Here is a 143,693-nt window from a genome sequence, read left to right on the forward strand (position 1 = left end):
ATAACCCTAACCCTTAACCCCTAATCCGTAACAGTAAACCTAACCCTAACCCTAACCATAGCCCTAAACCTAGCCCTAGACCTAGCCCCAACACTACCACTAACCTTATCCCTAACCCCAACCCTAACATTAATCCTAAACCTAACCCCTAAACCAAATTCTAATTCTAACCCTAAACCTAACCTCTAACCTTAATCCTAACACTAACCCATACACCCTAACCCTAACCCTAACCCCTAAACTGTAACACTAACCATAACCCTAACACTAACACTATCTCTTAACCCTAAACTTAACCCTAAAGCTCAGACTAACCCTAACATTATCTTTAACCCCTAATCCGTAATCCTAACCCTAACCCTAACCCTAGATCTAGACCTAGCCCTAGCCCTTACCCTAACTTTAATTCTAGCCCTAGCCCTAGCACTAACCCTAACCCTAGCCCTAATCCTAGCCCTAGCCCTAACCCTAACTCTAACCCTACCTCTAACCCTAACCCTAACATTGAAACCTAATCCTAACCCTAACCATTAACCCTAATCTTAACCCTTTACCCTAACCCCAACTTCTAACCGTAACACTAACCCCTAACCGTAAACCTAACCCTAACCCTAACTGCTAAATCTAACACTTAACCCCTTAACCCTAAAACTAACCCAAAACTCTAACCTCTCACCCCTACCATTAACAGTATCCCCTATCACCAAACCCCTAACCCTAACCCTAACAATTAACCCTAAGCCTAACCATTAAACCTCACCTTAACACTTAAACCTAACACTTAACCCTAAACTTATCCCTAACCCTTAACCCTAACTGTAACCTTAACCCTAACCCTTAACCCTAAACCCTGCCCTAACCGTTAAACCTAACCTTAACCCTTAACCCTAACCCTAACCCTTAACCCTAATACTCACCCTTAACCCTAACCACAAACCCTAACCCTAATGCTTAACCATAAACCTATCCTTAACCGTTAAGCCTAACCCTAACAAAAACACTTAACCGTAATACTAACCCTCAACCATAACCCTAACCTTACCCTTAACCCTAATTCTAAATCTTCACACCTAACCCTAACCGTAAACTTTACCCCTAACTCTAACCAACACTCACTGTAGCCCTTAACACTCACCCTAACCATAACACTTAAACCTAACCCGAATAATTAACCATAACTGTAACTCTAACCCTTAACCCTAATCCTAACCCTTACCCCTAACCCTAACCTAACCCCTAGTCCTAACCCTAACATTAACCCCTAGCCCTAAACCTAACCACAAACCCCTAACCCTAACCCTAACACTTAACCCTAAGGCTAATCATTAAAACTTATCCTAACACTTAACCCTAATCCTAACCCTAACCTTAAACATTAAAGCTAACCTTGCCCCTTAACCCTAACGCTAACCCAAACCCCTAACCCTAACCATAAGCCCTAATCATAATCCTAACCATGAACCCTAAACCTAACTCTAACACCTAAACCTACAAATGACCCTTAACCCTAACCCTAATGCTAACCCAAAAAATTATCCCTTACACTAATCTCTAACCCTAACACTTAACCCCAACCCTAACCGTTAATCCTAACCCTAGTCCTAACCCTAACACTTTACCCTACCCCTAAACCAAACTCCTAACCTTAACCGTAAACCTTGCCCTTAACCCTAAATTTAACTGTAAATTTTAACCCTAACACTAAACTTTCAGCCTAACGTTAATCCTAACCCTTAAATCTAATCTTAACCCTTAACCCTAACCCTAAACCCTAACACTAACACTAAACACTAAACCTAATCCTAACCCTAACCCTATGCCCTACACTAACACTTAAACCCTAACCCTGACATAAACCCCAAACCTTAACCACTAACCCCTTACCCTAACAATAACCCTAACCCCTAATCCCAAACCCCTAATCCTAACCCTAAATGTTAACACTCACCCTTACCCTTAACGCTAACCCTAACACTTAAACCTAAGACTAACTGTTAACCCTAACCCTGAAGCCTAACTCTAACACTTAACCCTAATCTTAACCCTAACCGTTAACCCTAACACTAATCCTTAACCCTAAACCTAACCCTAACCATTAACCTTAACCCTAAACCTTAACCCTAACACTAACCCTAACACTAAACCCTAATACTATCCTTTAAACCTAACCCTTTATCCTAATCGTAACCCTTAACCCTAACCACTAACACTAACTCTAACCCTTAACACTTACCCTAACCGTTAACACTCACCCTAAACCTTAATTCTAACCCTAACCCTATCACTTAACCCTAAGCCTTAACCCTAACCCTAACACCTACTGCCTTAACCTAACACTAACCCTAACCCTTAACCTCTAAACCCTAATGCTAACACTAACCCTAACCCCCTAACAGCAAACCCCTAACCGTAACCATAAACCATAATTCTCACACTTCTTCTATTCTCAGAGTTAAGCAAACCTACAATCATTCCATGCCATGCGTGAAAGGAGGCTCTGTCACTGTGTCCTGCATGAAACCCACGGGGCCATATCCAGCGTAGAATAGAGGGGGTTCCTGGCGACAATCCCAGTCCCGTAACCCAACACCCTAGTGCAGCCAGGACCTGTGCCTTAAGCATAAACACTACGCCAAACCCATAACCCTACCCCCAAACCTAACACGTAACCCTAAATCTATTGCTCACTGTAACTCCAATAACGTAGCTTTTTCTAAACTGTAGTTTGGAAGAAGTTTGAGAGTCATATATAGGAACGATTTCATTCATTCAGAGAAAGCAATTACAGGGAGTTTATTTGTAGGCTTGCTAAGCTCTACTTTGGAGGAAGTCGAGACTCATATATAGGAATGCTTACATTCACAGAAAGCATCTATGGGGGGGGTGATTTCTAAGCTTCCTAAACTCTAGGTTGGAAAAAGGGGAAAGTCATGTATAGGAACGCTTACATTCACATAGAGGTAGAAAGTATCTGCGGGGATTTGCAGTATTGCTAAAACTCTTAGATTGGAAAAATTGCGGGAGTCATATATAGGAATGTTAACATTCACTTAATGAAAGTAACTATCAGGGGGTGGTTTCCAGGTTTGCTATACTCTAGTTTGGAAGAAGTGCGACAGTCTTATATAGGAAGGCTTACATTCACTAAGAGAAAGCAAATATGGGAGGGTGCATTGTAGACATGCTGAACTCTAGTTTCGAAAAATTTTGAGACCCATGTATAGGAAAGCTTACAGTCACGTAGAGAAAGCAACTACCGGGGGTGGAGTGTAGGCTTGTTAAACTCTAGTTTGGAAGAAAGGTCATAGTCATCATATACAGAGAGGCTTAAATTTATTCAGAGAAAGAAGCTGTCGGGGATTGGTTTGTAGCCTTCCCGAACTCTAGTTTGGAAGAAGTGTGAGAGTCATATATAGGAAGGTTTACATTGACTCAGAGAAAGCTACTATGGCGGTGCTTTGTAAACATGCAAAACACTAGCTTGTAAAGCGTGTGACAGTCATACATAGAAATGCTTAAATTCACTCAGAAAAAGCAAGTACGGGAAGGGTGTTTGTAGGCATGCTAATCTCTACTTTCGAAGAAGTTCGAGAGTCACATGCACGAAGGCTTATATTCACTCAGAGAAAGCAACTATGGGGGGTGTTATTTTGGCATGCGAAAGTCTAGTTTGGAAGGAGAATGAGAGTCATATATAGGAACGCTTACATTCACGCAGAGAAAGAAACTACAGGGTGGTGTTAGGTAGGCATGTTAAATTCTAGTTTGGGAGAAGTTCCAGAGTCCTATGTAGGAAAGTTAACAGCCACTTAGAAAAAGCAAGTGTGGGTGGGTGGTTTGCAAGCCTGCTAAACTCTATTCTCAATGAAGTGTATGTGTCATACATGGGACCGCTTGGTTTCACTCACAGAAATCAATGTTGGGGTCGTCGCTTGTAGGCAGACTAAATTGTAGTTGGAGAGTCATATGTGGGAACGCTTACATTCACTCAGAGAAAGCAATGATGCCGTGGTGGTTTGTAGGCATACTAAACTCTCGTTTCGAAGACGTACAGGTCACATATAGGAACGTTTACATTCAGGCAGGGAAAACAACTGGGGGGTGGAGTTTTCTAGGCATTCTAAACTCTAGTTTGGATGAAGGGTGAGAGTGATATATAAGAAAGCTTAGAGTTACTTAGAGAAAGCAACTCTCGGGGTGTGGAATGCAGGCCTGCTAAACTCTATTTTGGTTTGTGTGAGACTCATATATGGGAACGACTACATTACCTTCGAGAAAGAAATGATGGGGTGGTGGCATTTAGGAAAGGTTACAGCCACTTAGAAAAAAAGGAAGAGTCAGCGGGTGGTTTGCAGGCCTCTAAAACTCTATTTTGGTTGAAGTGGAAGTCACATAGTGGAACGCTTACATTCACTCAGAGAAAGGAACGATGGGGTCGTGGTTTGTAGGAATACTAAATTCTAGTTTGGAACACGTAAAAGTCATATACAGGAAGGCTTAAATTCATGCACAGAAAGTAACTATGGAGTGGTGTTTTGTAAGCATGCTAGTCTCTAGTTTGGAAGAAGTTCAAGAGTAATATATAGTAAAGCTTACAGTCACTTAGAGAAAGAAACTCTGTGGGGGTGGTTTGTGGGCCTGCTAAACTCTTCTTTGGAAGAAGTGCGAGAGTAATATATGGGAACGCTTACATTCACTCAGAGAAAGCAACGATGGGGTGGTGATTTGTAGACATATAAAACTTTCATTGCAAAGACGTATGAGTCACATATAGGAAGTCTTACATTCAAGCAGAGAAAACAAGTATGCAGTGGTGCTTTGTAAGCATGTTAATCTCTAGTTTGGAAGAAGTTCAAAGTAATATATAGGAAAGCTTACAATCACTAAGAAAAAGTAACTCTCGGGGGGTGGTTTGTATGACTGCTAAACTCTACTTTGCCAGAAGTACGAGAGTCATATATGGGAACGTGTTCATTCACTCAGAGAGAGCAATGGTGGGGCAATTGTTTGTAGGCACAATAAACCGTAGTTCGGAAGAATTACGAGAGTCATATACAGGAACGCTTACATTGATACAGAGAAAACAACCGTGGGGTGGTGGTTTCTAGGTAATCTATACTCCAGTTTGGATGAAGTGTGAGAGTCATATATAAGAAAGCTTAGAGTTACTTAGAGAAAGCAACTCTCAGGGTGTGGAATGCAGGCATGATAAACACTATTTTGTTTAAGTGTGAAACTCATATATGGCAAGGCTTACACTCAGAGAAAGGAAAGATAGGGTGGTCGTTTGTAGACATACTGAACTGTAGTTTGAAAGAAGTACGAGAGTCATATATGGGAACGCTTACATTCACGCAAAGCAGCTATGGGGTACTGTTTCTACGCATGCTAAACTATAGTTTTGAGATTTTTCTGGAGTCATATCTAGGGATGCTTACGGTGACTTAGAGAAAGAAACTCTCGGAGCGTGTTTTCTAGGCCTGCTAAACTCTATTTTCAATGAAATGTAAGAGTCATTCATACCTGGGAACGCTTACATTCACTCAGATAAAGTAACGTCAGAGTGCTGGTTTTTAGGCATACTGAACGGTAGTTTAGAGAAAGTGGGAGAATCATATATAGGAACGCTTACATTCACGCAGGGAATCAACTATGGGGTGGTGCTTTGTAGGCATGTTAAAGTGTAGTTCATATATGGGAAAGCTTATATTCACTCAGGTAAAGCAACATTGGAGTGGTGGTTTTTAGGCATACTGAACTACAGTTCAGTTTGGAAAAAGTAGGAGAATCATATATAGGAACCCTCACAGTCATCCAGAGAATTCAACTATGGGGTGGTGTTTTGTAGGCATGCTAAAGTGTAGTTTGGAAGAATTCGAGAGTCTCATATAGGAAAGATTACAGTCATGTAGAGAAAGCAACTCTCTGGAGGTGGTTGGTAGGCCTGCTAAACTCAAATTTGGGTGAAGTGAGAGTCATATATGGGAACGCTTACATTCACTCAGAGAAAGCATCGATGGGGTATTGGTTTCTAGGCATAATAAACTCTAGTTTGGAAGACGTACGAGTCATATATAAGAACGATTACATTCACGTAGAGAAAGCAACCATGCGGTGGTGTTTTGGAAGCATGTCAATCTCTAGTTTGGAATAACTTCCACAGCAATATACAGGAAAGCCCACCATCACTTAGAGAAAGCAACTCTTGGCGAGTGGTTTGTAGGCCTCCTAAATTCTACTTTGGAAGTAGTGTGAGCGTCATATATGGGAACGTTTACATTTATTCAGAGAAAGCAATGATGGGGTGGTGGTTTGTAGGCACACTAACTGTAGTTCGGAAGTAGGATAGTCATATATAGGAACTCATACATTCAAGCACAGAAAGCAAATTTGGGGTGGTGTTTCGTAGACATTCCAATGTCTAGTTTGGATGAAGTGTGAGAGGCATATATAAGAAAGCTCAGAGTTACTTAGAGAAAACAACCTTCGGGGTGTGGAATGCAGGCCTGCTAAACTTTATTTTGGTTTAAGTGTGAGACTCATATATGGGAAGGCTTACATTCACTTAGAGAAAGCAATTATAGGGTGGTGTTTTGTGGGCATATTGATCTGTAGTTTGGAAGAAGTACTAGTGTCATATAAAGGAAGTCTTACATTCATGCAAATAAAGCAAGTATGCGGTGATGCTTTGTAAGCATGTTAATCTCTAGTTTGGAAGAAGTTCAAAGTAATATATAGGAAAGCTTATAGTCACTTAGAAAAAGCAACTCTCAAGGGGTGGTTTGTAGGCCTTCTACACTCTACTTTGCCAGAAGTGCGAGAGTAATATACGGGACCCTTTACATTCACTCAGAGAGTGCATTGAGGTGGGGTTGTGTGTAGCCATACTAAATTGTAGTTCGGAAGAATTACGAGAGTCATATATAGGAATGCTTACATTGATACAGAGAAAACAACTGTGGGTTGGTGTTTTCTAGGTAATCTATACTCCAGTTTGGATGAAGTGTGAGAGTCATATATAAGAAAGCTTAGAGTTACTTACAGAAAGCAACTCTCAGGGTGTGGAATGCAGGCCTGCTAAACTTTATTTTAGTTTAAGTGTGAGACTCATATACGGGAACGCTTACATTCACTTAGAGAAAGCAATGATGAGGTGGTGGTTTGTAGTCATACTGAACTGTAGTTTGGAAGAAGTAGGAGAGTCATATATAGGAATGCTTATGTCACGTAAAGCAGCTATGCGGTAGTGTTTGTACGCATGCTAAACTATAGTTTTGAGAAATTTCGAGTAATATCTAGGGATGTTTACAGTGACTTGGAGAAACTCTCGGAGAGTGGTTTCTAGGCCTGCTAAACTCTATTTTCAATGAAATGTAGGAGTCATATATGGGAACGCTTACATTGACTCAGGTAAAGCAACGTCGGAGTGCTGGTTTTTAGGCATACTGAACTATAGTTTAGAAAAAGTAGGAGAATCATATATAGGAACGCTTACAGTCACGCAGAGAATTCAACTATGGGGTGCTGTATTGTAGGCATGCTAAAGTGTAGTTTGGAAAATTCGAGAGTCTCCTGTGGGAAAGGTTACAGTCATGTAGAGAAAGCAACTCTATGGAGGTGGTTTGCAGGCCTGCTAAACTCAAATTTGGGTGAAGTGTGAGAGTCATATGGGAACGCTTACAGTCACTCAGAGAAAGTAACGTCAGAGTGCTGGTTTTTAGGCATACTGAACGGTAGTTTAGAAAAAGTGGGAGAATCATATATAGGAACGCTTACATTCACGCAGAGAATCAACTATGGGGTGGTGTTTGTAGGCATGCTAAAGTGTAGTTCCTATATGGGAACGCTTACATTCACTCAGATAAAGCAAAGTTGGAGTGGTGGTTTTTTAGGCATACTGAACTGTAGTTTTGGAAACGTAGGAGAATCATATATAGGAATGTTTACAGTCACGCAGATAATTCAACTTTGGGGGTGGTGTTTTGTAGGCATGCTAAAGTGCAGTTTGGACGAATTCGAGAGTCTCTTTTAGGAAAGATTACAGTCATGTAGAGAAAGCAACTCTCTGGAGGTGGTTGGTAGGCTTGCTAAACTCTAATTTGGGTGAAGTGTAAGAGTCATATATGCGAACGCTTACATTCACTTAGACAAAGCAACGATGGGTTGTTGGTTTGTAAGCATACTAAACTAGCTTGGAAGGCGTAGGTGTCATATATAAGAATGATTACATTCACATAGAGAAAGCAACTATGGGTCTTTTGCAAGCATGCTAATCTCTAGTTTGGAAGAGGATCAACAGTAATATATAGGAAAGCTCACAGTCACTTAGAGAAAGCAAATTCTGCTTTGGAAGAAGTGCGAGAGTCATATATGGGAACGTTTACATTCATTCAGAGACAGCAATGATGGGGTGGTGGTTTGTAGGAACACTAAACTGTAGTTGGGAAGAAGTAGGAGAGTCATATATGGGAACTCATATTCCTGCTTAGAAAGCAAATTTGGGGTGCTGTTTCCTAGACATTCTGAAGTCTAGTTTGGATGGTGTGAGAGGCATATATAAGAAAGCTCAGAGTTACTTAGAGAAAACAGCTCTCGGCGTGTGGAATGCAGGCCTGCTAAACTCTATTATCTTTTAAATGTGAGACTCATATATGGGAAGGCTTACATTCACTTAGAGAAAGCAATGATAGGGTCGTGTTTTGTAGGCATACTGAACTGTAGTTTGGAAGACGTACGAGTCATATATAGGAACGCTTACATTCACGCAGAGAAAGCATCTACGGGGTGGTGTTTTGCAAGCATGCTAATCCCCATTTTGGAAGAAGTTCCATAGTAATATATAGAAACGCTCACCTTCATTTAGAGAAAACAACTCCCGGAGGGGTGGTTTATAGGCCTACGACACTCTATTTTCAATGAAGTGTAAGTGTCATACGGGAACGCTTATATTTATTCAGAGAAAGCAACATTGGGGTGGTGGTTTGTAGACATAATGAACAGTAATTTGGAAGAAGTACGAGATTCATACATAGGAACGCTTAAATTTATGTAGGGAAAGCAACTATGGCATGGCGTTAAGTAAGCATGGTAAATTCTGGTTTGGAAAAAGTTCCAGAGTCCTGTGTAGGAAAGGTAACAGCCACTTAGAAAAAGAAAGTGTCAGCGGATTGTTTGCAGGCCTGCTAAACTCTACTTTTAATGAAGTGTGTCATACATGGGAACGCTTATGTTCAGAGAAAGCAAGCTAGGGGTCGCGGTTTGTAGGCAGACTAAATAATAGCTGTTAAGAAGTACGAAAGTGATACATAGACATGCTTACACTCACGCAGAGAAAGCATCTGTGGGATGGTGTTTTCTAGGCATTCTAAACTCTAGTTTGGATGAAGTGTGAGAGTCATATATAAGAAAGCTTACAGTTCGAGAAAGCAACTCTCAGGTTTGGAATGCAGGCCTGCTAAACTCTATTTTGGTTTAAGTTTGAGACATTTATGGGAACGCTTACTTTCACTTACAGAAAGCAATGATGAGGTTGCTTTTTGTAAGCATACTAAACTGTGGTTTGGAAGTACGAGAATGATATATAGGAACGCTGACATTCAGGCAGAGAAAGCAACTATTTGGTAGTGTTTGTACGCATGCTAAACTATTGTTTTGGAAATTTAGAGAGTCATATCTAAGGATGCTTACAGTGACTTAGAGAAAGAACCCCTCGGAGAGTGTTTTCTAGGCCTGCTAAACACTATTTTCAATGAAATGTAAGAGTTATAGATGGGAACGCTTACATTCACTCAGATAAAGTAAGTTGGAGTGGTGGTTTATACGCCTACTGCACCGTAGTTTGGAAAACGTAGGAGAATCATATATAGGAATGCTTACAGTCACAGATAGAATTCAACTAAGGGGTGGTGTTTTGAAGGCATGCTAAAAGAGTAGTTTGGAAGAATTCGAGAGTCTCATATAGGAAGGATTACAATCACAAGGAGAAAGCTCTCTGGAGGTGGTTTGTAGGAGAGCTCAACTACTTTGAATGAAGTGTGAGAGTTGTATATGAGAACGCTTACATTCACTGAGAGAAAGAAATTATGGGCTGGTGGTTTTTTAGGAAAGGTAACAGCCACGTAGAAAATGTAAGTGTTGGCAGGTGGTTTGTAGGCCTGCAAAACTCTATTTTGCTTGAAGTAGGAGTCATATAGGGGAACGCTTACATTCAGAGAAAACGATGGGGTGGTGCTATGTAAACATAAAATCTCTAGTTTGGAAGACGTATGAGTAATATACGGGAATGCTTATATTCAAGCAGAGAATTCAACTAAGGTGTGGTGTTTTTGAAGCATGCTAAAGTGTAGTTTGCAATAATTTCCAGAGTCTTATATAGGAATGATTTGAGTCACTTAGAGAAAGCAACTCTAGGGGGGTGGTTTTTAAGCCTGCTAAACTCTACTTTGCAAGAAGGGCAAGAATCATATATGGGAACGCTTATATTAACTTAGAGAAAGCAATGATGGGGTGGTGGTTGGTAGGCCCACTAAACTATAGTTGGGAAGAATTAAGAGTATATAGGAACGCTTATATTCACGCAGAGAAAGCAACTGTGGGGTGGTGTTTCTAGGCATCTAAACTCCAGTATGGATGAGAGTCATGTTTAAGAAAGCTTAGAGTTACTTAGAGAAAGCAACTCTCCGGGTGTGGAATGCAGGCCTCCTAAACTCTATTTTGGTTTGTGTGAGATCCATGTATGGGAACGCTTACATTCACTTAGAGAAAGCAATAGAGTGTGGTGTTGTTTAGAAATGGTAACAGCCACTTAGAAAAAGGAAGTGTTGGCCGGTGGTTTGTAGGACTGCAAAACTCTACTTTGGTTGAACTGGGAGCCATATATGGGAACGCTTACATTCACTCAGAATGCAACGATGGAATGGTGGTTTGTAGGCATACTAAACTCTGGTTTGGAAGATGTACTAGTTATATACAGGAACACATTCACGCAGAGAATTCAACTATGCGATGGTGTGTTGTAGGCATGCTAAAGTGTAGTATGGAAGAAGTTCGAGAGTCTTATAGAGGAAAGATTACAGTCGCTTAGAGAAAGCAACTCTCGGAGTGTGGTTTGTAGGCCTACTAAACTCTACTTGCAAGAAGTGGGAGAGTCATACATCGGAACGCTTACAGTCACTTAGAGAAAACAATTATGGGGTGGTGGTTGGTAGGCACACTAAACTGTAGTTCGGAAGAAGTACGAGAGTCATATATAGGAACACTTACATTCTGGCAGAGTAAGCAGCTGTAGGGTGGTGTTTTCTAGAGATTCTAAACTCCAGTTTGGATGAAGTGTGAGAGTCATATGTAAGAAAGCTTAGAGTTACTTAGAGAAAGCAACTCTCGGATTTGGAATGCAGGCCTGCAAAACTCTATTTGGGTTTAAGTGTGAAACTCATATATGGGAGCGCTTACATTCACTTTGAGAAAGCAATGTTGAGGTGGTGATTTGTAGGCATACTGAACTGTAGTTTGGAAGAAAAACGAGCGTCACATTTGGAATGCTTACATTCACGCAGAGAAAGCAACTTTGTGGCAGTGTTTGTTCGCAGTGTTTGTAGTTTTGAGAAATTTCGAGAGTCATAGCTAGGGATGGTTACAGTGACTTAGAGAAAGATATCCTCGGAGAGTGGTTTCTAGGCCTGCTAAACACTATTTTCAATGAAATGTAAGAGTCATATATAGGAACGCTTACATTCTCTCAGATAAAGTAACGTTGGAGTGGTGGTTTTTAGGCATACTGACCTGTAGTTTGGAAAAAGTAGGAGAATCATATATAGGAACGCTTACAGTCACATAAAGAAGTCGACTAAAGGTGGTGTTTTGTAGGCATGCTAAAGTGTAGTTTGGAAGAATTCGAGAATCTCATATAGGAAAGATTACAGTCACGTGAAGAAAGCAACTCTCTGGAGGTGGTTTGTAGGCCAGCTAAACTCTAATTAAGATGAAGTGTGAGCTCATATAAGGGAATGCTTACATTCTTTCAGAGGAAGCAACGATGGGGTGCTGGTTTGTAAGCATACTAAACTCTAGTTTGGAAGACGTACAAGTCAAATATAGGAAGGCTCACATTCATGCAGAGAAAGGAACTATGGGGTGATTTTTTTGGAAGCATGCTAATCTCCAGTTGGGAAGAAGTTTCCTAGTAATATATAGGAAAGTTCATGGTCACTTACAGAAAGCAAAACTCGGGGCATGGTTTGCAGGCTAAATCCAACTTTGGGAGAAATTCCAGTGGCCTATGTAAGAAAGGTAAAGGCCACTCAGAAAAAACAGGTGTCGGCAGGTGGTTTGTACGCCTGATAAACACTATTTTCAATGAAGTGTATGTGTCATAGATGGGAACTCATATTCACTCAGAGGAAACTACGTTGGAGTCGTGGTTTGTAGGCAGACTAAATTGTAGTTGGGTAAAATTACGAGAGTGATAAATAGAAACGCTTACATTCACGCAGAGAAAGCATCTATGGGGTGGCTTTTTTGTAAGAATGCTAATCTCTAGTTTAGAAGTTCAAGAGTAATATACAGGGAAACTTACAGTCACTTAGAGAAAGCAACTCTCGGGGGGTGGTTTGCAGGCCTGCTAAACTCTGCTTTGGAAGAAGTGCCAGATTCACATAACGGGAACGCTTGCTTTCACTCAGGGAAAGCAATGATGTGGTGGTCGTTTGTAAGCACACTAAACTGTAGTTCGGAAGAAGTACTAGAGTCATATATAGGAACGCTTACATTCACGCACAGAAAGCAAATTTGACTGGTGTTTTCTAGGCATTCTAAACTCTAGTTTGGATGAAGTGTGAGAGTCATATATAAGAAACCTTAGCGTTGCTTAGAGATAGCAACTCTCGGGTTTGGAATGCAGGCCTGCTAAACTCTGTTTTGGTTTAAGTGTGAGACTCATATTTGGGAACGCTTACATTCTCTTAGAGAAAGCAATGATGGGGTGGTGATATGTAGTCACACTAAACTGTACTTTGGAAGAAGTGCTAGTCTTATAGGGCTTTCGCACAGAGAAAGCAACTATGGGGTAAGGTTTGTACGCATCCGAAACTATAGTTTGTAGAATTTAGGGATTCATATATAGGGAAGCCTACAGTGACAGAGAGAGTGACTCTCCGGGGGTGATATGTAGGTCTACGACACTCTATTTTCAATGAAGTGTAAGTGACATATATGGACACTTTCATGTTGAATAAGAGAAAGCAATATTAGGTTGGTGATTTGTAGGCATAATGAATTGTAGTTTGGGAGAAGTACGAGAGTCATATATACGAACGTTTACATTCACGCAGAGAAAGCAACTACAGGGTGGTGTTAGGTAAGCATGCTAAACTCTAGTTTGGGAGAAGTTCCAGAGTCCTACCTAGGAAGGGTAACAGCCACTTAGAAAAACCAAATGTCGTCAGCTGATTTGCAGGCCCGCTAAACTCTATTTTCAATGAATTGCATATGTCGTATATGGGAATGCTTACATTCACTCAGAGAAAGCAACGTTGGAGTCGTGGTTTGTAGGCAGATTAAATTGTAGTTGGGAAGAAGTACGAGTGAAACATAGAAATGCTTACATTCACGGAGAGAAAGCATCTATGGGGTGGCGTTTTTGTAAGAATGCTAATCTCTAGTTTGGAAGAAGTTCAAGAGTAATATATAGGAAAGCTTACCGTCACTTAGAGAAAGCAACTCTCGGGGGGGTGGTTTGTAGGCCTGCTAAACTCTACTTTGCAGGAAGTGCGGTAATCATATATGGGAACGCTTACATTAACTAAGAGAAGACAATGATAAGGTGGTGGTTTGCAGGCACCCTAAACTGTAGTTCGGAAGTACGAGAGTCATATCTAGGAACTCTTACATTCATGCAGAGAAAGCAACTGTGGGGTGGTGTTTTCTAGGCATGTAAACTCCAGTATGGATGAGAGTCACATATAAGAAAGCTTAAGAGTTACTTAGAGAAAGCAACTCTCGTGGTGTGGAATGCAGGCTTGCTAAACTCTATTTTGGTTTAAGTGTGAAAGTCATATATGGGAACGCTTACATTCACTTAGAGAAAGCAATGATGGGCTGGTGGTAATCAGGAAAGATAACAGTGACTTAGAAAAAGGAAGTTTCGGCGGGAGGTTTGTAGGCATGCACAACTCTATTTTGGTAGAAGTGGGAGTCGTATATTGGAAAGCTTTCATTCACTTAGAGAAAGCAATGATGGGGTGGTAGTTTTTAGGCATACTGAACTGTAGTTTGAAAGAAGTACGAGAATCATAGGTAGGAATGCTTACATTGACGCAGAGAAAGCAACTATGTGGTGTTGTTTCTACGCATGCTAAACTATAGTTTGGAGAATTTTGAGATTTATATATAGGGAATCTTACAAAGACTTAGAGAAAGGAACTGTCTTGGAGTGGTTTCCAGGTCTGCTAAACTCTATTTTCAATGAACTGTAAGAGTCATATATGGGAACGCTTACATTCACTCAGAGAAAGCGATGGGAGTTGTGGTTTGTAGACATCCTAAATTCTAGTTTGGAAGAAGTACGAGTCATATATAGGAACGCTTACATTCCTGCAGAAAAAGCAACTTTCTGTGAGTGAATATAAGCCTAGTCATATAGGACTCCTAGACTTCATTGAATATAGAGCTTAGCGGGCCTAAAAACAACCACCTGAGAGTTGCTTTTTCTAAGTGACTGTAATCTTTCCTCTATATTACTCTTGAAATTCTTCCAAACTAGGAATTAGCATGCCTACCATACACCACCCCATAATTGCATTGTCTGCATCAATGTAAGTGTTCCTATACATGACTCTCGTACTTCCTCCAAACAACAGTTCAGTATGCCTTCAAACCACCACACCAACGTTGCTTTCTCTGAGTGACTGTAAGCGTTCCCGTATATGACTCTCGCACTTCCTCCTAAGTAGAGTTTAGCAGGCCTACAAATCACTCCCCAAGAGTTGCTTTTTCTAAGTGCCTGTAAGCTTCCCCATGTATGACTCTCACACTTCATCCAAAGTAGAATTTAGAATACCTAGAATACACCACCCCACAGTTGCTTTCTGTGCGTGAATGTAAGCATTCCCATATGTGACTTTCACACTTCTTCCAAAGATAGAATTGAGAAGACCTACCAAGCACCCCCCGAGAGTTGCTTTCTCTAAGTGACTCAAGCTTTCCTATATATTACTCTTGAATTTATTTCAAAATAGAGATTTGCATGCCTATGAAACACCACCCCACATTTGCTTTCCCTGACAGAATATAAGCCTTCTCATGTGTGGCAGCCACAATTCATCCAAACTAGACTTTTGTATGCCTGCAAACCACCACTACGTCGCTGCTTTCTCTGATTGAATATAAGCGGTCCCATATATGACTCTCACACTTCATCCAAATTAGAGTTTAGCAGGCCTACCAACCACCTCCAGAGAATTGCTTTCTCTAGGTGACCGTAATCTTTCCTGTAATATAAGACTCTTGAACTTCCAAACTACACTTTAGCATGCCTACAAAACACCACCCCATAGTTGAATTCTCTGCGTGAAAGTAAGCGTTCCTATAGATGATTCTCCTTGTTGTTCCAAGCTACAGTTTAGTATGCCTACACACCCTCACCCCATCATTGCTTTGTCTGAATGAATGTAAGCCTTCCCATATATAACTCTTACACTTCATTGAAGATAGAGTTTAGCAGTCCTACAAACCACCACGAGAGTTGGTTTCTCTGTCACTGTAAGCTTCCCTAGATACGACTCCCGAAATTCCACCAAACTATTGTTTAACATGTGTGAAAACACCACCCCATAGTTGCTTTCTCTGCGTGAATGTAGGCGTTTCTATATACGACTTGTACTTTTTCCAAACTAGAGTTTAGTATGCCTTCAAACCACTACCCCAACATTGTGTTCTCTGAGTGAATGTAAACTTTCCCGTATCTGACACATACACTTCATTGAAGATAGAGTTTCGAAGGCCTACAAACCACCCGCCGACAATTGCTTTTTCTAAGTGGCTGTTACCTCCCAAACTAGACTTTAGCATGCCTACCTAACACCACCCCGTAGTTCCTTTCTCTGCGAGAATGTAAGCCTTCCTATATATGATTCTCGTACTCCTTCCAAACTGGACTTTAGAGTGCAAAAATTACACCCCCCTATAGTTACTTTCTATGAGTGAATATGAGCTTTCCTATATGTGTCTCGAAATTCTACCAAAGTAGAGATTAGTATGCCTACAAACATCTCTCCCATAGTTACTTTTTCTGAGTGATGCATTCCTATGTATGACTGACTCACGCTTTACAAGATAGAGTTTTGTATGCTTACACTTCACCCCCATTGTTGCTTTCTCTGAGTGAATTGAAACCTTCCTATGTATGACTCTCGCACTTCTTCCAGACTAGGGTTGAGTAAGCCTACAAACCAATCCCCGACAGCTGCTTTCTCTGAATGAATTTAAGCGTTTCTATGTATGACTATGGCCCTTAGGCTCTCGAAATTTTTTCAAACTAGAGTTTAGCATGCCTACAATGCACCCACCTATAATTGCTTTCTCTCAGAGAATGTAAGCCTTCCTATATATGACTGTAGCACTTCTTCCAAACTAGAGTATAGCATACCTGGAAACCACCCCCTGATAGTTGCTTTCATTAAGTGAATGGTAACATTCCTATATATGACTCCCGCGATTTTTCCAATCTAAGATTTCAGCAATACTGCATTTCCCCGCAGATAGTTCCTTCCTGTAAGTGAATGTAAGCGTTCCTATACATGACTTTCCCCTTTTTCCAAACTAGAGTTTAGGAAGCCTAGAAACCACCCCCACATAGTTACTTTCTGTGAATGTAAGCATTCCTTTATATGGCTCTCAACTTCCTCCAAAGTAGAGCTTAGCAAGCCTACAAATAAACTCCCTATAATTGCTCTCTCTGAATGAATGAAATCCTTCCTATGTATGACTCTCGAACTTCTTCCAAACTAGTGTTTAGCAAGCCTAAATAACACCCCCCATAGATGCTCTTTCTAACTCAATGCTAACGCTCCTATATAGGACTCACCCACTTCATCCAAACTAGAGTAAGGCAAGCCTACAAAGCACACCCCAATAGTTGCTTCCTATAAGTAAATGTAAGCAACCCTATATATGACTATTGCAATTTCTCCAAACTGGAGTTTAGCAAGCCTACTTACCCACGGACCCCACTCCATTGTACCATGGGTATGTGCCCCTGCCTGTCACGCAGGACTCAGGCGGAGCCTCATCTCACACATGGCATGGCTGCAGTGTAGGCTTGCTTATCTCTGAGAATGGAAGAGTGAGAATTAGGGTTAGGGTTAGGGGTCGGAGTTTGGTGTTAGGAGTTTTGGTTAGTGTGAGCGTTAGGTGTTAGGTGTTAGGGTTGGGTTTATGGTTAGGGGTTAATGTTAGTGTTAGGGTTAAGGGTTAGGATTAGGGTTAAAAGTTGGTGTTAGGATTATGGGTAAGCGTTAGTGTTAGAGTTAGGGTCAGGGTTAAGTGTTAGGGTGAGGATTATAGTTAGGGTTAAGGTTAAGGGTTAGGATTAGGTTTAAGGGTTAGTGGTAGGGTTAGGGTTAACGGTTAGGGTTCGGTTTAGGGTTAAGGGATAGGGTTAGGTTTTGTGGTTTAGTTTTAGGGTTAGGGCTAAGAGTTAAGTTTAGGTTAGTGTTAGAGCTAAGGGTTATGGTTAGTGTTAGGGTTTAGGGTTAGGATGAGGGTTCCAGGTTAGTGTTAGGGTAAGGAGTTAGGGTTAGGGTTATGAGTTAGGCTTAAGTTTAGGTTTAGGTCTAGGCTTTAGGGTAAGGGTTAGTGTTTAGGTGTTACGTTTATGGGTAGGAGTTTGGGTTACAATTATGGGTTAGGGGCTGTTGTCAGGGTAAGTCATGCATTAAGGTAAATTTACAGGATGAAAGTTAGGGTTGGGTTTATGTGTTACGGTGAGCAATAGATTTAGGGTTAGTTGTTATGTTTACGGGTAAGGTTATGGGTTAGGGGTAGTGTTTATGCTTACGACAAGGGTCCTGCCTGCAGTAAGGTGATGGGTTACAGGGCTGGGATTGTCTCCGGGAACCCCGTCTATTGTACACTGCGTATGGGCCAGTGGGTTTCATGCAGGACACAGCGGTAGAGCCTCCCTTCATGCATGGCATGGGATGATTGCAGGTGTGCTTAACCCTGAGAATGGAAGAAGTGTGATAATTATGGTTATGGTTGGGTTAGGGGTTTGCGGTTAGGTTTAGTGTTAGGGTTAAGGGTTAGAGGTTAAGGGTTAGGGTTAGTGTTACTTTTAGGCGGTAGGTGTTAGGGTTAGGGTTAAGGATTAGGGTTAAGTGATAGGTTTAGTATTAGGGTTAAGGTTTAGGGTGAGTGTTAACGGTTAGGTTTAGGGTTAAGTGTTGGGGTTAGAGTTAGTTGTTAGTGTTAAGGGTTGGATTAGAGTGAAAGAGTAGGGTTAGAGTTAAGGGATAGTATTAGGGTTAAGTTTTAGGGTTAGTGTTAGGTTAAGGTTTAGGGTTAGGATTAATGGTTAGGGTTAGGTTTAGCATTAAGTGTTAGGGTTAGGATTAGGGTTAACGGTTAAGGTTTGTTTAGGGTTAAGGGTCAGGGTTAGGCTTAAGGGTTAGGGTTAGGGTTAAAGGTTAGACTGAGGCTTAAGTGTTAGGGTTAGGGTTAGGCTTAAGTGTAAGGGTGAGTGTTAACAGGGTTAGGGTTAGGGGTTGGGGAAGAGGGGTTGGGTTATTGTTAGGGTTAGGGGTTAGCAGTTAAGGTTTTGGGGTTAGTGTTAGGGTTAGGGGTTAACTGTTAGGTTTAGGTCATAGGGTTAGGATTACGTTTAGGGTTTAGTGTTAGTGTTAGTGGTTGGGGTAGGATTAAGGGTTAAGATTAGATTTAAGAGTTAGGGTTAGCATCAGGTTTAAATGTTAGTGTTAGTGTTACCATTTACCGTTAGGTTTAGGGTTAAGGGTGAGGTTCAGGATTGATGTTAAGGGTTTGGTTTAGGGGTAGGGTAAAGAGTTAGAGTTAGGACTAGGTTTAGGGTTAAGGGTTATTGTGAGAGTTAATGGTTAGTCTTAGGGTTACGTGTTGGGTTTAAGGTTAGGAGTTTGCGGTTAGGGGTTAAGGTTAATGTGAGGGTTAGGGCTTACCTGTTAGGGTTAGGGTTAGCATTTAGGGTTAGGTTTAGAGCTAGGGGTTAGTGTTAGGGTTAGGCCTAGGGGTTAGTGTTATTGTTAGGGGTAAGTGTTAGGATTAGTGTTAAGGGTAAGGTTAGGGTTATGGTTAAGTGTTGGAGTAGGGTTACGTGTTAGGGTTGGGGTGAGTGTTAATGGCTAGGGTGAATGTTGACGGTTAAGGTTAGGCGTAAGGTTTACGGTTAGGGTTATGGGTTCAGTTAAAGTTTAGGATTAGGGTTAAAGGTAAGGTTAGAGTTAGGGTTAAACGTTTGTATTACCGTTAAGTATTTGTGTTAGGGGTAAGCTTAATGGTTAGGGATAGATTTATGGTTAAGTGTTAGGGTTACAGTTTGTGGTTAGGGTTAAGGGTGAGGATTAGTGTTAAGGGTTAGGGTTAGGGTTAGGGTTAAGGGTTAGTATTAGGGTTAACGTTTAGGGTTAATTTTACAGTTAGGATTAATGGTTAGGGTTAAGTTTACGGTTAGTGTTAGGTTTAAGGGTTACGGTGAGGTTTAACAGTTAGTCTTAGTGTTAATTGCTAAGATTAGGGTAGGGGTTTGGTGATAGGGGACAGGGTTAGTGTTAGGGCTTAGGGGTTAGAGTTTTGGGTTAGTTTTAGGGTTAGGGGTTAAGTGTTAGGTTTAGGGGTTAGAGTTAGTGTTAGGTTTAGGGTTAGGGGTTAGTGTTAGGGTTAGGGGTTAGGGTTAGGTTTATGGTTAAGATTATGGTTAAGGGTTAGCGATAGGTTTAAAAGGTAGGGTTAGAGGTACGGTTAGAGTTAGAGTTAGGGCTAGAGGTAGGGCTAGGGTTAGGGCTAGGGTTATTGTCAGGCTGGGGCTAGGACTAGGGTTTGGGCTAGGGCTAGGTTTAGGGTTAGGGTTAGTGTTAGTGCTAGTGTTAGGTTTAGGGTTAGGTTTAGGGCTAGGGTTAGGTTTAGGGTTAGTGTTAGGGCTAGGAATAGTGCTAGGGCTACGGGTAGCATAGGGGTGAGCGTTAGGGCTAGGATTGGGTTAGGGTTAGGGCTAGGGCCTGGTGTAGGATTAGGGTTAGGTTTAGTGTTAGAAGTTGGGTTTAGGGTTAGGGTTAGGTTTATGGTTTAGGGTTAGGGTTAGGGTTAGGGTTAGTGTTAGGGGTTATGATTAGGTTTAGTGTTAGGGTTAGTGCTAGGGCAAGCAATAGGGCCAGGGCTAAGGTTAGATTTAGGGTTAAGGTTAGTGTCAGGGCTAGTGCTAGGGCTATGGTTAGGTCTAGGACTAGGGTTAGGGCTAGGGTTATGTCTAGGTTTAGGGCTACAGCAAGGGTAGGGTTATTGCTAGGGTTAGAGTTAGGGGTAGGGTTATGGTCATGGTTAGGTGTTAGGGTTAGGTTTATGGTTAGGGTTAGGTTTTAGGGTTAGAGTGTTAGGGTTTGGGGATAGGGTTAGGGTTAGAGTTAGGGGTTAGGTTTAGTGTTAGGGGTTAGGTTAAGGGTTTAGGGTTAGGGTGAGCATTAGGGTAAGAGTTAGGATTAGGGGTGAGGGTTAGGTTTAGGGATAGGGTGGGGTTTAGGTTTAGGCTTAGGGTTAGAATTAAGGTTGGGGTTAGGGGTTATGGCTAGGGTTAGTGTTAGGGTAAGGCTTAACAGTTAGTTTTAGGGTTAACAGTTAGGATTAGGATGTGAGGTTTGGGGTGAGGGGTTAGGGTTAGTGCTATGGTTAGGGGTTAGGATTTGGTGTTACTGTTAGGATTAGGGGGTTAATGTTAGGTTCAGGGGTAAGGGATAGGGTTAAGTTAGGGTTAGGGGTTAGTGTTAGGTTTAGATGTTATGGTTAGGTTTTTGGTTAAGATTAGGGTTAAGGGTTAGGGTTAGGTTTTGGGTTAGGGTTAGGTCCTAAAGGTCGTGTTAGGGTGAAGGATAAGGGTTTGCTTTAGGGTTAGGGTTAGGGTTAGTGTAAGAGTTTTGTTAGGTTTAGGGTTAGCATTAGGGTTAGGGATTAGGGGTATGTTTATTGTTAGGGGGTTAGTGTTAGGGTTAGAGTTAGGGGATAAGGTTAGGTTTAGTGTTATGGTTAGGGATTGGGTTAGGTTTAGGGTTAGGGTTAGGTGTTAGGGTTAGGTTTAGGGTTAGGGTTAGAGTTAAGTGTTAGGTTTAGCATTAATGGTTAGGGTAGCTTTTAGGGTTAAGGGTTAGCTTAAGGTTTAACATTTAGTCTTAGGGTTAACTGTTAGGGTTAGGGTTAGCGGTTTGGGGTTCAGGGTTAGGGATACTGTAAGGTTATGGGTTAGGGGTTAGAGTTTGGGGTTAGTGTTAGGGTTAGGGGTTTAGTTTTAGGTTTAGGGGTAAGGGATAGGGCTAGGCTTAGTGTTAGGGGTAAATGTTAGTCTTTGGGTTTGGGTTAGGGTTATGGATTAGAGTTAAGTTTAAGGGCAAGGGTTAGGTTTATGTTTAGGGATAGAGTTAGAAGTAGATTTAGGAGTAGGTGTTAGGTTTAGGGTTAGGGTTAGTGTTTGGGATTAGGTTTACGGTTAGTGTTAGGGTTAGGGGGTAGGTTTCGGGTAATGGTTTGGGTTAGGCATTAGGGTTATGGTTAGGGTTAGGGTTAGGGTTAGGGGTTAGGGTTACGGTTAGGGTTAGGGTTAGGGGTTAGGCTTAGGGTAAGGGTTAGGATTTTGGATTAGGGTTAGGGTTAGGGGTTAGCTTTAGGGTTAGGGGTTAGGTTTAGGGTTAGGGTTAGGGGTTAGGGTTATGGTTATGGTTTATTGTTTGGGTGAGAGTTAGGGTTAGGGTTAGGGGTTAAGGTCAAGTTTAGGGAATACAGTTAGGTTTAAGTTTAGGCAGAAGGTTAGAATTAAGGTTATAGGTGTTAGGGCTAGACTTACGGTTAGAGTAAGGTTTAAAGGTTAGTCAGGGTTAACTGTTAGGGTTAGGATGTGAGTTTTGCTTTTAGGGGTTCAGGTTAGACTTAAGGTTAGGGGTTAGGGTTTGGTGTTACTGTTAGGGCTAGGGGTTTATTGTTAGTTTTAGGAGTAAGGGATAGGGTTAAATTTAGGGTTATGGGTTAGTGTTAGGCTTATGGGTTATGGTTATTTTTATGGTCACGATTATACTTAAGGGCTAGGGTTAGGGTTCTGGTTAGGGTTAGGGGCTAGTGTTAGTGTTAGGGTTAGGAATAGTGGTTAGGGTTAGGCTTAAGGGTTAGGGCTTTTTTAGGTTTAGGCTTAGGGTTAGAATTAGGGTTAGGGATAGTGGTTAGCATTAGGGTTATGCTTAGGGGTTAGGGGTTAGAGTTAGTGTTTTGATTATTCTTAGCGTGAGGGTGAGGGTTTGCTTTAGGATTTAGTGTTAGTTTTAGGCTTAGGGTTCCGGGTTAGGGGTCAGGGTTAGGGTTAGAGCTATGGGTTAGGGTTAGGGTTAAGGTTAGGGATTAGGGTTAAGGTTAAGTTTTACGGTTAGGTTTAGCGTTAGGGTTTGGATTATTATTTGGGGTTAGGGTTTGTATTAGGGGTTAGGGTTAGGTTTACTTTTAGGGTTGGGGTTAGAATTAGGGTTAGGGTTAGGGGTTAGTGTTAGGGTTACAGTTAGGGTTTAGGGTTATGTTAGGGTTAGGGTTAAGGTTAGTGTTTCGGGTTAGGTTTACGGTTAGGGTTAGGGGTTAGAGCTGTTAGGGTTAGGGTTATTTTTAGGGTTATGGTTAGGTTTAGTGCTAGCGGTTATGGTTGATAGGGTATGGTTGGGGTTAGGTATAGTGTTAGGGTTAGGGTTAGGGCTAGGGCTAGGGCTAGGGTTAGGTATACAGTTAGGGTGAGTGTTAAGGGTAGGCCTAGGGCTAGGTTTATGATTAGGGCTGGGGCTAGGGCTATGGCTAGGGCTAGGGTTAGTTATTGGTCTAGGGTTAGGTTTAGGCCTGGGGTTAGGTTTAGGGTTAAGCATTAGGGTTAGGGCTAGGGTTAGGGGTTAGTGTTAGGGTTAGAGGTTAGGGTTAGGTTAATGTTTAGGGTTAGGCGTTATGGATAGGGTTAGTTTAGTGTTAGGGTGTAGGGTTAGGTTTAGATTTTTAGGGGTAGGGTTAGTGTTAGGTGTAGGATGAGGGGTTAGCTTTTGTATTTCGGGTTAGATTTATGTTTAGGGTTAAGGTTATAATTAAGATTAGGGTTAGGGGTTAGGTTTAGTGTTTGCATTAGCGTTATGGTTTAGGGTTATGGTGCATTATGTTAGAAGTAGGGTTAGTGTAAGTGTTTTGTTAGGTTTGGGGTTAGGTTTAAGGTTAGGGATAGGGTTAGGGTTAGCAGTTTGGAGTCCAGGGTTGGGGATAGTGTTAAGGTTAGGGGTAAAGGGTTAGGGATTGTGGTTAGTGTTAGGGTTAGGGCTTTTGTTTTAGGTTTAAGACTAAGAGATAGGGTTATATTTAGTGTTAGGGGTTAATGTTAGTGTTAGGGTTTAGGTTAGGGTTATGGGTTAGGGTTAAGGTTAAGGGGAAGTGTTAGGTTTATGTTTAGGGTTAGGGTTAGAAGTAGGGTTAAGGATAGGTGTTATGTTTAGAGTTAGGGTTAGGGGTTAGTGTTGGTGTTATGGTTAGGATTAGGGGTTAGGCGTTAAAATTATTACAGTTTGGATTAGGTTTAGGGTTAGGGTTTGGGGTTAGGTTTAGGGTTAGGGTTAGTGGTTAGAGTTAGGGTTATGGTTTGGGTTAGGTGTTAGGGTTACAGTAAGGGGTTCCGGTTAGGGTTAGGGTTTTGGGTTATGGTTAGTGTTAGCATTAGGCTTTAGTGTTAGGGTTAGTGATAGGGTTAGGTTTTAGGTTTAGGGTTCGCATTAGGGTTAGGGTTAGGATTAGGGGTTATGGTTAGGGGTTAGGGTTAGGTTTATGTTTAGGGTTAGTGTTAGAATTAGTGTTAGGGTTAGAGGTTAGAGTTAGGGTTATGATTACGGTTAGGGGTTAGGGTTAGGGTTTGGGTTAGCATTAGTGTTAGGGTTTGTGGTTAGGGTTAGTTTTATTGATAGAGTTAGGGTTTGGGGTTATGTTTAGAGGGTAGGGCTTTAGGGTTAGTGTCCGGGTTAGGTTAGTGTTAGGGTTAGGGCTAGGGCTCGGGCTAGTGCTAGAATTAATTTGAGGGTCAGGGTTAGTATGCAGGCTAAGGCTAGGGCTAGGGTTAGGTCTAGGTCTAGGGCTAGGGCAGTGATAGAGCTAGGGTTAGACTTAGGGCTAGGTTTAGGGTTAGGGTTAAGAGTTAGGGTTAATATTAACGTTAGTGTTAGATGTTAGGTTTGGGGTAAGTGTTAGACTTTGGGGTTAGGTTTAGGTTTACGGTTAGGGGATAGGTTTAGGGTTAGGGGTTAGGGGTAGGGTTAGGGTTAGTGTTAGGGTTTTTGGTTAAGTGAGCGTCAGCGTTAAGGTTAGCATTAGGGGTTAAGGTTAGAGTTAGAGAATAGGGTTAGGTTTAAGTTTAGGCTGAAGGTTAGAATTAAGGTTAGGGTTAGGTGTTAGGGCTAGAGTTATGGTTAGGGTAAGGTTTAATGGTTAGTCTTATGGTTAACTGTTACGGTTAAGAAATGAGGGTTGGTTTTAGGGTATAGGGTTAGTGTTAAGGTTAGAGGTAAAGGTTCGGTGTTACTGTTAGAATTAGGTGTTTAGTATTAGGTTTTGGGGTAAGGGATAGGGTTAGGTTTAGAGTTAGGGGTTAGTGTTAGGATTATGGTTTAGGGTTACATTTATGGTTAAGATTAGGGTTAAGGGTTAGGGTTAGGGTTCGGGGTAGGGTTAGGGGCTAGAGTTAGTGTTAGGGTTAGTGTTTCAGGTTAGGGTTTGGTTTAGGTTTAGGTTTAGGGTTAGGATTACCGTTAGGGATAGTGGTTAGGGTTAGGGTTATGGTTAGGGGTTAGAGTTAGGTTTAGAGTTTGCGTTAAGGTTACAGTGAGGGGTTAGGATTAGGGTTAAGGTTTATGGTTAGGGTGGCGTTAAGGTTAGGGTTAGGATTAGGTGTTAGAGTTAGGGTTAGGGTAAAGTGTTAGGTTTAGGTTTAGGCTGAAGGTTAGAATTAAGGTTACCGTTAGGTGTTAGGGCTAGGGTTACAGTTAGGTTAAAGTTTAACAGTTAGTCTTAGGGTTAAATGTTAGGGTTAGGATGTGAGGTTTGGGTTTGGAACCTAGGGTTAGTGTTAATGTTAGGGGTTAAGGTTTGGTGTTACTGTTAGGGTTAGGGGTTTAGTGTTAGCTTTAGGTTAAGGTATATGGTTAGGTTTAGGTTTAGGGGTTAGTGTTAGGGTTAGTGGTTAGGGTTAGGTTTAAGGTTAAGATTAGGATTAAGGATTATGTTTAGGGTTTGGGTTAGGGTTGGGGCTAAAGTTAGTGTTAGGGTTAGGTTTAAGGTTAAGATTAGGATTAAGGATTATGTTTAGGGTTAGGGTTAGGGTTGGGGCTAAAGTTAGTGTTAGGGTTAGGTTTAAGGTTAAGATTAGGATTAAGGATTATGTTTAGGGTTAGGGTTAGGGTTGGGGCTAAAGTTAGTGTTAGGTTTAGGATTAGTGGTTAGGGTTAGGGTTTGGGTTAGGGTTAGGAATAGATTTTAGGGTTAGAGTTAAGGGTTAGGGTTTGGTTTAGGTTTAGGCTTAGAGGTAGTATTAGGGTTAGGGACAGGGTTTAGTGTTAGGGTTATGGTTAGGGGTTAGGGTTAGAGTTAGAGTTAGCATTAGGGTTACGGATAGGGGTTAGGTGTTAGAGTTAGGGTCAGGGTTATTCTTAGCTTTAGAGTTAGGGTTAGGATTAGGGTTTAGTGTTAGTGTCAGGGTTACGGTTAGGGTTAGTGGTTAGGGGTTAGAGTTAGTGTTAAGTTTAGGGATTAGGGTTAGGGTTATGGTTTAGGGTTAGGTTTAGTGTTAGTGTTAGGTTTAGGATTCGGGATTAGGGTTTGGTTTAGAGGTTAAGGTTAGCTTTATGTTTAGGGTTAGGGTTAGAATTAGGGTTAGGGTTAGGTGTTAGTGTTAGGGTTAGTGTTAGAAATTAGGGTTAAGGTTAGGGTTAGGGTTAGCATTAGGGTTAGCGTTAAGGTTATGGTTAGCACTTAGAGTTAGGGTTAGGGTTTAGGGCTGTTAGGGTTAGGGTTATGGTTATGGTTAGGTTTAGGTTTAGTGTTAGGGTTTAGAGTATTTAGGGTTATGGTTAGGTTTATGGATACTGTTAGGGTTAGTGTTAGGGCTAGTGTTATGGCTAGGTCTAGGTCTAGGGCTAGGGCAAGGTTAGGTTTACAGTTAGGGGTAGGGTTAGGGTTAGGGCTAGGGCTAGGGCTATGATTAGGGCTAGGGCTAGGGCTATGGCTAGGACTACGGTTAGGTCCAGGACTAGAGTTAGAGCTGGGTTAGGGTTAGGGCTGGGGTTAGCTTTACGGTTAGGCGTTATGGTTAGGAATAAGGTTAGGATTCAGGGTTAGGTTTAGGGTTAGGGTTAGGGGTTAGGGTTGGGTTAAGCGTTATGGTTAGGGCTTATGGATAGGGTTATGTTAGTGTTAGGGATTAGGGGTTAGGGTTAGAAATTAGGGTTAGTTTTACGGTTAGGGTTATCGGTTAATGTTAGGGTTAGGGTTAGGGTTTAGTGTTAGGGCTAAGGTTAGTGTTGGGGTTAGGCTTAGGGTTTAGCGTTAGGGTTTAGGGTTAGGTTTATATTTAGGGTTAGGTTTAGATTTAGGATTAGGGTTAGGGGTTAGGGTTAGGGTTAGGGTTCGGGTATTGTGTTATGGTGCATTTAGGTTAGTGTTAGCCTTAGGGTTAGTGTAAGGGTTGTGTTAGGATTAGGGTTAGGGATTAATGGTATGGTTAGTTTTAGGGGGTTATTGTTAGGGTTAGGTTTAGGGATTAGGGATAGGGTTAGTGTTCTGGTTAGCATTATGGTAAGGGATAGGGTTAGGTTTAGGGTTAGGTTTAGGTGTTAGGGTTTCGTTTAGAGTTATGGTTAGCCTTAGGATTAGTGGTAAGTGTTAGGTTTAGGGTTAATGATTAGGCTACCGTTTAGGGTTAAGGATTAGGGTAAGGTTTTGCAGTTAGTCTTATCATTTTCTGTTAGTTTTAGGATTAATGGTTTGGGGTTTGGAGTTGTGTATAGTGTTAACGTGACCTGTTAAGGGTTAGGGTTTGTGGTTAGTGTTACGGTTGGGGGTTTAGTTTTACATTGAGGGGTAAGGCATAAGGTTAAATTTAGGGTTAGGGGTTAATGTTAGGTTTAGGTTTTGGGTTAGGGTTATGGGTTAGGGTTAGGGTTATGGGTTACAGTTAAGGTTAAGGGTAAGGGTTAGGTTTATGTTTAGGATTAGGGTTAGAAGAAGGGTTAGGGATAGATGTTAGGTTTAGGGTTAGTGTTAGGGGTTAGTGTTCATGTTATGGTTAGGATTAATGATTAGGGGTTAGGGTTGTTAGGGTATGGATTAGGTTTAGGGTTAGGGTTTGGGTTAGGCTTAGGGTTAGGGTTTGGGTTAGGCATTAGGGTTGCTGTTAGGGGTTAGTGGTAGGGTTAGGGTTTAGGGTTATGGTTAGGGTTATAGTTAGGCATTAGGGTTAGGGTTAGCAATAGGTTAGGTTTTAGGTTTAGGGTTGATGTTAGGGTTAGGTTTAGGATTAGGTGTTAGGGTTAGGGGATAGTGTTAGGTTTAGGTTTAGGGTTAATGTTAGAATTAGGGTTTGGTTTAGGGTTAGCGGTTAGAGTTAGGGTTATGGTTATGGTTAGGGATTAGGGTTAGGATTAGCGTTCGGGTTAGGATTAGAGGTTACTGTTAGTTTTACTGATAGAGTTAGGGTTTGGGGCTATGGTTAGAGGTTAGGGATCTTAGGCTTAGGGTCAGTGTTAGGGATAGTGTTAGGCTCTGCTTTGGGCTAAGGTTATGGGTAGGGATAGGGCTAGGGCTAGGGCTAGGGCTAGGGTTAGATTTAGCATTAGTGTTAGTGTACGGGCTAGGGCTATGGCTATGGGTAGGGCTAGGTCTAGGGTTAAGTCTAGGTCTAGGGCTGGGGCTAGGGTTAGAGCTAGGTGTGAACTTTGGGCTTGGTTTTTGGTTAGGGTTAGGAGTTAGGGTTAGTTTTATGGTTAGTGGTTAGGGTTAGGGTAAGGGTTAGGGTTTGGGGTTAGTGTTAGGGTTAGGAATAGGGGTTAGGTTTAGGGTAAGGTGTTAGAGTTAGGATTAAGTTTAGGTTTAGGGATTATGGTTAGGGTTTTTGGTTAGTGTGAACATTAGGGTTAGGGTTAGTATTAGGGGTTAGGGTTAGGATTAGGGTATAGTGTTAGGTTTAAGTTTAGGCTGAAGTTTAGAATTAAGGTTAGGGTTAGGTGTTAGGGCTAGTGTTATGGTTAAGGTAAGGTTTAATGGTTAGTGTTAGGGTTAACTGTTAGGTTTAGCGTGTGAGTTTTGGGTTTAGGGGTAGGGTTACTGTTAAGGTTAGGGCTTAGGTTTTGGTGTTACTATTAGGGTTAGGGGTTTAGTGTTAGTTTTAGGATAAGGTATATGGTTAGGTTTAGGTTTAGGGGTTATTGTTAGGGTTAGTGGTTAGGGTTAGGTTTATGGTTAAGATTCGGTTTAAGGGTTAGGATTAGGGTTCAGGTTAGGATTAGGGGCTAAATTTAGTGTTAGGGTTAGGGTTAATGTAGGGTTAGGGTTAGAAATAGGTTTTACGGTTAGGGTTAAGGGTTAGGGTTTGGTTTAGGTTTAGGCTTAGGGTTAGAATTAGGGTTATGGATAGGGGTTAGGGTTATGGTTAGGGGTTAGGATTAGGGTTAGAGTTAGCATTAGGGTTACGATTAGGAGTTAGGGGTTAGAGTTAGTGTTAGGGTTATTCTTAGCGTTAAGGTTAAGGATAGGTTTAGGGGTTAGTGTTAGTGTTAGAGTTATCTTTAGGGTTAGAGGTTATGGATTAGGGTTATGGTTAGGGGTTCTGGTTAGGGTTAAGTTTAGGGATTAGGGTTAGGATTTTAGATTAGGTTTAGTGTTAAGGTTAGCATTAAGATTAGGGTTTAGGGTTTTGTTTAGAGGTTAAGGTTATCTTTATGTTTAGGTTTAGGGTTAGAATTAGGGTTAGGGTTAGAGATTAGTGTTAGGGTTAGGGTTAGAAGTTAGGGTTAGGAATAGCATTAGGGTTAGGGTTTGCGGTTAGGGTTAGGCTTTGGGGTTAGGTTTATTATTAGGGTTAGTGGTTAGGGCTTTTAGTGTTAGGGGTATGGTTAGGGTTATGGTTTGCTTTAGTGTTAGGTGTTAAGGTTGTTAGATTTATGGTTAGGTTTAATGATAGTGTTAAGGTTAGTGTTAGGGCTAGGGTTATGGGTAGGGCTTGGACTTGGCCTAGGGCTTGGGCTATAGTGAGGTTTAGGGTTAGGTTTAGTGTTAGGGCTTTAGCTAGGGCTATGATTAGGGCTAAGGCTAGGGTTATGGTTTGGGCTAGGGTTATGTCTAGGTCTAGGGTTTGAGCTAGGGTTAGGGTTATGGCCGGATTTAGGGTTAGGTTAGGCGTTAGGGTTAGGGATAAGTTTAGGGTTCGTGGTTAGGATTTGGTTTAGTTTCAGCAGTTAGGTTTATTTTAAGCATTACGGTTAGGGGTTTTGGATAGGGTTATGTTAGTGTTAGGGATTAGAGTTAGGGTTAGAGGTTAGGATTAGTGTTACGGTTAGCGTTAGGTGTTATTGTTAGGGTTAGGGTTAGGGTTTAGCACTAAGGCTAGGGTTAGTGTTAAGGTTAATATTAGGGTTTAGGGTTACAGTTTAGGGTTAGGTTTATGTTTAGGGTTAGGGTTAGAATTAGGATTACAGTTAGGGGTTAGTGTTAAGGCTAGTGTTTATGGTTATGGTAGGTTTAATTTAGGGTTAGTGTTAGGGTTAGTGTAAGGGTTGTGTTAGGTTTAGCGTTAGGGTTAGGCTTAGAGATTAGGGGTAGGGTTACTTTTAGGGGTTTAGGGTTAAGGTTAGGTTCGGGGTTAGGGTTAGTGTTAGTGTTCTGGTTAGTGTTATGGTTAGGGATAGGGTTAAGTTTAGGTTTAATGTTAGGTGTTAGGGTTAGTTTTTGGGTTAGAGTTAGGGTTAGGGTTAGTGTTAAGTGTTAGGTTTAGGGTTAATGGTTAGGGTAGCGTTTAGTGTAAAGAGTTAGAGTAGGGTTTAACGGTTATTCTTGGGGTTAAGTGTTTGGTTTAGGGTTAGCAGTTTGGGTTTTGGGTTGGGGATGGTTTAGTGTTAGGTTTAGGGATAAGGGATAGGCTTAGGTTTAGGTTTAGGGGTTAGTGTTAGGGTTAGGGGTTATGGTTAGGTTTATGTTTAAGATTAGGGTTAAGGGTTAGAGTTAGGGTTCAGGTTAGGTTTAGGGGCTAAATTTAGTGTGAGGTCTAGGGTTAGTGGTTAGTGTTAGGGTTAGGGTTAGGTATAGGTTTTAGGGTTACAGTTAAGGGTTAGGGTTTGGTTTAGGTTTAGGCTTAGGGTTAGAATTAGGGTTACAGATAGGGGTTAGGTTTAGGGTTACGGTTAGGGGTTAGGGTTATGGTTAGAGCTATCGTTGGGGTAACAGTTAGGGCATAGGGCTTAGAGTTAGTGTTAGGATTACCCTTAGTGTTAGAGTCAGGCTTAGGTTTAGGGGTTAGTGTTAGTGTTAGGGTTAGGGGTTAGGGGTTAGGGTTAGGTTTAGGTTTTGGGTTAGTGTTAGAATTAGGGTTAGGGTTAGCAGTTAGAGTTAAGATTATGGTTAGGGTCAGGGGTTAGGGTTAGGGTTACGGTTAGCATTAAGGTTAGGGTTAGCAGTTAGGGTTAAGTTTAGTGATAGAGTTAGGGTTTGGGTTTATGGTTAGGGGTTAATGGTGTTTGGCTTAGGGTCAGAGTTAGGGATAATGTTAGGATTAGGGCTAGGCCTAGGGTTAGGTTTAGGCCTAGGGCTAGGGCTAGGGCCAGGCCTAGCGCTAGGGTAAGTTTTAGGGTTAGTGTTAGTGTCTAGGCTAGGGCTAGGGCTAGGGATAGGGTTAGGTCTTTGTCTAGGTCTAGGGCTAGGGCTAGGGTTAGAGCTAGGGTTGAACTTAGGGCTAGGTTTAGAATTAGTGTTAGGAGTTAGGATTACGTTATGGTTAGGGTAAGGGTTAGTGTTTGGGGTTAGGGTTAGGGTCAGGGATAGTGGTTAGTGTTAGGGGTAGGATTTATGGTTAGGGTGAGCGTTAGTGTTAAAGTTAGGATTAGCGGTTAGGGTTAAGGTTAGGGGATAGTGTTACGTTTAGGTTTAGGCTGAGGGTTAGAATTAAATTTAGGGTTAGGTGTTCGGGCTAGGGTTCAATTAGGGTAAGGTTTAATCGTTAATCTTAGGGATAACTGTTAGGTTTAGGATGTGAGGTTTGGGTTTAGGGGGTAGGGTCTGTGTTAAGGTTAGGGTTTAGGGTTTGGTGTTACTGTTAGGTTTAGGGATTTGGGGTTAGTTTAGGGTAACGTATATGGTTAGGTTTAGGTTTAGGGGTTAGTGTTAGGTTAGGGGTTAGGGGTTAGGTTTATCGTTAAAATAAGGGTTAAGGGTTAGGGTTAGGGTTTGCGTCAGGGTTAGGGGCTAAAGTTATTGTTAGGGTTAGGGTTAATGGTTAGGGTTAGGGTTAGGAAAAGGTTTTAGGGTTAGGGTTAAGGGTTAGGGTTTGGTTTAGGTTTAGGTTTAGGATTAGAATTAGGGTTATGGATAGGGGTTATGGTTAGGGTAATGGTTAGGGGTTAGGGTTAGGGTTAGAGTTAGCGTTAGGGTAACGGTTAGGGGTTAGGGGTTAGAGTTAGTGTTAGGGTTATTCTTAGCGTTAGGGTTAGGGTTAGGTTTATGGATTAGTGTCAGTGTTAGGGTTAGGGTTAGGGTTAGAGCTTAGGGTTTAGGGTTATGGTTAATGGTTAAGGTTAGGGTTAAGGTTAGGGATTCAAGTTAGTGTTAGGGTTAGGTTTCGTGTTAGGGTTAGGATTAGGATTAGGGTTTAGAGTTTGGTTTAGAGGTTAAGGTTAGCTTTATGTTTAGTGTTACGTTTAGAAATAGAGTTAGGGTTAGGGGTTAGTGTTAGGATTAGGGTTAGAAGTTAGGGTTAGGTGTAGGGTTAGCTTTAGAGGTAGGGTTAGTTGTTACAGTTAGGTTTAGGGTTAGCTTTAGACATAGGGTGAGTGGTTAGGGTTAGGTTTAGGGTTTGAGGTTAAGTTTATTGTTAGTGTTAACGGTTAGGCCAGTTAGGGTTATGGTTATGGTTAGGGTTAGTGTTAGATTTAGTCTTAAGGATTAGGGTTGTTATGGTTATAGTTATGTTTAGGTATAGTGTTAGGGTTAGTGTTAGGGCTAGGTTTATGTCTAGGGCTAGGGCTAGGGCTAGCTCTGGTACTAGGGTTAGGTTTAGTGTTAGGATTACGGTTAAGTTTAAGTTTAGAGTTAGGGTTAGGATTAGGGCTAAGCCTAGGGCTATCATTAGGGCTATGGCTAGGGATATGTCTAGAGCTAGGGTTAGGTCTAGATCTAGGGTTAGAGCTAGGGTTAGTGTTATGGCTGGGGTTAGGGTTAGGGTTAAGCATAGGCTTAGGCATAAGGTTAAGTTTCAGTGTTAGGGTAGGTTTAGGATTAGGGGTTAGGATTAGGTTAAGCATTCGGGTTACGGGCTATGGATAGTGTTAAGTTAGTGTTAGGGATTAGGGTTAAGGCTAGAGGTTAGGGTTAGAGTTAATGTTAGGGTAACGGTTAGTGTTAGTGTTAGGGTTTAGCATTAGGGCTAGGGTTAGTGTTAGTGTTAGAATTAGGGTTTAGGTTTAGAGTTTAGTGTTAGGTTTATGTTTAGGTTTAGGGTTAGAATTAGGATTATGGTTAGGGGTTAGTGTTACGGTTAGGGTTAGTGTGTAGGGTCACGGTAGGTTTAAGTGAGGGTTAGGGTTAGTGTAAGGGCTGTGTTAGGTTCAGGGTTAGGGTTAGGCTTAGGGATTGGGCTGGGGTTTGCTTTTGTGGGTTAGAGTTAGGATTAGGGTTAGGGGTTAGGGTTAGGGTTAGGGGTTAGGGTTAGGGTTAGTGTTCTGGTTATTGTTATGGTTAGGGATATGGTTAGGTTTAGGGTTAGGTGTTAGGGTTAGGGTTAGGCTTAGGGTTAATGTTAAGTGTTAGGTTTAGGGTAATGGTTAGGGTAGCATTTAAGGGTTAGGGTTAGGGTTAGTCTTAGCGTTAACTGTTACGTTTAGGATTAGCAGTTTGAGGTTCGTGGTTGTGGATATTGTTAAGGTTAGGGGTTAAGGGTTAGGGTTTGTGGTTAGTGTTAGGGTTGTGGGTTTAGTTTTACGTTTAGGGATAACAGATGGGGTTAGATTTAGAGTTAAGAGTTATTGTTACGGTTCGTGTTTGTTTTAAGGTTATGGGTTAGGGTTAAGTTTAAGAGTAAGGGTTAGGTTTATGTTTAGGGTTAGGGTTAGAAGTAGGGTTAGGGATAGGTGTTAGGTTTAGGATTAGGGTTAGGGATTAGTGTTGGGGTTAGGGTTAGGATTAGGGTTTAGGGGTTAGGGTTGTTAGGGTTCGGGTTAGGTTTAGGGTTAGGGTTTGGGGTTAGGTTTAGGGTTAGGGTTAGTGTTTGGGTTAGGCTTTAGGGTTATGGTTAGTGGATAAGGTAACGGTTAGGGTTTAGGTTTATGGTTACAGTTAGGGTTACGCAGTAGTGTTAGGGTTAGCGATACAGTTAGGTTTTAGGTTTAGGTTTAGGGTTAGGGTTAGGATTAGGGGTTACGGTTAGGGGATAGGGATAGCTTTAGGTTTAGGGTTAGTGTTAGAATTTGGGTTAAGGTTAGCGGTTAGAGTAAGGGTTATGATTAGCGTTAGGGGTTAGGGTTAGTATTAGGGTTAGCGTTAGGGTTAGTGTTAGCAGCTAGGCTTAGGTTTAGTGATAGATTTAGGATTTGGGGTTATGGTTAGTGGTTAGGGCTGTTAGGGTTAGGGTCAGGGTTAGGGATAATTTTACAGTTAGGGCTGGGCCTGAGGCTAAGATTAGGTTTAGGGTTATGGTTAGTGTCAGGCGTAGGACTAGTGCTACGTCTAGAGTTAAGTCTAGGTCTAGGGCTAGGGCTAGGGCTAGGGTTAGAGCTAGGTTTGAACTTAGGGGTAGGTTTGGAGTTAGGGTTAGGAGTTAGGGTTAGATTTAGTGTTAGGTGTTAGCATAAGGGTAAGGGTTAGGGTTTGGTGTTAGGGTTGGGGGTAGGCACAGGGGTTACATTTAGGGTTAGCTGTTAGGTTTAGGATTAGGGTTAGGGTTTAGGGTTATAGTTAGGGTTTATGGTTAGGGTGAGCATTAGGGTTAGGGTTAGGATTAGCGGTTAGCGTTGGGGGATAGTGTTAGGTTCAGTTTTAGGCTTAAGGTTAGAATTAAGGTCTCAGTTTGGTTTTAAGACTAGAGTTACTGTTAGTGTAAGGTTTCATGGTTAGTCTTAAGGTTAACTGTTAGGGTTAGGATGTGAGGTTTGGGTTTAAGCGTTAGGGTAAGTGTTAAGGTTAGGGGTTAGTGTTTGGTGTTACTGTTAGGTTTAGGGGTAAGGGATAAGGTTATGTTTAGGTTTAGGGATTAGTATTAGGGATAGGTTTATGGTTAACTTTAGGGTTAAAGGTTAGGGTTAGGGTTCGGTTTAGGGTTAGGGGCTAAAGTTAGAGATAGGGTTAGGGTTAGTGGTTAGGGTTAGGGTTAGTGGTTAGGGTTAGGGTTAGGGTTAGAGTTAGGAATAGGGGTTAGGGTTAGGGTTAAGGGTTAGGGTTTTGGTTAGGTTTAGGCTTAGGGTTAGAATTAGGGTTATGGGTATGGGTTAGGGTTAGGGTTATCGTTAGGAGTTAGGATTAGGGTTAGAGTGAGCGTTAGGTTTATTGTTAGGGGTTAGGTGTTAGAGTTAGTGTTAGGGTTATTCCTAGCGTTAGGGTTAGGGTTAATTTTAGGGGTTAGTGTTAGTGTTAGGGTTAAGGTTAGAGGATAGGGTTTAGGGTTAGGTTTAGACTTAGGGCTCGGATTAGGATTAGGGTTTAGGGTTTGGAGTAGGGGTTAAGGTTAGCTTTATGTTTAGGATTAGTGTAAGAATTAGGGTTAGGGTTAGTGGTTAGTGTTAGCGTTAGGGTTAGAAGTTAGGGTTAAGGTTAATGTTAGGGTTAGGGTTAGGGTTAGTGTTAGCGGTTATGGTTAGGTTTAGTGTTAGTGTTTGTGGTTAGGTTTATTGCTATGGTTAGGGGTTAGGGCTGTTAGCGTTATGACTATGGTTAGGGTTATGGTTAGGTTTAGTGTTAGGGTTTATGGTTGTTAGGGTTACGGTTAGGTTTAGGGATAGTTTTAGGGCTATTGTTAGGGCTAGTGCTAGGGCTAGGGCCAGGACTAGGGCTAGGGTTAAGGTTAGGGTTAGGGCTAGGGCTAGGGCTATGATTAGGGCTATGGGTAGGGCTAGGGTTAGGTCTAGGTCTCAGATTAGAGCCAGGCTTAGGGTTAGGGCTGAGATTAGGTTTAGGTTTAGGCTTTAGGGTTAAGGTCAAGTTTAGGGTTCTGGGTTATTGTTATGGTTAGGTTTAGGGGTTAGAGTTTTAAGTGTTTGTGTTAGGGTTTATGGATACAGTTATGTTAGTGTTAGGGGTTAGGGTTAGAGATTAGCATTAGCGTTAGGGTTAGTGGTTAGTGTTAGGGTTAGGGTTTAGCATTAAGGCTAGGGTTAGTGTTAGAGTTATGATTACGGGTTAGGGTTAGGGTTTAGGGTTAGATTTATGTTTAGGGTTAGGGTTAGAATTAGGATTAGGGTTAGGGTTAGGGTTATGGTTAGGGGTAGGGGTTAGGGTTGTGGTAGGTTAAGTTTAGGGTTAGGGTTAGGGTTAGTGTAAGGGTAGTGTTAGGTTTAGGGTTAGGCTTAGGGATTATAGGTAGGGTTAGTTTTAAGGGGTTAGTGTTAGGATTAGGGTTAGGGCTTAGGGTTAGTGTTAGTGTTCTGGTCAGTGTTATGGTTAGGGATAGGGTTAGGTGTAGGGTTGGGTTAGATTTAGGGTTATGTTTAGCGTTTGGTATAATGTTAGGGTTAGTGTTAAGTGTTAGATTTAGAGTTAATGGTTAGGGTAGCATTTAGGGTTAAGAGTTCGGGTTAGGTGTTAGTATTAGGGTTAAGCGTTAGTGTTAGGTTTAGGATTAGGTATAGGTTTTTATGTAAGTGTTAGGTTTAGGGTTATGGTTAAGGGTTAGGGTGAGATTTATGGGTTAGGGTTAGGATTAGGGTTAAGGTTAAGCGTTTGGGTTAGGAATTAGGGCTAATGTTATTTTCAGGGTTGTTGGTAGGGTTAAGGTTAGGGTTAGCGGTTTAGAGTTATGGTTAGGGTTTAGTTGTTACTCTTATGGCTAAGAGGTAGGGTTAGTTTATGGGATAGGGGTTGTTGCATTAAGGTAAGGGTTATGCATTAAGGTTAAGTTAAGGGGTTAGGGTTAGGGTTAGGGTTAGGCTTATGTGTTAGGGTGAGCAATATGGTTAGGTGTTACATGAAGGGTTGGGCTATGGGTTAGGAGTAGTGTTTATGCTTAGGGCAGGGTCCCTGTCTGCACCAAGGCTGTGGGTTAGGTTTCTGGGATTCTCGCAAGAAACGCACTCTATCATACACTCTGTATGGGCCCATGGGTTTCATGCAGGACACAGTGGCAGAGCCTCCTTTCATGCATGACATATGAGGATTGTAGTCTTGTTTAACTCTGAGAATGGAAGAAATCTGAGAATTAGATTTAGGATTAGGATTATGGATTGGGTTAGGGATTAACGTCAGTGTTAGGGCTTAGTATTTGGGGTTAGTGTTAGGGTTAGGGTGGTTTTTGGTTAGGGTTAGGGCTAGAGATGCTATAAGTGGTAGGGTTAGGCTTAGGGTTGTCATTAGGGTTAGGGTTAGGGTTGGTGTTTTACAGTTAGTGCTATGGTTTAGGTACTATGGTTATGGTTATGGGTTAGGGTTAGAGTTAAGGATTAGAGGTTTGGTTTAGTGTTAGTGCTAGTGTTAGGGTTAGCAATAGGGTTAGATTTAGGTGTTATGGTTAGGGTTAGCAGTAGCGGCTAGGGTTAGGGATTAGGGTTAACACATGTGCCCAATCTACTCTATGCTGGGTCGGGAACAGAGAGCATCACTGGGACTCCATTGTACCCAGGGAATGGGTCCCTGACTCTAATTTGGGATCCTGGGGTAGAGCCTCATCTCACGCATGGCTTGGGTTGGTTGGAGGCTTGGTTATCTCTGCGAATGGAAGAAGTGTCAAAATTACATTTACGATAAGGGTAAGGGGTACGAATTGTGGTTAGGATTAGGGATGAGGAAGAGGTTTACGGGTTAGCATTAGGGTTAGGGGCTATGGTTAATGTTAGTGTTTAGAGTTAGGGTTGGGGGTTAGGGTCAGGGGTTAGGTTTAGTGTTAGGTGTTAGTGTTAGTGTTAGGGCTTAGATTTAGCAGGAAATTTAAGGGCACAGGACGTATATATCTATGGTGAGAGTGGGGCAGGCAGGGACACTGCAACACCACTCCATCGTACACTGGGCCTAAGGCCCTGACTGTCATGCAGCACTCAGGCAGATCCTCATGTCATGCATGGCATGGCTGGATTGCAGGCTTGTCTAACTCTGAGAATGGAAGAAGTGTGAGAATTAGATTTAGGGTTAGCGTTAGGGGTTGGGTTAGGTTTAGGGTTTAGGGTTTGGGGTAAGGTTAGGGCCAGCGGTTAGGGGTAGCATTAGGTGTTAGTGTTAGCATTAGGGTTATGGTTAGGTGTTATGTTTAGGGTCAGGGTCAGGGTTTAGGGTTATGAATTCCGGTTAGGACATGGGCCCTATCTGATCTATCAGTTGTGGGGAACTGGGAAATCGCCAGGGTCCCACTCCATTGTAGCCAGAGTATGGGGCCCTACCTTTCATGTAGGACACAGGTGCAGAGCCTCATCTCACACATGGTATGGGTGGATTGTAGGCTTTCTTATCATTTCAAACTGAAGAAGTCTGAGAATTGGATTTGCAATTAGAGTAAGGGATTAGGATTAAGGTTAGGGTTAGGTGTTCAGGACTAGGATTAGGTTTAGGGGTTATGGTTAGAGGTAGAATTAGTGTTAGGGTTACAGTTACAGTTAGGGATTAGGATTACGTTTTGTAGTTAGGTTTAGGTTTAGGGTGATGGGTTACGGTTAGATTTAGGGATTAGGGTTACTGTTTGGAGTTAGATTCATGGGTTTCATTTAGGGTTAGGAGTTTGGGTTAGTGTTAGCTTAGGTTTACTGATGAGTGTCAGGGCACAGGCCCTGTATAATCTATCAGGCACTGGGTGTGGAGAGCTTGATTGCATCCCCACTCTATCGTACCCTGGGCCTTGGGCTCTGACTGTCTCGCAGGACTCAAGCAGAGCCTCATCTTACGCATGGCATGGCTAGATTGTAGGCTTGCTTGACTACTAGTATGAAAGAAGTGTGAGAATTAGATTTAGGGTTAGGATTAGGGTTAGAGTTTAGGATTAGTTTTAGGGTTGGTGCTATTAAGATTAGGAACATGGCTAGGGTTTGGGGCTAAGGTTAGTGTTAGGGCTAGGATTTAGGGTTAGGGATTAGGGTTAGGGTCGGTGTTTGGTTAGGGTTAGGGCTAGGTTCACTGTAAGAGTTAGGGTTAGGGTTAGGGTTCTGGTTAGGGTTATGGTGGGGTTTAGCTTTTCATGGTTAGTGTTAGTGGTTAGGTATTACAGTTTTAGTTACTGGTTCGTGTTAGGGTTATGGGTTAGTGAATGGGGTTATGGTTAGTGTTAGGGAAGAGGGTTAGATTGAGAGGTTAGTGTTAAGCTTAGTGTTATGTTTAGGGGGTAGGTTAGGGGTTAGGTTTAGGGGTTAGAGTTAGGCATTAGGGTTAAGGCATGGGCCCTATCTGCTCTATGTGGCTTTGGGACTGGGAGCCTCGATGGGAATCCCCTCCATTGTACCCAGGTCATGGGACCCTGACTCTCATGTGGGACACAAGGACGGAGCATCATGTCACGCATGGCATTGGTTAGTTGTAAGCTTGCTTATTCCTGTGAATTATTATTATACCTGTGAATATTAGTGTTAGTGGTTAGGTATTCCACTTTTGGTTATGGGTTCTTGTTAGAGTTAGTGCTTTGGGGTTGGGATTAGGGTTAGGATTAGGGATGAGGATTAGTTTGAGTAGTTAGGGTTAAGCTTAGGGTTAGGTTTAGGGGTTAGGTTTAGCCTTAGGATTAGAGTTAGCGGATAGAGTTAGGGATTACAGTTAAGGCATGGGCCCTATCTGCTCTATGCAGGGTTGGGACAGGGAGCATGGCCAGTAACCCACTCCATTGTACCCAGGTCATGGGACCCTGGCTCTCATGTGGGACACAGGAGCGAGGTGTCATCTCATGCATGGCTTGTGTTGGTTGTAGGCTTGCTTATTTCTGCAAATGGAAGAAGTGTGAGAATTACATTTAGGGTTAGGGTAATGGGTTATGATTATCATTAGGGATAGGGTTTGTGGTTAGCATTAAGGTTAGGGTTTAGAGTTACTGTTAGAGGTTAGGGTCAGGGGTTAGGTTTAGTGTTAGTTGTTAGGGTTAGTGTTAGCGCTTAGATTTAGCAGTTAGTTTAAGGGCAGAAAACCTGTATAATCTATGGTTAGAGAGGTGCGGAAAGGGTCACTGTGACAGCACACCATTGTACACTGTGTCTTAGGCTCTGACCTTCATGCAGACTTCAGGCGGAGTCTAATATCATGCATGGCATGGCTGGATTGTAGGCTTGCTGAACTCTGAGAATGGAAGAATAATTAGGGTTAGGTTTAGGTTTAGGGGTTATGGGTTGGGGTTAATGTTAGGGCTGGGTTAGGTGTTAGGTTTAGGGGTTAGGGTTAGTGGTTAATGTTAGGGTTAGTGTTAGGGGTTAGGGTTAACGTTAGAGTTAAGGGTTAGGATTAGGGTTAAGTGTTATGGTTAGGGTTAGGTTTAAAGGTTAGTGTTAGGGTTAACTGTTAAGGTTAGGTTTAGGGTGAAGAGTGAGTGTTAAGTTTAGTTTAGGGGTCAGGGTTAGGGTTAAGTGATAGGGTTAGGGTTAAAGGTTAGGATTAGGGTTAGGGATAAGGGTTATGGTGAGGGTTAACAGTCAGGGTTAGGGATACTGGTTAGGGTTAGGTTTTAGGGTTAGGGTTAAGGGTTGAGGTTAGCTTTAGGGTTAGAGTTAAGGGTTATGGTTACAGTTAGGGTGTTAGGTTTACAGTTCATGGTTAAGGTTAGGATTAGCTGTTAGGGTTAGGTTTATAGCTAGTGTTAGGTCTAGGTGCGAAGGTAAGGGTTAGGTTTAGGGTTAAGGGTTTGGGTTAGGTTTAAGGGTTAGGGTTAGGATTAGGGTTAAGTGTGAGGGTTACAGTTAGGGTTTAGGGCTAGAGTTAAGAGTTAGAGTTAGGGTAGAGTTTAGCGTTAGTGTTAGTGGTTAGGGTTAGGGTTAGGGTTAGGGTTAGAATTAGGGTTAAGATTAGTGGTTAGGTTTTGAGTTAGGGTTAGGGTAAGGTTTAACCGTTAGTCTTAGTGTTAACTGTTTTGTTAGGGTTAGAGGTTCAGGGTTAGGCGATAGGGTTCTTGTTAATGTTAAGGATTTGCGGTTAGTGTTAGGGTTAGGGGTTTAGTGTTCGATTTAGGTGTCAAGGATAGGGTTATGTTTAGGGTTAGGGGTTAGGGTTAGGGTTATTGTTAAGATTAGGGTTAAGGGTGACGGTTAGGGTTCACGTAAGGGTTAGGGGTTAGTGTTGGGGTTATGATTAGGGGTTAGGTTTAGGGTAAGTGTTAGGGTTAGGGGTTATGGTTAGGGTTAGGGTTAGTGTTGGGTGTTAGCGTTAGGGTTAGAGGTTAGTGTTAGGATTAGCGTTAGGGCTAGGGTTAATGTTAGGGATTAGGGCTAGGTTTATGTTTAGGATAGGGTAGGAATCAGGATTAGGGTTATCGGTTAGGTTTATGTTTAGGGTTAGGGGTTATGATTATGCTATGGTTAGAGTTACGGGTTAGGGCTTTTATGGTTAGGGTAATGGTTAAGGTTAGTGTTCGCGTTAGTACTAGGGGTTATGGTTGTTAGGGTTAGGTGTTTGTGGTTAGGGGTTAGGGTCAGTGTTAGTGTTAGGGGTTAGTGGTTAAGGGTTAGAGTTAGTGTTAGGTTTAGGCGGTAGGTGTTAGGGTTAGGGTTAAGGATTAGGGTTAAGTGATAGGTTTAGTATTAGGGTTAAGGTTTAGGGTGAGTATTAATGGTTAGGGTTAGGGTTATGGGTTGGGGTTAGAGTTAGTTGTTAGTGTTAATGGTTAGGATTAGGGTGAAAGAGTAAGGTTAGAGTTAAGGGATAGTATTAGGGTTAAGTGTTAGGGTTAGTGCTGGGGTTAAGGTTTAGGGTTAGGGTTAGGTTTAGCATTAAGTGTTAGGGTTAGGATTAAGGTTAATGGTTAAGGTTAAGTTTAGGGTTAAGGGTTAGGGTTAGGCTTAAGGGTTAGGGTTAGTTTTAAAGCTTAGACTTAGGGTTAAGTGTTAGGGTTAGGGTTATGCTTAAGTTTAAGGGTGAGTGTTAACAGGATTAGGGTGAGGGGTTGGGTTACTGTTAGGATTAGGGGTTAAGGGTTAGTGTTTGAGGTTAAGTGTTAGGTTTAGGACATAGTGTTAGGGTTAGGATTAGGTTTACGGTTTAGTGTTAGTGTTAGTGGTTAGGGTTAGGATTAAGGGTTAAGATTAGATTTAGGGGGTAGGGTTAACGTTAGGTTTAAAGGTTAGTGTTAGGGTTACCATTTGCCGTTAGATTTAGGGTTAAGGGTGAGGTTTAGGATTAATATTAGGGGTTTGGTTTAAGGGTAGGATAAAGTGTTAGGGTTAGGACTAGGTTTAGGGTTAAGGGTTAGTGTGAGGGTTAATGGTTAGTCTTAGGGTTAAGTGTGAGGTTTAGGGTTGGGGTTTGCGGTTAGAGGTTAAGGTTAGTGTGAGGATTAGGGGTTAGGTGTTAGGATTAGGGTTAGTATTTAGGGTTAGGTTTATGGCTAGGGATTAGTGTTAGGGTTAGGACTAGGGGTTAGTGTTAGGGTTAGGGTAAGGGTTAGGATTAGGATTAAGGGTTAGTGTTAGGGTTACGGTTAAGTGTTAGGGGTAGGGTGAAGTGTTAGGGTTAGGGTGAGTGTTAATGGCTAGGGTGAATGTTGAGGGTTAGGGTCAGAGGTAAGGTTAACGGTTAGGGTTAGGGGTTAAGTTAAGGTTTAGGATTAGGGTTAAGGGTAAGGTTAGGGTTAGTGTTAAGTGTTTGTTTTACCATTAAGTGTTTGTGTTAGGGGTAGGCTTAAGGGTTAGGTCTAGGTTTATGGTTAAGTGTCAGGGTTAGGGTTTGTGGTTAGGGTTAAGTGTGAGGATTAGGGTTAGGGGTTAGGGTTAGGGTTAAGTGTAATGTTTAGGGTTAGGGTTAAGGGTTAGCATTAGGGTTAAGGTTTAGGGTTAGATTTAGGGTTAAGGGTTAGGGTTAGGTTTAACGGTTAGGGTAGGGTTTAGGGTTAAGGGTTAGGGTTAAGTTTACAGTTAGGGTTAATGGTTAGGGTTAAGTGTTAGGTTTAAGGGTTAGGGTGAGGTTTAACAGTTAGTGTTAGTGTTAATTTTTAAGGTTAGGGTTAGGGGTTCATTTATAGGGCATAGGGTTAGTGTTAAGGGTAGGGGTTAGGGGTTAGAGTTTTGGGTTAGTTTAAGGGTTAGCCTTTAAGTGTTAGGTTTAGGGGTTAGAGTTAGGGTTAGGTTTAGGGTTAGGGGTTAGTGTTATGATTAGGGGTTAGGGTTAGGGTAAACGGTTTAGATTAGGGTTAAGGATTAGGGATAGGTTTAAATGTTAGGGTTAGGGTTAGGTTTAGAGGTAGGGTTAGAGTTAGGTTTAGGGCTACAGCTAGTGCTAGGGCTAGGGTTAGGGCTAGGGTTATTGTCGGGCTATTGCTAGGGCTAGGGCTAGGGTTAGGTCTAGGGCTAGGGCTAGGTTTTGGGCTAGGGCTAGGTTTAAGTCTAGGTTTAGGGTTAGGGTTAGTATTAGGCCTAGTGTTAGGGTTAGGGTTAGGTTTAGGGCTAGGGTTAGGTTTAGAGTTAATGTTAGGGCTAGGACTAGTGCTAGAGCTACGGGTAGTGTTAGAGTGAGGGTTATGGCTAGGGTTGGGTTAGGATTACGGCTAGGGCCAGGCATAGTTTTAGGTTTAGGATTAGGATTTGAGGTTGGGGTTGGGGTTAGGGTTAGGGTTAGGGTTAGGGGTTAGAGTTAGGTTTAGTGTTAGGGTTAGGGCTTGGGCAAGCAATAGGGCCAGAGCTAGTATTAGATTTCAGGTTAGTTTTAGTGTCGGAGCTAGGGCTAGGGTTATGTTTAGGTCTAGGGCTAGGGCTAGGGCTAGAGTTATGTCTAGGTGTAGGTCTAGGGCAAGGGCTAGGGTTAGAGTTGGTGCTAGGGTTATGGTTAGTTTTACTTGTTAGGGTTAGGTTTAGTGTTAGGGTTAGGTTTTAGGGTTAGGGTAAGTGTTATTGTTTGGGGATAGGGTTAGGGTTAGGGTTAGGGGTTAGGTGTAGGGTTAGGTTAAGGGTTTTGGGTTAGGGTGAGCGTTAGGATAAAGGTTAGGGTTAGGGGTTAGGTTTAGGTTTAGGGGATAGGGTTGGGTTTAGGTTTAGGCTTAGGGTTAAAATTAAGGTTGATGTTAGGTGTTATGGCTAGGGTTAGTGTTAGGGTAAGGCTTAAGAGTTAGTCTTATGGTTAACTGTTAGAGTTAGGATGTGAAGTTTGGGGTTAGGGGTAAGGGTTAGCACTAAGGTTAGGGTAGGATTTGGTGTTACTGTTAGAGTTAGGGGTTTAGTGTTAGGTTCAGGGATAAGGGCTAGGGTTACGTTTAGGGTTAGTGGATAATGTGAGGTTTAGGGGTTAGGGTTAGGTTTTTTGTTAAGATTAGGGTTAAAGGTTAGGGTTAGGGTTCGGGTTAGGCTTATGGGCAAATGTTAGTGTTAGGGTGAGGATTAAGGGTTAGGATTAGGGTTAGGGTAGAAATACGGGTTAGAGTTAGGGTTAAGGGTTAGGATTTTGTTTATGTTTAGGATTAGGGTTAGAATTAGTGTTAAGGATAGTGGTTAGGGTTAGGGTTATGGTTAGGGGTTAGGGTTAAGCTTAGAGTTAGCGTTAGGTGTTAGCAGTTAGTGTTAGGGTTAGTCTTAGTGTTAGGGTTAGGATTAGGTTTAGGGTGTTGTTTTAGTGTTAGGGTTAAGGTTAAGGTTAGAGGTTAGGGTTAGGATTAAGGTTAGGGGTTAGGGTTAATGTTTGGGATTAGGGTTAGGTATTAGGGTTAGGTTTAGCATTAGTGTTAGGATTAGGATTAGGGTTTAGGGTTTGGATTAGGGGTAGGGTTAGCTTTACATATACGGTTAGGGTTAGAATTAGGGTTAGGGTTAGTGGTTAGTGTTAATATTAGGGTTAGAAGTTAGGGTGAGGGTTAGGGTTAGGGTTAGCATTAGGGTTAAGGTTCGCGGTTAGAGTTAGGGTTAGGGTTATGGTTTGGGGTTAGGTTTATTGTTAGGGTTAGGGGTTACGACTGTTAGGGTTAAAGTTATGGTTAGGGATAGTGTTAGGGTTAGTGTTCGGGCTAGGTTTAGGGCTAGGGCTATAGCTAGGGCTAGGGTTAGGTCTAGGTCTAGGGTTAGGGCTAGGGTTAGGGTTAGGGCTGGGGTTAGTTTTAGGGTGAGGGTTAGGGTTAGAGGTTAGTGGTAGTTTTAGGGTTAGGGTTTAACATTAGGACTAGGATTAGTGTTAGGTTTAGGAATAGGGGTTAGGGTTAGGGTTTAGTGTTAGGTTTATATTTATGGTTAGGGTTAGAATTATGATTAGGTTTAGGGGTTAGGGTTAGTGTTTGGGGTTATGGTAAGTTTAGTTTAGGGTTAGGGTTAAGGTTAGGGTTAGTGTAAGGGTTGTGTTAGGTTTAGGGTTAGGGTTATGGTTAGGGTTAGGGATTAGGTGTAGGTGTAGTGTTAGGGAGTTAGGGTTATGTTTGGGGTTAGGGGTTAGGGTTAAGTTTAGTGTTCTGGTTAGTGTTATGGTTAGGAATTGGGTTAGGTTTAGCGTTAAGTTTAGGTGTCAGGGTTATATTTAGAGTTAGTGTGAGGCCTTGGGATAGGGCTATCATAAGGGCTAGGGCTAAGGCTATGGCTAGGGCAAGGGTTAGGTCCAGGTTTGGGTTAGATCTAGGGTTAGACTTAGGCCTGGGGTTAGGGCTAGGGTTAGGCGTTAGGGTTATGGTTAAGGTTGGGGTTAGTGTTATGTTTAGGGTAATGGGTTAGGGTTAGGTTAAGGGTTAGGGTTAGGCCTTATGGATAGGGTTAGGATAGTGTTAGGGATTAGGATTAGAGTTAGAGGTTAGGGTTGGGTTTAGGGTTACAGTTAGGGGTTAATGTTAGGGTTAGGGTTTAGTGTTTGGGCTAAGGTTAGTGTTAGGGTTAGGATTACGGTTTAGGGTTAATGTTTAGGGTTAGGTTTATGTTCAGGGTTATGGTTAGAATTAGGATTAGGTTTAGGGGTTAGTGTTCAGGTTTGGGTTAGGGTTAGGGCTTAGAGTTATGGTAGATTTAGGGTAGGGTTAGGGTTAAGGTTAGGGTTAGTGTAACAGTTGTGTTAGGTGTAGGGTTAGGATTAGGGTTAGGGATTATGGGTACGTTTATTGTTAGGGGATTAGTGTTAGGGTTCGAGTTAGGGGTTAAGGTTAGGGTTAGTGTTCTGGTTAGTGTTCTGGTTAAGGATAGCGTTAGGGTTAGGTGTTAGAGTTAGGTTTAGGGTTAGTGTTAAGTGTTAGGTTTAGGATTAATGGTTAGGGTAGCATTTAGGTTTAAGGGTTAGCATAAGGTTTAAAGTTTAGTCTTAGGGTTAACTGTTATGGTTAGCGGTTTGGGGTTCAGGGTTAAGGATAGTGTAAGGTTAGGTGTTAGGGGTTAAAGTTTGGGGTTAGTTTTAGGGTTAAGGGCTTAGTTTTAGGTTTAGGGGTATAGGATAGGGTTTCGTTTAGTGTTAGGGGTAAATGTTAGTGTTCAGGTGTGGGTTAGGATTATGGATTTGGGTTAAGTTTAAGGGCAACTGTTAGGTTTATGTTTAGGATTAGGGTTAGAACTAGGGTTAGGAATAGGTGTAAGGTTTAGGGCTAGGGCTAGGGCTAGGTCTAGCAGTAGGATTAGGGCTAGGTCTAGGGTCAGGGTTAGTGCTAGGTTTAGGGTTAGTGTTAAGGTTAGGGCTAGGGTTAGGGCTAGGTTTAATGTTAGTCTTAGGGTTAGGGTTAGGGTTAGGTTTAAGTGTTAGGGTTAGGGGTTAGGGTTAGGGTTTGGATTAAGATTAGGGGTTAGGGTTAGGGTTATCATTGGGGGTTAGGATTAGGATTAGGGTTAGGGTTAGGGTCAGGGTTATGGTTTAGGGTGAGTGTTAGCGGTTAGGGTTAGAGGTAAGCGTTAGGGTTAGGATTAGTGGTTAGGGTTAAGGATTAGGATTAGCGTTAAGGGTTAAGGTTAGGTTTAGGGATAAGGGTTAGTATTAAGGTAAAGGTTTTGCATTAGGGTTAGAGTTAAGGGTTAGTGTTAGGGTTAATGGTTATGGTTTGCTTTAGGATTAAGGGTTAGGGTTAGGATTTGTGTTTTAGTTTTAGGGTTAGGTTTAAGCATTCAGTTTAGGCTTAGTGTTAAACTTAAGTGTGGTTGTTAGGCTTAGCGGTTAGGGTTAAGATCAGGGTTCAGGGTTAGTGTTAGGGTAAGAGGTTAGCGTTATGGGTGGGGTTTATGGTTAAGGTTAGGGTTAGGTCTAGGCTTTAGGGCAAGGTTTAGGGTTTGGTTGTTATGGTTATATTAGGAGTTTGGGTTAGAATTATGCGCTAAGGGTTGTTGTCATTGTAAGTGTTATGCATTATAGTTAGGTTAAGCAGTTAAAGTTATGCTTACTGTTAGGTTTAGTTGTTAAGGTGAGCAATAGGGTTAGGGTAAGGTGTTATGTTTAGGGTTAGGGTTATGGGTTAGAGGTAGTGATTATGCTTAGGGCATGGGCTCTGTCTGCACTAGGGGTGGTTAGGGTGCTGGGATTGTCACCAGGAATCCACTCTACCATACTCTGGGTATGAGCTCCTGGGTCTCATGCAGAACACAGTAGCACAGCCTCCTTTGACGCATGGCATGGGAGGATTGTAGGCTTTCTTAACTCTGAGAATCAAGAAGTCTGAGAATTAGGTTTAGGGTTTGGATTATGTTTAGGGTTAAGGATTAAGTTTAGTGTTAAGGTGAGGGTCTGAGGTTAGTGGTTAGGGTTAGGATTAGGGTACTTGTTTCTTTAGGGTTAAGGCTAGAGATGTTGTAAGTGGTAGTGTTAGGCTTAGAGTTGTCATTAGGCTTAGGGTTAGTGTTTTACAATTAGTGTTATGGTTTAGGTACCGTTATGGTTATGGGTTAGGGTTAGATTTGGAAGTTAGTGGTTGGGTTTAGCATTAGGGTTAGGGTTAGGGTTAGCAATAGGGTTAGGTTTAGGTGTTATGGTTAGGGTTAAGGGTAGCGGTTAAGTTTAGGGATTAGGGTTAACGCATAGGCCCTATCTGCTCTACACGGGGTCGAGAACAGGGAACATCACCGGGACCCCACTCCATTGTACCCAGGGCATGGGACCCTGCCTCTCACTTGGGATACTGGGGTGGAGCCTCATCTCACGCACGGCTTGGGTTGGTTGTAGGCTTGCTTATGTCTGCGAATGGAAGAAGTGTGAGAATTACATTTAGGATAATGGCAAGGGGTTAAGATTATGGTTAGGATTAGGGATTAGGAGTAGGTTTAGGGGTTAAGGTTAGGGTTAGGGGTTAGAGTTAAGGTTAGGGGTTAGAGTTAAGGTTAGGGATTAGAGTTAGGGTTGGCTGTTAGAGTCAGGGGTTAGGTTTAGGGTTAGGTGTTAGGGTTAGTGTTAGGGCTTAGATTTAGCAGTTAGATTAAGGGCACAGGACCTGTCTATCTATGGTGAGAGGGGGGTGGGCAGGGTCACTGCGACACCACTCCATCGTACCCTGGGCCTAGGGCCCTGACTGTCATGCAGCACTCAGGTGGAGCCTCATCTCATGCATGCAATGGTTGGATTACAGGCTTGCTTAGCTCTGAGAATGGAAGAAGTGTGAGAAACAGAGTTAGGGTTAGGGTTAAGGGTTAGGAGTTAGGGGTTAGGGTTAGTGTTAGTGTTAGGGGTTAAGGGTTGCAGTTAGCATTAAGGTTAGGGTTTAGGGGTAGGGTTAGTTTTAGGGGTAGGGTTAGGATTAGGGTCATTGGTTAGGGTTAGCATTAGATGTTAGGTTTAGCATTAGGGTTAGGGTTGGGTGTTATGTTTAGGGCTAGGGTCAGGGATTAGGTTTACGGATTCGGCTTAGGACATGGGCCCTATATGATCTATCAGGGGTGTTGAAATGGGAAAATCGCTGGGGTCCCACTTCATCATACCCTGGACCTTGGGCCCAGACCTACATGCAAACATGGAGCCTCATCTTACGCATGGCATGGCTGTATTGTAGGCTTCCTTAACTCTGAGAAGGGAAGAAGTTCGAGAATTAGGGTTAGGGTTATGATTAGGGGTTTGAGGTTAGGGGTCAGGGTTGGTGTTAGGGTTAGTGGTTAGGGGTTAGGGATTGGGGTTAGTGTTCGGGTTGGGGGTTTGGTTTTAGTTTTAGGGGTATGGTTAGGGTCAGGTTTAGGCGTTAGTGTTAGGGTTAGGGTTAGGGCTTAAGGTTAGGGTTAGGGTTAAGGGTTAGGATTAGGGTTTAGAGTTAAGGTTAGCATTAAGTTTAAACGTTAGTGTTAGGGTTAATGGTTACTGTTAGGTTTAGAAGATAGCTGGGGCCCCACTTCATCACATCCTGGGCCTTGGGCCCAGACCTATATGCAAGAATACATGGAGCCTCATCTCACACATGGCATGGCTGGATTCTAGACATGCTTAACTCTGAGAACGGAATAAGTGTGAGAAATAGGGTTAGGGTTAGTGTTAGGGTTAGGGGTTAGGGTTTATGTTTCGCATTAGGATTAGGGTTTAGGTTTAGGGTCAGGCTTACGGGTAGGGTTAGGGTTAGGGTTTAGGGTTTGGGTTAGGGTTAGGGTAAGGTGTTAGGGTTAGCATTAGGTTTTTTGGTTAGCATTAGGGTTAGGATTAGGTGTTATTTTTAGGGTTAGGGTGAGGGATTAGGGTTTCAGATTCAGATTAAGACATGGGCCCTATATGATCTATCTGGGATGGGGAACTGGGAAGATCGTCTGGGCCCCACTCCATTGCACACAGGGCATGGGCCCCAGCCTTTCATATAGGACACAGGGGCAGAGCCTCATCTCATGCATGGCATGGGTGGATTGTAGGATTCTTTAACTTTTCGAATTGAAGAAGTCTGAGAATTAGATTTGGGGTTAGGGTAAGATGTTAGGATTAAGGTTAGGGTTAGGTGTTAGGGACTAGGATTAGGTTTAGGGGTTATGGTTAGAGGTTAGAATTAGGGTTAGTGTTACTGTTAAGCTTAGGGATTAGGACTATGTTTAGTGGTTAGGTTTAGGTTTAGGATGAGGGACTATAGTGAGGGTTAGGTCTTAGGGTTACTGTTAGGAGTTAGGCTCATGGGTTATGGTCGGGGCGAGGGGTTCGGGTTATTGTTGGGTTAGGGCTCAGTTCTACTGATTAGTGTTATGGCAAGTGCCCTGTCTAATCTATAAGGCACTGGCAGTGTGGCTGCATCCCCACTCCATTGTACCCTGGGATTTAGGCTCTGACTGTCACGTAAGACTCAGGCAGAGCCTCATCTCACGCATGGCATGACTAGATTGTAGGTTTGCTTAACCCCTAGAATGGAAGAAGTGTGAGCATTAGGTTTATGGTTAGGATTAGGGTTAGGGTTTAGGATTAGGTTTAGTGTTAGGGTAAAGGGATAGTGTTAGGAATATGGTTAGGGTTTGGGGCTAACATTAGTGTTAGGGCTAGGGTTTTGGGTTATGGGTTAGGGTTAGGGTCATTGTTTGGTTAGGGTTAGGGCTAGGTTCATTGTAAGGGGTAGGGTTCAGGTTAGGGTAGTATTTAGCGTTAGGGTGAGGGTTAGCGTTTTAGTGTTAGTGGTAGTGGTTACACTTTTGGTTATGGGTTTGTGTTAGAGTTAAGGGTTTGGGGTTGGGCTTAGTGTTAGGGATAGGGTTAAGTGTTAGTTTGAGAAGTTAGAGTTAAGCTTAGGGTTAGGTACAGGGGTTTGGTTTAGCCTTAGGGTTAGAGTTAGGGTTAGAGTTATAGATTAGGGTTAAGGCATGGGCCATATCTGCTCTATGTGGGATTGGGACTTCGAGCATGGCCGGGAACACACTCCTTTGTACCCAGGTCATGGGACCCTGGCTCTCATGTGGGATACAGGGGCAGAGCGTCATCTCAGGCATGTGATGTGTTGGATGCAAGCTTGCTTATTTCTTTGAATGGAAGAAGTGTGAGAATTACATTTAGGGTTGGGGTAACTGGGATTATGGTTAGTGATAGGGTCTCCGGTTAGGGTTAAGGTTAAGGTTTAGGGTTAGTGTTGGGTGTTAGGGTCAGAGGTTAAGGGTTAAGTTTAGGGTTAGGGTTTAGGGTTAGTGTTAGGGCTTAGATTTAGTGGTTAGTTTAAGGGCACAGGACTTGTCTAATCTAAGTGAGAGGGATGCGGACAGGATCACCACGACACCACACCATAGTACCCTGAGCTTTTGGCCCTGACCCTGATGCATGACTCAGGTGGAGTCTAATCTCATGCATAGCATTGCTGGGCTGTAGGTTTGCTTAACTCTGAGAATGGAAGAAGTGTGAGAATTAGGGTTAGGGGTTTGAGGTTAGGGGTTAGGGTTAGGGGTTAGGGGTTGGAGTTAGTGTTAGGGTAAGGGTGGTTGTTTGGTTAGGGTTAGGGCTAGAGATGTTATAAGTGGTAGAGTTAGGCTTAAGGTTGTCATTAAGGTTAGGGTTAGGGTTAGTGTTTTATAGTTAGTGTTATGGTTTCGGTACTACGGTTATGGTTATGGATTAGGGTTAGAGTTAGGGATTAGAGGTTTAGTTTAGTGTTAGGGTTAGTGTTAGTGTTAGCAATAGGGTTAGGTTTAGGTGTTATGGTTAGGGGTAGCAGTTAGGGTTAGAGATTAGGGTTAACGCATGTGCCGTATCTGCTCTAAACTGGGTCGAGAACAGGGAGCATCACCGGGACCCCACTCCGTTGTACCCAGGGCATGGGACCCTGACTAACTTGGGATACTAGGGCAGAGCCTCATCTCACACATGGCTTGGGTTGGTTGTAGGCTTGTTTATCTCTGCGAATGGAAGAAGTGTTAAAATTACATTTAAGATAAGGGTAAGGGGTTGGGATTATGGTTAAGATGAAGGATTAGGAAGAGGTTTAGGGGTTAGGGTAAGGGTTAGGGGTTAGGGTTAACATTAGTGTTTAGAGGTAGTGTTTGGGTTTACGGTCAGGAGTTAGCATTTGGGTTAGGTGTTAGTGTTAGTGTTAGGGCTTAGATTTAGTGGTTAGTTTAAGGGCACAGGACCTGTTTATCTATGGTGACAGGGGAGCGGGCAGGGATGCTGTGACACCACTCCATCGTACCCCGGACCTAAGGCCCTGACTGTCATGCAGCACTCAGACATATCCTCATCTCATGCATGGCATGTCTGGATTGCAGGCTTCTCTAACTCTGAGAATGGAAGAAGTGTGAGAATTAGATTTAGGGTTATAGTTAGGGTTAGGGGTTGGGTTAGGGTTAGGGTTTAGGGTTCGGGTTAGGGTTAGGGTCAGGGGTTAAGGGTAGCATTAGGTGTTAGTGTTAGCATTAGGGTTATGGTTAGGTGTTATGTTTAGGGTCAGAGTCAGTGTTTAGGGTTACGAATTCGGGTTAGGACATGGGCCCTATTTGATCTATCAGTGGTGGGGAACTGGGAAGATCGTCAGGGCCCCACTCCATTGTAACCAGGTCATGGGCCCCTGCCTTTCATGTAGGACACAGGGGCAGAGCCTCATCTCACACATGGTACGGGTGGATTGTAGGCTTTCTTATCTTTTCAAACTGAGGAAGTCTGAGAATTGGATTTGGGGTTAGAGTAAGGGCTTAGGATTAAGGTTAGGGTTAGGTTTTCAGGACTAGGATTAGGTTTAGGGGTTACAGTTAGAGGTTAAAATTAGTGTTAACATTATAGTTACAGTTAGGGATTAGGATTATGTTTTGTAGTTAGGTTTACATTTAGGGTGAGGGGTGAGGGTTAGATTCAGGAATTAGGGTTACTGTTTCGAATTAGGTTGATGGGTCTCAGTCAGGGTTTGGAGTTCGGGTTAGTGTTAGCTTAGATTTACTGATTAGTGTCAGGGCACATGCCCTGTCTAATCTATGGGGCACTGGGTGTGTGGAGCGTGGTTTCATCCCCACTCCATTGTACCCTGGGCCTTGGGCTCTGACTGTCTCACAGGACTCAAGCAGAGCCTCCTCTTATGCATGGCATGGCTAGATTGTAGGCTTGCTTGACTACTGTTATGAAAGAAGTGTGAGAATTTGATTTATGGTTAAGATTAGGATTAGAGTTTAGGATTAGTTATAAGGTTAGTGTAAAGGGTTAGGGTTAGGAATATGATTAGGGTTTGGGACTAAGGTTAGTGTTAGGGCTAGGGTTTAGGGTTAGGGTCGGTGTTTGGTTAGGGTTAGGGCTAGGTTCATTGTAATAGGTAGGGTTAGGGTTAGGGTTGTGGTTAGGGTTATGGTGAGGTTTAGCTTTTCAGGGTTAGTGTTAGTGTTTAGGTATTACGTTTTGGTTACGCGTTTGTGTTAGGGTTACGAGTTAGTGATTGGGATTAGGGTTACTGTTAGGGATGAGGGTTAGTTTGAGAGGTTAATGTTAAGCTTAGTGTTAGGTTTAGGAGTAGGTTTAGCAATAGGTTTAGGGTTAGGGGTTAGAGTTAGGGATTAGGGTTAAGGCATGGGCCCTGTCTGCTCTATGCAGCGTCGAGACTGGGAGCGTCACTGGGACCCCACTCCATTGTACCCAGGTCATGCGATCCTGGCTGTCATGTGGGACACAAGGGCAGAGCGTTCTGTCACGCATGGCATTTGCTGTTTGTAGGTTTGGTTATTCCTGTGAATGAAAGAAGTGTGAGAATTACATTTAGGTTTAGGGTAGTGGGTTAGAATTATCGTTAGGGATAGAGTCTGTGGTTAGGGTTTAGAGTTAGTGTTGGGGGTTAGGGTCAGGGGTTAGGTTGAAGGTTAGGTGTTAGGGTTAGTGTTAGCGCTTAGATTTAGCAGTTAGTTTAAGGGCAGAGGACCTGTGTAATCTATGGTAAGAGGGGTGCGATAAGGGACACCGTGACAGCACACCATCATACACTGGGTCTTGGGCCCTGACCTTCATGCAGGACTCAGGCGGAGTCTAATTCCACTCATGGCATGGCTGGATTGTAAGCTTGCTTAACTCTGAGAATGGAAGAAGTGTGAGAATTAGGGTCAGGGTTAGGGTTAGGGGTTAAGGGTTGTGGTTAGTGTTAGGATTAAGGTTAGGTGTTAGGTTTAGGGGTTAGGGTTAGGGTTAGGTTTAAGGTTAGTGGTTAGTGTTAGGGTTAGGGCTGGGGTTAACGTTAGAGTTAAGGGTTAGGATAAGGGTTAAAGGTTAGGATTAGGGTTAGGGTTAAGTGTTATGGTGAGGGTTAACCGTCAGGGTTAAGGATACCTGTTAGGGTTAGGTTTTATGGTTAGGGTTAAGGGTTCAGGTTAGCATTAGGGTTAGAGTTAAGGGTTAGAGTTAGGATTAAGGGGTTAGAGTTAGGTTTAGGGTTCATAGTTAAGGTTAGGGTTAGAGGTTAGTGTTAGGTTTAGAGGCAGTGTTAGGTCTAGGTTTTAAGGTAAGGGTTAGGTTTAGGGTTAAGTGTTTGGGTTAGGTTTAAGGGTTAGGGTTAGGATTAGGGTTAAGTGTTAGTGTTACAGTTAGGGTTTAGGGTTTAGGGTTAGGGTTAAGGGTTAAGGGTTAGAGTTAGGGTTAGGGTATAGGGTTAGCGGTAAGGTTAAAGTTAGGGTTAGGTTTAGGGTTTTTCTTAGTGTTATGTTTAGGGTTATCAGTTTCGGTTAGGTTTAGGGTTTAGCAGTTATAGTTATGGCTAGAATGTAAGGTTAGTGTTATGAGATAGGGGTTGTTGTTAGGGTAAGGGTTATGCATTAATGTTAGGTTAAGGGGTTAGGGTTAGGATTATGGTTAGGGTTATGTTTTAAGGTGAGCAATAGGGTTACAGTTAGGTGGTACGTTTAGAGTTACGGTTATGAGATAGGGGTAGTGTTTATGCTTAGGGCAAGGGCCCTGTCTACACTAGGTTGGTGGATTAGGGAGCTGGGATTGTCGCTGGGAACCCCTTCTATTGTATGCTGTGTATAGGCCCATAGGTTTCATGCAGTACACAGTGGCAGGGCCTCCTTTCATGCATGGCATGGGAGGATTGTAGTCTTGCTTAACTCTCAGAATGGAAGAACTGTGAGAATTATGGCTATGGTTTGGGTTAGGGGTTTGGGATTAGGGGTTAGGATTAGTGTTAGTGTTAGGGGTTAAGGGTTAAGGTTAGTGTTAGGGATAGGGGGTTAGGTGTTAGGGTTAGGGTTAAGGGTTAGGGTTAGGGTTAATGGTTAGGGTTAGTTTTAAGTTTAAGGGATAGGGTTAGGGGTTAGTGTTAGTGTTAAGTGTTCAGGTTAGGGTTAGAGTTAAGATTTATGGTTAGGGTTAGTGTTTAGGGTTAGGATCAGGGTTCAGTGTTAGTGTTAGGGTAAGGGTTTAGGTTTAGGTTTAGGGGTTAGGGTTAGGTTTAAGGTTAGGTCTAGGCTTTAGACCAAGGTTTAGGAAATAGGCGTTATGATTATGGCTAGGAGGTAGTGTTAGAATTATGGGATAGGGGTTCTTCTCAGGGTAAGTGTTATGCATTAAGGTTAGTTTAAGGGGTTAAAGTTAGGGTTACAGTTAGGTTTACATGTTACAGTGAGCAACAGATTTAGGGTTAGGTGTTATGTTTAGGGTTAGGGATACGGGTTAGGGGTAGTGTTTATGCTTAGGACATGGGCTTTGTCTGGACTAGGGGGGCATGTTAGGAGGCTGGGATTGTCGCCGGAAAGGCCCTGTATCCTATGCTGGGTATGGGCCCCTGGGTTTCATGCAGGGCACAGTGGCAGAGCTTTCTTTCTCGCATGGCATGGGAGGTTAAGGTTAGGCTTTCCTAATTCTGAGAAAGCAAGAAGTCTGACAATTAGATTTAGGGTTAGGATTATGGTTGGGGTTAGGGATTAAGATTAGTGTTGGGGTGAATGCTTAGTGTTAGGGGTTACGGTTAGGACTAGGGTTAAGTTTTGTGTTCATGGTTATGGTTAGGGATACGGGTTAGGGTTATGGTTGGTGGTTAGGGTTAGGGTCAGGGATAGGTCTAGGCCTTGGGGTGAGGGTTAGGGTGAGGGTTAGGGTTAAGGTTTATGGATACCTTTAGGTATTAGGATTATTGCTAAGGGTTAAGGTTAGGCTTAGGTTTTAGGGTTATGTTTTGGGGTTAGGTTTAGAGTTGTTCGTAGGGTTAAGGTTAGGTTTAGCGGTTTAGGGTTAGGGTTAGGGTTTAGGTGTTACGGTTATGGCTAGGAGGTAGGGTTAGAGTTATGGAATAGTGGCTGTTTTTAGGGTAAGGGTTATGCATTAAGGTTAGGTTAAGGGTTGGGTTAAGGTTAGGGTTATGGTTAGGTTTATGTGTTAAGGTGAGCAATAGGGTTAGGGTTAGATGTTATGTTTATGGTTTGGGTTATGGGTTAAATGTAGTGTCTATGCTTAGGGCACGGGCCCTGTCTGCACTAGGGGCATGGGTTAGGGTGCTGGGATTGATGCCAGGAACACACTCTCTCGTATGCTGGATATGGGCCCTTGGGTTTCATTTAGGACACAGTGGCAGAGCATCCTTTCACGCATGGCATGGGATGATTGTAGGCTTTCTTAACTCTAAGAATGGAAGAAGTCTGAGAATTAGATTTAGGTTTAGGATTATGGATAGGGTTACGGATTAATGTTAGTGTTAGCATGAGGGTGTAGGTATAGAGGTTAGGGTTAGGGTTAGGGTGGTTGGTTAGGGTTAGGGCTAGAGATGTTATAAGTGGTAGGGTTAAGCTTAGGGTTATCATTAGGGTTACGGTTAGGGTTAGTGTTTTACAGTTAGTGTTATGGATTAGGTACTACCGTTATGGTTACGGGTAAGGGTTAGAGTTAGGGTTTAGAGGTCGGGTTCAGTGTTAGGGTTAGGGTTAGTAATAGGGTTAGGGTTAGGTGTTATTCTTAGGGTTAGGGATAGCGGTTAGGCTTAGGGATTAGGGTTAACGCATGGGTCCTATCTGCTCTATGCGGGGTCGGGAACAGGGAGCATCACTGGGACCCTACTCCATTGTACCGAGGGCATGGGACCCTGCCTCTCACTTGGGATACTGGGGCAGAGCCTCGTCTCACGCATGGCTCGGGTTGGTTGTAGGCTTGCTTATCTCTGCGAATGGAAGAAGTGTGAGAATTACATTTAGGATAATGGTAAGGGTTTAAGATTATGGTTTGAGTTAGGGATTAGGAGTACGTTTAGGGGTTAGTGTTAGGATAAGGGATTAGGGTTAAGGTTGGGGTTTAGAGTTAGTGTTGGGGGTTAGGGTCCTGGGTTAGGTTTAGGGTTAGCTGTTAAAGTTAGTGTTAAGGCTTAGATTTAGTGGTTAGTTTAACGGTATAGGACCTGTCTATCTATTGTGAGAGACGGGCAGACAGGGTCGCTGTGACACCAATCCATCGTACCCTGCATCTAAGGCCCTGACTGTCATGCAACCTTCAGGTGGAGCCTCATCTCACGCATAGCACGGCTTGATTGTAGGTTAGTTTAACTCTGAGAATGGAAGAAGTGTGAGAATTAGACTTAAGATTAGACTTAAGGTTAGTGTTAATGTAGGGTTAGGGTTAGGGTTTAGGGTTTGGGTTAGGGTTAGGGTCAGGGGTTAGGGTTAGCATGACGTGTTAGAGTTAGGGGATTCAGATTAGGACATGGGCCCTATCAGATCTATCAGGGGATGAGGAAATGGGAAGATCGCCAGTGCCCCACTCCACCATACCCAAGGCATGGGCCCCTGAGTTTCATGTAGGACACAGGGCCAGAGCCTCATCTCACGCATGGCATGGGTGGATTGCAGTCTTCCTTAACCTTTCAAACTGAAGAAGATTGAGAATTACATTTGGGGTTAGGGTAAGCGGTTAGGATTAAGGTTAGCATTGGGTGTTAGGGACTAGGATTAGGTTTAGGGGTTACGGTTAGAGATTACAATTAGGGTTAGGGTTACTGTTAGGGTTAGGGATTAGGACTATGTTTAGTAGTTAGGTTTAGGTTTAGGGTGAGGGGTTATGTTTAGGTTTCAGGATTAGGGGTTACTGTTAGGAGTTAGGTTCCTGGGTTACGGTTTGGGCTAGGGGTTCAGGTTAGTGTTAGCTTAGGTTTAATGATTAGCTTAATGATTAGGGTTAGGGGTTAGGGTTAGGTTTAGGGTTTTTCATTGGGTTAATGTTCAGGTTACTGGTTTAGGGTTAAGGTTAGGCTTTAGGTGTTATGGTTATGGCTAGAAGGTAAGGTTAAAGATATGGGCTAGGTATTTTTGTTAGGGTAAGTTTTATGGATGAAGGTTAAGGGGTTAGGATTAGGGTAACATTTAGGTTTATGTGTTAAGGTGAGCAGTAGGGTTAGGGTTAGGTTTTATTTTTACAGTTATGGTTATGGGTTAGGGGTAGTGTTGATGCTTATGGCACCGGCCCAGTCTGCAGTAGAAGGGGGGGTTAGGGGGCTGGGATTGTCGCCGGGAAGCCCTTCTATCATATGCTGAGTATGGGCTCATGGGTTTCATGCAGGACACAGTGGCAGAGCCTCCTTTCACGCATGGCATGGGAGGATTGTAGGCTTGCTTAACTCTGAGAATGGAAGAAGTGTGAGAATTAGATTTAGGGTTAGGGTTAAGGTTAGGGTTTAAGGTTTGGGTTAGGGTTAGGGTCAGGGGTTAGGGTTAGCATTATGTGTTAGGGTTAGCATTAGGGTTAGGGTTAGGTGTTATGTTTAGGGTTAGAGTCCGTGGTTAGGGTTACAGATTTGGGTTAGGACATAGGCCCTATCTGATCTATGAGCGGTGGGGAAAGGGAAGATAGCTGGGGCCCCACTCCATTGTACTCAGGGCATGGGCCCCTGCCTTTCATGTAGGACACAGGGGCAGAGCCTCATCTCACGCATGGCCTGGGTGGATTATAGGCTTCCTTAACTCTGCAAACTGAAGAAGTCTGAGATTTACATTTGGCGTTAGCGTAAGGGTTAGGATTAAGGTTAGCACGGGATGTTAGGGACTAGGATTAGGCTTAGGGGTTACGGTTAGAGGTTAGAAATAGGGATAGATTTACTCTTATGGTTAGATATTCGGATTATGTTTAGTAGTTAGGTTTATGTTTAGGGTGAGGGTTATGTTTAGGTTTCGGGATTAGTGTTACTGTTAGGAGTTAGGTTCCTGGGTTACTATTAGGGCTAGGTGTTCGGGTTAGTATTAGCTTAGGTTTAATTATTAGTGTCAGGGCACAAGCCATGTCTAATCTATGGGGGACCAGAGGTGTGGAGAGTGGTTGTGTCCCCACTGCATCATACCCTGGGCCTTGGCTCTGACTGTCACACAGGACTCAGACAGAGCCTCATCTCACGCATGGCATGGCTGGATTTTAAGGTTGCTTAACTCTGAGAATGGAAGAAGTGTGAGAATTAGGGTTAGGGTTAAGTTTAGGGGTTGGGGTTGGGGTTGAGGTTAGGATTGTTGTTAGGGTTCTGGTTAGGGGTTTAGGTTTAGTGTTAGGGGTTAGGGTTAGGGTTAGGGTTTAGTGTTAGGGTTAAGGTTAGGGTTAATAGTTAGGGGTAGAGTTTAGGGTTAGGGGTAGGGTAAGGTTAGGGTTATGGTTTAGTGTTACTGTTAGGGTCATTGTTAGGGTTAGGGTTGTTAGGGTTAAGGATAAAGTTAGTGGTTTTGATTGTGTTAGTGTAAGGGTGAGAGATTTTGAGTTAGTGTTAGAGTTTAGGTGTTAAGGTTATAAATAGGGGTTAGTGTTAGTGTTAAGGGGTAGGGTTTGGGCTTAGGGTTAGGGTTACTTTTAGGGTTAGGTTTAGGCTTTGGTGTTAGCATTAAGGTTAGGATTAGGTGGTATGGGTATGATTAGAGTGATGGGTGAGAGCTAGGGTTTAGGGTTAGGGAATGGACACTATCTGCTCTATGGGGGGGGGTCAGGAGCTGGGAGCATTTCTGGTACCCGACTCCATCGTACGGAGGGCAAGGGTCCCTGCCTTTCATGTGAACATAAGGGTGCAGCTTCATTTCACGCTTGGCATGAGGGTATTGTAGGCTTGCTTAACTCTGATAATGGAAGAAGCATGATATTTAGATTTAGGGTTAGGGTTAGGGGTTAGGATTTGTGTTAGGAATAGAGTGAGGGGATAGGGTTAGGGTTAGGAATTAGGATTAGTTTTAGGAGTTAGGGTTAGGGTGACCAATTACCGTTAAGATTAGTGCTTAAGTTTAGTGTTAGGGGTTAGAGTCAGTGGTTTGGTGAGGATTATGTTTAGGGTTAGTGCTTAGGTTTAACGTTTATGTTTAGGCTCGAGCCTTGTCTACTCTATGAGGGCTCGGGGGCAGAGAGCGTCACAGGGATCCCACTCCAGCTTACCCCAGCTATGAGGCCCTGACTATCAAGCAGGACATGGGCAGAGCTTCATCTCACAAATAGCATGGCTGGGTTGTAGTCTTGCTTAACTCTGAGAGTGGAGGAAGTGTGAGAAGTTCTTTCAAACACAATGAAGAAAGAGTCATTTCATAGGAAGAGGGTAACTCAGCTTGAGAGGAGTCATGAACAAGAACCCTTACATTCACGGAGAGAAAGCCACTATAAAGAGGTGGATTGTAGGATTGACCTAATGCCTAACACTAACCCTAACCCCTAATTTGAACCCTAACCGCAATCCCAACCTACACCCGGACTCCAACCTCTAACCCTAACCGTAACCCTAACCCCAACCCCAACCCTAACCCCAACCACAACTCTAATTTTAACCCTAAGCCCTAACCCTAACCCCAAACGCCACGCTAATGCTAAACTTAACCATAACCCCTAACACTAATCCTAACTGTAACCCTACTTCCTAGCCATAACTGTAACACCTAAACCCTTACCCTAAACCATTAACCCTAACCACAACCCTACAAACAACCCTAACCCTAACTCTCACCTCTAGCCCTAACACTAACCCCTAAACCCTAAACCTAAACCCAACCCTAACCCTCACCCTAACACTATTCCTCAACTTAACATTAACCCTAACCATTAATCTCTAACCCCTAACCCTGCCACTAACCCTAATCCCTAACCCCAATCCCCTAACCCTAACCCTAATTCTCACACTTCTTCCATTCTAAGAATTAAGCAAGTCTAAAATCCAGCCATCCTATGCATGAGATGAGGCTGCACCTGAGTCTTGCATGTAGGTCTGGGCCTAATGCAGGGGTAAAATGGGGTGGTGTCATGGGGATCCTCTCCATACCCCTCTCACCATAGATTAGACAGGTCCTGTGCCCTTAAATTAACCACTAAATCTGAGCCCTAACACTAACCTTAACCCATAACCCTGAACCTAACCCCTGACCCTAACACCCTACACTAACTCTAAACCCTAACCTTAACCCTAACCACAGACCCTATCCCTAACCATAATCCTAACCGGTTACCCTAACCCTAAATTTAATTCTCACACTTCTTCTATTTGCAGAGGTAAACAAGCCTACCACAAACACATGCAATGTGTGAGATGACGCTCCACCCCTGTATCCCACATGAGAGTCAAGGTCCCATGAAATGGGCACAACCAAGTGAGGTCCTGGCGATGATCCCAGTCCCGACCCCACATAGAGCATATAGGGCCCATGCCTTCATCCTAATCCGTCACTCTAACCCCTAACCCTAAGCCTAAAGCTAAACCTACGAACTAAACCTAACCCTCAGCTTAACCCTAACCTCTCAAACTAACCCTCATCCCTAACCCTAACCCCAACCTCTAACCCCTAACACTGACACGAACCCATAGCCAAAACTGTAATACATAAACAATAACACTAACCGTAAAACGCTATCCCTAACTCTTACCCTAACCACATACCTAACCCTAACCCCACCCCTTACAATGAACCTAGCCCTAACCCTAACCGAACAACGACCCTCACCCTAACCCCTAACCCTAAACCTAAGCACTAACACTAACGTTAGCCCCTAACCCTAATGATATTCCTAATCCTAACCCTTTACCCTAAACCTAAACCTAAACCCTAACCCTAATCCTAACCCAAAATATAATTCTCACACTTCTCCCATTCTAGAATTTAAGCAAGCCTACAATCTAGCCATGCCATGCGTGAGATGAGGCTCAGCCTGAGTCCTGCATGACAATCAGACACAAGACCCATGGTGTGATGGAGGGGAGACGCACCCACGCTCCACACCCCCAGTGCTCCATAGATTAGACAGGGCCTGTGCACTGACACTAATCATTAAACCTAAGCTAACACTAACACGAATCCCTAGCCCTAACAGTAACCGATGAATCTAAATCCTAACAGTAACCCTAATCCCTAACCCTAACCATAACCCCTCACCCTAAACCTAAGCCTAACTACTAAACATAATTCTAATCCTTGACTGTAACTGTAACCTTAACCCTAATTCTAACCTCTAACCATAACCCCTAAATCTAATCCTAGTCCTGAACACCTAACCCTAACCTTAATCCTTACCCATTACCCTAACCCCAAATGTAACTCTCAAACTTTTTCAATTTGAAAAGTTAAGGAAGCCTACAATCCATCCATGCCATGCGTGAGCTGAAGCTCTGACCCTGTAGCCTACATGAAAGCCAGGGGCCCATGCCCTGTGTACAATGGAGTGGGGCCCAGGCGATCTTCCCAGTTCCCCACCACTGATAGATCAGATAGGGCCCATGTCCTAACCTGAATCCATAACCCTAAACCCTGACCCTAACCCTAAACATAACACCTAACCATAATCCTAATGCTAACACTAACACCTAATGCTACCCCTAACACCTGACCCTAACCCAAACCCGAAGCCCTAACCCTAACCCTAACCTTAACCCTAACCCTAAATCTAATTCTCACACTTATTCCATTCTCAGAGTTAGACAAGCCTGCAATCTAGCCATGCCATGCATGAGACTAGGATATGCCTGAGTGCTGCATGACAGTCAGGGTCTTTGGCCCAGTGTACAATGGAGTGGTGTCACAGCGACTCTGCCTGCCCCCCTTTCACCATAGATAGACAGGTCCTGTGTCCTTAAACTAACCGCTAAATCTAAGCCCTAACATTAACCCTAACACCTAACCCTAAACCTAACCCCTGTGCCTAACCCCCAACACTAACTCTAAACCCTACCTTAACACTAACCTCTAACCCTAACCCTAACACCTAAACCTACTCCTAATCCCTAACCCTAGCCATATTCTTAATCCCTTATGCTTATCCTAAACGTAATTCTCACACTTCTTCCATTCGCAGAGATAAGCAAGCCTACAACCAACCCAAGCCATGCGTGAGATGAGATCCACCCCAGTATCCCAAGTCAGTCAGGGTCCCATGCCCTGGGTACAATGGAGTGGGGTCCCGGTGATACTCCCTGTTCCCAACCCAGCATAGAGCAGATAGGGCACATGCATTAACTCTAATCCCTAAGCCTAACCGCTACCCCTAACCCTAACCATAATATATAACCTAACTCTACTACTAACACTAATTCTAACCCTAACACTAAACCCAACCTCTAATCTCTTACTCTAACCGTAACCTGTAACCATAACCATAGTACCTAAACCATAACACTAACTGTAAAACACTAACCATAACCCTAATGACAACCCTAAGCCTAACTCTACCACTTACAACATCTCTAGCCCTAACCCTAACCAAACAACCACCCTAATCCTAACACTATCCCCTAACACTAAGCTCTCACCCTAACACTAACGTTAATCCCTAACCCTAACCATAATCGTAACCCTAAATATAATTCTCAGACTTCTTCCATTCTAAGAGTTAAGCAAGCCTACAATCCTCCCATGTCAGGGGTGAATGGAGGCTCTGTCACTGTGTCCTGCATGAAACCCACAGGCCCGTATCCAGTGTATGATAGAGTATGTTCCTGACGACAATCCCGGCCCCCCAACTCACCACCCTAGTTCAGCTAGGGCTCATGCCCTAAGTATAAACACTATCCCTAACCCATAACCCTACCCCTAAACATAACACCTAACTCTAAAACTCACCATAACACATAAACGTAACCCTAACCCTAACATTAATCCCGTAAACTAAACTTAATGCATAAGACTTACCCTGAAATCTTCCCCTATCCCATAACTCTAACACTAACTCCTACCCATAAACGTAACACCTAAACTCTAAACCTTACCCTAAGGCCTAGACCTAAAGGTAAACCTAACCCTAAACCCTAATCCTAACCCTAACCTCTTACACTAACCCTGAACCCTGATCCTAATCCTAACCGCTAAGCCTAACCATAATCCTTAACTCTAACACTAACCCTAACCTGAACCCTTAAACCTAACCCTAAAACTAAACCACAAACCCTAATCCTAAGCCTTAACCCTAAACCTAACCCTAACCATTAACCCTAAACTTAACCCTCAAACCTAACACTAACACAAACCCTTAACACTAATACTAACCCTTAACCCTAACCTTAACCCTTAATCCTAATCTTAACCCTTAACCCTAATGCTTACCCCAAACCTAACCATTAACACTGACCCTAACCGTTAACACTGACCCTAACCCTAAACCTTAACGCTAACACTTAACCGCAACTCTAACCCTAACTCTTAACCCTAATGCTAACCCTTACACCTAACCATAACGCTAAGCCCTAGTCCTAACCCAAACACTAACCACTAACCCTAAACCTAACCCCTAACCCTCATACTAACCCTAACCCTTAACTCCTAACCCCTAACCCTAACCGTAACCCTGTTTCTCACACTTCTTCCATTCTCAGAATTAAGCAAGCCTACAATCCAGCCATGCCATGCGTGAGATGAGGCTCTGCCTGAGTGCTGCATGACAATCAGGGCCCTAGGCCCAGGGTACGATGGAGTGGTGTTGCAGCGACCCTGACCGCCCTCCTCTCACTATAGATAGACAGGTCCTGTGCCCTTAAACTAACCTCTTAATCTAAGCCATAACACTAACCCTAACACCTAACCCTAAAGCTAACCCTGGACCATAAACCCCAACCCTAACTCTAAACCCTAACCTTAACCCCAACCCCTAACTCTTACATTAACCCCTAAACCTAGTCCTAATCCCTAACCCTAACAGTAATCCTAACCCCTTATCCTTATCCTAAATGTAATTCTCACACTTCCATTCTCAGAGATAAGGAATCCTACAACCAACCCAAGCCATGCATGAGATGAGGCTCTGCCTCAGTCTCCCAAGTGAGAGGCAAGGTCCCATGCCCTGGGTACAATGGAGCGGGGTCCCGGTGATGCTTCCTGTTCCCGACCCGGCATAGAGCAGATAGGGCACATACATTAACCCTAATCCCTAATATTAACTGCTATCCCTAAACCTAAACTTAACACCTAAGTCTAACCCTATTGCTAACCCTAACCCTAACCCTAACCCTAACACTAAACCCAATCTCTAACCCCTAAATCTAACCCTAACTCATAAGCATAACAGTAGTACCTAAACCATAACACTAACTGTAAAACACTAACCCTAACCCTAATGACAGCTGTAAGCCTAACACTACCACTTACAACATCTCTAGCCCTAACCCTAACCAAACAAGTACCCTAAGCCTAACCCTAACCACTAACCCTAAGCCCTCACCCTAACACTAACGTTAATCCCTAATCTTAACCATAATTCTAACCCTAAATCTAATTCTCAGACTTCTTGCTTTCTCAGAGTTAAGAAAGCCTACAATCCTCACATGCCATGCGTGAAAGGAGGCTCTGTCACTGTGTCCTGCAGGAAACCCAGGGACTCATACCCAGGGTATGATAGAGTGGGTTCCCGGCGACAATCCCAGCACCCTAACCACCCCCAGTTCAGACAGAGCCCATGGCCTAAGCATAATCACTACCCCTAACCCATACCCTAACCCTAAATATAACACCTAATCTAACGCTATTCATCACCTTAACACGTAAACCTAACAATAACCCTAACTTTAACCCCTTAACCTAACTGTAATGCATAACAATTACATTGACAACAACGTGTATCCCATGATTCTAAGCCTAACTCCAAGTTATAACCGTAACAACTAAACCTAAACCTTACCCTAAAGCCTAGACCTAACCGTAACCCTAACCCTAAATCCTAACCCTAACCTTAACCTCTTACCCTAACACTAACCGTGAACCCTGATCCTAATCTTAGCCACTAAGCCTAACCATAACACTTAACTCTAACACTAAGCATAACCTGAAACCTTAAAGCTATCCCTAAAACTAAACCACAAATCCTAACCCTAACCCTTAAACCTAAAGCTAACCATAGCCGATAACCCTAACTCTAACCTTTAAACCTAACCCTAACACAAATCCTTAACCCTAATACTAACCCTTAATCCTAATCCTAGCCTTAACCCTTAACCCTAATTCTAACCCTGAACCCCAACCCCTAAAACTAACACTAACGCTTACTCCCTGATCCTAACCCTAAACCTTAACCCTAACAGTAACACTTAACCATAACCCTCACACTAACTCTTAACCCTAATCCTAACTCTAACACCTAACCCTAACATTAACCCCTAGTCCTAACCCTAACACTAACCGAGAACGCTAAACCGAACCCTAAGCCATAACCCTAACCCTAACACCTAAACCCTAACAACACCTAAACCCTAATGCTCACACTAACCCTAACTCCTAACCCAAACCCCTAACCCTAACCTTAACACTTAACCCTAAGACTAACAATTAAACCTCAGGCTAACCCTTAACCCTAATCTTAACCCAAACCATTATACCTAACCCTGACCCTTAACCCTAACCCTAACCCTAACCCTAACCATGAACCCTAAACCTAATCCTAATATCTAACCCTAAAAATAACCCTTAATGCCAAATCTAACGCTAACCTGAAACCTTAACACTAACCCTAAACCCCAAACCTAACACTTAACCCTAGTCCTAACATTAACCCTCACCATAAGCTTTAATCCTAACCCTAATCCTAACCCTAACAATTAACCCTAAACCTAAACCTAACCTCTAACCTTAACCCTAAAACTCACCCTTAACCCTAAACCTAACCGTAAACTTCAACCCTAACACTAATCTTTAAACCTAACCCCAACCCTAACCCTTATCCTGAATATTAACCCTTAACCCTAACCCTAACACCTAACCTGAGCACTAACCCCTAAACCTGATACCTACCGTAACCCTAACCCATAAACCTAACAAATAACCCGTAAACCTGACACTAACCCCAAAGCCTAACCTCTAGCACCTACCCCTAACAAAAACCCTAACCCAGTTCGGGGTTAGGGTTTGTGGTTAGTGTTAGGATTAGGGGTATAGTATTAGGTTTAGGGGTAAGGGATAGGGTTAGATTTAGGGTTAGGGGTTAATGTTAGGGTTAGGGTTTGGGTTAGGGTTAAGCTTAAGGGTAAGTGTTAGGTTTATGTTTAGGGTTAGGGTTAGAATTAAGGTTAGGGATAGGTGTTAGGTTTACGGTTAAGGCTAACGGTTAGTGTTCGGGTTAGGGTTGGGGTTAGGGTTAGGGGTTAGGGTTAGGGTTAGGTTTAGGCGTTAGGGTTACAGTCAGCGTTAGCGTTAGGTTTAAGGTTAGCGGTTAAGGTTATGATTAGGTATAGGGTTAGGTTTAGGCTTAGAGTTAGGGTTATGTTTAGTGTTAAGTGTTAGGTTTAGGGTTAATTGTTAGTGTAGAGTTTAGGGTTAATCCTTAAGGGTAAGGATTAATGATTAGTCTTATGGTTAACTATTAGGGTCAGGGTTAGTGGTTTGGGGTTCTGGGTTAGGGATAGTGTTAAGATTAGGGGTTAGGGGTTAGGGTTTGGGGTTAGTGTTAGGGTTAGGGGTTTAGTTTTAGGTTTGTGGTAAGAGATAGAGTTAGGTTTAGTGTTAGGTGTTAGTGTCATGGTTAGGTTTAGGCTTAGGGCTATGGCTTAGGGTTAAGGTTAAGGGTAAGGGTGAGGTTTATGTTTAGGGTTAGAGTTAGAAGTAGGGTTAGGGTTAGGTGTTAGGTTTAGGGTTAGGGTTAGGGGCCAGTGCTCAGGTTAGGGTTATGGTTAGGGGTTATGGTGGTTAGTGTTTGGGTTTCAGTTAGGCATTAGAGTTACGGTTAGGGGTTAGAGTTAGGGTTAGTGTTAGGGTTTATTGTTAGTGTTAGGGTTAGGCATTAGGGTCAGGGTTAGCGATATGGTTAAGTTTTAGGTTTAGATTTAGCGTTAGGGTTAGGGTTAGGATTAGCGGTTAGGGCTCGGGTTAGGATTTAGGGTTAGGTTTAGGGTTAGGGGTTAGTGTTAGGGTTAGTGTTAGGGGTTAGGATTATGGTAAGGGTTAGCGTTAGGGGTTATGGATAGGGTTAGGGTTAGGGTTAGTGTTAGGGTTTAGGGTTAGTGTTAGAGTTAGGGTTAGGGTTTAGTGTTAGAGTTAAGGTTACGTTTAAGGGTTAGGGCTAGGGCTAGGGTTAGGGATAGGGGTATAGCTAGGCCTAGGGCTAGGGCTAGGTTTAGGTTTAGGGTTAGGGGTAGTGTCAGGGCTAGGGCTAGGACTAGGGCTAGGGTTAGGTCTACATCTAAGGCTAGGGCTAGAGCTAGGGTTAGAGCTAGGGTTGAACTTAGGGCTTGGTTTAGTGTTAGGGTTAGGAGTTAGGGTTAGGGTAATGGGTTAGGGTTAGGGTAAGGGTTAGGGTTTGAGGTTAGGATTAGGGTTAGTGTTACAGGTTAGTTTTAGGGTTAGGGGTTAGCATTAGGGTTATGGGTTAGTGTTAGTGTTACGGTTTATGGTTAGGGTGAGTGTTAGGGTTAGGGTTAGGGTTAGGGTTTAGGATTAGTGGTAGAGGATAGTGTTAGGTTTAGGTTTAAGCTGAAGTTTATAATTAAGGTTAGGGTTAGGTTTTAGGGATAGAGTTATGGTTAGGGTATGGTTTACCAGTTAGTCTTAGGGTTAACTGTTAGCATTAGGATGTGAGGTTTGGGTTTACGGCATAGGATTAGTGTTAAGGTTAGGGGTTAGTGTTTGGTGTTACTATTAGGGTTAGGGGTTTAGTGTTAGGTTTAGGGGTAAGGGATAGGGTTAGCTTTAGGTTAGGTGTTAATGTTAGGGTTAGGGGTTAGGGTTAGGTTTATCATAAAATTAGGGTTAAGGGTTAGGGTTAGGGTTCGGGTTAGGGTTAGGGGCTAAAGTTAGTGTTAGGGTTAGGGTTAGCGGTTAGGGTTATGGTTAGTGTTAGGAATTGGGGTTAGGGTTAAGGTTAAGGGTTAGGGTTTGGTTTAGGTTTAGGCTTAGGTTTAGAGTTAGGGTTATGTATAGTGGTTAGTCTTAGGGTTATGGTTAGCAGTTAGGGTTAGGGTTAGAGTTAGCATTCAGTTACGGTTAGGGGTTAGAGTTAGTGTTAGAGTTATTCTTAGCATTAGGGTTAGGGTTAGGTTTAGAGTTTAGTGTTATTCTTAGGGTTAAGGTTAGCGTTAGGGGTTAGGGTTAGTGTTAGGGTTAAGGTTAGGATTTAGGGTTAGGGCTAGTGGTAGGTTTTAGGATTAGGTTTAGCTTTAGGGTTAGGATTAGGATTAGGGATTAGAGTTTGTATTAGGGGTTAGGGTTAGGTTTATGTTTAGGGTTACAGTTAAAATTAGGGTTAGGGTTAGGTTTAGGGATTAGGGTTAGGGTTAGCATTACGGTTAGGATTAGCAGTTAGGGTTAGGGGTAGTGTTAGAGTTAGGGCTTGGGGTTAGGTTACTGTTAGAGTTAGGGGTTAGAGCTGTTAGGGTTAGGTGTAGTGTTAGCAGTTAGGGTTGTTAGGGTTATGGTTAGGGTTAAGGATAGTGTTCGTCCTAGGGTTAGCGCTAGGGCTAGGGCTAGGGCTTGAACTAGGTTTAGGTTTAGGGTTAGGGTTAGCCTTAAGGCTAGGTCCCAGGTTATGATTAGGGCTATGGCTAAGGCTATCGCTAGGGCTAAGATTAAGTCTATGTGTAGGGTTAGAAGTAGGGTTAGGGTTACGGTTAGACTTTAGGGTTAGGGTTAGGATTAGGTTTAGGGGTTAGTGTTAGGGTTAGTGTCAAGGGTTAGGGTTAGGGTAAGAAGTTATGGATAGTTTTAGGGTTAGTGTTAGGGATTAGTTTTAGGGTTAGAGGTTACAGTTAGGGTTAGGGTTAAGGTTAAGGTTTGGGTTTAGGGATAGGGCTAGGGTTAGTGTTAGGGTTAGGATTAGGGGTTAGGGTTAGGTTTAAGATTTCGGGTTATGGTAGTTTTAGTTTAGGGTTAGGGTTAGGGTTAGTGTTCTGGTTAGTGTTATGGTTAGGGATAGGGTTAGGTTTAGGGTTAAGTTTAGGTGTTAGGGTTAGGTTTAGTGTTAGAGTTAGGGTTAGGATTAGTGTTCAAGTTAGGTTTAGGGTTGATCATTAGGGTAGCATTTAGGGTTAATGTCTAGGGTAAGATTTAACGGTTAGTCTTAGAGTTAACTGTTAGGGTTAGCGGTTTGTGGTTCGGGATTAGGAATTGTGTTAGGATTAGATATTTTGGGTTACTGTTCGGTGTTAGTGTTAGGGTTAGAAGTTTAGTTTTAGGTTTAGGGTTAAGGGATAGGGTTATGTTTAGATTTAGGTATTAGGGTTAGGGTTAGAGTTAGGGTTATGGGCAAGGGTTAAGGTTAAGGGTAAGGGTTAGGTTTATGTTAGGGTTAGGGTTAGAAGTAGGGTTAGGGATAGGTGTTAGGGTTAGGGTTAGGGTTAGGGGTTAGTGTTCGGGTTAGGGTTAGGGTTAGAGATTGGGGTTAGCGTTTTTAGAGTTGGTTTTATGGTTAGGGTTAGCGTTTGGGGTTAGGTTTAGGGTTAGGGTTAGGGTTAGGTGTTAGAATTAGGGTTAGGGGCTAGGGTTAGGTTTATTGGTTAGGGTTAGGTTTAGGTGTTTGAATTAGTGTTAGGGGTTAGGGTTAGTGTTAGGTTTAGGGTTTAGAGTTAGGGTTAGGGTTAGGCGTTAGGGTTATGGTTAGTGATAGGTTTAAGTTTTACGTTTAGGGTTAGCATTAGTGTCAGGGTTAGGATTAGCAGTTAGGGTTACAGTTAGGGGTCAGGGTTGTTTACATTTAGGGTTAGTTTTAGAATTATGGTTTGGGTTAGTGGGTAGGGTTTGGGTTATGGTTAGGCTTAGGAGTTAGGGTTAGTGTTAGGGTTAGGGTTAACGTTAGTGTTAGGGTTAAGGTTATTGTTAGTGTTATGGTTTGGGGTTAGGGTTAGGGGTTATGGCTGGTAGGGTTAGAGTTATAGTTATGGTTAGTGTTAGGGTTAATGTAAAGGCTAGGGTTTTTAGGGTTAGGATCAGGGTTAGGGATAGTGTTAGAGTTAGGGTTAGGGCTAGGGTTAAGGATAGGGCTAGGGCTAGGGCTAGGGCTAGGGTGAGGTTTAGGATTAGGTTTACAGTCAGGTCTAGGGCTAGGGCTATGGTTGGGTCTAGGGCTAGCGCTAGGGCTATGGCTAGGTTCAGAGCTAGGGTTAGATTTAGGGCTAGTGTTGGAGTTAGGGTTCATAGTTAAGGTTAAGGTTAGGGTTAGGGTTAGAGGTCAGGATTAGGGGAAGTGTTAAGGTTTGGGGTGAGGATTAGTGTTAGGGCTAGGGGTTATGTTTATGGTTAGGGCTTAGGGTTATGGTTAGGATTAAGGGTTTGAGTTAGGGGATAGGGTTAGGTTTAGTTTACGGGTTAGGGTTAGAATTAAGGTTAGGGTTAGGGGTTAGAGCTAGGGCTAAATTTAGTGTAAGGTTTAATGTTTAGTCTTATTGTTAACTGTTATGGTTAGGATTTGAGGTTTGGATTTAGGAGTTAGGATTATTGTTAAGGTTAGGGGTTAGGGGTTAGGATTTGGTGTCAGTGTTAGGGTTAGGGATTTAGTGTTAGGTTTAGGGGTAAGGGACAGGATAAGGTTTAAGGTTAGGGGTTAGTTTTAGGGTTAGGGGTTAGGGTTAGGTTTATGGTTAAGATTACGGTTAAGGGTTAGGGTTAGTGTTCAGGTTAGGGGTAGGGGCTAGTGTTAGGGTTAAGGTTAGGGTTAAGGGTTAGTGTTAGGGTTAGGGTTAGAGATAGGGGTTATGGTTAGGGTTAAGGATTAGGGTTAGGTTTAGGTTTAGGCTTAGGGATAGAATTAGTGTTAGGGATAGGGGTTAGGGTTATGGTTAGGGGTTAGGGGTTAGGGTTAGGGTTAGAGTTAGCCTTAGGGTGACGGTTAGGGGTTAGGCGTTAGAGTTATTTTTAGTCTGATCATTAGAGTTACAGTTTGGTTTTGACGGTAGGGTTAGTGTTATGGTTAGAGTTACGGTTAGGGGTAGGGTTACGCATTAGGGTTAGGGATTCCGGTTAGGGTTAAGATTAGGGATTAGTGTTAGATTTAGCATTAGGTTTAGGATTAGGATTATGGTTTAGGGTTTCAATTAGGGGTTAGGGTTAGGTTTACATTTAGGGTTAAGGTTAGAATTAGAGTAAGGGTTAGGGATTAGTGGTAGGGTTAGTGTTAGTGTTTAGGGTTAGGGTTAGCGTTAGGCTTAGGGTTAGTGGTTCTGGTTATTGTTAGGGTTAGGATTTGGAGTTAGGGTTAGTGTTAGGGTTAGATGTTTGGGCCTTTAGGTTTAGGGTTATGGTTAGTGTTAATGTTAGTGTTAGTGTTTAGGGTGGTTAGAGTATGGTTAGGGTTAGGCATAGTGTTAGGGTTAGTGTTAGGGATAGGGTTATGGCTAGGGCTACGGCTAGGTTTACATTTAAGGTTATGGTTAGGATTAGGGTCAGGTTTAGGGGTTATGGTTAGGGTTAGGGTTAGGGGTAGGGTTTGGGGCTAGTGTTAGGGTTAGGGTTTTTTTGTTAGGGTTAGTGTTAGGGTGAGGGTTAGGGTAGGGGTTAGGTGTAGGGTTAAGGGTTAGTGTTAGGGTTAGGAGTTAGGGTTAGGATTGTTTGTAGGGTTATGGTTAGGGTTAGTGGTTTAGGATTAGGGTTAGGATTTAGGTGTCAGGTTTATGGCTAGGAGGTAGGGTTACGGTTAGAATTAGTGTTAGGGGTTAGGGTTAGGTTTAACGTTAGGGTTAGTGTTGGGTTTAAGGTTAATGGTTAGGGTTAAAGTTAGGGTTGTGGTTGGGGTTAGGTTTAGGGTTTGGGTTAGGATTAGGGTTAGGATTGGGGATTGGGATTCAGGTGTAGATTGGGATTGGGGTTAGGGTTCAAATTAGGAGTTACAGTTAGTGTTAGGCGTTAGGTCAATTCTACAATCCACCCCTTTATAGTGGCTTTCTCTCAGTGAATGTAAGCGTTCCTGTTCATGACTCCTCTCTGGCTAAGTGATATCCTCTTTCTATGAAATGACTCTTTCTTAATTGTGTTTGACAGAACCTGTCATACTTCTTCCACTCTCAGAGTTAAGCAAGACTACATCCAGCCATGCTATTTGTGACAAGAAGCTATTCCCATGTCCTGTGTGACAGTCAAGGCCTCATGCACAGGGTACGATGGAGTGGGGTCCCTGTGACGCTCTCTGTCCCCGAGCCCTCATAGAGTAGACAGGGCCGAAGCCTAAACCTAACTGTTAACCCTAAGCACTAACCCTAAACCTAATCCTCACCAAACCACTGACCCAAATACCTAACACTAAACTTAAGCACTAATCTTAACAGTAATTGCTCACCCTAACCCTAACTCCTAAAACTAATCCTAATTCCTAACCCTAACCCTAACCCCTAACTCTATTCCTAACCCAAATACTAACCCCTAACCTTAACCCTAACCCTAAATCTAAATCTCATACTTCTTCAATTATCAGAGTTAAGCAAGCCTACAATACACCCATGCCAAGCGTGAGATGAAGCTGCACCCTTGTGTCCCACGTGAAAGGCAGGGACCCCTGCCCTCCATAAGATGGAGATGGGTCCTGGAAATGCTTCCAGTTCCTGACCCCCCCTTAGAGCACATAGCATCCATTCCCTAACCCTAAACCCTAGCTCAAACCTATCACTCTAATCCTACCCATACCACCTAATCCTAACCCTAATGCTAACATCAAATGCCAAACCTAATCCTAAAAATAACCATAACTCTAATCAGAAACCCTACCCCTTAACACTAACAGTAACCACTATATATAACCGTAACACCTAAACCCTGACACTAACTCAAAAACTCTCACCCTAAGCCTAACACTATTGAAAACCCTAACCATATCCCTAACCCTAACAACCCTAACCCTAACAACGACCCTAACACTAACCCTAAACCATAACCCTAACCTTAACCCTACCACTAACCATAACCCCTACTCCTAACACTGAACCCTAACACTAACACTAACACTAACTCTTGACCCTAACCCTAACCCCTAACACTAACCATAACCCCTAACCCGAAGCCTAACCCCAATCCCAACCTCAACCCCAACCCCAACCCCTAACCTTAACCCTAACCCTAATTCTCACACTTCTTCCAATCTCACAGTTAAGCAACCTTAAAATCCAGCCATGCCATGCATGAGATGAGGATCCACCAGAGCTGAGGTCTGGGCCCAAGGCAAGGGTACAATGGTGTGCTGTCATGGCGACCCTCTCCACAGCCCTTTCACCATAGATTAGACTGGTCCTGTGCCGATAAACTAACCACTAAACGTAAGTCATAACACTATCCCTAACCCCTAAACCTAAACCGAACACCTGACCCTAACCACCAACACTAACTCTGAACCCTAACCTTAACACTAACCACAGACCCTATCCCTAACCAAAATCCTAACCCATTATCCGAACCCTAAATATAATTCTCACACTTCTTCCATTTGCAGAAATAAGCAAGCCTACAACAAACCCATGCCATGTGTCAGATGACACTCCACCCCTGTGTCCCACATGAGAGCCAGGGACCCATGATCTGGGTACAATGGAATGGGAACTCGGCAATGCTCCCTGTCCCAACCCTGAATAGAGCAGATAGGGCCCATATCTTAACCCTATTGCCTAACTCTAAGCCCTAACCTTAACCGTAATGTGAAACCTACCAACTAAAAACTGTAAGCTTAACCCTAACCTCTCAAACTAACCCTCATCCCTAACCCTAACCCTAACCACAACCTCTAACTCTAACATGAACCCATAACCAAAACCATAATACTTAACCACTAACACTAACCCCAAAACCCTATCCCTAACCCTTACCCTAACCACAACCTTAACCCTAACCCTACACCTTACAATGAACCTGGCCATAACCCTAATCAAACAAGGACCCTAACCATAAAACCTAGCCCTACCACTAAAGGTTAGCCCCTAACCCTAATGATATCCTTAACCCTAACACTTTGTCCTAAACCTAAACCTAAACCATAACCCTAATCCTAACCCAAAATATAATTCTCACACTTCTTCCATTCTAGGAGTTAAGCAAGTCTACAGTCTATCCATGCCATGCGTGAGATGAGGCTGTGCCTGAGTCCTGCGTGACAGTCAGAGCCAAGGCCCAGTGTATGATGGAGTGGGGACGCAACCACACTCCACACCCCTGGTGCCCCATAAATTAGGGCATGTGCCTTGACACTAATAATTAAACATAAGCTAATACTAACCCAAACAGCTATCCCTAACAGTAACCCAGGAATCTAACTCCTAACAGTAACCCTAATCCTGAAACCTAAACATAACCCCTCACCCTAAACATAAACCTAACTACTAAACATAATCTGAATCTCTAACGATAACAGTAAATCTATCCCTAATTCTAACCTCTAATCGTAACCCCTAAACCTAATCCCATTCCCTAACACCTAAAGCTAACCTTCATCCTAACCACTTACCCTAACCCCAAATGTAATTCTCAGACTTCTTCAGTTTGAAAAGTTAAGAAAGCCTACAATCCACCCATGCCATGCATGAGAGGAGGCTCTGCCCCTGTGTCCTACATGAAAGGCACGGGCCCATGCCCTGGGTATGATGGAGTGGGGACCCAGGTATCTTCCCTTTTCCCCATCCCTGATAGATCAGATAGGGCCCATGTCCTAACCCAAATCCGTAACTCTAACTGCTGACTCTAACCCTAAATATAACACCTAACCCTAACCCTAATGCTAACCCTAACAACTAATGCTAACTATAACCCCTGACCCTAACCCTAACCCAAACCTTAAACCCTAACTCTAACCCTACCCTTAACCCTAACCTTAACCCTAACCCTAAATCTAATTCTCACACTTCTTCCATTCTCAGAGTTAAGCAAGCCTACAGTCCTCCCATGCCATGTGTGAAAGGAGGCTCTGCCACTGTATTCTGCATGAAACCCACGGGCCCATACTCAGCATATGATAGAAGGGCTTCCCGGCGACAATCCCAGCCCCCTAACGCAACAACCTACTATAGACAGGGCCTGTGCTGTAAGCATAAACACGACCCCTAACCCATAACCCTAACTCTAAACATAACACCTAACCCTAACCTTATTGCTCACCTTAACATGTAAACCTAACCGTAACCCTAATTCTAACACCTTAACTTTAATCCATAACCCTTACCCTAGCAAAAATCCCTATCCCATAACTTTAACTCTACTTCCTAGCCATAACCATAACACCTAAAGCCTAACCCTACCCCTAATCCGGTAACCTGAACCTTAACTCTGCGAAATACCCTAAACCTAACCCTAAATCCTAACCCTAATCATTAACCAAATCATTAAACCTAAGCTAACACTAACCTGAATCCCTAGCCCAAACCGTAACCCAGGAGGCAACTCCTAAAAGTAACACTAATCCCTAATCCTAACAATAACCCCCCACTGTAAACCTAAACCTAACTACTAAACATAGTCCTAATCCCTAAACCTAACAGTAACCCTATCCCTAATTGTAACCTCTAACCGTAACCCCTAAATCTAATTCTAGTCCCTAACATCTAACGCTAACCTTAATCCTAACCCCTTACCCTAACCCCAAATGTAATTCTCAAACTTCTACAGTTTGAAAAGTTAAGGAAGCCTACAATCCACCCATGCCATGTGTGAGAGGAGGCTCTGCCCCTGTGTCCTACATGAAACTCAGGAGTCCATTCCCTGGATACAATGGAGTGGGGCCCTGGCGATCTTCCCATTTCCCCACCCCTGATAGATCAGATAGGGCTTATGTCCTAACCTGAATCCACTACCCCTAACACCTAATGCAAACCCTAAACCTTGAACCTAACCCTACCGAAACCCTAAACCCTAACCCTAACCCTACACTTAACACTAACCTTAAACCTAATCCTAAGTCTAATTCTCACACTTCTTCCATTCTCAAAGTTAAGCAAACCTACAATCCAGCCATGCCATGCATGAGATGAGGATCCACCTGAGGGCTGCATGACAGTCAGGGCTTTAGGTCCAGGGTACGATAGAGTGGTGTCGCAGTGACCCTGCCCACCCCCCTCTCACCATAGATAGACAGGTCCTGTGCCCTTAATCTAACCATTAAATCTAAGCCTTAACATTAACCTTAACACTTAACCCTAAACATAACCCCTATGCCTAACCCCCAACACTAACTCTAAACCCTAACCTTAACCCTAACCCTTGAGCCTAACACTAACCCCTAAAAGTACTCCTAATCCATAACCCAAACCATACTCCTAACCCCTTACCATTATCCTAAATGTAATTCTCGCACTACTTCCATTCACAGAGATAAGCAAGTCTACAACCAACCCGAGGCATGTGTGAGATGAGGCTCCGCCCCAGTATCCCAGGTGAGAGGCAAGGTCCCATGCCCTGGGTACAATGGAGTGGGGTCCCGGTGATGCTCCCTATTCCCGACCCCACATAGAGCAGATAGGACCCATGCGTTAACCCTAATCCCTAAGCCTAACCTTTACCCTAACAATAACTCGTAACCCTTACCCTGTTACTAACCTTAACCTTAACACTGAACCCGACCTCTAACCGCTAACTCTAACCCTTACCTGTAACCATAATGGTAGTACCTAAACCATAACACTAACTGCAAAACACCAACCCCAACACTAACCTTAATGATAACTTTAAGCCTAACCCTATCACTTATAACATCTCTAGCCCTAACCCTAACCAAACAACCACCCTAACCCTAACCCTAACCCCTAAACATACACCCTCACGCTAACACTAACATTAATCCCTAAGCCTAACCATAATCCTAAACCTAAATCTAATTCTCAAACTTCTTCTATTCTTAGAGTTAAGAAAGCCTACAATCCTCCCGTGCCATGCATGAAAGGATGCTCTGCCACTGTGTCCTACATGAAACCCAAAGGCCCATACCAAAAGTACGATGGAGTGGGTTCCTGGCGACAATCCCAGCACCTTAACCCATGCCCCTAGTGCAGACAGGGCCCGTGCCCTAAGCATAGACGCTACATTTAACCCATAACCATAACCCTAAACTTAACACCTAACCCTAACCCTATTGCACACCTTAACACATAAACCTAACCATAACCCTAAACCTACCCCTTAACCTAACCTTAATGCATGACCCTTACCCTATCAACATCCTCTATCCCATAACCCTAACCCTACCTCCTAGCCATAACCGTAACACCTAAACCCTAACCTCAACCCTAAACCACTAACCCTAACCTTAACCCTACAAACAAGCCTAAAGCTAACCCTAAACCATAATCCTAAAACCTAAGCCTAACCCTAACCCTTAACACTAACCTTAACACATAACCCAATCCATAACCCTTAACCATAACCCTAACCCTTACCCTAATGCCTAGACCTATCCCTGACCCTAAACCTAACCACTAACCCTAACCCTAACCCGTATCTGTAACAGTAACCATGAACCCAAAACTTAACCCTAGTCATAACCATAACTCCTAACACTAAGCACTCATCATAACACTAACGTTAATCCCTAACCCCAACCATAATCCTAACCCTAAATCTAATTCTCAGCCTTTTTTCTTTCTCTGAGTTAAGAAAGCCTAAAATCCCCCCATGCCATCCGTGAAAGAAGGCTCTGCCACTGTGTCCTCCATGAAAATGAGGGGCCCATACCCAGCGTAGGATAGAGTGGGTTCCCAGCTACAATTACAGCCTCCTAACGTGCCCCCTTAGTGCAGACAGAGCCCGTGTCCTAAGCATAAACACTACCCCTAACCCGTATCCCTAAACCTAAACATAGCACCTAACCATAAATCTGTTGCTCACTGTAACATGTAAACGTAGCCATAACCCTAACTGTAACCCCTTAAATGAATGTTAATGCATAACACTTACATTGAGAAGAACCCCTATCCCATAATTCTAACCCTACATCCGAACCATAAGTGTAACACCTAAACCCTAACCCTTACCATAAAGCCTAGATATAATCCTAAACCTAACCCTAACCCCTAACCCCTTACCCTAACACTAACACTGAACCCTGATCCTGACCCTAACCCCTAACTCTAACCATAATTTTTAACTCTAACACTAACCCTAACCTGAACACTTAACACTAACCCTAACCCTAAACCCTATCCCTAACCCTATCCCTTAATCCTAAAAATAACCCTAACCATTAACCCTAACACCTAGCCCCCTAACCCTAACGCTAACCTTAATCCTTATCCCTTAACTCCTAACACTAACACTAACCCTATTCCCTAACCCCAAACCCCTAACCCAAACGATAACCCCATTTCTCACAGTTCTTCCATTCTGAGAGTTAAGCAAGCCTACAATCCTCCCATGTCATGCATGAAAGGAGGCCCTGCCACTGTGTACTGCATGAAACCTATGGGCCCATACTCAGCGTACGATAGAAGGGGTTCCCGGCGACAATCCCAGCCCTCTAACTCAGCAACCTAGTGTAGACAGGGCCCATGCCCTAAGCATAAACACTACCCCTAGCTCATAACCCTAACTCTAAATGTAACACCTAACCCTAAACCTATTGCTCACCTTAAAACTTAAACCGAACCATCACCCTAACCCTAACCCCTTAACCTAACGTTAATGCATGAAACTTACCATAACAACAACGCCTATCCCATAACTCTAACCCTACATCCTGGCCATAACCGTAACTCCTAAATCCTAAACTTAACCAGAAACTGCTAACCCTAACCATAATCCTAAGAAAAATCCTAAACCTAACCCTAACTTTAACCCCTAATGCTAACCCTAAACCCTAACCCTAACTCTAAGACTTAACCCTTAACCCTAACCCTAAAACCTAACCCTAACCGGTATCCCTAACCCTGACTGTTAACCCTCACCTCCACCCTTAACCCTAACCCTAATCCCAAACTTTAACCCTAACCCTACCACTTAACCCTAACTTTAACCCTCACCCTTCACCATAAACCTAACCATAACAGTTAACTCTAACACTAACCTTAAACCTAAACCTAACCTTAACACTTAACCCTAATCCTAACCGTTAACTTCAACGTAAACCCTAACCCCTAACCCTAATGCTAACACTAACCACTAAGCCTGAACCTAACCCTAACCCTACCCACTAAACCTAACACCTAACCCTAACCGTAACAGTAACCCCAACCCCAAACCCCTAACCCTAACCCTAACCCTAATTCTCACACTTCTTCCATTCTCAGAGTTAAGCAAGCCTACATTCCAGCCATGCCATGCGTGAAATTAGACTCCACCTGAGGTCTGCATGAAGGTCAGGGCCCAAGACCAGGATACCATGGTATGCTGTCTCAGTGACCCTTTCCACACCCCTCTCACCATAGATTATACAGGTCCTGTTCCCTTAAACTAACTGCTAAATCGAAGCGCTAACACTAACCCTAACACATAACCCTAAACCTAACCTCTGACTCTAACCCCCAACACTAACTCTAAACCCTAACATTAACCCCAACCACCGACCCTATCTTTAACCATAATCCTAACAGATTCCCCTAAACCTAAATGTAATTCTCACACTTCTTTCATTCACAGGAATAAGCAAGCCTACAACCAACCAATGCCATGCATGACATGATGCTCCGCCCTTGTGTCCCACATGAGAGCCAGGGTCCCATGACCTGGGTACAATGGAGTGGTGTCCCAGCAACACTCCTAGTCCCAATGCCGCATACAGCAGATAGGGCCCATGCCTTAACCCTAATCCATAACTCTAACCCCTAACCCTAAACCTATTGCTAAACCTACTCCCTAAACCTAACACTAAGCTTAACACTAACCTCTCAAACTAACCCTCATCCCTAACACTAACCATAACCCCAATCACTAACCCATAAACCTAACACAAACCCATAACCAAAACCGTAACACCTAACCACTAACACTAACCCTGAAAAGATAAACCTCACCATAACCCTAACCACAACCCTAATCCTAACCCTACCTCTTACAATGAACCTAGCCCTAACCCTAACCAAACACCGACCCTAACCCTAAGCCCTAACCCTAAACCCTAGCCTTAACACTAACTATAGCCCCAAACCCTAACCTTATTCCTAACCCTAACCCTTACACTAACCCTAAAACTAATCCTAAACTCTAACCCTAATCCTAACCCTAAATCTAATTCTCACACTTCTTTCATACTAGTAGTCAAGCAAGCCTACAATCTAGCCATGCCATGCGTAAGATGAGGCTCTGCTTGAGTCCTGCGAGACAATCATAGCCCAAGGCCCAGGGTACGATGGAGTGGGGATGAAATCATGCTCCACACACCCAGTGCCCCATAGATTAGACAGGGCCTGTACTCTGAAACTAAGCAGTAAACCTAAGGTAACACTAACCTGAACTCCTAGCCCTAACCGAAACCCATGAACCTAACTCCAAACAGTAACTCTAATCCCTAAATCTAACCATAACTCCTCACCCTAAATGTAAACCTAACTACAAAACATAATCCTAATTCCTAACTATAACTGTAACCCTAACACTAATTCTAACCTCTAACCATAACCCCTAAACCTAATCCTAGTCCTGAAAACCGAACCCTAACCTCTATCCTAACCCCTTACTCTAACCCCAAATCCAATTCTCAGATTTCTTCAGTTTGAAAAGATAAGGAAGCCTACAATCCACCCATACCATGCATGAGATGAGGTTCTGCCCCTGTGTCCTGCATGAAAGGCAGGGGCCCATGCCCTGGCTACAATGGAGTGGGGCTCTGGCGATCTTCCCAGTTCCCCACCACTGATAGATCAGATAGGGCCCATGTCCTAACCGGAATTCATAAACCTAAACCCTGACCCTGACCCTAAACATAACTCCTAACCATAACACTAATGCTAACACTAACACCTAATGCTACCCCTAACCCCTGACCCTAACCCTAATCCAAACCCTAAACCCTAGCCCTAACCGAACCCCTAACCCTAACTATAACCCTAAATCTAATTCTCACACTTCTTCCATTCTCAGAGTTAGTCAAGCCTGCAATCCAGCCATACCATGCATGAGATGAGGATCCGCCTGAGTGCTGCATGACAGTCAGGGCCTTAGGCCCAGTGTACACTGGAGTGGTGTCGCAGCGTCCCTGCCTGACCCCCTCTCACTATAGATAAACAGGTCTTGTGCCCTTTAAGTTACCGCTAAATCTAAGCCCTAACACTAACACTAACCCCTAAGCCTAAACATAACCCCGACCCTAACCCCCAACACTAACTCTAAACATTAACCTTAACCCTAACCACAGAACCTATCCCTAACCATGATCCTAACTCGTTACCTTAGCCCTAAATGTAATTCTCACACTTCTTCCATTCACAGAATAAACAAGCCTACAACCAACACATGCCATGCATGAGATGATGCTCTGCCCCTGTATTCCACATGAGAGCCATGGTCCCATGACCTGTGTACAGAGGAGTTGGTTCCCGGCCATGCTCCCAGTCCTAACCCCGCATAGAGTAGATAGGGCCCATGTCTTAACCCTAATCACTAACTCTAACCCTAAGGCCAAACGTAACCCCTAAACCTAACCCTAAGCTTAACCGTAACCTGTCAAACTAACCCTCATCCCTAACGCTAACCCTAATCCCAACCCTGAAGTCCTAACTCTAACACGAACCCATAACCAAAAGCATAATACCTAACCACTAACACTAACCCTAAAATGCTAACGCTCACCCTAACATAAACTACAACCATAACCCTAAACCTACCCCTTACAATGAACCTAGCCCTCACCCAAACCAAACAACGACCCTAACCCTAAAACCTAACCCTTAACCGTAGCCCTAACACTAATGTTAGCCCCTAACCCTAATGATATTCTTAACCCTAACCCTTTACCCTAAACCTAAAGCTAAACCCTAACCTTAATCCTAACCCTAAATCTAATTCTCACACTTCTTCCATTCTAGGAGCTAAGCAAGCCTACAATCTAGCCATGTCATACGTGAGATGAGGCTCTGCCTGAGACCTGCGTGACAGTCAGAGCCTAAGGCCCAGGGTACAATGGAGTTGGGATGCAGCCAAGCTCCACACCCCCAGTGCCCCATAGATTAGACAGGACCCTTGCACTAACACTAATCAGTAAACCTAATCCCTAACCCTATCACTAACCTGAACCGCTAGCCTTAACTGTAACCCATGAGCCTAGCTCCTAACTGTAACCCTAATCCCTAACCCTAATTATAACCCCTCACCCTAAACCTAAACCTAACCACTAAACATAGTCCTAATCCCTAATCGTAACAGTAATTCTAACCCTAATCCTAACTTCTAAACGTAACCCCTAAACCTAATCCTAGTCCCTAACACCTAACCCTAATCTTGTTCTTAACCCCTTTCCCTAACCCCAAATGTAATTCTTAGACTTCTTCAATTCAAAAATTTAAGGACGCCTAAAATCCACCCATGCCATGCGTGAGATGAGGCTCTGCCCCTGTGTCCTACATGAAAGGCTGGGACCCATGCCCTGTGTACAATGGAGTGGGGCCCTGGCGATCTTCCCAGTTCCCCACTCATGATAGATCATATAAGTCCCATATCTCAACCTGAATCCGAAACCCTAATCCCTCACTGTAACCCTAAAAATAACAACTAACCATAACCCTAATGCTAAGCTTAAAACCTAATGCTAAAACTAACACCTTATCCTAATCCTTACCCAAACCCTAAACCCTAACCCTAACCCTCCCCCTAAACCTAAACTTAACACTAAACCCTAACCCTAACGCTAACTGTAAGCCCTAAACCCTAACCCTAACCTTATTTCTCACACTTATTCCATTCTCAGAGTTAAGCATGCCTACAACCCAGCCATTCCATGTGTGAGATGAGGCCCTGCCTGAGTTCTGCATGACAGTCAGTGCCGAAGCCACAGTGTACAATGGTGTGGTGTCACGGTGACCCTGTCCCCACCCCTCTCACCATATATTATACAGGTCCTGTGCCCTTAAATTAACTGCTAAATCTAAGCCCTGACACTAACCCTAGCCACTAACACTAAACCTAACTCCTGAACCTAACCCCCAACATTAACTCTAAAAACTAAACTTAACCCTAACCCCTAACACTAACCCTAACCACTAATCCTAACACTAACCCCTAATCCTTAACCCTAACACTACACTCTAACACTAATCCAAACTCTTAACCCTATTCCTAACCTAACCCTAAAACCTAACCCCTTATTCTAATGCCTGGACCTAACCTTAACCTTAATACTAACCCCTAACACTAAAAATAACCCCTAACCTTAACACTAACCCTGAACCCTGACCCTAACCCTAAGATTAAACCCTAACCCTAACCCTAACCTTAACCCTAACCCCTAAGTCTAAACATAACCTCTAACCCAAACCATAAACCTAACCCCTAACACTAACTGTTACAATAACCCTAATCCCTAACCCTAACACTAACCCCTAACCCTAACCCTAACACTAGACTTAACGCTAACCCTCACCCTAAACCTAGCCCTAGCCGAAACCCTAATCCTAGACCTAAGACTAGCGCTAGCCCTAGCCTTTGCCCTAGCCCTAGCCATAGACCTAACCCTAGCCCTAGCCCTAACCCTAAAACTATCCCTAACCCTAACCCTAACAACCCTGACAGCTAATACTAATTCTAACAATAACCATAATCATAACCATAAACCTCACAGCCTTAACCCTTAACCCTAACCCTAACCCTAACCCTAACCCTAATGCATAACAATAAACCTACCCCAAGCCCTATCCATAACCCTAGCTCTAAACCTAGCCCTAGCCCTAGCCCTAGACCTAAACCTAGTCCTAGGCCTAGCCCTACCCCTAAACATAGCCCTATGCCTAGCCTTAACCCTACCCCTAACCCTAACCCTAACCCTAGACCTATCACTAGCCCTAGCCCTAGCTCTATCCCTAACCCTCACCTAACCCTAATCCTAAAACTATTCCTAACCATAACCATAACCCTAAAAACCCTAGCCACTAACACTAAACCTAAAGCTAAGCCTAAACATAAACCTAACCCTGACAACATTAACCCTTAACACTAACCCTAACCTCAAACCCTAACCCTAAACCAAGCACTAACACCTAACCCTAACCATAGTGCAAATCCTAACCCAACCCAAACCCTAACAACTCTAACCCTTAACCCTAACCCTAACCCTAACACTAACCCCTAAACATAACCCTAACCCTAACACCTAAACCTAACCCTAATCCTAACCTTAACCATAACCCTAAAACCAACCCAAAAGCTAACCCTAACACTAACCTTTACCCCAAACCATATCCGGAACACTAACCCTAACACCTAACCCTAAACTTAATGCTAACTCTAACCCTAACCAAAATCCCTAACCCTAATCCTAAGAATAACCCCTATCCCTAACCCTAATTGTAACTTAAAGCCTAAAACTAAACCTAAACGTAACCCTTAACGCTAACCCTAACCCCTATGAATAACCCTATCCCTAACCCTAACCCCTAACACTATCCGAACACTAGCCCCTAACTCTAACCCAAACCCTAACCCTAACACGTAACCTTCACACAAACCCCTAACCCTAAGCCTAACCCTGTCACCCCTAAACTTAACACTAAACCACTAATCCTAACACAGAACCTCAATCCCTAATCCTAACAGTTTTCCCTAAGAGTAACCGTTAAACCTTACCCTAACACTAACACTAACCCGAAACCCTCAACCTAAACCTAATTCTAACCCTAACCCTAAACCTAAACTTAACCCTATCTCCTAACCCTAATCCTAGCCCCTAATCCTAACTCTAACCCTACCATAAACCCTAACCCTAACCCCCAACCCTAACCCCAATGCTAACCCTTACTGATAACCCTAACACCTAACCCTAATTATAACCATAAACCCTAACGTTTACCCTAAGACTAACACCTAACCCTAACCCTAACCCCTAACCCTAACCCTAAGCATAGCCCTAACTGTAACCCTAGCCCTAGCCCTAGACCTAAAACAAGCCCTAGCCTTATCCCTAGACCTAACCAGAGCCCTAGCCCTAGCCCTGACACTAACCTTAACCCTACATCTAACCCTAGCCCTAACACTATCCCTAACCCTAACTCTAAACCTAACAACCCTAACCCCTTACACTAACCCTAACCCTAAAACTAACACTAGCCCCTAACCCTATCCCAAACAATAACCGTAACACTAAACCCTAATCTTAACCATAAACCTAACCCTAACACCTAACCCTAATACTAACCCCTAACACTAAACCTAACCCTATTCCTTACCCCTAAATTTAAGACTAAAACCCTAACCCTAACACAAACCCCAGACCCTAACCCCTAACCTTAACACTAACCCTAACCCCTAACCTCAAACCTCAAATTGTAACCCTAACAGTTAACCCTAAGACTAACCATTAAAACTTACCCTAAACCTAACCCTAACCCTAACCTTAATTCTAACCCTACCCTAAACCTAAACGTAACCCTATCCCCTAAACCTAAGCCTAACACTAACCCTAACCCCTAACCTTAAACCTAACCCATAACGCTAACTCTAACCCTAACCCAAAACCCTCACACTTACACTAACCGTAACCCCTAAGCATAACTCCCAACCCTATCACTATCTCTGGCCCTAACTCTAACCCTAACACTAAACCTAGCCCTAGCCCTAACCCAACGATAGCCCTAGCCCTAGCCCTAACCCTAAAACTATCCTTAACCCTAACCCTAACCCTAACAACCCTAACAGCTAATACTAATCCTAACACTAACGCTAATCATAATCATAAACCTAACAGCACTAATCCATAACCCTAACCCCAATCCAAACCCTAACGCTAACCATAACCCAAACCTGAACCCTAACAACCCTAACCCCTAATCCCAACCCTAACACAAACCCTGAAACATAATCCTTACCCTAACACCTAACCCTAACCCTCACCCTAAACCTAACCCTAACTGTAACACTAAACCTAACCCCAAACGCTAACCCTAACACTAACCATTACCCCAAACCCTATCCAGAACCCTAACCCTAACCCTAACCCACAACCCTAAACCTAATGCTAACTCTAACACTAACCAAAACCCCTAACCATAACCCTAACGCTTAACCTCTATCCCTAACCCTAATTCTAACCCTAAGCTTAAACCTAAACCTAACCCTAACCCTTAACCCTAACCCTATGACTATCCTTAACCCTAACCCTAACCCCTAACCCTCACCGTCAACCAAACACTAGCTCCTAACACTGAACCTTAAAGCTAATATTAAACAAAACCCTAACGCTAACCCCTAATCTTCAAACTAACCTCTAACCCTAAGCCTAACCCTGTCACTTACCTGTAAACCTAACACTAAACCCCTAACCCTAACACTAATCCCAAACCATAAACCTAACCCCCAACCTTAACATAAACCCTAAACTCTAACACCAAACCTCAAACCCTAACCCTAACAGTTAACCCTAAGAATAACTGTTAAACCTTACCCTAACACTAACACTAACCCTAACCCCTCACCCTAACTCTAATTCTAACCCAAACCCCAAACCTAAACCTAACCCTATCCCCTAACGCTACAACTTATCTCTAATCCTAACCCTAACCCTAACCCTAATGCTAACCCTAACCATAAACCTTAACCCTAACCCCCAACCCTAACTCTAACCCTAACGCTAACCCTTAACCCTATCCCTAATGCCTAACCATAATTCTAACCACAAACCCTAAAGGTTACCCTAACCGTAACACCTAACCCTAACTCTAACCGTAACCCATAAACCTAACCCTAACCCTAGCCCTAACTGTAACTGTAGCTCTAACCCTAGCCCTAGACCTAGACCTGACAATAGCCCTTGACCTAGCCCTAGACCTAACCATAGCCCTTGCCCTAGTTCTAGCCCTAGCCCTAACCCTAGCCCTAGCCCTAACACTAAGATTAACAAGAAACCTAACCCCAACCCTAACAACCCTAATCCCTAATACTAACCCTAACATTAACCCTAACCATTACCCTAACTCTAAAAGCCCTAACCACTAACCCTGAACCTAATGCTAACCCTAACCCTAACCCTAACACCTAACCCTAATCTTAATACTGACGCTAACCCTATGCATAAAACTAGTCCTTACCCCTAACCCTAATCCCTATGAGTAAACCTAGCCCTTACTCAAACCAAAAACCTAACCCTAACCTCTAAACCTAACCCTAAACCTAACACTAACCCTAACCCTAAACCCTACCATAGACCTAACCCTAAAAGTAACCCTTAGCTCTAAACCTAACCAACTTATGCTAACACTAACGCTAACCCTTAACCATAAACCTAACCCTAACCTTAACCCTAACCATAACACTACCCCTAACTCTAACCCGAACTCTAAACCTAACCCTTAAACATAATCTTAACCATAAACCTAACACTAACCCCTAATGCTAACACTAACCCCTAACCCTAAACCTAACCCTATCCCTTACCCCTAAACCTAACCCTACTTCTAACCCTAACCCTAAACCTAACCCTTACCCTAAATTTAACCCTAACCCATAGTGCTAACCATAACCTTAACCCTAACACTAATCCCTAACCCTAAACTTAATCCAATCCCTTACCACTAAACCTAAAACTAAACACCTAACCCTAACAGTAACCCCAAACCATAATCCCTAACCCCTCACCTTAACACTATCCCTAACCCAGAAGCCCAAACCGCTAACTCTAACCCTAACAGTTAAACTTAAGACTAACCATTAAACATTACCCTAATGCTAAACCCTAAATGCTACCATGAACATTACACCTAACCTAACACTTAACACTAACCCTAAGCCTAAAAATAAACCAAACCCTAACACCTAAAAATAACCCTAAAACTAACCCTATCCCTAACCATAACCTTAACAAGAACACTAATCCTAACCCTAACTCCAAACCTAACCCTAACCTTAACCCACTAACACTAACCCTAAACCTAATCCCTACTTCTAATCCTAAACCTAACACAACATTAACACTAACCCTACCTATCATAAACTTAAACCCTAACCCTAACAGTAAGCCTAACCCTAAACCCTAACACCAACCATAATCCTAACCCTAACCCTAACCATAAGCGTCAGCCTAAGCCTAAACCTAACACTAACACTAACTGTAACACAAACACTAAACCCTAACACTAACCCTAACCATAATGCTAACCCTAACACTACACCATAAACCGAAACCTAAACTAACCCTAACTCTAAACACTAACAGTAAGCCTAACTTTAAAAGTAACCCTTAACTCTAAACCTACCCCCAACACTAACCCTAACCCACACCTCTAACCCTAACCCTAACACAACCATAACCCTAACCATAACCTTAACCCTAATCCCAACCCCGAACACTAATCCTAAACCCTAACCCTAACCCTAAACCCTGACAATAACCCTAATCTGTAACCCTAACCCTAAACCTAAACCCTAACCCTCACCCTAACCCTAACTCTAAACCCAAACCCTAACCCTAAACAAAACCATAACACTAACTGTAACCCCTAAGCCTAAGCCTAACCCTAACGGCTAACGCTAACCCTAACACTAACCCCTAAACCCTAACCCTAAATCTAACAATAACACTAACTCCTAACCCTAACCCTAATGTTAACCCTAACCCCTAAGCCTAATCTTAACCCTAACCACTATCCCTAGTTTTTACTGTAACCCTAACCACTAACCCTAACCCTAACACCTAACCCTAACCCTAAATCCTAACCCTAACCCTAGACCTAACACTAACCCTCACACTAACCCTAGTCCTAGCCCAAAACCTAACCCTACCCCTACCCCTAAACCTAGCCCTAGCCCTGACTCTAACATTAGTTCTAAACCTAACCCTAAGAATAACAACCCTAACCCCTAATACAAATAATGACACTAACCATAACCATTACCCTAACCCTAAAAGCTCTAACCCCTAAACATAACTGTAACCCTAACCCTAGTGCTAACCCTAACCCTAAACCCTAACCCTAACCCTAACCCCTAACCCTAATCCTAATTCTAACCTTAACCCTAAACATAAACCTAGCCCTAACCCCTAACCATAACATTATCCCTAACTCTAACCATAATCCCTAACCCTAACCCTTACCCTAAACCATACCCCTAACACTAACTCTAACCCCTAACACAAACCCTAACCCTAACCCTAACCATAACACTAAAAATAACCCCAAACACTAACCTGAACCCAAACCCGAACCTGAACCCTAACAACCATAACCCCTAACCCATACCCATAAACCTAACCCTAACATTAACCACTCACCCTAACCCTCACCCTAGCCCCTAACACTAACTCTAACACTAACCCCTAACCCTAATTCTAACCCTAACCATAACCCTAAACCTAACCCCAAACCCTAACACTAACCATAACCTCAAATCCTTACTGGAACCCTAAACCTAACCCTTAACGCTAATCTTAACCATAACCCTAACACTAACCCATTACCCTAACACTACCCCTAACCCTAAAACTGACTCTATCCTTTACCATTAAACCAAACACTAAACTCATAACCTGAACACTAACCCCAAACACTAACCCCAAATCTCTAACCTTAACACAAACCCTATCCACTAAGCCCAAACTCTAACCCTATCCCTAACAGTTAACCCTAAGACTAAACGTTAAACCTTACTCTAACCCCAACTTTAAACCTAACCACTAACCCTAACCCTAAACCTAAACCTAACCCTAATCCCTAAACCTAACTCTAAACCCTAATCCTAATCCTAAACCTAACGCTAACCCTAACCCTAACCATAACCTCTAACCCTGACCATAACCATAACCCCTAACCCTAAACCTATCCCTTAAATCTAACCCTAACATTAACCCCAAAACCTAACACTTACCCTAACCGTGTCCCCTAACCTTACCCTAACACTATACCCTAACTGTAATCCTAACCCTAACCCTTAACCCTAAATTTAACCAAGTCTTAACTCTACCCCTATTTCTAACCCTAGCCCTGGCCCTAGCCTTAGCCCAAGACGTGACCCTAGCCCTAGCCCCAGCCCTAGCCCTAATCATAGCCTTAGCCCTAGCCCTGAAACTAACCCTAACCCTAAACCTAATCCTAGCCCTAGGTCTAGCCCAAAACCTAGCCCTAGCACAAACCCTAGCACTATCCATAACACTAAACCTAACCCTAACAACCTTAGCCTCTTACGCTAACCATAACCCCAACACTAAACAAAAATATAACCCTAACAGCCCTAACCACTAACCCTAACCCTAAACCATAACCTTCAAACTAACCCTAACCCCAAAACTTAAAAGTAACTCTAACCTAACAGCTAACACTAACCCTAACACTAACCCAAAAACTTACAACTAACCCTAACCCTAATTCTAATCCTAAACCCTAACACTCACCCTAATTCTAACCCTAAACCTAAACCTTAACTTAATGCTTAACCTGAACCCTAATCCTAATTCCAAATCATAACCCTAAACCTAACGCCAACCCTAATCGTAAGCCTAACTCTACCCCTAACCCTAATCCCTAACCCTAACCCTAAACCTAAGCCTAAACCTCAGCCCTAACCCTAACCCTAACTCTAACTGCTAACCCTAACACTAAACCTATGTAACACTAATCCTAACCCCTAAGCCTAAACTTAACCCTAAACCTAACCCTAACCATTAACTGCTAACCATTAACCCTAACCCTAACCCAAACACTAACCCTAACCCTGACCCTAACACTAACTCCCCAACCCTAACCCTAAATCTAACACTAACCCCTAACCGTAACCCTAACCCTAACACCTATCCCTAACACTTACCGTAACCATAACAACTGACCATAACCCTAAGCCCTAACCCAAACCCTAACCCTAACCCCTAACCGTAACACTACACCTAAACCTAACCCTCACACTAACCCTAAACCTAGCCGAAACCCTAACCCTGAACCTAGCCCTAACAGTAGCCCTAGCCCTAAACCTAATCCTAGCCCTTGCCCTAGCCATAGACCTAGCCCTAACCCTAGTCCCAGCTCTAATGCTAACATTATGCCTAAATCTAACTTTAACCCTAATTACCCTATCCCCTAATACTAACCGCAATGCTAACCATAACCATTACCCTAACCGTAAAAGCCCTAACACGTAACCCTAATCCTGACCCTACCCTAATCATAACCCCTAACCCTAAACATAGTCTTAACTGCTAACCTAACCTTAATTCCTACCCTAACCCTAAACATAAACCTAGCCCTAACCCTAACCCTAAACCTAACCCTAACATAAACCCTACACCTAACCCTAATCCTAACCTAACCTCTAACCCTAAGGCTAACCCCCAACACTAAACCTAACCCTAAACATAACCCCTAACCCTAACACTTATCCTAACCCTAACCCCTAATTATAACCCCAACACTAGCCCCTAACACTTACCCAAACCCTAGCACTCACACTTAAACCAAATCTTAACCATAACCCTAAACCTAACCCCTGAACTTAATAGTAACCCTTAAACCTAAACCTAACACTATCCTTTACCCCTAAACCTAACACGAAACCCCTAACCCTAACACTAACCCCAAACACTAACCACAAACCCATAACATTAACACAAACCCTATCCCCTAACCCCAAACCTTTAACCCTAACAAAACAGTTAACCCACCGACTAACTATTAGGCCTTGCCCTAACCCTAACTCTAAACCTAACCACTAATTCTAACCCTAGTTCTAATCCTAACCCTAAACCTAAACCTAAACCTAACGCTAACCCATAACCCTAACCCTAAGCCCAACCCTAACCTGAAACCCTAACACTAACCATAACCGCTAAGCCTAACACCTAACCCTAACCCTAAACTTAATGCTAACCCTAACCTTAACCCTTACCCCAAAACCTGACCCTTACCCTGTGTCCCCTAACACTAACCTTAACCCTATCCCCTAACCCTGACCCTAACACTAACCACTAATCCTAACCCTAACCCAAGCCCTAACTCAAAATCTAGCTCTGACACTAGCCATAGCCCTAGTCGTAGCCCTAGCCCTAGACGTCACCCTAGGCCTAGCCCTAGCCCTATCCCTAAACATAGCCCTAGCCCTAGCCCTGACACTAACCCTAACCCTAAACCTAACCCTATCCCTAGCCCTAAACCTAGCCCTAACTCAAAACCTAACACTATCCCTAACCCTAAAACTAACCCTAAAAACCCTAACCTCTTGTATTAAGCCTAGCCCTAACCGTAACCATAACCCTAATGGTAACAGCCCTAAGCACTAACCCCAATGCTAACCCCTAACCGAAACCCTAACCCCAAACCCTAAAACTAAACCTAACCTTAACTGCTAACACTAACCCTGATGCTAAGCCTAAATGTTAACCCTAACCCTAACCCCTAACCCTAACCTTAATTCTAACACTAACCCTAAACTTAAACCTAACGCTAACCCCTAACCCTAAACCTAACCCCTAATCCTAACCCTAACCCTAACATTAACCCAAACAGTAACCCTAACCCTAAACACTAACACACACCCTAACCTTAACGCTAACCCTAACACTAAACCCTAAACCTAACCCTAACACTAACCCTACCCTAACCCTAATCCTAATACTAGCCCCTAACTCTAACCTGAACCCTAAACTTAACCCTTAACCATAATCTTAACCATAAACTAACCCTAACCCCTAACACTAACACTAACACCTAACCCTAAACATAACACTATCCCTTACCCCTAAACCTAACACTAAACCCCTAACCCTAACGCTAACCCCAAACAATAGCCCCTAACCCCTAATCTTACCAGTAACACTAACCCCTAAACCCAAACCTCAAATCCTTACCCTAAGATTTAACCGAAAGACTTACCGATAACCCTTACCCTAACGCTAACACTAGGCCTAACCCCTAAACCAAACCTTAATTCTAAACCTAAACGGAAACATAACCTAACCATATCCCCTAACCTTAACCCTAAACCCTATTCCTAACCCTATCCCTAATGCTCACACTACCCATAAACCCTAATCCTTAACCCTAACCCTAACCCTAAGCCCAAACCCTAACCCTAACTCACCCTAATCCATACCCTAGCCCTAACTCTAACCCTAGTCTAAACTAGCCCTAACCCTAAGCCTAGACTTAGGCCTCACCCTAGCCCTAGCCCTAGGCGTAGCCCTAACCATAGCCCTAGCCCTAGCACTGGCACTAACCCTAACCCTAAACCTAACCCTAGCCCTAGTTCTAGCCCTAGCCCTTGCCCTAGGACTAACACTAGTCCTTCCCTAACACTAACACTATCCTTAACCCTGATCCTAACACTAACAACACTAAGCCCATACACTAACCGTAACACTAACCATAAACATAACCCTAACCCTAACAGCCGTAACCCTTAACCCTAACTGAAAACCCTAACACTAACGCTAAACCTAACCCTAACTGATAAGCCTAACCCTAACACTAACACAACACCTAAACCTAATTCCTAACCCTAACCATAAACCTAACCCTAACCCTGATCCCTAAACATAATTCTAACACTAACCCTAAATCTAAACCTAACCCTAAACCCTAACCCTAAACATAAACCCTAATCTTAACACTAAAACTAACGCTAAGCCTAAACCTAAATCCTAACTGTATCGCTAACCTGAACCCTAACATCTAACCCTAACACCTAACCCTAACCATAACCCTAACTGTAACCCATAACCCTAACACTAACCTCCTAACTGTAACCCAAACACTGAACCCTAACCGTAACACTAACCCTAACACCTAACCCTAACCCTAACGCTAATGCTAACCTCTAACTCTAAACCTAACACTAACCGTGAACCTAAACCTAACCCCAAACCCTAACACTAACCCTAACCCGAAAACTAACAACCCTAACCTCTAACCCCTAAACCTAACCCTAACCTGAACACTATCCCCTAACCCTAACTCTAAACCTAACACCCAACCCTAACCCTACTTCTAATCCTAACCCTAAACCTAAACCGAACACTTACCCTTAACCTTAACCCTAACCCATAACCCTAACCACAACCCTAACCCTAACACTAACACCTAACCCTAAATCTAATCCAAACCCTAACCGTTAAACCTAAAACTAAATCCCGAACCCTAACACTAATCCCAAACCCTAACCCTTAACCCCAAACCTTAACACTATCCCTAACCCCGAAACCCAAACTGTTAACTCTAAGCCTAACAGTTAACCCTAAGAGTAACCATTAAACATTACCGTGACGCTAAACCCTAAACACTACCCTGACCATTAATCCTAAACCTAACACTTAACACCAACCCTAATCCTAACACTAAACCGAAACCTAACACCTAACACTAACCCTAAACCTAACCCTATCCCTAACCATAACCATAACAAGAACACTAACCCTAACCCTAACTCCAACCATAACCCTAAGCTTAACACACTAACCCTAACCCTAACCCTAATCCCTAATCCTAACCCTAACCCTAAACCTAACACTAACCCTAACCATAACACTAACCCTAACCTTAAACTAACACTATCATAACCCTAAACCCTAACCCAAACCCTAACCTTAATTCCTAAACCCAACGCTAAACCTAAACCTAACCCCAAGCAGAAGACTAAGCCTATCCCTAACACTAACCAAACCATAACCCTAACCCTAAACCCTAACACTAACTCTAACCTTAACTCTAACCCTAACACTAAACCCTAAATATAAAATTAAAATAAACCTAACCCTAAACACTAACTGTAACCCTTATCCTAAAAGTAACCATTAGTTCTAAAACTAACCCTCAACACTAACCCTAATGCTCACCACTAACCCTAACACTAACCCTAACCTTAACACAACCTGAAACCTAACACTAACCCTAACCCTAATGCCTAATACTAATCCTAAACACTAACCCTTACCCTAACCCTAAACCCTAACCATAAACCTAATCCCTAACCCTAACACTAAACCTTAACCTTCACCATAACCCTAACTCTAAACACTAACCCTAAACCTAACCGTAATGCTAACGCTAACCCCTAAGCCTAACCATAACCTGCACCCTAACTCTAACTCTAAACCCTAACCCTAAACCTAAACCTAATTATAACACTAACCCTAACCCCTATCCCTAACCCTAACCCCTAAACCTAACCCTAAGCCTAATCCCTATCCCTAAACCTTGCCGTAATCCTAACCACTAACGCTAAGCCTGACCCCTAACTCTAACACTAGACCTGACACTCACCCTCACACTAACCCTAGCCCTAGCCCAAACCCTAACCCTAAAGTTAGCCCTAACCCTAGCCCTAGCTCTAACCCTAACATTATCCCTAAACCTACCCCTAACCCTAACAACCCTAACCCCTAATACCAACAATGACACTAACCCTAACCCTAACCCGAACACTAACCGTAACCCTAACTGTAAAATCCCTAACCCCTGCCCTTAACCCTAACCCTAACTCCTAACCCTAATCCTAACCCCTAACCCTAACCCCAAACCCTAATCCTAATTCTAACCTTAACCCTAAACATAAATCTAGTCCTAGCCCCTAACCCTAACACTAACCCTAACCTCTAAACCTAACCCCTAACACTAACCCTAACCCTAACGATAACCCCTAACCGTAACCCTGACCCTAACTATAAACCCTAACCCTAACACTAACCCCTAACACTAACACAAAACCTAACCCTAACCACTCACACTAACCCTTACCATAAAACTAAGCCCTAAGCCTAACCCTAACCCTAATTCTTATCCCTAACCCTAACGCTAAACCTGACGCCAAACCCTAACCCTAACCGCAGCCCTAATCCTAAAACTAGCTCTAAACCTAACGCCTAACACCAATGCTAACCCTAACCATAACACGAAAACTAAACCCCAAACACTAACCCTAACCCAAACCCAAACCCTAACAACCCTAAGCCCTAACCTCTAACCATAAACCTAAACCTAACACTAACCCCTAACACTAACCCTAGCCCCTAACCCTAACCCTAACCCTAACTCCTAATCCTAACCCTAACACTAACCATAACGCCAAACCTTAACAGGAACCCTAAACCTAACCCTTAACCCTAACCTTAACCATAACACTAACACTAACTCATATCCCTAACACTAAATCCTAACTCTGAACCTAATCCTAAACCCCTAAACCTAACACTATCCCCAAACACTAACCCCAAATCACTAAACTCAACACAAACCCTATCCCCTCACTGCAAACCTATAACTCTAACCTGAACAGTTAACCCTAAGTCTAACCATTAAACCTTACCCTAACCCTAACCCTAAACCTAAACACTAACCCTAACCCTAAGTCTAATCCTAACCTTAAATCTAAACCTATAACTAAACCTTAACCCTAACCCTAACTCCTAATCCTAAACCTAAGCATAACAGTAACCCAAAATAAAACCTAATTCTAACCCTAACCGCTAAACCTAACCGTAACCCTAACCCTTAACCCTAACCTTAAGCCATAACTCTAAACTTAACCCTAACCCTAACACCAAAACCTAACGCTTACCCTAAAAGTGGCCCCTAACACTACACTAACCCTATCCCCTAACATGAACCCTAACTCTAAACCCTAACCCAAGCCCTAACTCTAACCCTAGCTCTAACCTAGCCTTAGCACTAGTCCTAGACCTCACCCTAGCTCTAGCCCTAGGCCTAAACCTAACCATAGCCTTAGTCCAAGCCCTAACACTAACCATAACCATAAACCTAAACATAGCACTAGCCCTAGCCCTAGCCCTAACCCTAGCCCTAGCCCAACCCTAACACTATTCCTAACCCTAAACCTAACCTTAACAACCCTAACCTCTTACAATAACCCTAACCCTAACCCTCACCCAAAACCCTAACCTCTTACACTAACCCTAAGACAAACCCTAAGCCTAAGCCTAAGCCCAACCCTAACACTAACCCTAACCACAACCCAAAACCTAACACTAGACCCTAACCCTAAAACTAACCCAAACCCTAAACCCTAACCGTAAAGCTAACCCTAAAAGAAATCCTTAACCCTAAACCTAACCCCCTAACACTAACCCCTAAACCTAAACCTAACCCTATACCTAACACCAAGCCATAATCCTAACCCAAACCCTAACCCTAATCATAACCCTAAACCTCACCGCTAACCCTCTCCTAAATCCTAAAAACTAACCCTAACCATAACCCTAACCTTAACCCTAAACCCAAACCCTAAAACTAATGCTAACCTGAACTGCTAACCCTAACCCTAACGCTAACCCTAAACCTTACCTCTAACCCTCACTGTAACCCTAACACTAACACCTAACCTAACCCTAATTTTTACACTAACCCTAAACCTAAACCTAATGCTAACCACTAACCTTAACACTAAAACCTAATATTAACTGTAACCCTAATGTTAAACCTAACCATAACCCTAATCCTAAACCCTAACACTAACCCTAACCTTAACCCTAACACTAACACTAAACCCTAAACCTAACTCTAACCCTAACCCTAATCCTAACAGTAGCCGCTAACCCTAACCCGAGCACTAAACCTAATCCTTAACCATAATCTTAACCATAAACCTAACTGGAACCCCTAACCAGAACACTAATAATACCTAACCCCAAACCTAACACTGTCCCTTACCCCTAAACCTAACACTAAACCCCTAACCCTAACACTAAACACAAGCCCTAAACTCTAACCCCTAACACTAACACTAACCTCTAACCCCAAACCTCAAATTGTAATCCTAACAGTTAACCCTGAGACTCACCAATAAACCTTACCCTAACTCTAACCCTAAGACTAACCCCTAACCCAAACCTTAATTCTAACCCTAACCCCAAACCTAAACCTAACCCTATCCCCTAACCATAACCCTAACCATGACCATAACCCTGACCCTAATCCCTAAACCTAGGGATATCCCTAGGGATATCCCTAACCCTAAGCCTAAACCCTAGCCCTAATGCTAACCCTAACTCTTAACCTTAACCCTAACGCTAAACTAACTGTAACACTAAACCTACCCCTTAAGACTAACCCTAAACGTAACCCATAACCCCCTAACCCTAACCTTAACACTAACCCCTAAACCTAACCCTCTCTCTACCTCTAACCCCTAATCAAAACAATAACTGCCACCCCTAACCCTAAAAATTAGCCCTAACCCTAGCCCTAAACCATAATCCTAACCCTAGACCTAACCCTAACCCTCACACTACCCTAGCCCTAGCCCAAACCCTAACGCTAACCCTAGCCCTTGCCCTATCCATAGCCCTAGCCCTAACCCTAGGCATAGCCCTAACCCTAACATTATCCCTAAACCTAACCTTAACCCTAACAACCCTAACCCCTAATACTAAACCCAACACTAACCGTTACCGTTACCCTAACCATAAAAGCCCTAACCTGTAACCCTAACCCTACTCATAACCCCTAACACTAACCCTAAACCTAACCGCTAACCCTAATCCTAATGCTAACCCTAAACCTAAACACAAACTTAGCCATTACTCCTAACCCTAAACCTAACCCTTAACACTAACCGTAGCCCTAAACCTAAGCCTAATGCTAACCTCTAACCCTAAACCTAACCCCCAACACTAACTCTAATCCTAACCATAACCCCTAATCCTAACCATAACCCTAACACTAACAGCCCTAACCCCTAACCCTAACCCTAGCCCCTAACACTAACACTAATCCTAAACCTAACCCCTAAACCCAACTCTAATTCTAACCCTAACCCTAAACCTAAACCTAACCCTATCCCCTAACCGTAACCCTAAGTCCTAATCCTAACTGTATCCCTTATGCTAACCTTAACCCTAAAACTTAACCCTAACCCATAAACCCTAACCCTAACCCTAACTCTAGACCTAGCCCTAGCCCCAACCCAAACCCTAGCTTAGCCCTAGCCCTAGCCTTAACCCTAACCCTAGCCCTAGACCTAGCCCTAGCCCTAGCCCTAACCCTAACTCTAACCCTACCTTTAACCCTAACCCTGACATTTAAACCTAACCCTAACTGTAACCATTAACCCTAATCTTAACCCTTTACCCTAATCCTAACTTATAACCCTAACACTAACCCCTATCCATAAACCTTACCCTAACGCTAACCGCTAAATCAAACACTTAACCCCTAACACTAAAACTAACCCAAAACTCTAACCTCTAACCCCTACCCTTTACAGTAAAACTATCCCCTATCACCAAACCCTAACCCTAACAATTAACCCTAAGACTAACCATTAAACCTCACCTTAAGCCTTAAACCTAACACTTAACCCTAAACTTAACCCTAACGCTTAACCCTAACCCTAACCCTAAACCTTAACCCTAATACCAACCCTTAACCTTAACACTAAATCTAACCCTTAACCCTAACCCTAACTCTTAACCCTTAATCCTCACCCTTAACCCTAACCACAAACCCAAACCCTAACACTTAACCATAAGCCTATCCTTAACCGTTAGCTTAACCCTAAGAAAACACTTAACCATAATGCTAACCCTCAACCCTAACCCTAACCTTACCCTTAAACCTAATTCTAAACCTTAACACCTAACCATAACTGTAAACATTACCCCTATCTCTAACCATCAACACTCACCCTATCCATTAACACTCACCCTAACCATAACACTTAAACCTAACCCTAACATTTAACCCTAACCTTAACTGTAACGATTAAACCCTAATCCTAACCCTTAACCCTAATCCTAACCCTTTCCCTTAACCCTAACCTGTTAGTCCTAACTCTAACACTAACCCCTAGCCCTAAACCTAACCACAACCCCTAACCCTAACCCTAACACTTAACCCTAAGACTAACCGTTAAACCTCATCCTAACACTTAACCCTAACCGTAACCATTAAAGCTAACCTTGCCCCTTAACCTTAACCCTAACTCAAACCCCTAACCCTAACCCTAACGCCTAACCCCAATCCTAACCATGAACCCTAAACCTAACTCAAACACATAATCCTACAAATAACCCTTAACCCTAACCCTAACACTAACCCGAAAAATTATCCCTTACCCTAAACCCTAACCCTAACCCTTAACCCTAACCCTCACCCTTAACCCTAACCCTCGTCCTAACCCTAACATTTGACCCTACCCCTAAACCAAACTCCTAACCTTAACCGTAAACCTCACCCTTAACCCTAAACTTAACTGTAAACTTTAACCCTAACACTAACCTTTAAACCTAATGTTAACTCTAACCCTTAAATCTAACCTTAACCCTTAACCCTAACCCTAAACCCTAACACTAAAAATAAACACCAATCCTAATCCTAACCCTAACACTATGCCCTAAACTTAACACTTAAACTCTAACCCTGACACTAACCCCAAACCTTAACCAGTAACCCCTTACCCTAACAAGAACCCTAACCCCTAATACCAAACCCCTAACCCTAACCCTAAATGTTAACACTCACCTTTACCCTTAACGCTAACCCTAACCCTAACACTTAAACCTAAGACTAACCGTTAACCCTAACCCTAACCCTTAAGCCTAATTCTAACAACCCTAAATTTAACCCTAACCATTAACCCTAACCCTATCACTAACCCTTAACCTTAATCATATCCCTTAATCCTAACCCTTAACCCTAAGCCTAACCTTTAACCCTAACACTAACCATTAACTCTCACCCTAACACTTAACCCTGACCCTAACCCCAACCCTTAATCTTAACCCTAACCCTTACCATAACACTAACCCTAAATTTAATCCTAATCCTAACACTTAACCGTAACCCTAACACTAACCCCTAGTCCTAACCCTAACACTAACCCCTAACGCTAAACCCAACCCTACCTAACACGTAACCCCTAACCCTCACACTAACCCTAACCCCTAACCCTAAACCCAGACCCCTAACCCTAATTCTCACTCTTCTTCCATTCTCAGAGTTAAGCAAGGCTACACTGCATCCAGGCCACATGTGAGATGAGGCTCCGCCTGAGTCCTGCGTTACAGGCAGGGGCACATGCCCATGGTACGATGGAGTGGGGTCCGTGGGTTTGTAGCCTTGCTAAACTCCAGTTTTGAAGAATTGTGAAAGTCATATATAGGGTCTCTTACATTTACTTATAGAAAGCAACTATTGGGGTGTGCTTTGTAGGCTTGCCTTACTCTAGTTTGGATGAAGTGGGTGAGTCCTATGCATAGGAACGTTAGCATTTAGAGGGAGTATCTATGGGAGGGGTGCTTTCTGGCTTGCTAAACTGTAGTTTGGAAGAAGTTCAAGAGTCATATATAGGAACAATTTCATTCATTCAGAGAAAGCAATTATAAGGAGTTTATTTGTAGGCTTGCTAAGCTCTCCTTTGGAGGAAGTCGAGAGTCATATAAAGCAACGCTTACATTCACAGAAAGCATATATGGAGGGTGGTTTCTAGGGTTCCTAAACTCTAGTTTGGAAAAAGGAGAAAGTCATGTGTAGGAACGCTTACATTCACTTGGAAGAAGGAACCATTTGCGCGGATTTGCAGTATTGCTAAAATCTTACACTGGAAAAATTGCGGGAGTCATATATAGGAGTGTTAACATTCACTTAAGGAAAGCAACTATCAGGGGGTATTTTCCAGGTTTGCTATACTCTAGTTTGGAAGAAGTGCGACAGTCCTATATAGGAAGGCGTACATTCACTCAGAGAGAGCAATTATGGGTGAGTGCATTATAGACATGCTAAACTCTAGTTTGGAAAAATTTTGAGAGCCATGTATAGGAAAGCTTACAGTCACGTAGAGAAAGCAACTACCAGGGGTGGTGTGTAGGCTTGCTAAACTCTAGTTTGGAAGAAGGGCCATAGTCATATATATAGGGAGGCTTAAATTCATTCAGAAAAAGCAGCTGTCGGGGATTGGTTTGTAGGCTTACTCAAATCTAGTTTGTTGGAAGAGCGAGAGTCACATATAGGAAGGTTTACATTCACTGAGAGAAAGCTACTGTGGGGGTGCTTTGTAAACATGCCAAACTCTAGCTTGTAATGCATGCGACAGTCATGCATAGGAATGCTTAAATTCACTCAGAAAAAGCAAGTACGAGAATGGTATTTATAGGCATGTTAATCTCTACTTTGGAAGACGTTCGGGAGTCACGTACACAAAAGCTTATATTCACTCAGAGAAAGCAACTATTGAGGGGGTTATTTTGGCATGCTAAAGTCTAGTTTGAAAGGAGAACGAGAGTCATATATAGGAACACTTACATTCACGCAGAGAAAGCAACTACGGGGTGGTGTTAGGTACGCATGTTAAACTCTAGTTTGGGAGAAGTTCCAGAGTCCTATGTAGGAAAGGTAACAGCCACTTAGAAAAAGCAAGTGTTGACGAGTGGTTTGTAGGCCTGCTAATCTATATTTTCAATGAAGTGTATGTGTCATATATGGGAACGCTTATATTCACTCAGAGAAAGCAACGTTGGGGTCGTGGTTTGCAGGCATACTAAATGGTAGTTGAGAAGAAGTATGAGAGTGATACATAGAAACGCCTGCATTCACACAGAGAAATCATCTATGGGGTGGTTTCTTTGTAAGAATGCTAATCTCTAGTATGGAAGAAATTCAAGAGTAATATATAGGAAAACTTAGAGTCACTTAGAGAAAGCAACTCTCCGGGGGTGGTTTCTAGGCCTGCTAAACTCTACTTTGGGAGAAGTTGGAGAGTCATATGTGGGAACGCTTACATTCACTCAGAGAAAGCAATGATGAAGTGGTGGTTTGTAGGCATACTAAACTCTGGTTTCGAAGACGTACAGGTCATATATAGGAACGCTTACATTCAGGCAGGGAAAGGAACTGGGGGGGGTGGAGTTTTCTAGGCATTCTAGTCTCTAGTTTGGATGAAGGGTGAGAGTGATATATAAGAAAGCTTAGAGTTACTTAGAGAAAGCAACTCTCGGGGTGTGGAATGCAGGCCTGCTAAACTCTATTTTGGTTTGTGTGAGACTCATATATAGGAACGACTACATTACCTTCGAGAAAGAAATGATGGGGTGGTGGCATTTAGGAAAGGTTACAGCCACTTAGAAAAAAAGGAAGAGTCAGCGGGTGGTTTGCAGGTCTCTAAAACTCTATTTTGGTTGAAGTGCAAGACACATAGTGGAACGCTTACATTCACTCAAAGAAAGCAACGATGGGGTGGTGGTTTGTAGGGATACTAAATTCTAGTTTGGAACACGTACAAGTCATATACAGGAACGCTTACATTCATGCACAGAAAGTAACTATGGAGTGGTGTTTTGTACACATGCTAGTCTCTAGTTTGGAAGATGTTCAAGAGTAATATATAGGAAAACTTACAGTCACTTAGAGAAAGCAACTCTCTGGGGGTGGTTTGTGGGCCTGCTAAACTCTTCTTTGGAAGAAGTGCGAGAGTAATATATGGGAACGCTTACATTCACTTAGAGAAAGTAACGTCAGAGTGCTGGTTTTTAGGCATACTGAACGGTAGTTTAGAAAAAGTAGGAGAATCATATATAGGAACGCTTACATTCACGCAGAGAATCAACTATGGGGTGATGTTTGTAGGCATGCTAAAAAGTGTAGTTCCTATATGGGAACGCTTACATTCACTCAGATAAAGCAACGTTGCAGGGGTGGTTTTTTAGGCATACTGAACTGTAGTTTTGGAAACGTAGGAGAATCATATATAGGAATTCTTACAGTCACACAGAGACTTCAACTATGGGGTGGTGTTTTGTAGGCATGCTAAAGTGCAGTTTGGAAGAATTCGAAAGTCTCCTATAGGAAAGATTACAGTCATGTAGAGAAAGCATCTCTCTGGAGGTGGTTGGTAGGCCTGCTAAACTCTAATTTGGGTGAAGTGTGAGAGTCATATATGCCAACGCTTGCACTTAGACAAAGCAACGATGGGTTGTTGGTTTGTAAGCATACTAAACTAGTTTGGAAGGCGTAAGAGTCATATATAAGAATGATTACATTCACATAGAGAAAGCAACTATGGGTGTTTTGCAAGCATGTTAATCTCTAGTTTGGAAGAGGAATGACAGTAATATATAGCAAAGCTCACAGTCACTTAGAGAAAGCAAATTCTGCTTTGGAAGAAGTGCGAGAGTCATATATGGGAACGATTACAGTCATTCAGAGAAAGCAATGATGGGGTGGTTGTTTGTAGGCACACTAAACTGTAGTTGGGAAGAAGTAGGGGAGTCATATATGGGAACTCATATTCCCGCAGAGAAAGCAACTTTGGGGTGCTCTTTCCTAGACATTCTAAAGTCTAGTTTGGATGAAGTGTGAGAGGCATATATAAGAAAGCTCAGAGTTACTTAGAGAAAGCAGCTCTTGGGGTGTGGAATGCAGGCCTGCTAAACTCTATTATGGTTTAAGTGTGAGACTCATATATGGGAAGGCTTACATTCACTTAGAGAAAGCAATGATAGGGTCGTGTTTTGTAGGCATACTGAACTGTAGTTTGGAAGACGTACGAGTCATATACAGGAACGCTTACATTCACGCAGAGAAAGCATCTATGGGGTGGTGTTTTGCCAGCATGCTAATCTCTAGTTTGGAAGAAGTTCCATAGTAATATATAGGAACGCTCACCGTCACTTAGAGAAAACAACTCCCGGGGGGGGGTGGTTTATAGGCTTATGACACTCTATTTTCAATGAAGTGTAAGTGTCATATGGGAGCACTTATATTTATTCAGAGAAAGCAACATTGGGGTGGTGGTTTGTAGACATAATGAACAGTAGTTTGGAAGAAGTACGAGAGTCATATGTAGGAACGCTTAAATTTATGTAGGGAAAGCAACTATGGCATGGCGTTAGGTAAGCATGGTAAATTCTAGTTTGGAAAAAGTTCCAGAGTCCTGTGTAGGAAAGGTAACAGCCACTTAGAAAAAGAAAGTGTCAGCGGATTGTTTGCAGGCCTGCTAAACTCTATTTTTAATGAAGTGTGTCATACATGGGAACGCTTATGTTCAGAGAAAGCAAGCTAGGGGTCGCGGTTTGTAGGCAGACTAAATAATAGCTGTTAAGAAGTTCGAGAGTGATACATAGTAATGCTTACATTCACGCAGAGAAAGCATCTGTGGGATGGTGTTTTCTAGGCATTCTAAACTCTAGTTTGGATGAAGTGTGAGAGTCATATATAAGATAGCTTACAGTTACTTAGAGAAAGCAACTCTCAGGTTTGGAATGCAAGCCTGCTAAACTCTATTTTGGTTTAAGTTTGAGACATTTATGGGAACGCTTACTTTCACTTAGAGAAAGCAATGATGAGGTTGCTTTTTGTAGGCATACTGAACTGTAGTTTGGAAGTATGAGAATGATATATAGGAACGCTGACATTCAGGCGGAGAAAGCAACTATTTGGTAGTGTTTGTGTGCATGCTAAACTATTGTTTTGGAAATTTGGAGAGTCATATCTAAGTTGCTTACAGTGACTTAGAGAAAGAACCCCTCGGAGAGTGTTTTCTAGGCCTGCTAAACACTATTTTCAATGAAATGTAAGAGTTATAGATGGGAACGCTTACATTCACTCAGATAAAGTAACGTTGGAGTGGTGGTTATACGCCTACTGCACCGTAGTTTGGAAAACGTAGGAGAATCATATATAGGAATGCTTACAGTCACAGATAGAATTCAACTAAAGGGTGGTGTTTTGAAGGCATGCTAAAAGAGTAGTTTGGAAGAATTCGAGAGTCTCATATAGGTAGGATTACAATCACAAGGAGAAAGCTCTCTGGAGGTGGTTTGTAGGCCAGCTAAACTACTTTGAATGAAGTGTGAGAGTCGTATATGAGAACGCTTACATTCACTGAGAGAAAGAAATTATGGGCTGGTGGTTTTTTAGGAAAGGTAACAGCCACGTAGAAAAAGTAAGTGTTGGCAGGTGGTTTGTAGACCTGCAAAACTCTATTTTGCTTGAAGTGGGAGTCATATAGGGGAACGCTTACATTCACTCAGAGAAAGCAACGATGCGGTGGTGCTATGTAAGCATAAAAACTCTAGTTTGGAAGACGTATGAGTAATATATAGGAATGCTTATACTCAGGCAGAGAATTCAATTAAGGTGTGGTGTTTTTGAAGCATGCTAAAGTGTAGTTTGCAATAATTTCCAGAGTCTTATATAGGAATGATTTGAGTCACTTAGAGAAAGCAACTCTAGGGGGTGGTTTTTAGGCCTGCTAAACTCTACTTTGCAAGAAGCGCAAGAATCATATATGGGAACGCTTATATTAACTTAGAGAAAGAAATGATGGGGTGGTTGGTTGGTAGGCCCACTAAACTGTAGTTGTTGGGAAGAATTACGAGTATATAGGAACGCTTATATTCACGCAGAGAAAGCAACTGTGGGGTGGTGTTTCTAGGCATCTAAACTCCAGTATGGATGAGAGTCATATTTAAGAAAGCTTATTGTTACTTAGAGAAAGCAACTCTCCGGGTGTGGAATGCAGGCCTGCTAAACTCTATTTTGGTTTGTGTGAGACCCATGTATGGGAACGCTTACATTCACTTAGAGAAAGCAATAGAGTGTGGTGTTGTTTAGAAAAGGTAACAGCCACTTAGAAAAAGGAAGTGTTGGCTGGTGGTTTGTAGGACTGCAAAACTCTACTTTGGTTGAACTGGGAGCCATATATGGGAACGCTTACATTCACTCAGAATGCAACGATGGAATGGTGGTTTGTAGGCATACTAAACTCTGGTTTGGAAGATGTACGAGTTATATACAGGAACACATTCACGCAGAGAATTCAACTATGCGATGGTGTGTTGTAGGCATGCTAAAGTGTAGTATGGAAGAAGTTCGAGAGTCTTATATAGGAAAGATTACAGTCGCTTAGAGAAAGCAACTTTCGGCGTGTGGTTTGTAGGCCAACTAAACTCTACTTGCAAGAAGTGCGAGAGTCATACATCGGAACGCTTACTTTCACTTAGAGAAAACAATTATGGGGTGGTGGTTGGTAGGCACACTAAACTGTAGTTCGGAAGAAGTACGAGAGTCATATATAGAAACACATTCAGGCAGAGAAAGCAGCTGTAGGGTGGTGTTTTCTAGAGATTCTAAACTCCAGTTTGCATGAAGTGTGTGAGTTATATGTAAGAAAGCTTAGAGTTACTTAGAGAAAGCAACTCTCGGATTTGGAATGCAGGCCTGCTAAACTCTATTTCGGTTTAAGTGTGAAACTCATATATGGGAACGCTTACATTCACTTTGAGAAAGCAATGTTGAGGTGGTGGTTTGTAGGCATACTGAACTGTAGTTTGGAAGAAAAACGAGCGTCATATTTGGAATGCTTACATTCACACAGAGAAAGCAACTTTGTGGCAGTGTTTGTATGCATGCTAAACTATAGTTTTGAGAAATTTCGAGAGTCATAGCTAGGGATGCTTACAGTGACTTAGAGAAAGATATCCTCAGAGAGTGGTTTCTAGGCCTGCTAAACACTATTTTCAATGAAATGTAAGAGTCATATATGGGAACGCTTAAATTCTCTCAGATAAAGTAAGGTTGGAGTGGTGGTTTTTAGGCATACTGACCCGTAGTTTGGAAAAAGTAGGAGAATCATATATAGGAACGCTTACAGTCACATAAAGAAGTCGACTAAGAGGTGTTGTTTTGTAGGCATACTAAAATGTAGTTTGGAAGAATTCGAGAATCTCATATAGGAAAGATTACAGTCACGTGAAGAAAGCAACTCTCTGGAGGTGGTTTGTAGGCCAGCTAAACTCTAATTACGATGAAATGTGAGCTCATATAAGGGAATGCTTACATTCTTTCAGAGGAAGCAACGATGGGGTGCTGGTTTGTAGGCATACTAAACTCTAGTTTGGAAGACGTACAAATCAAATATAGGAAGGCTCACATTCATGCAGAGAAAGGAATTATGGGGTGGTGTTTTGGAAGCATGCTAATCTCCAGTTGTGAAGAAGTTTCATAGTAATATATAGGAAAGTTCATGGTCACTTACAGAAAGCAAAACTCGGGGCATGGTTTGCAGGCTAAATTCAACTTTGGGAGAAATTCCAGTGGCCTATGTAAGAAAGGTAAAGGCCACTCAGAAAAAGCACGTGTCAGCAGGTGGTTTGTACATCTGATAAACTCTATTTTCAATGAAGTGTATGTGTCATAGATGGGAACTCTTATATTCACTCAGAGAAAACAATGTTGGAGTCGTGGTTTGTAGGCAGACTAAATTGTAGTTGGGTAAAAGTACGAGAGTGATACATAGAAACACTTACATTCACGCAGAGAAAGCATCTATGATGTGGCTTTTTTGTAAGAATGCTAATCTCTAGTTTGGAAGAAGTTCAAGAGTAATATATAGGGAAAATTACAGTCACTTAGAGAAAGCAACTCTCGGGGGGTGGTTTGCAGGCCTGCTAAACTCTGCTTTGGAAGAAGTGCCAGATTCACATAATGGGAACGCTTGCTTTCACTCAGGGAAAGCAATGATGTTGTGGTCGTTTGTAAGCACACTAAACTGTAGTTTGGAAGAAGTACTAGTCATATATAGGAACGCTTACATTCACGCACAGAAAGCAAATTTGACTGGTGTTTTCTAGGCATTCTAAACTCTAGTTTGGATGAAGTGTGAGAGTCATATATAAGAAACCTTAGCGTTACTTAGAGAGAGCAACTCTCGGGTTTGGAATGCAAGTCTGCTAAACTCTGTTTTGGTATAAGTGTGAGACTCATATTTGGGAACGCTTACATTCACTTAGAGAAAGCAATGATGGGGTGGTGATATGTAGTCACACTAAACTGTACTTTGGAAGAAGTACTAGTCATATAGGGCTTTCGCACAGAGAAAGCAACTATGGGGTAAAGTTTGTACGCATCCGAAACTATAGTTTGTAGAATTTAGGGATTCATATATAGGGAAGCCTACAGTGACAGAGAGAGTGACTCTCCGGGGGTGATATGTAGGTCTACGACACTCTATTTTCAATGAAGTGTAAGTGACATATATGGACACTTTCATGTTGAATAAGAGAAAGCAATATTAGGTTGGTGATTTGTAGGCATAATGAACTGTAGTTTGGGAGAAGCACGAGAGTCATATACACGAACGTTTACATTCACGCAGAGAAAGCAACTAAAGGGTGGTGTTAGGTAAGCATGCTAAACTCTAGTTTGGGAGAAGTTCCAGAGTCCTACCTAGGAAGGGTAACAGCCACTTAGAAAAACCAAATGTCGTCAGCTGGTTTGCAGGCCTGCTAAACTCTATTTTCAATGAATTGCATATGTCGTATATGGGAATGCTTACATTCACTCAGAGAAAGCAACGTTGGAGTCGTGGTTTGTAGGCAGATTAAATTGTAGTTGGGAAGAAGTACGAGTGAAACATAGAAACGCTTACATTCATGGAGAGAAAGCATCTATGGGGTGGCTTTTTTGTAAGAATGCTAATCTCTAGTTTGGAAGAAGTTCAAGAGTAATATATAGGAAAGCTTACCGTCACTTAGAGAAAGCAACTCTCGGGGGGGTGGTTTGTAGGCCTGCTAAACTCTACTTTGCAGGAAGTGCGGGAATCATATATGGGAACGCTTACATTAACTCAGAAAAGGCAATGATGGGGTGGTGGTTTGTAGGCACCTTAAACTGTAGTTCGGAAGTACGAGAGTCATATATAGGAACGCTTACATTCATGCAGAGAAAGCAACTGTGGGGTGGTGTTTTCTAGGCATGTAAACTCCAGTATGGATGAGAGTCACATATAAGAAAGCTTAGAGTTACTTAGAGAAAGCAACTCTCGGGGTGTGGAATGCAGGCCTGCTAAACTCTATTTTGGTTTAAGTGTGAAAGTCATATATGGGAACGGTTACATTCAGGTAGACAAAGCAATGATGGGGTTGTGGTATTCAGGAAAGATAACAGTGACTTAGAAAAAGGAAGTTTCGGCGGGAGGTTTGTAGGCCTGCAAAACTCTATTTTGGTAGAAGCGGGAGTCATATATTGGAAAGCTTTCATTCACTTGGAGAAAGCAATGATGGGGTGGTGGTTTTTAGGCATACTGAACTGAAGCTTGAAAGAAGTACGAGAATCAAAGGTAGGAATGCTTACATTGACGCAGAGAAAGCAAGTATGTGGTATTGTTTGTACGCATGCTGAACTATAGTTTGGAGAATTTCGAGATTCATATATAAGGAATCTTACAGAGACCTAGAGAAAGGAACTCTCTTGGAGTGGTTTCTAGGCCTGCTAAACTCTATTTTCAATGAACTGTAAGAGTCATATATGGGAACGCTTACATTCACTCAGAGAAAGCGATGGGAGTGGTAGTTTGTAGGCATCCTAAACTCTAGTTTGGAAGAAGTACAAGTCGTATATAGGAACGCTTACATTCCTGCAGAAAAAGCAACTTTCTGTGAGTGAATATAAGCCTAGTCATATATGACTCCTACACTTCATTGAATATAGGGCTTTGGGGGCCTACAAACAACCACCTGAGAGTTGCTTTCTCTACGTGACTGTAATCGTTCCTCTATATTACTCTTGAAATTCTTCCAAACTAGAAATTAACATGCCTACCATACACCACCCCATAATTGCTTTGGGTGAATGTAAGTGTTCCTATATATGACTCTCGTACTTCCTCCAAACAACAGTTCAGTGTGCCTTCAAACCACCAGAACAACGTTGCTTTCTCTGAGTGAATGTAAGCGTTACCATATATGACTCTCGTACTTCCTCCAAAGTAGAGTTTAGCAGGCCTACAAACCACTCCCCAAGAGTTGCTTTTTCTAAGTGCCTGTAAGCTTTCCCATGTATGACTCTCACACTTCATCCAAAGTAGAATTTAGAATACCTAGAATACACCACCCCACAGTTGCTTTCTGTGCGTGAATGTAAGCATTCCCATATGTGACTTTCACACTTCTTCCAAAGATAGAATTGAGAAGACCTACCAAGCACCCCCCGAGATTTGCTTTCTCTGAGTGACTGAAGCTTTCCTATATATTACTCTTGAATTTCTTTCAAAATAGAGATTTGCATGCCTATGAAACACCACCCCATATTTGCTTTCCCTGACTGAATATAAGCCTTCTCATGTGTGGCAGCCACAATTCATCCAAACTAGACTTTTGTATGCCTACAAACCACCACTACGTCGGTCCTTTCTCTGATTGAATATAAGCGGTCCCATATATGACTCTCACACTTCATCCAAATTAGAGTTTAGCAGGCCTACCAACCACCTCCAGAGAGTTGCTTTCTCTAGGTGACCATAATCTTTCCTTTAATATAGGACTCTCGAACTTCTTCCAAACTGCACTTTAGCATGCCTACAAAACACCACCCCATAGTTGAATTCTCTGCGTGAAAGTAAGCGTTCCTATAGATGATTCTCCTTGTTCCAAGCTACAGTTTAGTATGCCTACACACCACCACCCCATCATTGCTTTGTCTGAGTGAATGTAAGCCTTCCCATATATAACTCTTACACTTCATTGAAGATAGAGTTTAGCAGTCCTACAAACCACCAAGAGAGTTGGTTTCTCTGTCACTGTAAGCTTCCCTAGATATGACTCCCGAAATTCCACCAAACTATTGTTTAACATGTGTAAAAACACCACCCCATAGTTGCTTTCTCTGCGTGAATGTAGGCGTTTCTATATACGACTTGTACTTTTTCCAAACTAGAGTTTAGTATGCCTGCAAACCACTACCCCAACGTTGTGTTCTCTGAGTGAATGTAAACTTTCCCATATCTGACACATACACTTCATTGAAAATAGTTTCGCAGGCCTACACACCACCTGCCGACAATTGCTTTTTCTAAGTGGCTGTTACCTCCCAAACAAGACTTTAGCGTGAATGTAAGCCTTCCTATATATGACTCTCGTACTCCTTCCAAACTAGACTTTAGCGTGCAAAAATTACACCCCCCATAGTTACTTTCTATGAGTGAATATGAGCTTTCCTATATGTGTCTCGAAATTCTACCAAAGTAGAGATTAGTATGCCTACAAACATTCCTCCCATAGTTGCTTTTTCTGAGTGAATTTAAGCATTCCTATGTATGACTGACTCACGCTTTACAAGATAGAGTTTTGCATGCTTACAATTCACCCCCATTGTTGCTTTCTCTGAGTGAATTGAAACCTTCCTATGTATGACTCTCGCACTTCTTCCAGACTAGGGTTGAGTAAGCCTACAAACCAATCCCCGACAGCTGCTTTCTCTGAATGAATTTAAGCGTTTCTATGTATGACTATGGCCTTTAGGCTCTTGTAATTTTTTCAAACTAGATTTTAGCATTCCTACAATGCACCCACCTATAATTGCTTTCTCTCAGAGAATGTAAGCTTTCCTATATATGACTGTAGCACTTCTTCCAAACTAGAGTATAGCATACCTGGAAACCATGTCCTGATAGTTGCTTTCATTAAGTGAATGGTAACATTCCTATATATGACTCCTGCGATTTTTCCAATCTAAGATTTTAGCAATACTGCATTTCCCCGCAGATAGTTCCTTCCTGTAAATGAATGTAAGAATTCCTATACATGACTTTCCCCTTTTTCCAAACTAGAGTTTAGGAAGCCTAGAAACCACCCCACATAGTTACTTTCTGTGAATGTAAGCATTCCTATATATGACTCTCAACTTCCTCCAAAGTAGCTTAGCAAGCCTACAAATAAACTCCCTATAATTGCTTTCTCTGAATGAAATCGTTCCTATGTATGACTCTCGAACTTCTTCCAAACTAGTGTTTAGCAAGCCTAGAAAACACCCCCCATAGATGCTCCTTCTAACTCAATGCTAACATTCCTATATAGGACTCACCCACTTCATCCAAACTAGAGTAAGGCAAGCCTACAAAGCACACCCCAATAGTTGCTTCCTATAAGTAAATGTAAGCCACCCTATATATGACTTTCACAATTCTTCAAAACTGGAGTTTAGCAAGCCTACATAGCCACGCACCCCACTCCATTGTACCATGGGCATGTGCCCCTGCCTGTCACGCAGGACTCAGGGGGAGCCTCATCTCACACATGGCATGGCTGCAGTGTAGGCTTGCTTATCTCTGAGAATGGAAGAAAAGTGAGAATTAGGGTTAGGGTTAGGGGTCGGGGTTTGGTGTTAGGAGTCTTGGTTAGTGTGAGCGTTAGGTGTTAGGTGTTAGGGTTGGGTTTATGGTTAGGGGTAATGTTAGTGTTAGGGTTAAGGGTTAGGATTAGGGTTAAAAGTTGGTGTTAGGATTATGGGTAAGGGTTAGTGTTAGAGTTAGGGTCAGGGTTAAGTGTTAGGGTGAGGATTATCAGTTAGGGTTAAGGTTAAGGGTTAGGATTAGGTTTAAGGGTTAGTGGTAGGGTTAGGGTTAACGGTTAGGGTTCGGTTTAGGGTTAAGGGATAGGGTTAGGTTTTGTGGTTTAGTTTTAGGGTTAGGGCTAAGAGTTCAGTTTAGGTTAGTGTTAGACCTAAGGGTTATGGTTAGTGTTAGGGGTTAGGGTTAGGATGAGAGTTCCAGGTTAGTGTTAGGGTAAGGAGTTAGGGTTAGGGTTATGAGTTAGGCTTAAGTTTAGGTTTAGGTCTAGGCTTTAGGGTAAGGGTTAGGGTTTAGGTGTTACGTTTATGGGTAGGAGTTTGGGTTACAATTATGGGTTAGGGGCTGTTGTCAGGGTAAGTCATGCATTAAGGTAAATTTACAGGATGAAAGTTAGGGTTGGGTTTATGTGTTACGGTGAGCAATAGATTTAGGGTTAGTTCTTATGTTTATGGGTAAGGTTATGGGTTAGGGGTAGTGTTTATGCTAAGGACAAGGGTCCTGCCTGCACTAGGGTGGTGGGTTATGGGGCTGGGGTTGTCTCCGGGAACCCCGTCTATTGTACACTGCGTATGCGCCAGTGGGTTTCATGCAGGACACAGCGGTAGAGCCTCCCTTCACGCATGGCATGGGATGATTGCAGGTGTGCTTAACCCTGAGAATGGAAAAAGTGTGATAATTATGGTTAGGGTTAGGACTGGGGGTTTACAGTTAGGCTCAGTGTTAGGGTTAAGGGTTAGAGGTTAAGGGTTAGGTTTAGTGTTAGTTTTAGGCGGTAGGTGTTAGGGTTAGGGTTAAGGATTAGGGTTAAGTGATAGGTTTAGTATTAGGGTTAAGGTTTAGGGTGAGTGTTAACGGTTACGGTTAGGGTTAAGTGTTGGGGTTAGAGTTAGTTGTTAGTGTTAAGGGTTGGATTAGAGTGAAAGAGTAGGGTTAGAGTTAAGGGATAGTATTAGGGTTAAGTTTTAAGGTTAGTGTTAGGGTTAAGGTTTAGGGTTAGGATTAATGGTTAGGATTAGGTTTAGCATTAAGTGTTAGGGTTAGGACTAGGGTTAACGGTTAAGGTTTAGTTTAGGGTTAAGGGTCAGGGTTAGGCTTAAGGGTTAGGGTTAGGGTTAAAGGTTAGACTGAGGCTTAAGTGTTAGGGTTAGGGTTAGGCTTAAGTGTAAGGGTGAGTGTTAACGGTTAGGGTTAGGGTTAGGGGTTGGGGAAGAAAGGTTGGGTTATTGTTAGGGTTAGGGGTTAGCGGTTAAGGTTTAGTGTTTGGGGTAAGTGTTAGGGTTAGGGGTTAACTGTTAGGTTTAGGTCATAGGGTTAGGGTTAGGATTACGTTTAGGGTTTAGTGTTAGTGTTAGTGGTTGGGGTAGGATTAAGGGTTAAGATTAGATTTAAGGGTTAGGGTTAACATCAGGTTTAAATGTTAGTGTTAGTGTTACCATTTACTGTTAGGTTTAGGGTTAAGGGTGAGGTTTAGGATTGATGTTAGGGGTTTGGTTTAGGGGTAGGGTAAAGAGTTAGAGTTAGGACTAGGTTTAGGGTTAAGGGTTATTGTGAGAGTTAATGGTTAGTCTTAGGGTTAAGAGTTGGGTTTAGGGTTAGGAGTTTGCGGTTAGGGGTTAAGGTTAATGTGAGGGTTAGGGCTTAGCTGTAAGGGTTAGGGCTAGCATTTAGGGTTAGGTTTAGAGCTAGGGGTTAGTGTTAGGGTTAGGCCTAGGGGTTAGTGTTATTGTTAGGGGTAAGTGTTAGGATTAGTGTTAAGGGTAAGGTTAGGGTTACGGTTAAGTGTTGGGGTAGGGTTACGTGTGAGGGTTGGGGTGAGTGTTAATGGCTAGGGTGAATGTTGACGGTTAAGGTTAGGCGTAAGGTTTACGGTTAGGGTTAGGGGTTCAGTTAAAGTTTAGGATTAGGGTTAAAGGTAAGGTTAGAGTTAGGGTTAAGCGTTTGTATTACCGTTAAGTATTTGTGTTAGGGGTAGGCTTAACGGTTAGGGATAGGTTTATGGTTAAGTGTTAGGGTTAGGGTTTGTGGTTAGGGTTAAGGGTGAGGATTAGGGTTAAGGGTTAGGGTTAGGGTTAGGGTTAAGGGTTAGTATTAGGGTTCAGGTTTAGGGTTAGATTTAGGGTTAAGGGTTAGGGTTAGGTTTAACGGTTAGGGTAGGGTTCAGGGTTAAGTTTTAGGGTTAATTTTACAGTTAGGATTAATGGTTAGGGTTCAGTTTACGGTTAGTGTTAGGTTTAAGGGTTAGGGTGAAGTTTAACAGTTAGTCTTATTGTTAATTGTTAAGGTTAGGGTAGGGGTTTGGTGATAGGGGACAGGGTTAGTGTTAGGGGTTAGGGGTTAGAGTGTCAGGTTAGTTTTAGGGTTAGGGGTTAAGTGTTAGGTTTAGGGATTAGAGTTAGTGTTAGGTTTAGGGTTAGGGGTTAGGGTTAGGGTTAGGGGTTAGGGTTAGATTTATGGTTAAGATTATGGTTAAGGGTTAGGGATAGGTTTAAAAGGTAGGGTTAGAGGTAGGGTTAGAGTTAGAGTTAGGGCTAGAGGTAGGGCTAGGGCTTGGGCTAGGGTTAGGGCTAGGGTTATTGTCAGGCTAGGGCTAGGGCTAGGGTTTGGGCTAGGGCTAGGTTTAGGGTTAGGGTTAGTGTTAGTGCTAGTGTTAGGGTTAGGGTTAGGTTTAGGGCTAGGGTTAGGTTTAGGGTTAGTGTTAGGGCTAGGAATAGTGCTAGGGCTACGGGAAGCATAGGGGTGAGCGTTAGGGCTAGGATTGGTTTAGGGTTAGGGCTAGGGCCTGGTGTAGGATTAGGGTTAGGGTTAGTGTTAGATTTTGGGTTTAGGGTTAGGGTTAGGTTTATGGTTTAGGGTTGGGGTTAGGGTTAGGGTTAGTGTTAGGGGTTATGATTAGGTTTAGTGTTAGAGTTAGTGCTAGGGCAAGCAATAGGGCCAGGGCTAAGGTTAGATTTAGGGTTAAGGTTATTGTCAGGGCTAGTGCCAGGGCTATGGTTAGGTGTAGGACTATGGCTAGGGCTACAGTTATGTCTGGGTTTAGGGCTACAGCAAGGGTAGGGTTATTGCTAGGGTTAGAGTTAGGGGTAGGGTTATGGTCATGGTTAGGTGTTAGGGTTAGGTTTATGGTTAGGGTTAGGTTTTAGGGTTAGAGTAAGTGTTAGGGTTTTGGGATAGGGTTAGGGGTTAGGTTTAGTGTTAGGGGTTAGGTTAAGGGTTTAGGGTTAGGGTGAGCATTAGGGTAAGAGTTAGGATTAGGGGTTAGGGTTAGGTTTAGGGATAGGGTGAGGTTTAGGTTTAGGCTTAGGGTTAGAATTAAGGTTGGGGTTAGGTGTTATGGCTAGGGTTAGTGTTAGGGTAAGGCTTAACAGTTAGTTTTAGGGTTAACTGTTAGGGTTAGGATGTGAGGTTTGGGGTGAGGGGTTAGGGTTACTGCTATGGTTAGGGGTTAGGATTTGGTGTTACTGTCAGGATTAGGGGTTAATGTTAGGTTTAGGGGTAAGGGATAGGGTTAAGTTAGGGTTAGGGGTTAGTGTTAGGGTTAGGTGTTATGGTTAGGTTTTTGGTTAAGATTAGGGTTAAGGGTTAGTGTTAGGTTTTGGGTTAGGGTTAGGTCCTAAAGTTCGTGTTAGGGTGAAGGATAAGGGTTTGCGTTAGGGTTAGGGTTAGGGTTAGGGTTAGTGTAAGAGTTTTGTTAGATTTAGGGTTAGTATTAGGGTTAGGGATTAGGGGTACGTTTATTGTTAGGGGGTTAGTGTTAGAGTTAGAGTTAGGGGATAAGGTTAGGTTATGTTAGGTAAGTGTTATGGTTAGGGATTGGGTTAGGTTTAGGGTTAGGGTTAGGTGTTAGGGTTAGGTTTAGGGTTAGGGTTAGAGTTAAGTGTTAGGTTTAGCATTAATGGTTAGGGTAGCTTTTAGGGTTAAGGGTTAGCTTAAGGTTTAACGTTTAGTCTTAGGGTTAACTGTTAGGGTTAGGGTTAGCAGTTTGGGGTTCAGGGTTAGGGATACTGTAAAGTTATGGGTTAGGGGTTAGAGTTTGGGGTTAGTGTTAGGGTTAGGGGTTTAGTTTTAGATTTAGGGGTAAGGGATAGGGCTAGGCTTAGTGTTAGGGGTAAATGTTAGTCTTTGGGTTTGGGTTAGGGTTATGGATTAGGGTTAAGTTTAAGGGCAAGGGTTAGGTTTATGTTTAGGGATAGAGTTAAAAGTAGTGTTAGGAGTAGGTGTTAGGTTTAGGGTTAGGGTTAGTGTTTGGGATTAGGTTTACGGTTAGTGTTAGGGTTAGGGGGTAGGTTTAGGGTAATGGTTTGGGTTAGGCATTAGGGTTATGGTTAGGGTTAGGGTTAGGTTTAGGGGTTAGGGTTACGGTTAGGGTTAGGGTTAGGGGTTAGGCTTAGGGTAAGGGTTAGGATTTGGGATTAGGGTTAGGGGTTAGGTTTAGGGTTAAGGGTTAGGTTTAGGGTTAGGGTTAGGGGTTAGGGTTATGGTTAGGGTTTATTGTTTGGGTGAGAGCTAGGGTTAGGATTAGGGGTTAAGGTTAAGTTTAGGGAATACAGTTAGGTTTTAGTTTAGGCAGAAGGTTAGAATTAAGGTTATAGGTGCTAGGGCCAGGCTTACGGTTAGAGTAAGGTTTAAAGGTTAGTCAGGGTTAACTGTTAGGGTTAGGATGTGAGTTTTGAGTTTAGGGGTTCAGGTTAGTCTTAAGGTTAGGGGTTAGGGTTTGGTGTTACTCTTAGGGTTAGGGGTTTATTGTTAGTTTTAGGAGTAAGGGAGAAGGTTAAGTTCAGGGTTATGGGTTAGTGTTAAGGTTATGGGTTATGGTTATTTTTATGCTCACGATTATATTTAAGGGCTAGGGTTAGGGTTCTGGTTAGGGTTAGTGGCTAGTGTTAGTGTTAGGGTTAGGAATCGTGCTTAGGGTTAGGCTTAAGGGTTAGGGCTTTTTTTAGGTTTAGGCTTAGGGTTAGAATTAGGGTTAGGGATAGTGGATAGCATTAGGGTTATGCTTAGGGGTTAGGGGTTAGAGTTAGTGTTTTGGTTATTCTTAGCGTGAGGGTGAGGGTTTGCTTTAGGATTTAGTGTTAGTTTTAGGCTTAGGGTTACGGGTTAGGGGATAGGGTTAGGGTTAGAGCTATGGGTTAGGGTTAGGGATTAGGGTTAAGGTTTAGGTTTACGGTTAGGTTTAGCGTTAGGGTTTGGATTATTATTTGGGGCTAGGGTTTGTATTAGGGGTTAGGGTTAGGTTTACTTTTAGGGTTGGGGTTAGAATTAGGGTTAGGGTTAGGGGTTAGTGTTAGGGTTACAGGTAGGGTTTAGGATTAGTGTTAGGGTTAGCATTAGGGTTAGTGTTAGCAGTTAGGGTTAGGGTTAGGGTTAGTGTTTGGGGTTAGGTTTACGGTTAGGGTTAGGGGTTAGAGCTGTTAGGGTTAGGGTTATTGTTAGGGTTATGGTTAGGTTTAGTGTTAGCGGTTATGGTTGATAGGGTATGGTTGGGGTTAGGGATAGTGTTAGGGTTAGGGTTAGGGCTAAGGTTAGGGCTAGGGCCAGGGCTAGGGCTAGGGTTAGGTATACAATTAGGGTGAGTGTTAAGGGTAGGCCTAGGGCTAGGTTTATGATTAGGGCTAGGGCTAGGGCTATGGCTAGGGCTAGGGTTAGGTCTTGGTCTAGGGTTAGAGCTAGGGTTAGGGTTAGGCCTGGGGTTAGGTTAGGGTTAAGCATTAGGGTTAGGGCTAGGGTTAGGGGTTAGTGTTGGGGTTAGAGGTTAGGGTTAGGTTAATGGTTATTGTTTGGGGTTATGGATAGGGTTAATTTAGTGTTAGGGTGTAGGGTTAGGTTTAGATTTTAGGGCTAGGGTTAGTGTTAGGTGTAGGATGAGCGGTTAGCTTTGGTATTTAGGGTTAGGTTCATGTTTAGGGTTAAGGTTATAATTAAGATTAGGGATAGGGGTTAGGTTTAGTGTTTGCATTAGGGTTATGGTTTAGGGTTATGGTGTATTATGTTAGGGGTAGGGTTAGTGTAAGTGTTTTGTTAGGTTTAGGGTTAGGTTTAAGGTTAGGGATAGGGTTAGGGTTAGCAGTTTGGAGTCCAGGGTTGGGAATAGTGTTAAGGTTAGGGGTAAAGGGTTAGAGATTGTGCTTAGTGTTAGGGTTGGGGCTTTTGTTTTAGGTTTAAGGCTAAGAGATAGGGTTATATTTAGTGCTAGGTGTTAATGTTAGGATTAGGGTTTAGGTTAGGGTTATGGGTTAGGGTTAAGGTTAAGGGGAAGTGTTAGGTTTATGTTTAGGGTTAGGGTTAGAAGTAGGGTTAAGGATAGGTGTTATGTTTAGAGTTAGGGTTAGGGGTTAGTGTTGGTGTTATGGTTAGGATTAGGGGTTAGGCATTAAAGTTATTACAGGTTGTGTTAGGTTTAGGGTTAGGGTTTGGGGTTAGGGTTAGTGGTTAGAGTTAGGGTTATGTTTTGGGTTAGGCGTTAGGGTTACAGTAAGGGGTTCCGGTTAGGGTTAGGGTTTTGGGTTATGGTTAGTGTTAGCATTAGGCGTTAGTGTTAGGGTTAGTGATAGGGTTAGGTTTTAGGTTTAGGGTTAGCATTAGGGTTAGGATTAGGGGTTATGGTTAAGGGTTAGGGTTATGTTTATGTTTAGGGTTAGTGTTAGAATTAGTGTTAGGGTTAGAGGTTAGAGTTAGGGTTATGGTTACGGTTAGGGGTTAGGGTTAGGGTTCGGGTTAGCATTAGGGTTAGGGTTAGTGTTTAGGGTTAGTTTTATTGATAAAGTTAGGGTTTAGGGTTATGTTTAGAGGGTAGGGCTTTAGGGTTAGTGTCCAGGTTAGGTTAGTGTTAGCGTTAGGGCCAGGGCTAGGGTTCAGGCTAGGGCTAAGGCTAGGGCTAGTGCTAGAGTTAATTTGAGGGTCAGGGTTAGTATGCGGGCCAAGGCTAGGGCTAGGGTTAGGTCTAGGTCTAGGGCTAGGGCTAGTGATAGAGATAGGGTTAGACTTAGGGCTAGGTTTAGGGTTAGGGTTAAGAGTTAGGGTTAATATTAAGGTTAGGGTTAGGTGTTAGGTTTAGGGTAAGTGTTAGGCTTTGGGGTTAGGTTTAGGTTTAGGGTTAGGGGATAGGTTTAGGGTTAGGGGTTAGAGTTAGGGTTAGGGTTAGTGTTAAGGTTTTTGGTTAAGTGAGCATCAGGGTTAAGGTTAGGATTAGGGGTTAAGGTTAGAGTTAAAGAATAGGGTTAGGTTTAAGTTTAGGCTGAAGTTTAGAATTAAGTTTAGGCTTAGGTGTTAGGGCTAGAGTTATGGTAAGGGTAAGGTTTAATGGTTAGTCTTATGGTTAACAGTTACGGTTAAGAAATGAGGTTTGGTTTTAGGGTATAGGGTTAGTGTTAAGGTTAGAGGTAAAGGTTCGGTGTTACTGTTAGAATTAGGTGTTTAGTATTAGGTTTTGGGGTAAGGGATAGGGTTAGGGTTAGAGTTAGGGGTTAGTGTTAGGATTATGGGTTAGGGTTACATTTATGGTTAAGATTAGGGTTAAGGGTTAGGGTTAGGGTTCGGGGTAGGGTTAGGGGCTAGAGTTAGTGTTAGGGTTAGTGTTTCAGGTTAGGGTTTGGTTTAGGTTTAGGCTTAGGGTTAGGATTACCGTTAGGGATAGTGGTTAGGGTTAGGGTTATGGTTAGGGGTTAGAGTTAGGTTTAGAGTTTGCATTAAGGTTACAGTGAGGGGTTAGGATTAGGGTTAAGGTTTATGGTTAGGGTGGCGTTAAGGTTAGGGTTAGGATTAGGTGTTAGAGTTAGGGTTAGGGTAAAGTGTTAGGTTTAGATTTAAGCTGAAGGTTAGAATTAAGGTTACCGTTAGGTGTTAGGGCTAGCGTTACAGTTAGGTTAAGGATTAACAGTTAGTCTTAGGGTTAAATGTTAGGGTTAGAATGTGAGGTTTGGGTTTAGAAGCTAGGGTTAGTGTTAAGGTTAGGGGTTAAGGTTTGGTGTTACTGTTAGGGTTAGGGGTTTAGTGTTAGTTTTAGGTTAAGGTATATGGTTAGGTTTAGGTTTAGGGGTTAGGGTTAGGGTTAGTGTTTAGGGTTAGGTTTAAGGTTAAGATTAGGATTAAGGATTATGTTTAGGGTTTGGGTTAGGTTTGGGGCTAAAGTTAGTGTTAGGTTTAGGATTAGTGGTTAGGGTTAGGGTTTGGGTTAGGGTTAGTAATAGATTTTAGGGTTAGAGTTAGGGTATGGTTTAGGTTTAGGCTTAGAGTTAGTATTAGGGTTAGGGACAGGGTTTAGGGTTATGGTTATGGTTAGGCGATAGGGTTAGAGTTAGAGTTAGCATTAGAGTTACGGAAAGGGGTTAGGTGTTAGTGTTAGTGTAAGAGTTATTCTTAGCTTTAGAGTTAGGGTTAGGATTAGGGTTTAGTGTTAGTGTCAGGGTTACGGTTAGGGTTAGTGGTTAGGGGTTAGGGTTAGTGTTAAGTTTAGGGATTAGGGTTAGGTTTAGTGTTAGGGTTAGGTTTAGGATTAGGGATTAGGGTTTGGTTTAGAGGTTAAGGTTAGCTTTATGTTTAGGGTTCGGGTTAGAATTATGGTTAGGGTTAGGTGTTAGTGTTAGGGTTAGTGTTAGAAATTAGGGTTAAGGTTAGGGTTAGGGTTAGCATTAGGGTTAGCATTAAGGTTATGGTTAGCAGTTAGGGTTAGGGTTAGGGTTTAGGACTGTTAGGGTTAGGGTTAGGGTTAGGTTTAGGTTTAGTGTTAGGGTTTAGGGTATTTAGGGTTATGGTTAGGTTTATGGATACTGTTAGGGTTAGTGTTAGGGCTAGGGTTATGGCTAGGTCTAGGGCTAGGGCTCGGGCAAGGTTAGGTTTACGGTTAGGGGTAGGGTTAGGGGTAGGGCTAGGGCTAGGGCTATGATTAGGGCTAGGGCTAGGACTATGGCTAGGACTAGGGTTAGGTCCTGGACTAGAGTTAGAGCTGGGTTAGGGTTAGGGCTGGGGTTAGCTTTACGGTTAGGTGTTATGGTTAGGAATAAGGTTAGGATTCAGGGTTAGGTTTAGGGTTAGGGTTAGGGTTAGGGGTTAGGATTGGGTTAAGCATTATGGTTAGGGCTTATGATTAGGGTTATGTTAGTGTTAGGCATTAGGGGTTAGGGTTAGAGATTAGGGTTAGTTTTATGGTTAGGGTTATCGTTAGTGTTAGGTTTAGGGTTAGGGTTTAGTGTTAGGGCTAAGGTTAGTGTTGGGGTTAGGCTTAGGGTTTAGCGTTAGGGTTTAGGGTTAGGTTTATATTTAGGGTTAGGTTTAGAATTAGGATTAGGGTTAGGGGTTAGGGTTAGGGTTAGGGTATTGTGTTATGGTGTGTTTAGGTTAGCGTTAGCCTTAGGGTTAGTGTAAGGGTTGTGTTAGGATTAGGGTTAGGGATTAATGGTATGGTTAGTTTTAGGGGGTTAGGGTTAGGGTTAGGGTTAGGGATTAGGGATAGGTTTAGTGTTCTGGTTAGGATTATGGTAAGGGATAGGGTTAGGTTTAGGGTTAGGTTTAGGTGTTAGGGTTTGGTTTAGAGTTATGGTTATGCTTACGATTAGTGTTAAATGTTAGGTTTAGGGTTAGTGATTAGGGTACCGTTTAGGGTTAAGGGTTAGGGTAAGGTTTAGCAGTTAGTCTTATCATTATCTGTTAGTTTTAGGATTAATGGTTTGGGGTTCAGGGTTGTGGATAGTGTTAATGTGATCTGTTAAGGGTTAGGGTTTGTGGTTAGTGTTAGGGTTGGGGGTTTAGTTTTACATTTAGGGGTAAGGCATAGGGTTAAATTTAGGGTTAGGGGTTAATGTTGGGATTAGGTTTTGGGTTAGGGTTATGGGTTAGGTTTAGGGTTATGGGTTACAGTTAAGGTTAAGGGTAAGGGTTAGGTTTATGTTTAGGAATAGGGTTAGAAGAAGGGTTAGGGATAGGTGTTAGGTTTAGGGTTAGTGTTCGTGTTAGGGTTAGGATTAATGACTAGGGGTTAGGGTTGTTAGGGTATGGGTTAGGTTATGGTTAGGGTTTGGGTTAGGTTTAGGGTTAGGGTTTGGGTTAGGCATTAGGGTTACTGTTAGGGGTTAGGGGTAGGGTTAGGGTTTAGGGTTATGGTTAGGGTTATAGTTAGGCATTAGGGTTAGGGTTAGCAATAGGTTACGTTTTACGTTTAGTGTTGACGTTAGGGTTAGGTTTAGGATTAGGTGTTAGGGTTAGTGTTAGGTTGAGGTTTAGGGTTAGTGTTAGAATTAGGGTTCGGTTTAGGGTTAGCGGTTAGAGTTAGGGTTATGGTTAGGGTTAGGGATTAGGGTTAGTATTAGCGTTTGTGTTAGTATTAGAGGTTACTGTTAGTTTTACTGATAGAGTTAGGGTTTGGGGCTATGGTTAGAGGTTAGGGCTCCTAGGCTTAGGGTCAGTGTTAGGGATAGTGTTAGGCTCTGCTTTGGGCTAAGGTTATGGGTAGGGATAGGACTAGGGCTAGGGCTAGGGCTAGGGTTAAATTTAGCATTAGTGTTAGTGTCCGGGCTAGGGCTATGGCTAGGGCAGGGCTAGGTCTAGGGTTAGGTCTAGGTCTAGGGCTGGGGCTAGGGTTAGAGCTAGGTGTGAACTTTGGGCTTGGTTTATGGTTAGGGTTAGGAGTTAGGGATAGTTTTAGGGTTAGTGGTTAGGGTTAGGGTAACTGTTAGGGTTTGGGGTTAGGGTTAGGGTTAGGAATAGGGGTTAGGTTTAGGGTAAGGTGTTAGAGTTAGGATTAAGGTTAGGTTTAGGGATTACGGTTCGGGTTTTTGGTTAGTGTGAACATTAGGGTTAGGGTTAGTATTAGAGGTTAGGGTTAGGATTAGGGTATAGTGTTAGGTTTAAGTTTAGGCTGAAGTTTAGAATTAAGGTTAGGGTTAGGTGTTAGGGCTAGTGTTATGGTTAGGGTAAGGTTTAATGGTTAGTGTTAGGGTTAACTGTTAGGTTTAGCGTGTGAGTTTTGGGTTTAGGGGTAGGGTTACTGTTAAGGTTAGGGCTTAGGTTTTGGTGTTACTATTAGGGTTAGGGGTTTAGTGTTAGTTTTAGGATAAGGTATATGGTTAGGTTTAGGTTTAGGGGTTATTGTTAGGGTTAGTGGTTAGGGTTAGGTTTATGGTTAAGATTCGGTTTAAGGGTTAGGGTTAGGGTTCAGGTTAGGATTAGGGGATAAATTTAGTGTTAGGGTTAGGGTTAATGGTTAGGGTTAGGGTTAGGAATAGGTTTTACGGTTAGGGTTAAGGGTTAGGGTTTGGTTTAGGTTTAGGCTTAGGGTTAGAATTAGGGTTATGGATAGGGGTTAGGGTTGGGTTATGGTTAGGGGTTAGGATTAGGGTTAGAGTTAGTGTTAGGGTTACAGTTAAGAGTTAGGGGTTAGAGTTAGTGTTAGGGTTATTCTTAGCGTTAAGGTTAGGGATAGGTTTAGGGGTTAGTGTTAGTGTTAGAGTTATCTTTAGGGTTAGAGGTTATGGATTAGGGTTATGGTTAGGGGTTATGGTTAGCATTAAGTTTAGGGATTAGGGTTAGGGTTTTAGATTAGGTTTAGTGTTAAGGTTAGGATTAAGATTCGGGTTTAGGGTTTGGTTTAGAGGTTAAGGTTATCTTTATGTTTAGGTTTAGGGTTAGAATTAGGGTTAGCGTTAGAGATTAGTGTTAGGGTTAGGGTTAGAAGTTAGGGTTAGGGTTAGGGATAGCATTAGGGTTAGGGTTTGCGGTTAGGATAAGGGTTTGGGGTTAGGTTTATTATTAGGGTTAGTTGTTAAGGCTGTTAGTGTTAGGGGTATGGTTAGGGTTATGGTTTGGTTTAGTGTTAGGTATTAAGGTTGTTAGATTTATGGTTAGGTTTAAGGATAGTGTTAAGCTTAGTTTTAGTGCTAGGGTTATGGGTAGGGCTAGGACTTGGCCTAGGGCTTGGGCTATAGTGAGGTTTAGGGTTAGGTTTAGTGTTAGGGCTTGAGCTAGGGCTATGATTAGGGCTAAGGCTAGGGCTATGGTTTGGGCTAGGGTTAGGTCTAGGTCTAGGGTTAGAGCTAGGGTTAGGGTTATGGCCGGATTTAGGGTTAGGTTAGGCGTTAGGGTTAGGGATAAGGTTAGCGTTCGGGGTTAGGATTTGGTTTAGTTTCAGCAGTTAGGTTTATGTTAAGCGTTAGGGTTAGGGGTTATGGATAGGGTTATGTTAGTGTTAGGGATTAGGGTTAGGGTTAGAGGTTAGGATTAGTGTTACAGTTAGCGTTAGGTGTTATTGTTAGGGTCAGGGTTAGGGTTTAGCACTAAGGCTAGGGTTAGTGTTAAGGTTAATATTAGGGTTTAGGGTTACGGTTTAGGGTTAGGTTTATGTTTAGGGTTAGGTTAGAATTAGGATTATGGTTAGGGGTTAGTGTTAAGGCTAGTGTTATGGTAGGTTTAATTTAGGGTTAGGGTTAGGGTTAGGGTTAGTGTAAGGGTTGTGTTAGGTTTAGCATGAGGGTTAGGCTTAGAGATTAGGGGTAGGGTTACTTTTAGGGGTTTAGGGTTAAGGTTAGGTTCGGGGTTAGGGTTAGTGTTAGTGTTCTGGTTAGTGTTATGGTTAGTGATAGGGTTAAGTTTAGGATTAAGGTTAGGTGTTAGGGTTAGTTTTTGGATTAGAGTTAGGGTTAGGGTTAGTGTTAAGTGTTAGGTTTAGGGTTAATGGTTAGGGTAGCGTTTAGTGTAAAGAGTTAGAGTAGGGTTCAACGGTTAGTCTTGGGGTTAAGTGTTTGGTTTAGGGTTAGCAGTTTGGGTTTTGGGCTGGGGATGGTTTAGTGTTAGATTTAGGGATAAGGGATAGGCTTAGGTTTAGGTTTAGGGGTTAGTGTTAGGGTTAGGGGTTATGGTTAGGTTTATGTTTAAGATTAGGGTTAAGGGTTAGAGTTAGGGTTCAGGTTAGGTTTAGGGGCTAAATTTAGTGTAGGTCTAGGGTTAGTGGTTAGTGTTAGGGTTAGGGTTAGGTATAGGTTTTAGGGTTACAGTTAAGGGTTAGGGTTTGGTTTAGGTTTAGGCTTAGGGTTAGAATTAGGGTTACAGATAGAGGTTAGGTTTAGAGTTATGGTTAGGGGTTAGGGTTATGGTTAGAGCTATCGTTGGGGTTACAGTTAGGGGATAGGGCTTAGAGTTAGTGTTAGGATTACCCTTAGCGTTAGAGTCAGGGTTAGGTTTAGGGGTTAGTGTTAGTGTTAGGGTTAGGGGTTAGGGGTTAAGGTTAGGTTTAGGTTTTGCGTTAGTGTTAGAATTAGGGTTAGGGTTAGCAGTTAGAGTTAGGATTATGGTTAGGGTCAGGGGTTAGGGTTAGGGTTATGGTTAGCATTAGTGTTAGGGTTAGCAGTTAGGGTTAGGTTTAGTGATAGAGTTAGGGTTTGGGTTTATGGTTAGGGGTTAATGGTTTTTGGCTTAGGGTCAGGGTTAGGGATAATGTTAGGGTTAGGGCTAGGTCTAGGGTTAGGTTTAGGCCTAGGGCTAGGGCTAGAGCCAGGCCTAGTGCTAGGGTTAGTTTTAGAGTTAGTGTTAGTGTCTAGGCAAGGGCTAGGGCTAGGGCTAGGGTTAGGTCTTTGTCTAGGTCTAGGCCTAGGGCTAGGGTTAGAGCTAGGGTTGAACTTAGGGCTAGGTTTAGAATTAGTGTTAGGAGTTAGGATTAGGTTATGGTTAGGGTAAGGGTGAGTGTCGGGTTAGGGTTAGGGTCAGGGATAGTGGTTAGTTTTAGGGGTAGGGTTTATGGTTAGGGTGAGCATTGGTGTTAAAGTTAGGATTAGCGGTTAGGGTTAAGGGTAGGGGATAGTGTTACGTTTAGGTTTAGGCTGAGGGTTAGAATTAAATTTAGGGTTAGTTGTTAGGGCTAGGGTTTCAATTAGGGTAAGGTTTAATCGTTAATTTTAGGGATAACTGTTAGGGTTAGGATGTGAGGTTTGGTTTAGGGGGTAGGGTTTGTGTTAAGGTTAGGGTTTAGGGTTTGGTGTTACAGTTAGGTTTAGGGTTTTGGGGTTAGTTTAGGGTAAGGTATATGGTTAGGTTTAGGTTTAGGGGTTAGTGTTAGGTTAGGGGTTAGGGTTAGGTTTATCGTTAAAATAAGGGTTAAGGGTTAGGGTTAGGGTTTGGGTCAGGGTTAGGGGCTAAAGTTATTGTTAGGGTTAGGGTTAATGGTTAGGGTTAGGGTTAGTGTTAGGAAAAGGTTTTAGGGTTAGGGTTAAGGGTTAGGGTTTGGTTTAGGTTTAGGCTTAGTATTAGAATTAGGGTTATGGATAGGGGTTATGGTTAGGGTAATGGTTAGGGGTTAGGGTTAGGGTTAGCGTTAGCGTTAGGGTTACGGTTAGGGGTTAGGGGTTAGAGTTAGTGTTAGGGTTATTCTTAGTGTTAGGGTTAGGGTTAGGTTTATGGATTAGTGTCAGTGTTAGGGTTAGGGTTAGAGCTTAGGGTTTAGGGTTAGGGTTAATGGTTAAGGTTAGGGTTAAGGTTAAGGATTCAAGTTAGGGTTAGGGTTAGGTTTCGTGTTAGGGTTAGGATTAGGATTAGGGTTTAGGGTTTGGTTTAGAGGTTAAGGTTAGCTTTATGTTTAGTATTAGGGTTAGAAATAGGGTTAGGGTTAGGGGTTAGTGTTAGGATTAGGGTTAGAAGTTAGGGTTAGGTGTAGGGTTAGCTTTAGAGGTAGGGTTAGTTGTTAGGGTTAGGTTTAGGGTTAGGTTTAGAGGTAGGGTTAGTGGTTAGGGTTAGGTTTAGGGTTTGAGGTTAGGTTTATTGTTAGTGTTAGGGGTTAGGGCAGTTAGGGTTATGGTTATGGTTAGGGTTAGTGTTAGATTTAGTATTAGGGATTAGTGTTGTTACGGTTATAGTTAGGTTTAGGTATAGAGTTAGGGTTAGTGTTAGGACTAGGTTTATGTCTAGGGCTAGGGCTAGGGCTAGGTCTGGTACTAGGGTTAGGTTTAGCGTTAGGATTAGGGTTAGGTTTAGGTTTAGAGTTAGGGTTAGGATTAGGGCTAAGCCTAGGGCTATCATTAGGGCTAGGGCTATGTCTAGAGCTAGGGTTAGGTCTAGATCTAGGGTTAGAGCTAGGGTTAGTGTTAGGGCTGGGGTTAGGGTTAGGGTTAAGCATAGGCTTAGACATAAGGTTAATTTTCAGTGTTAGGGTAGGTTTAGGGTTAGGGGTTAGGATTAGGTTAAGCATTAGGGTTAGGGGCTATGGATAGTGTTATGTTAGTGTTAGGGATTAAGGTTAGAGCTAGAGCTTAGGGTTAGAGTTATCTTTAGGGTAATGGTTAGTGTTAGGGTTAGGGTTTAGCGTTAGGGCTAGGGTTAGTGTTAGGGTTAGAATTAGGGTTTAGGTTTAGAGTTTAGTGTTAGGTTTATGTTTAGGTTTAGGGTTAGAATTAGCATTAGGGTTAGGGGTTAGTGTTACGGTTAGGGTTAGTGTGTAGGGTTACGGTAGGTTTAGGTGAGGGTTAGGGTTAGGGTTAGTGTAAGGGCTGTGTTAGGTTCAGGGTTAGGGTTAGGCTTAGGGATTGGGCTGGGGTTTGCTTTTGTGGGTTAGAGTTAGGATTAGGGTTAGGGGTTAGGGTTAGGGTTAGGGGTTAGGGTTAGGGTTAGTGTTCTGGTTATTGTTATGGTTAGGGGTACGGTTAGGTTTAGGGTTAGGTGTTAGGGTTAGGGTTAGGCTTAGGGTCAATGTTAAGTGTTAGGTTTAGGGTAATGGTTAGGGTAGCATTTAGGGTTAAGGGTTATGGTAACGTTTAGTGGTTAGTCTTAGCGTTAACTCTTACATTTAGGATTAGCAGTTTGAGGTTCGTGGTTGTGGATATTGTTAAGGTTAGGAGTTAAGGGTTAGGGTTTGTGGTTAGTGTTAGGGTTGTGGCTTTAGTTTCACGTTTAGGGCTAAGGGATGGGGTTAGATTTAGAGTTCGGAGTTATTGTTATGGTTCGTGTTTGTTTTAAGGTTATGGGTTAGGGTTAAGTTTAAGAGTAAGGGTTAGGTTTATGTTTAGGGTTAGGGTTAGAAGTAGGGTTAGGGTGTTAGAATAGGTGTTAGGTTTAGGATTAGAGTTAGGGGTTAGTGTTCGGGTTAGGGTTAGGATTAGGGTTTAGGGGTTAGGGTTGTTAGGGTTCGGGTTAGGTTTAGGGTTAGGGTTTGGGGTTAGGTTTAGGGTTAGGACTAGTGTTTGGGTTAGGCTTTAGGGTTACGGTTAGTGGATAAGGTAACGGTTAGGGTTTAGGTTTATGGTTACGGTTAGGGTTATGCATTAGTGTTAGGGCTGGCGATACAGTTAGGTTTTAGGTTTAGGTTTAGGGTTAGGGTTAGGATTAGGGTTACAGTTAGGGGTTAGGGTTAGCTTTAGGTTTAGGGTTAGTGTTAGAATTAGGGTTAGGGTTAATGGTTAGAGTTAGGGTTATGATTAGCGTTAGGGGTTAGGGTTAGTATTAGGGTTAGTGTTAGGGTTAGTGTTAGCAGTTAGGGTTAGCTTTAGTGATAGATTTAGGGTTTGGGGTTATGGTTAGTGGTTAGGGCTGTTAGGGTTAGGGTCAGGATTAGGGATAATTTTACAGTTAGAGCTTTGGCTGGGGCTAAGGTTAGGTTTAGGGTTATGGTCAGTGTCAGGCGTAGGGCTAGTGCTAGGTCTAGAGTAAAGTCTAGGTCTAGGGATAGGGCTAGGGCTAGGGTTAGAGCTAGGTTTGAACTTAGGGGTAGGTTTGGAGTTAGGGTTAGGACTTAGGGTTAGATTTAGTGTTAGGGGTTAGCATAAGGGTAAGGGTTAGGGTTTGGTGTTAGGATTGGGGGTAGGCACAGGGGTTACATTTAAGGTTAGCTGTTAGGTTTAGGATTAGGGTTAGGGTTTAGGGTTATGGTTAGGGTTTATGGTTAGGGTGAGCGTTAGCATTAGGGTTAGGATTAGCGGTTAGCGTTAGGGGATAGTGTTAGGTTTAGTTTTAGGCTTAAGGTTAGAATTAAGGTTTCAGTTTGGTTTTATGGCTAGAGTTACTGTTAGTGTAAGGTTTCACGATTAGTCTTAAGGTTAACTGTTAGGGTTAGGATGTGAGGTTTGGGTTTAAGGGTTAGGGTAAGTGTTAAGGTTAGGGGTTAGTGTTTGGTGTTACTGTTAGGTTTAGTGGTTCAGTGTTAGGTTTAGGGGTAAGGGATAGGGTTATGTTTAGGTTTAGGGATTAGTATTAGGGATAGGTTTATGGTTAACTTTAGGGTTAAAGGTTAGGGTTAGGGTTCGGTTTAGGGTTAGGGGCTAAAGTTAGAGATAGGGTTAGGGTTAGTGGTTAGGGTTAGGGTTAGGGTTAGAGTTAGGAATAGGGGTTAGGATTAGGGTTAAGGGTTAGGGTTTTGGTTAGGTTTAGGCTTAGGGTTAGAATTAGGGTTATGGATATGGGTTAGGGTTAGGGTTATCGTTAGGAGTTAGGATTAGGGTTAGAGTGAGCGTTAGGTTTATTGTTAGGGGTTAGGTGTTAGAGGTAGTGTTAGGGTTATTCTTAGCATTAGGGTTAGGGTTAATTTTAGGGGTTAGTGTTAGTGTTAGGGTTAAGGTTAGAGGATAGGGTTTAGGGTTAGGCTTAGCCTTAGGGTTCAGATTAGGATTAGGGTTTAGGGTTTGGAGTAGGGGTTAAGGTTAGCTTTATGTTTAGGATTAGTGTAAGAATTAGGGTTAGGGTTAGTGGTTAGTGTTAGCCTTAGGGTTAGAAGTTAGGGTTAAGGTTAATGTTAGGGTTAGGGTTAGGGTTAGTGTTAGCGGTTATGGTTAGGTTTAGTGTTAGTGTTTGTGGTTAGGTTTATTGCTATGGTTAGGGGTTAGGGCTGTTAGCGTTAGGGTTATGGTTAGGGTTATGGTTAGGTTTAGTGTTAGAGTTTATGGTTGTTAGGGTTACAGTTATGTTTAGGGATAGTTTTAGGGCTAGTGTTAGGGCTAGTGCTAGGGCTAGGGCCAGGGCTAGGGCTAGGGTTAAGGTTAGGGTTAGGGCTAGGGCTAGGGCTATGATTAGGGCTATGGGTAGAGCTAGGCTTAGGTCTAGGTCTCGGATTAGAGCCAGGCTTAGCATTAGGGCTGGGATTAGGTTTAGGTTTAGGCTTTAGGGTTAAGGTCTAGGTTAGGGTTCTGGGTTATTGTTATGGTTAGGTTTAGGGTTTAGAGTTTTAAGTGTTTGTGTTAGGGTTTATGGATACAGTTATGTTAGTGTTAGGGGTTAGGGTTAGAGATTAGCATTAGCGTTAGGGTTAGTGGTTAGTGTTAGGGTTAGGGTTTAGCATTAAGGCTAGGGTTAGTGTTAGAGTTATGATTACGGGTTAGGGTTAGGGTTTAGGGTTAGATTTATGTTTAGGGTTAGGGTTAGAATTAGGATTAGGGTTAGGGGTTAGGGTTACAGTTAGGGTTAGGGTTTAGGGTTATTGTAGGTTAAGTTTAGGGTTAGGGTTAGGGTTAGTGTATGGGTAGTGTTAGGTTTAGGGTTAGGCTTAGGGATTATAGGTAGGGTTAGTTTTAAGGGGTTAGTGTTAGGATTAGGGTTAGGGCTTAGGGTTAGTGTTAGTGTTCTGGTCAGTGTTATGGTTAGGGATAGGGTTAGGTTTAGGGTTAGGGTTAGATTTAAGGTTATGTTTAGCATTTGGTATAATGTTAGGGTTAGTGTTAAGTGTTAGATTTAGAGTTTATGGTTAGGGTAGCATTTAGGGTTAAGAGTTCGGGTTAGGTGTTAGTATTAGGGTTAAGCGTTAGTGTTAGGTTTAGGGTTAGGTATAGGTGTTTACGTAAGTGTTAGGTTTAGGGTTACGGTTAAGGGTTAGGGTAAGGTTTATGGGTTAGGGTTAGGATTAGGGTTAATGTTAAGCGTTTGGGTTAGGAGTTAGGGCTAATGTTAGGTTTAGGGTTGTTGGTAGGGTTAAGGTTAGGGTTAGCGGTTTAGAGTTATGGTTAGGTTTTAGTTGTTACTATTATGGTTAAGAGGTAGGGTTAGTTTTATGGGATAGGGGTTGTTGCATTAAGGTAAGGGTTATGCATTAAGGTTAAGTTAAGGGGTTAGGGTTAGGGTTAGGGTTAGGCTTATGTGTTAGGGTGAGCAATATGGTTAGGTGTTACATGTGGGGTTGGTGCTATGGGTTAGGAGTAGTGTTTATGCTTAGGACAGGGTCCCTGTCAGCACTAAGGCTGTGGGTTAGCGTTCTGGGATTCTCACAAGAAACGTACTCTATCATACACTCGGTATGGGCCCATGGGTTTCATGCAGGACACAGTGGCAGAGCCTCCTTTCACGCATGACATATGAGGATTGTAGTCTTGCTTAACTCTGAGAATGGAAGAAATCTGAGATTACATTTAGGATTAGGATTATGGATTGGGTTAGGGATTAACGTTAGTGTTAGGGCTTAGTGTTTGGGGTTAGTGTTAAGGTTAGGGTGGTTTTTGGTTAAGGTTATGGCTAGAGATGCTATAAGTGGTATGGTTAGGCTTAGGGTTGTCATTAGTGTTAGGGTTAGGGTTGGTGCTTTACAGTTAGTGTTATGGTTTAGGTACTACGGTTATGGTTATATGTTAGGGTTAGAGTTAAGGATTAGAGGTTTGGTTTAGTGTTAGTGCTAGTGTTAGGGTTAGCAATAGGGTTAGATTTAGGTGTTATGGTTAGGGTTTGCAGCAGCGGTTAGGGTTAGGGATTAGGGTTAACACATGTGCCCTATCTACTCTATGCTGGGTCGGGAACAGAGAGCATCACTGGGACTCCATTGTACCCAGGGAATGGGTCCCTGACTCTAATTTGGGATACCGGGGTGGAGCCTCATCTCACGCATGGCTTGGGTTGGTTGGAGGCTTGGTTATCTCTGCGAATGGAAGAAATGTTAAAATTACATTTACGATAAGGGTAAGGGGTATGAATTATGGTTAGGACTAGGGATTAGGAAGAGGTTTAGGGGTTAGGATTAGGGTTAGAGGCTATGGTTAATGTTAGTGTTAAGAGTTAGGGTTGGGGGTTAGGGTCAGGGGTTAGGTTTAGTGTTAGGTGTTAGTGTTAGTGTTAGGGCTTAGATTTAGCAGTTAATTTAAGGGTACAGGACCTATATATCTATGGTGAGAGTGGGGCGGGCAGGGACACTGCAACACCACTCCATCGTACACTGGGCCTAAGGCCCTGACTGTCATGCAGCACTCAGGCAGTTCCTCATGTCATGCATGGCATGGCTGGATTGCAGGCTTGTCTAACTCTGAGAATGGTAGAAGTGTGAGAATTAGATTTAGGGTTAGGGTTAGGGTTAGGGGTTGGATTAGGTTTAGGGTTTAGGGTTTGGGGTAAGGTTAGGGTCAGGGGTTAGGGGTAACATTAGGTGTTAATGTTAGCATTAGGGTTATGGTTAGGTGTTATGTTTAGGGTCAGGGTCAGGGTTTAGGGTTACGAATTCGGGTTAGGACATGGGCCCTATCTGATCTATCAGTTGTGGGGAACTGGGAAATCGCCAGGGTCCCACTCCATTGTAGCCAGAGTATGGGCCCCTGCCTTTCATGTAGGACACAGGGGCAGAGCCTCATCTCACGCATGGTACGGGTGGATTGTAGGCTTTCTTATCATTTCAAACTGAAGAAGTCTGAGAATTGGATTTGCAATTAGAGTAAGGGGTCAGGATTAAGGTTAGGGTTAGGTGTTCAGAACTAGGATTAGGTTTAGGGGTTATGGTTAGAGGTAGAATTAGTGTTAGGGTTACAGTTACAGTTAGGAATTAGGATTATGTTTTGTAGTTAGGTTTAGGTTTAGGGTGAGGGGTTACGGTTAGATTTAGGGATTAGTGTTACTGTTTGGAGTTAGATTCATGGGTTTCAGTTAGGGTTAGGAGTTTGGGTTAGTGTTAGCTTAGGTTTACTGATTAGTGTCAGGGCACAGGCCCTGTCTAATCTATCAGGCTCTGGGTGTGGGGAGCTTGATTGCATCCCCACTCTATCGTACCCTGGGCCTTGGGCTCTGACTGTCTCGCAGGACTCAAGCAGAGCCTCATCTTACGCATGGCATGGCTAGATTGTAGGCTTGCTTGACTACTAGTATGAAAGAAGTGTGAGAATTAGATTTAGGGTTAGGATTAGGGTTAGAGTTTAGGATTAGTTTTAGGATTGGTGCTATTAAGATTAGGAACATGGTTAGGGTTTTGGGCTAAGGTTCGTGTTAGGGCTAGGATTTAGGGTTAGGGATTAGGGTTAGGGTCGGTGTTTGGTTAGGGTTAGGGCTAGGTTCATTGTAAGAGTTAGGGTTAGGGTTAGGGTTGTGGTTAGGGTTATGGTGGGGTTTAGCTTTTCATGGTTAGTGTTAGTGGTTAGGTATTACAGTTTTAGTTACTGGTTCGTGTTAGGGTTATGGGTTAGTGAATGGGGTTATGGTTAGCGTTAGGGATGAGGGTTAGATTGAGAGGTTAGTGTTAAGCTTAGTGTTAGGTTTAGGGGGTAGGTTAGGCGTTAGGTTTAGGGGTTAGAGTTAGGCATTAGGGTTAAGGCATGGGCCCTATCTGCTCTATGTGGCTTTGGGACTGGGAGCCTCGATGGGAATCCCCTCCATTGTACCCAGGTCATGGGACCCTGACTCTCATGTGGGACACAAGGACGGAGCATCATGTCACGCATGGCATTGGTTGGTTGTAAGCTTGCTTATTCCTGTGAATTATTATTATACCTGTGAATATTAGTGTTAGTGGTTAGGTATTCCACTTTTGCTTATGGGTTCTTGTTAGAGTTAGGGCCTCGGGGTTGGGATTAGGGTTAGGGTTAGGGATGAGGATTAGTTTGAGAAGTTAGGGTTAAGCTTAGGGTTAGGTTTAGGGGTTAGGGTTAGCCTTAGGATTAGAGTTAGTGGTTAGAGTTAGAGATTACAGTTAAGGCATGGGCCCTATCTGCTCTATGCAGGGTTGGGACAGGGAGCATGGCCAGTAACCCACTCCATTGTACCCAGGTCATGGGACCCTGGCTCTCATGTGGGACACAGGAGCGGAGCGTCATCTCATGCATGGCTTGTGTTGGTTGTAGGCTTGCTTATTTCTGCAAATGGAAGAAGTGTGAGAATTACATTTAGGGTTAGGGTAATGGGTTACGATTATCATTAGGGATAGGGTCTGTGGTTAGCGTTAAGGTTAGGGTTTAGAGTTACTGTTAGGGGTTAGGGTCAGGGGTTAGGTTTAGTGTTAGGTGTTAGGGTTAGTGTTAGCGCTTAGATTTAGCAGTTATTTCAAGGGCAGAAAACCTGTATAATCTATGGTTAGAGAGGCGAGGGAAGGGTCACTATGACAGCACACCATTGTACACTGTGTCTTAGGCCTTGACCTTCATGCAGCCCTCAGGCGGAGTCTAATATCATGCATGGCATGGCTGGATTGTAGGCTTGCTCAACTCTGAGAATGGAAGAAGAATTAGGGTTAGGTTTAGGTTTAGGGGTTAGGGATTGGGGTTAGTGTTAGGGCTGGGTTAGGTGTTAGGTTTAGGGGTTAGGGTTAGGGTTAGGTTTAGGGTTAGTGGTTAATGTTAGGGTTAGTGTTAGGGGTTAGGGTTAACGTAGAGTTAAGGGTTAGGATTAGGGTTAAGTGTTACGGTTAGGGCTAGGTTTAAAGGTTAGTGTTAGGGTTAACTGTTAAGGTTAGGTTTAGGGTGAAGGGTGAGTGTTAAGCTTAGTTTAGGGGTCAGGGTTAGGGTTAAGTGGTACGGTTAGGGTTAAAGGTTAGGATTAGGGTTAGGGATAAGGGTTATGGTGAGGGTTAACAGTCAGGGTTAGGGATACCAGTTAGGGTTAAGTTTTAGGGTTAGGGTTAAGGGTTGAGGTTAGCTTTAGGGTTAGAGTTAAGGGTTATGGTTACAGTTAGGGTGTTAGGTTTACAGTTCATGGTTAAGGTTAGGGTTAGGTGTTAGGGTTAGGTTTAGAGCTAGTGTTAGGTCTAGGTGTGAAGGTAAGGGTTAGGTTTAGGGTTAAGGGTTTGGGTTAGGTTTAAGGGTTAGGGTTAGGATTAGGGTTAAGTGTGAGGGTTACGGTTAGGGTTTAGGCTTTAGGGCTAGAGTTAAGAGTTAGAGTTAGGGTAGAGTTTAGCGTTAGTGTTAGGGGTTAAAGTTAGGGTTAGGTTTAGGGTTTTTCTTAGGGTTATGATTAGGGTTAGCAGTTTTGGGTTAGGTTTAGGGTTTAGGAGTTACGGTTATGGTTAGGATGTAGGGTTAGAGTTTGGGATGGGATTGTTGTTAGGGTAAGGGTTATGCATTAATGTTTGATTAAGGGGTTAGGGTTAGGGGATATGGTTTGGTTTATGTTTTACAGCGAGCAATAGGGTTAGGGTTAGGTGTTATGTTTAGAGTGAGGGTTATGAGTTAGGCCTAGTGTTTATACTCATGGCACAGGCCCTGTCTACACTAGGTTGGTGAGTTAAGGGGCTGGGATTGCCATCGGCAACCCCTTCTATTGTATGCTGGGTATAGGCCTGTAGGTATCATGCAGTACACAGTGGCAGGGCCTCTTTTCATGCATGGCATGGGACGATTGTAGGCTTGCTTAACTCTCAGAATGGAAGAACTGTGAGAATTAGGGTTACGGTTTGGGTTAGGGGTTTGGGGTTAGGGGTTAGGGTTAATGTTAGTGTTAGGGGTTAGGGGTTAAGAGTTAAGGTTAGCATTAGGGTTAGGGGGTTAGGTGTTAAGGTTAAGGTTAGGGGTTAGGGTTAGTGTTAGAGTTAAGGTTTATGGTTAGGGTTAGAGGTTAGGGTTAGGATCAGGGTTCAGCGTTAGTGTTAGGGTAAGGGTTTAGGTTTAGGGTTAAGGGTTAGGGTTAGGTTTAGGGTTAGGTCTAGGCTTTAGGGTAAGGGTTAGGGTTTAGGTGTTACGGTTATGGCTAGGAGGTAGGGTTAGAATTATGGGATAAGGATTCTTGTCAGGGTAAGTGTTATGCAGTAAGGTTAGTTTAAGAGGTTAAAGTTAAGGTTACGGTTAGGTTTACATGTTACAGTGAGCAACAGATTTAGGGTTAGGTGTTATATTTAAGGTTAGGGATACGGGTTAGGGGTAGTGTTCATACTTAGGACATGGGCTCTGTCTGCACTAGGGGGGTGCGTTAAGAGGCTGGGATAGTCACTGGGAACCCACTCTATCTTACGCTGGGTATGGGCCCATGGGTTTCATGCAGGACACAGTGACAGAGCCTTCTTTCACGCATGGCATGGGAGGATTATAGGCTTTCTTAACTCTGAGAAAAACAAGAAGTCTCAGAATTAGATTTAGGGTTATGATTATGGTTGAGGTTAGAGATTAAGCTTAGTGTTAGGGTGAGTGCTTAGTGTTAAGGGTTACCGTTATGACTAGGGTTAAGTTTTGGGTTTATGGTTATGGTTAGGGATACGGGTCAGGGTTAGGGTTATTGGTTAGGGTTAGGGTCCGGGATAAGTCTATGCATTAGGGTAAGGGTTAGGGTTAAGGTTTACGGATAGGGTTAGGTGTTAGCGTTAGGGTTAAAGGGTTAGAGTTAGGCTTAGGTTTTTAGGGTTATGGTTTAGGGTTAGGTTTAGGGTTGTTTGTAGGGTTAGGGTTAGGGTTAGCGGTTTAGGGTTAGGGTTAGGGTTTAGGTGTTACGGTTATGGCTAGGAGGTAAGATTAGACTTATGGGATAGGGGTTGTTGTTAGGGTTAGGGTTATGCATTAAAGTTAGGTTAACAGTTAGGGTTAGGGTTAGGGTTATGTTTACGTGTTAAGGTGAGGAATACGGTTAGGGTTAGGTGTTATGTTTAAGGTTCTGTTTATGGGTTAAATGTAGTGTGTCTATGCTTAGGGCACAGGCCCTGTCTGCACTAGTGGCATGGGTTAGGGTGCTGGGATTGTCGCCAGGAACCCACTCTATCGTATGCTGGGTATGGGCCCTTGGGTTTCATGTAGGATCGTGGCAGATCATCCTTTCACACATGGCATGGGAGGATTGTACGCTTTCTTAACTCTAAGAATGGAAGAAGTCTGAGAATTAGATTTAGGGTTAGGATTATGGATAGTGTTAGGGATTAACGTTAGTGTTACCCTGAGGGTTTATGTTTAGGTGTTAGGGTTAGGGTTAGGGTGGTTGTTTGGTTAGGGTTAGGGCTAGAGATGTTATAAGTGGTATGGTTAGGCTTAGGGTTATCATTAGGGTTAGGGTTAGGGTTAGTGTTTTACAGTTAGTGTTATGGTTTAGGTAGTACCGTTATGGTTACAGTTTAGGGTTAGAGTTAAGGGTTAGAGCTTGGGTTCAGTGTTAGGTTTAGGGTTAGTAACAGGGTTAGCGTTAGGTGTTATTCTTAGGGTCAGGGGTAGTGGTGAGGCTTAGGAATTAGGGTTAATGCATGGGTCCTATCTGCGATATGTGGGGTCAGGAACAGGGAGCATCACTGAGACCCCACTCCATTGCACCCAGAGCATGGGACCCTGCCTCTCACTTGGGATACTGGGACTGCCTCATCTCACGCATGGCTCGGGTTGGTTGTAGGCTTGCTTATCTCTGCAAATGGAAGAAGTGTGAGAATTACATTTAGGAAAATGGTAAAGGGTTATGATTATTGTTAGGGTTAGGGATGAGGAGTACCTTTAGGGGTTAGTGTTAGGCTTAGGGGTTAGGGTTAAGGTTAGGGTTTAGTGTTAGTGTTGGGGGTTAGGGTCTGGGGTTAGGTTTTGGGTTAGGTGTTAAGGTTAGTGTTAAGGCGTAGATTTAGCGGTTAGTTTAAGGGCACAAGACCTGTCTATCTATTGTGAGAGCAGGGCAGATAGGGTCACTGCAACACCACTCCATCTTACCCTGTACTTAAGGCCCTGAGTATCACGCTCCCCTCAGGCGGAGCCTCATCTCATGTATGGCATGGCTGGATTGTAGGTTTGCTTAACTCTGAGAATAGAAGAAGTGTGAGAATTAGACTTAAGATTAGGGTTAGGTTTAGGGTTAAGTGTAGGGTTAGGGTTAGGGTTTAGGGTTTGGGTTAGGGTTAGGGTCAGGGGTTAGGGTTAGCATTAGGTGTTAGGGTTAGTGGATTCAGGTTAGGACATGGGGCCTATCTGATCTATCAGGGTTGGGGGAATGAGAAGATCGCTGGGGCCCCACTCCGTCATACCCAGGGAATGGTCCCCTGAGTTTCATGTAGGACACAGGGGCAAAGCCTGATCTCACGCATGACACGGGTGGAGTGTAGACTCTGTTAACTTTTCAAACTGAAGAAATCTGAGAATTACATTTGGGGTTAAGGTAAGGGGTTAGGATTAAGGTTTGCATTGGGTGTTAAGGACTAAGATTAGGTTTAGGGGTTACGGCTAGAGGTTACAAATAGGGTTAGGGTTACTGTTATGGTTAGGGATTAGGACTATGTTTAGTAGTTCAGTTTAGGTTTAGGGTGAGGGGTTATGTTTAGGTTTTGGGATTAGGGTTACTGTTAGGATGTAGGTTCCTGGGTTACGGTTTGTACAGGGGTTCAGGTTAGTGTTAGCTTAGGTTTCATTATTAGGTTAATAATTAGGGTTAGGGGTTAGTGTTAGGGTTAGGTTTAGGGTTTTTCATAGGGTTAAGATTCAGGTTACTGGTTTAGGGTTAGAGTTAGGCTTTAGGTGTTATGGTTACAGCTAGGAGGTAAGGTTAAAGATATGGGATAGGGTTTTTAGGGTAAGGGTTATGGATTAAGGTTAAGGGGTTAGGATTAGGGTAACGGTTAGGTTTACGTGTTAAGGTGAGCAGTACTGTTACGGTTAGGTTTTATGTTTAAGGTTAGAATTATGGGTTAGGGGTACTGTTTATGCTTATGACACAGGCCCAGTGTACAGTAGGAGGGTGAGTTAGGGGGGCTGGGATTGTCGCCAGGAAGCCCCTCTATCGTATGCTGGGTATGGGCCTGTGGGTTTCATGCAGGACACAGTGGCAGAGCCTCCTTTCATGCATGGTATGGGAAGATTGTAGGCTTGCTTAACTCTGAGAATGGAAGAAGTGTGAGAATTAGATTTAGGGTTAGGGTTAAGGATAGGGCTAAAGGTAGGGTATAAGGTTTGGGTTAGGGTTAGTGTCAGGGGTTAGGGTTAGCATTATGTGTTAGGGTTAGGATTAGGGTTAGGGTTAGGTGTTATGTTTAGGGTTAGAGTCAGAGGTTACGTTTATGGATTTGGGTTAGTACATGGGTCCTATCTGATCCATCAGGGGTGGGGAAAAGGGAAGATAGCCGGCGCCCCACTCCATCATACACAGGGCATGAGCCCCTGCCTTTCATGCAGGACATGGGGCAGAGCCTCATCTCACGCATGGCATAGGTGGATTGTAGGCTTCCTTAACTTTTAAAACTGAAGAAGTCTGGGAATTACATTTGAGGTTAGGGTAAGGGGTTAGGATTAAGATTAGCTTTAGGTGTTAGGCACTAGGATTAGGTTTAAGGGTTATGATTAAAGGTTAGAATTAGGGTTAGATTTACTATTATGGTTAGAGATTCGGAATATGTTTAGTAGTTAGGTTTATGTTTAGGGTGAGGGGTTATGTTTAGGTTTTGGGATAAGGGTTACTGTTAGTAGTTAGATTCCTGGGTTACTGTTAGGGCTAGGTGTTCAGGTTAGTATTAGCTTGGGTTTAATTATTAGTGTTAGGGCATGTGTGGAGCGTGGTTGCGTACCCACTCCATCATACCCTGGGCCTTGGCTCTGACTGTCACGCAGGACTCAAGCAGAACCTCATCTCACACATGGCATGGCTAGATTGTAGGCTTCCTTAACTCCTAGAATGGAAGAAGTGTGAGAATTAGATTTAGGGTTAAGATTAGGGTTAGGGTTTAGGTTTAGGTGTAGGGTAAATGGTTACGGTTAGGAATATCATTAGGGTTATGGCTAATGTTAGTGTTAGGGCTAAGGTTTAGGGTTAGGGTCATTGTTTGATTAGGGATAGGGCTAAGTTCATTGTTAGGGGTAGGGTTAGGGTTACGGTTGTGTTTAGGGTAAGGGTTAGGGATAGCATTTTGGGGTTAGTGTTAGTAGTTAGGTGTTATGATTTTGATTACGGGTTCATGTTAGAGTGAGGGGTTGTGGTTAGGGTTAAGGTTAGGGTTAGGGATGACGGTTAGTTGGAGAGGTTAGGGTTCAGCTTACTGTTAGTTTTAGGGGGTTGGTTTAGCATTAGGGTTGGGTTATGGGTTAGAGTTAGGGATTAGCGTTAAGGAATTGGCCCAATCTGCTCTATTCGGGGTCAGGACTGGGAGCATCACTGAGTTTCCATTCTGTTGTACCCAGGTCATGGGACCCTGGCTCTCATGTGGGACACAGGGATGGAGTGTCATCTGACATATGGCATGCATTGGTTGTAGGCTTGCTTATTTCTGCGAATGGAAGAAGTGTGAGAATTACATTTAGGGTTAGGATATTGAGTTAGGATTATGGTTAGGGTCTGTGGTTACGGTTAAGGTTAGGGCTCAGAGTTGGTGTTGGGGGTTAGGGTTAGGCGTTAGGTTTAGTTTTATGGGTTAGAGTTAATGTTAGGGCTTAGATTTAGTGGTTAATTTAAGGCAGAGGACGAGTCTAATCTATGATGAGAGGGGTGCGGAGAGGTTTGACACCACACCACTGTACCCTTGCCTTGGGCCCAGACCTACTATCAGGGCTCAGGTGAGCCTCGTCTCACGCATGGCATGGCTGGATTGTAAGGATGCTTAACCCTGAGAATGGATAAGTGTGAGAATTATGGTTAGGGTTAAGATTAGGGGTTGGGGTTGGGGTTGAGTTTGGGATTGGGGTTAGGGTTAGGGTTAGTGTTAGGGTTAGGGGTTAGTATTAGGTTTAGCATTAGGGTTAACTGTTAGGGGTAGGGGTTAGGGTTAGGGGGAGGATTAAGGTTAGGGTTATGGTTTAGGGTTAGTGTTAGGGTCTTTGTTAGGCTTAGGGTTGTTGTTAGGTTTAGATATAAGGTTAGGGTTTTTGATAGTGTTAGGGTTCGGGTGAGAGTTTTTGAGTTAGTGTTAGGGTTTAGGTGTTATGGTTATAAATAGGGGTTAGTGTTATTGTTAAGGGGTAGGGTGTGGGGTTAGGGTTAGGGTTATTTTAAGGGTTAGGTTTAGGGTTTGATGTTAGCATTAGGGTAAGGATTAGGTGATATGGGTAGGATTAGAGTGATGGGTGAGAGCTAGGGTTTAGGGTTAGGGAATGGACGCTATTTGCTCTAAGGGGGGGGGTCAGGAACTGGGAGCATTTCCAGGACCCGACTCCATCGTATGGAGGGCAGGGGGCCCTGCCTTTCACGTGGGACACAAGGGTGCAGCTTCATCTCATGCTTGGCATGGGTGTATTGTAGGCTTGCTTAACTCTGATAATTGAAGAAGTATGAGATTTAGATTTAGGGTTAGAGTTAGTATTAGGGGTTAGGAATTGGGTTAGGAATAGCGTTAGGGGTTAGGGTTAGGAATTAGGATTAGTTTTAGGAGTTAGGGTTAGGGTGAGCAGTTAACATTAAGATTAGTGCTTAGGTTTAGTGTTAGGGGTTAGGGTCAGCGGTTTTGTGAGGATTAGGTTTATGCTTGGTGTT

This window comes from Lemur catta, unplaced genomic scaffold (genome assembly GCF_020740605.2).
Source record: "Lemur catta isolate mLemCat1 unplaced genomic scaffold, mLemCat1.pri scaffold_43_ctg1, whole genome shotgun sequence".
In the NCBI taxonomy this organism is placed as follows: domain Eukaryota; kingdom Metazoa; phylum Chordata; class Mammalia; order Primates; family Lemuridae; genus Lemur; species Lemur catta.